The sequence below is a fragment of the Narcine bancroftii genome, chromosome 10, assembly GCF_036971445.1.
Source record: "Narcine bancroftii isolate sNarBan1 chromosome 10, sNarBan1.hap1, whole genome shotgun sequence".
Classification (NCBI taxonomy): domain Eukaryota; kingdom Metazoa; phylum Chordata; class Chondrichthyes; order Torpediniformes; family Narcinidae; genus Narcine; species Narcine bancroftii.
Window position 1 is genome coordinate 33,319,594 of NC_091478.1, and position 144,179 is coordinate 33,463,772.

At 39.9% G+C, this 144,179-nt stretch overlaps 2 protein-coding genes across 11 annotated transcripts; one reads left to right on the forward strand and one right to left on the reverse strand.

Moving 5' to 3' along the window:
- Positions 1-22,519: 22,519 nt before the first annotated feature.
- Positions 22,520-84,822, reverse strand: LOC138744427 (poly [ADP-ribose] polymerase tankyrase-2-like). Of its 10 annotated transcripts, none has more exons than XM_069900585.1 (29): positions 84,489-84,570; positions 64,286-64,324; positions 63,386-63,409; positions 61,665-61,760; positions 61,205-61,241; positions 59,455-59,530; positions 58,885-58,979; positions 57,421-57,487; positions 57,008-57,194; positions 54,510-54,631; positions 53,311-53,402; positions 52,059-52,137; positions 51,714-51,885; positions 50,628-50,704; positions 49,665-49,810; positions 48,543-48,708; positions 43,805-44,024; positions 43,317-43,426; positions 41,291-41,479; positions 40,496-40,748; positions 39,699-39,781; positions 36,139-36,259; positions 35,700-35,888; positions 34,946-35,043; positions 34,733-34,807; positions 34,545-34,650; positions 28,261-28,447; positions 27,070-27,226; positions 22,520-25,173 (listed from the first exon to the last, which is right to left on the reverse strand). In XM_069900585.1, exons 6-29 carry the CDS (start codon positions 59,506-59,508, stop codon positions 25,114-25,116), a joined length of 3,105 nt encoding a protein of 1,034 aa, XP_069756686.1. In that variant the 5' UTR covers positions 59,509-59,530; positions 61,205-61,241; positions 61,665-61,760; positions 63,386-63,409; positions 64,286-64,324; positions 84,489-84,570; the 3' UTR covers positions 22,520-25,113. The 10 variants fall into 10 exon arrangements, with proteins under 10 accessions (XP_069756686.1, XP_069756682.1, XP_069756683.1 ...); XM_069900581.1 differs by lacking the exon at positions 84,489-84,570 and adding an exon at positions 78,415-78,503; XM_069900582.1 differs by lacking the exon at positions 84,489-84,570 and adding an exon at positions 78,415-78,503 and having other exon boundaries at positions 63,375-63,409.
- A 42,960-nt stretch (positions 84,823-127,782) lies between these two features.
- On the forward strand, positions 127,783-129,449 carry ppp1r3cb (protein phosphatase 1, regulatory subunit 3Cb). Its single transcript, XM_069900587.1, has 2 exons — positions 127,783-127,919; positions 128,434-129,449. Exons 1-2 carry the CDS (start codon positions 127,906-127,908, stop codon positions 129,371-129,373), a joined length of 954 nt encoding a protein of 317 aa, XP_069756688.1. The 5' UTR covers positions 127,783-127,905; the 3' UTR covers positions 129,374-129,449.
- The last annotated feature ends 14,730 nt before the right edge of the window (positions 129,450-144,179 follow it).

Below are 144,179 nucleotides of genomic sequence, written 5' to 3' on the forward strand. Positions count from 1 at the left end.
ATCATCCCTATAATCTTCAAAGTGGCAATAAAAGTTCTCATCACCTGCCACATTCTTTGCAGAATAATTTCTCTTAAATATTTATTAGATCCATTGGTCGCTATCAAATATTTATTCCCTAATTTTCTAGATTCATCAACATGGAGACTGTTTTTCCACATCTACAGTGTACTTTATTAAATAATTCTTTATTGTATCCATTGAGCTCCTTTCCAGAGAATCGAGCCCTGGTTTGCTCATTAAGTACAAAAACTGGGTTGTCATGTTACAACTATACAAGACATTTGTGAGACCCTATTTGGATTTCATTAAGCTGGAAAGGGTAAAGAAAAGATTCATGAGACGTTTCTGAGTTTGAAGAGCTTGAGTTTGAAAGGAGAGGCTGAATAGGTTGGGACTTTTCTCCCTTGAGTATTGGAGGCTAATAGGCGAGGTTTATAAAATCATGAGGGGCATAGATAAAAATAGTCATGGAAGAGGAGTGTAAACTAAAGGGGAAAGATTTAAAAGGGCCCCTTTTTCACACAGAGGTTGATGGTTATCTGGAGTGACCTGGTAAAGGAGACGTGGGTAGAACTGCAATGTCCATGGGTAGGAAAGGTTTGGCAGGGGTGCAGTGCTGCCAGAGGTCATGGGAGCGCCACTCTGGCACCACAGGGGCAACTCTGGAAACTCGTGGGGCCGCTCCAGGCACATCCTAGTGGCCGTTTTTGATGAGATCAGGCACCTAACAAATTAACACTGCACCCCTGGACATTGGCCATAGGGAGGGCAGTGGAACAATGCTTAGCCAGACAACTTGGTCAGTGTGGAAAATTTGGGCCAAAAGGTCTGTTTTCATGATGCATAAAAAATTATGATTCTGACTTTATCCCTTTAATGATGGTTTGACCCTCTCAGTTCTGTAAACAGCCGTAATATTTCTTCTCTAATTCTTTTTCTTTCGTAACATGAAGATTAGGGCACCACACAGCACTTGCTGTGATCTAATGAAAATTCTAAGTAAATATAATGTCCCCACTATATATTGTATTTCTCTAGATACAAACCATATTTGCTCCTCAACTCCAATTACCATAGTCATCTACCTCATTAAAAAAAAGTCATGTCTTCTTCCTAGTGTTACTAGAGGATCCCAAAACCCAGCAGCAATAGATATTCACCAAGACAAATGGTTACTTAAACAAAAGTTGCTCTTAATTATCTTTAAACATGAAAACAGAATCACACTTTAACTTATCGCTATTGATTTAACTAACCTAACTTAACCCCCTTCTAATTTTAAGTGCACGTGTATGCAATGTGTGTGTCAGTTCAGAAAAGTTCTTTGGTTCACAGTCCAATTGCACTTTTCATTCCTCCAAGTTCACTGGTTGCAGGCAATTCTTATACTGTGCATAGAATTTAACATTTATAAAGTCCACCAGGCTTTTGTGCTTGAAAGGTAAATGGTTACCACTCAGGAAGGTTCTTGTCAGTTTTCAGAGAGAGATTTGTAGTACGCTGGACACCCATAACTGATTCCTTTTTAATCAGCCTCTTCAGTGCCTTGCCAAAGAAACTTGCAGCCTCAGGGTTCTCCAGATGATAACCTCTTTCTTTCAGGTCACCACAAAGTTCCTTTTTGTTTCCCTTATTCCAAGTGAAACATCAGACAGCCAGTCATCTCTTCTTGCATGAACCACAAGGGCTTTAACCAGGCTGAACTAAGTACTCACAACCCGTCTTCCAAATGGGGTTTTCCACAAGCTTGCCAGCTTGTCCTGTTCCAGTCCCAGCAGCTGCTGCTGACTGTATCACCATAGAACTGATCTCTGTTTCTCTCTCAGAGAGAAAACCTGTTTGACTCTCTCTGCTTGCACAACCACATGACCCTCCTAGAACTGCAAGTTCCACTCCAGACTGTCTGAGGCTCCAACATGTTCTTTCATCTGTTGCCTTTTGGTAAACAGCAATCCGTTAGTGAAGTCCTTTGGGCACTCTCCAAAGCTTTTGCAAAGGCTGTTGGCCCCAACATGTCTCGCATGAGTAGAGCTCCAGTATTTTAAATAAGATCTGTTTTAAAGTGTTTGTATCTGGCCTACACTAAAAAACTTGCCCCAATTTATTTCCCAAAAACCTATCTATATAATGTCACACTAGCAAAGGTCTAGCTTTACTCATCACTATAAGGAATTCATTTTAATTTGCTGAAAACACAAAAAAGCTGTAATGTGCTACAAGATAGAGATGGGTTCTGTGCTGTATAACAAGTAGAGTTTAATGTAGGAAAATATGAGGCAATGCATTTCAGTAGGGAGGAATCAAAAACAGGCTTCTCTCTAAATGGAAAGAGATTGAGAATGAGAGCACCTTAGAGCCTGAATACATCTGAGATTTGTCTGATCTCAGAAGCCAAGCATGCACAGGACTGGTCAGTACTTGGAGGGGAGACCACCTAGGAACACCACTGGACAAAGTGGCGACTCTCTGTCTGCCTTACAATAGACAAAAGTTAAAGAATTTCATGCATGTTACATCTTAAATGTAGTATTACATAATGGAACCTTTACCTTTTTTTTTAAACCTTTAGAGGGTCTTGTCCATGAAATACAAAAAGTTAGCATCTAGGAGAAGTAAGTAGTAGATATTGATACAAATGTACAGAGACTTGCAGTGCTGGGCAGAGTTTTGGATCCCAAATTTAAGAATGGATGTACCAGTATTGGAGGCTAATTCCTGGGATGAGAGGGTGATCTTGTAACAAATATCAAAGAGGATGGATCTGTATTCTTTGGAGTTTAGAAGAATGAGGAGTGATTTTTATCTAAGATAAACAATCCTTTTCTTTTTCCTTTAGCTTCTTAATTTCCTTCCTGAGGTTTTTCTTGCATTTTTTCCTCAAGTACCTCATTTGTTCAAAGTTGCCTATACTTGCTGTACACCTCTCTCTTCTTCCGAACTACATCCAAGGTTCCCTATGCCAGCTAACCTTGCCTTTAATCCTGACAGGAACATACAAACTCTGTACTCTCAAAATGTTACCTTTAAAGGTCCTCCGCTTACCTCGCATATTTTCCCCAAAACGACATTGCAATCCACACATTCTAGATCTAATTTTCTCAAGATTGGCCTTTCTCCAATTTATAATCTCTACCCGAGGCCTAGACCTATCCTTCTCCATTAACTAACCTAAAACAAATGGCATTATGTTACCCAACATACTTCTGTCACCTGTCCTGTCTCAATCCCTAATAGGAGATCCAGTATTGCACTATCTCCAGTTGGTACTTCTATATTATTGATTTAGAAAATTTTCTTGAACACATTTGACAAACTCCAATCCATCCAGCCCTTTTACAATATGGGAGTCCCAATCAATATGTGGAAAGTTAAAATCTCCTACTATCACAACCTTGTGCTTCCTGCAGCTGTCTGCTATCTCTCTACAGATTTGTTCCTCCAATTCTTGTTGACTATAATACAACCCCATGAGTGTGGTGACACCTTCCACGTACTTCACTCCACCCATATAGCCTCAGTAGATGAGCTCTCTGGCTTGTCCTGCCTGTGCACAGCTGTGATTTTTTTTCTGATGAGCAATGCCACTCATCCCCCTTTCATTCCCTCATTCTATCTTGTCTGAAGCAACAGAAGCCTGGAACTTTGAGCTGCAAATTCTGCCCCTCCTATAACCAGTTTCTTGAATGGCCACAATGTCATAATTCCACATGCCAATCCATGCCCTAAGCTCGTCTTTCTTACAATGCTCCACGCATTGAAATAGATGCACTTGAGAACTTTTCCACCATTGACTTCTAACGGTGCATGCAATTTTAACATAATTTTTTCCCTCCACCACTTGTCTACCTGCTCTGGCACTCTGGTTCCCCTCCCCCTGAAAATCTAGTTTAAACCCACCAGAACAGCATTAGCAAACCTTCCCATAAGGATATTAGTCCCTTTCCAGGTCAGATGCAAACTGTCTCATCACAACAAGTCCCACCTACCCTAGAAAAAAGCCCAATGATCCAGAAACCTAAAGCTCTCCCTCCTGTACTATGTCCTTAGTCTTGTGTTAAGGTGCATTATCCTTTAATTTCTAACCTTAATGGCACAGGTACCAATTCTGAGATCACAATCCTGGAGGTCCTGTCCTTTAACCTAGCCAATGTTCCATAGATCCCATGATTTTCTGAACAAATCACTCATGGGGGACCTTGCCAAATGTCTTACTAAAATCCATGTCAACTTCCCTTATGTTATCTCCTCAAAAAACTCAATTAGGCTTTTGAGGTATGACTTACCTTCCAAAGCCATGCTGACTATCCGTGAGTAGACTGAACTTCTCCAAATGCCTCATAAATCCTATCCTTATAAATCCTCTCCAATAGTTCGCAAGATTCATTGGTCTATAATTCCTAGGATTCTCCCTATGAACTTATTTAAACAAGAGGCCCACATTTACCATTCTACAATCCTCCAGTACCTCCCCTGTGGCCAAGGAGAACTCAAAGATTATACCTCATGCACCAGCAATCTCTTCCCTCCCTTTCCACAGCAACCTTGGGTATAATGCATCTGGCTCCGGAGACTTATCAATCTTAATGTTTTTAATGTTCCTCTTCTTTAATCTCAACATCATCCAGCACACAAGCCTGTTCAATTCCTACCTCACCCTGATCAATGGCCTTTTCCCTGCTGAATACTGAAGCATAGTATTCATTTAGGACCTCCCAAACCTTCTCCACCACCAGACATATGTTGCCTCCTTTATCCTTAAGCAGCCCGCCTTACTTCTTGTTATCTTTCTGTTCTTCAGATACATATAGAATGCCTTAAGGTTTTCCATAATCCTACTTGCCAAGGCCTTCTCATGCCCCCTTTTAGCTCGCTGGAGTTCTTGCCTGGCTACCATATAATTCTCATGAGCCCTTCCTCTTTCCTGCTTCCTAAATCTATTTTATACTTCCTTCTTCCCCTTAACCAGCTGCTTCACCTGTTTAGTCAACCACAGCTCCCTTTTCTTACCATTTTTTCCCTTGACTCAGTGGGAGAAATCTATCCTGAAGTGATCCAAGTGGTCCCGAAACATCATCCACATTACTTCTGTGCTTTCTCCCATGAACATCTGTTCCCAATGTATTCTCCTTAGTTCCTGCCTCATTCCATCATAATTATCCCTTCCCCAATTAAGCCCTTCCACATATGGTCTGCTTTTATTCTTTTCCATAAATATGCTAAAGCTCAGGTAGTTGTGGTCACTCTCACCAAAATGCTCCCCCATCGATAAGATGCCACCTGACCAGGTTCATTACTCAGAACTAGATCCAGTATGGCTCCTCCTCTAATCGGCTGGTCTACATGTAAAACATACCTTCAAACAATAAGTACTGTATAAATTAAATTAACACATGTACCATGAAGAAAATTAGATGCATAAAAGGATAAATAGATATATAATATAGTGCAAAGAATGTTTTGCTTCAACAGTGCAGACAGATCATTGGTGGCCTTGCAGTAACATTTTGGTTAGGGTAATACATGGAGGTTAGATAGTCTGATAGCTATTATTGCCATTATATTAATTCAAGCTTCCAGGACCTTCTCATCTGACTTTCGTGCCCATTCTTAGTCATCCTTGACATACTTCTCAAGAGCTTAATTCATCTGCCTAACCTGTTCATCTCAAACCAATTGTTATGCGCCCAGAGGTTCCCAAAATCCAGCAGCAACATAAATTGACCAAGACAAATGGTTACTTCAACAAAATTTGCTTTTAATCATCTTTAAACATGAAAACAGAATCAAACTTTATCTTCTTACTATTAACTTAACCCCCTTCTGATTCTAAGCACACGTGTATGTAATGTGTATGCAAGTTTAGAAAAGTCATTTGGTTCACAGTCCAATTTCACTTCTCATTCCTTCAAGTTCACTGATTGCAGGCAATTCTTACACTGTGCACAGAATTTAACATTTATGAGTTTCTCCAAGCTTTGGTGCTTGAAAGGTAAATGGTTACCATTCAGGAAGATTCTTGTCAGTTTTCAGAGAGATTTGTTGGTTGCTGGACACCCACAACTGATTCCTTCTAATCAGTCACATCAGCGCCTTGCCGAAGAAACTTGCCCTATCACAGAGTTCCTTTTCGTTTCCCTTATTTCAAGTGAAACATTAGGCAGCCAGTCATTTCCTCTTGTATGGATCACAAGGTCTTTGACCAGGCTGAACAAAGAACTTACAACCCGTCTTCCAAATGGGGGTTTTCCCACAAGCTTTCCAGCTTGTCCTGTTCCAGTCCCAGCTGCTGCTGAACTGTAGAAGTGAATTATCCCTCTCCCCCCCCCCCACCCCCCAGAGAAAAGCCTGTTTGACTGTCTCTGCTTAAAAAACCACATGACCCTCTGAGTGCAAACTGCACTCAGACAGACTGTGGCTCCAGACCTAATCCTTTGAGTTCTTTCATCTACTGCTTTCCAAAACAACAATCCATTTGTGAAGTCTCTATAGGCACTTCCCAAAGGCACTTGGAGCTGGCCCGTCTGTCTTGAGCAGAGCTCCAGTATTTTAAATGAGATTTGTTTTGAAGTGTTTATATGTGACCTACACTAAAAAAAAATCTGGCACAATTTATCTCCTTTAAAACATATCTATATACAATATAAAATACAACATAATCTGTCACATAATAAATTTGTTACCACAGATAATAAATACAAATAGCCAAGATTTAACTAATAACATTTAAAAAAATGCTGGAAATAAAATCAGATGAAAGAGGAACAGTTACCTTATCACATCCAGAACAGCACAACTCGTTCTCTTTCCACAGATTTTGTCTGTCCTGCTAAGTTTTTTTTCCAGTATTTTGGTTTTATTTCAGATTTCCAGTTTCTGCAGTATTTTCATTGTGAACATTTCCTTGTCTGATTAAGACACATCATACAACCACAACACAGAAACAGACCCTTCAGCCCACCCTGTGCCGAACTATTTATTCCACCTAGTTCCCTAACCCTCCAATCAATGTACCTATGAAAATTATCTCCTAAATGTTGGAATCCAACACACTTCCACTGGCCTCTTGTTCCACACTCTTACCACCCTCTGAGAGAAGAAGTGACCCCTAATGTTCCCCCTTAACCCATGTCATCTACTTCTTGTCTCACCCTATAAAATTTTGCATCCCTCTATCAATTCTCCCCTCATTCGCCAATGCTCTAAGGAAGTCCTAACCTACTTGATCATTCATTATAACCCAGCTCCCCAAGTCCTAGCAATATCCTTGAACAAAAATTCCTGGCCCAATTTCAATCTTTCCAAAACCGCACATTTGGCCTTGGGCAACTTCAACAGAACATCCCAACTGCTGCATTATGAAGGTCACCTTTATCCTAAATTGCACCTCAAAGTCCCACCAGCAAACAAGTTTCCCCCCCACCCCCCACTCATTCTGAGCCCGACTCGGAACACGGGCTGGTCTCTGCAATCCCTCCAGCTTTTCTTAACGCATGAAAAGAATTTCACGATGCGTCACACTTTCGTAAGGCGAGCGAGGCTCTCGGGTGACAATTGTGCTTTCGAACTATTTTTGATCGGGTGTGGGATAACTTTTATCACTTCCCTGGAAAACACTGCACAGGTGAATTGCAAATGACCAACCTCCTGCAATGAAAGGGGTGAGAAAGAGCCACGTGGTAACTTTTAAAGGGATGAAACATTCCCCAGGGATTTGAGGGGAAAGACAAGTGGCCAAAACTTTTGCAGAGAAAATTAGTTCTTTTATAATCTTTCACATTTTTTCTAGGGCGTATCTCAGGAGTTGTACCACCCGTTATTGAAGACTGACCCCTTTATGCAATTCGTTCACCATCCACCTTGGCAGCGCGAGTGATGAGAGCCGGGATTCCTTTCGGGCCATTGATGGGCAGGGAGACCTTGGCAGGTTGCTTTGGTGACTGGAAACATGCAAGAGTGTGTATGTGTTACGTGAAATTCAGATGCATGTTCTTTACATTCCTTTAAAAATGCCGGCAACTTTACATTTTAACGACACCAAGGACATGTAATACAAACCTCTCCTGCCATTCCTTGAAAAACACAGTGTGAGACGGACTCTCTAAAATTGGATGCAGCCACAGCGTTGGTGTATTCGCTTGTTTTTTTTTAAATAGACTATTGCAATATTACCTACCGTGCAATGCAGACAATCATTCGCGCATTTATTATTAAGGGCACATGAAATTCAGAAAAGAAACACGCTCCAACAACTTGGGGAATTTCTTTTCGTCCGGAGGCAAGTAGAACTCGCTGCTGTCGAATGTTTCTTCCAAGGGTGGGGGGCAAGAGTGTGAAGGGGGTGGGTCTGCCCAATCACCAAGGCATTCAGCGGCTCCTCTTTACCCGGTGCTGGGACCGCGGCGCCGCAGACCATTCACAGGGTGGACGGTGATTAAACACGTGGGGTGGCTCGTCAATTCGCGTTGCCCCTTTGAGGCCGATGAAAATGTTCTTCTTCTGCTTTCCTTGCTCTTGGCTTGAAAGTTTGCCCATGTTTGATGAGAAATAAAGCAAGGGAATAAAACAGCCTGACAAGCAGGGACGGCGAGAGAGGAGGTGACAAGCAGGTGGAGTCCACTTTAGCTGGACGGGTATGAAAGTATTCCTCCAGTTTCGTTTCAGCTCAGATGTTGAGAGCATCCCTCTGATTCAGCATTGCTACTTTTGATGGGAGTATCCTTCCGCGGTCCGGCCACAATGTCACACCATCTGGCTTTCTTTTGGGAGGGAGGTGGTGTACTTGTCCCAGAATCAGGTTTGCAAGTATACCCGCCAAAGCGAGTTGTGGCCAGTGAAGGTCAGCTGGTCGCCACATTGGATTTGAGATTTTTTATTCGGTTTCATAATCAAATCGCAGAATATTATGGGTAAACAATCATGTCCTATTGATGTTTCGATTTAAAGTGATTCTTTCCTCCCCCCCCCCCGGAACCAGTCGTTCCAGTCCCACGCTTGGACCGCCTCAACTTGGCGGGAACCACGACCGTGTGACATGTGCGGTTTGTCCGCCTGTGTCTCTTCCTGCTGTGCTTCACCTTTTTCACGGGAGAAGGGGCGAAGAAGAGTGGGGAGGGCAGCGAACAATTCAACGGCCCGAGTAAAAAGCGCAAGGGCGCGCTGACCACGAAAGGCAACCACGCGTGTTCGTGGAACGTCTCGGGAAGGGAAGAGCTCACGCTTCAGGTCCGTGGCAGTCACCATGGTGGCAGCTACTGGTGCACGGACACCGGGAGACCGGGGACCTGCCCCACTTACAACGTCAAAGCCGCCCAGTACTGGAAACAGGCGATTGGCAAGGTGAAGAGGAAGGAACACGCCTGCGAGGGAGACAAAACCTTAAACGCGACGATCTGCAAAAAGGCCCCGATAGAATCACAAATGAGGTTGAAGGGGACGAGTTGGCCCACGGGCCAGAGACTGGAAGAACGCCGCACGCAAGAAGTCTGTGGGGAAAGCGCCCGCTGAGCAAACCTTCCCATCTGGCCCCTTCTCTGAGAAGGATGGGGGTAAGTCGACAAGGAGCACGTTGGGCGAAAGGAGCGAGCTCCAGGAGGAGCTGTGCCGTGAAGTGGCGTTCCCTCTGCTCCTTCCTGGTCACCCTGTGGCACGGCTAGTTCCACGCACACGGGGCAACTCGGTGTTCGGCCCCGGGTGGGAAGTGAGAGTAAAAAAAAATTGCTCGTGTTTAACATCATGGTGTTGGATTTAACCTTTGTAACTTAAAATAGCCTTCATTTTTTAAACTCCATTTTGTAATGTTAACATTAAAAGACCAGTGAACGCACATTGGTTTGCTGAATTCTGTGAGTGGAAGAACAGGGGTGACCAGACTACGGCCTCCCGGGGGTCAACTGCGGCTCGTTGGTGCTGGTGCCGAGCGGCGGAGACATCCCACGCGGGGTCCAACCGCCCGGGTTGAAACCCGCTGGGCTTAATTATGTTTCGCCCGTGACAGAGGTGACTCCTTATATTTTTTCAAATATGGCCCCCAACCAAAAAAAATTTGATCAATCTTGTTAATAGAATAATATAGAAAAGGAAAGGCGGGGACAGATGAACAACTTGGATGATATTAGTTGCGACTAGGCTTTATTTCGCCCTACGCACTCTATTCCGTGTTTGCAGTATGAACACATACATACATACTGTGTGCCGCCACACATATATCTATACACAGATATATATGTGTATATTTTTTTATATATATATACACACACATACTGTATAAATAGTGTGTGTACATGCGAGTGTGTGTGTGTGTGTGTAAACCCCCCCCCCCTCCAAATTTTGGTGGGAATCTAATAATGCAGAAAGAACATGTTAAGTGTTAACTCATGTTGGAGAACTTTCAGTGTGGGACTATAGTGCATCAACAGCTATGCAGCGTGTGCATGAAGTCCAATATATGCAATCATTCCAACCTTAAACAGGATTAGCTGAACCTTGTGATTGCAAATACTTTTGATGTGGAATCACCTGGGTTGTCTTATGCCGCCAGTGCTTGGTGCTGTTTACACCACCTCCCTCCCCCTCTCCCTTTTAATTGATGGAATGAATATTCCTCCAGAGTGTTTAATCGGGTGTGTATTATCGCTTATTACTTTTATATAGAAAATGTTCATTGAAAGGGAAAGAAAGAGTGAGAACACACTTGGAGTATGGTGTGCAGTTCTGGTCACCGAGCTATTGGAAATATGCCAATAAATTGGAAGGGATGCAGGGGAGATGTTGTCAAAACTGCAGGGGTTGAGTTACAAAGAGAGTTTGGATAAGCCGGGCCTTTATTCCTGGGAGTGAATTAAGTTCCTATAAAATCATGATTATATGAAATTACCCCTGAACCTCATGAAGGACATGGATAAAGTGAATGCTCAGTCTTTTTTTAATCTCAGAGTAGATGATTCTAGAACTAGAGGGTTTAGGGTGAGATGCAGATTTAGGAAGGATCTAGGAAGATTATTTTTTTCCCCACAGAGGGTAGTTTGCTTCTGGAATAAGCTGCCAGAGGAAAGAAAGTGTCACAGCCACAATATTCAAAAGACATTTGGACAAATCTAAGGATAGGAGAGGCTCAGATGTGGTATGGGATTAGCTCAAATTGGTCAGCATGGATTAGTTGGGTCAAAGGACCTTTTTTAGGCTTTATGACCCTTCTTCAATTAAAAAAAAAGCCATTGGCACTGAATGACCCTCCACTCTGCAGCACAGGATGTCTGGTGCCATAGCCTGACCTTGCTGGGAGTTCCTGGCATCACAGTGAGGATTTGTCTGTCCAAATAACTAGCTTTGGAGGATGGAGGTCCTCAGTCTGCCTAAAAGGGCTTACAAATCATCAAACAAAATAAAGTGTAATTTTAGTTGTTTTAAGGAAATTTAGCATTCTATCATCTTACAATTATTTACACTCATTCCAATATTTTCTGTTTTTTATTATTAAAGGCAACTAAAAATGGTTACATTCTATCACATGTTTGAAAGAAGTCAGAGCCCCCTCCTGGGCATGTCAAATCTTGTCAGGTGGGTGGGGGGGAGAGAAGCCTTTGGACTAAGCTGCCGCTAAGGTCGGGCAACATGTCCTCAGGTAACTCCTGGGTTCAGAGCCTGGGCCACATTTCACTTATGCATCTGAATCAGGCAAGTACAGTGCATGCAATCTTTGTCAATAATCCACATTCTGAAAGGTTCAAGTTCATTATCATCTGATAGTATATAAACCTGATGAAACAGCCTCTTTCCAGACCATGGTGCACACACAAAAACACAATACACATTGTAAAATTGTCACATAAATAATCAAAATAAATATATATAAATATTTGGGATGATTTTCACAGTTACAGGATACTGTTCATCCGTCTTGCAGCCTGCAGAAAGAAGCTATTCACAAGCCTGGCATTCCTGACTTTGATGTTCCTTACCTCCTTCTTGACAAAAATACTGCACGCTGGATGGAAAAGGTTTTCTTTAATTCCTTGAGCCCTATTTAGTCAATGCTCACAGTAAATGTCATCTATGGAGAAAATGGAAAGTCCAGTGATCCTCTCAGCTGTTTTAATCATCTTAACGTTTGATGCTTTGCAGCTACCATACTATCTGGCAATGATGCAGCCAGATAGGATGCTCTCAATTGTGTCCTGTAAAAGGTTGTCAAAGGCACATAGTCCCAGGAATGTCCTATCAAAGAGATGTTCTCAGTGGAGTCAGGCACACCCGCATACGAGGTCACAGGTACTTGCTCAGTGTTTTCAACTAAGAACGGCACCACTCACTCAGATCAGCTGACACTATTTCAGATCAATTAAGGACAGTTGGCTCAGTGATATAGAAACAGTGCTCTGATCCTTAATTCACTGTCAGAAAGGGAGAGCTACTGATTTAAAATGAGAAGTTTCAGGTACAAGGCTTTTTCTCTCAAAGGTTGAGATTCTTTGGAAAAAGAGTGGTGGAAGGAGAGTCTTTGAATATTATTATAGATTCTTGATAAACAAGGGAGTGGAAGGTTATAATGCAGATGGAAACACAGAATTAGGCTTACAATCAGATCAGCCAGGATTTTAATAAATTTTGGAACAGGCTCGCTATGTGACCAACCATTGATTCCTATTTAGGTCTACACACATGCAAAGTTGACATCAGCACATGCTTGGACAGTGATAAATATTTGAGATTATTAGAATTAGGAACAGATTACAGGTCCAGGATTCTGACTTAATTTTATGGGCAGCATAGATATCATTCAGTTTCCTGAAAAAACCCCACAATGGGACATAAATATCAACACACAAATCAATCAGAAAATTGCAGCAAGGAAGAACAAAGCTACGAGTTGCAAAGTTCCAGTTGTTGGAGAAATACTTGCTGGTGACTGTGTGAAATCAGGATCTCACCCTCTCCCTCCATTAGGTTATTGCTTTGCATGTTAATTACCTATTAAAATCACCAAGGAAAAATAAGTGAGATAATTCTCAGCATTAGTACGATTTCAAACCATGTGATATATGAACCAGTATCGCTACATCTTCAGTACCATAAAGCAAAACATCCAACCTGCTTCTCTGAAGCATAATCAAACCAGATTGGACACCAAGTTGAAGTGTCATTAGATATGATTAGAGATAGCTTTTAAGCATCACATTTTAATCACCTTTTCCGCTATAAGGGCTACTAACGTTTTAGATCTCTATTTTTAACCCATCCAATTATCACCATCTCTTTCTTCTCTGTTCCTTTGCAAAGAAAATAGATGCAAAATAGACATTTGACATCTCAGCCATGCTCTGTGTTCACAAAAACTTTTGTTTTAGTCCTTTATTAGCCCTGACATTTTCTTAATATTATAAAATGATACAACACAAAAAGAAACTGCATAAGCAGAGGCTATTTGCTCCCTTGGGCCATATGTTAACTGTTTCAAAGTGAAGCCCTGTTACTGCCATTCTAATATTCTCTTCAAATTCATTTCTACTCCACTTTACAATGGACCTCATTGCATGTGCTTTATCTATTATATTTTTCCTTCTCTCAGTCAGTTGTCAGGTTTTTATCATATGACACTAGGTCAAATAACAAAGAACTTTTAGTGCAACATAAAATATTTCCTCTTGTAACAATGACCAGGTTATATTAATTAAAAAGGAGGCTAGTTGTCTGATTGTGGCTGATCACCAAGTGCCTGTGCATAGTTAGGAGGTGGCTGGACCTCAAAGGGTCCAGATGTTCTTCACTTCATAGATACTGGTACTTGCCACAGAAGCTCAGGTTGAAAGAATACAAAATATATTTGTCCAGTATTTTTGCATCTGGTGATTATTATTTTGCACACCATTCATAGCCACGAAAGTCAATTATTAATCTAAAGTGATGGAAGAGTTGTGAAATCCATGCATATCAAACAGAATTTAAACTCAAACTCTTTAAAAAAAAACCCACTGGTTTATTATATTCCAAGACTGTTGTTTTGAAGTGAACAACACTAGAAGAATCTGATATTTGGTTTTTGAGAGTACCAAGAAAGGACAGGCTGGTTTGAGAATGAGCCAGTATCAATATCGCAAGGTACACGATTAAAAGAAAACTGAGAATCGATATGTGAGAGAGAGGCTGAAGGGGGATTTTCTAAAACTCCAGGACAAATAATGCTTTTGTTATGCTGACCTTTACAACGTAGGACACAATCTGATCAAGGATAATATATCGAAAATATCCAGGACTGAAACATTACACAGAATTGGCTGAAGAGCCATTGTCTGTGAGATAGCAGGCTTCCCTGTTTATTATATTCTGCAACTATAGCAAGTGAGTACAATTGATGGGTAATAAAACTGAGACTATTGCCCAATGCCAGAGGACCGTCATTAACTCACAAAGAAAAATGGATGTGTATTAAAAAGATTTTTTAATATAAATGCTGACCAAACTTATTTATGATGGGAGGCAAAGAGTTATCTAAGAAATGCTTCATTATCAACTAAAGCAGCATGTGTGATTAGAGGTGACATTAGGGAATATTTTGTTTGCTTTAGGCTGGAAAATATACACAGTATTTGTACAATGGACTAAGTGGATGAGAAAGTATTCGTAAATTTTGGAAAAGATGCTGGTGTATTATGTTCTGGGGCTGGTTCTGAGATGTTGAAAGCCAATGTGACCATGATTATATTCCTGTAACAGGCCGTTTAAAGCCTGTACGGAACCATTGGCAGGAGAAGTTGGTGGTCAGACCCGGTGGGGGAGCGCTGTATCTCCGCTTCCCCCTCTCCCTGGGTCCACACTAGTGGCACGCTGCTGTTACAAGAGCCCTGGGGGCACCAGCATTTTTTTTTTCTTGATCTTTGTGCCCAAACTGATGTTCTGGGTAAAGTTCTATTTGCCCGCATTTGCTCCATATCATTCGAAAACCTTCCAAATTCCCTTTGAACATTGAAATTGTACCCATTCCCATAGCTTCCTCTGGCAGGTCTTTCCAGATACAGACTATTCCCCATGTGAAAAAGTTGCCCAATGGTTGCTTTTAAATCTATCCCCTTTCACCATAAATCTAAAAGCATGCTTTTTCCCCTATACTTGTGGATCACAACTTAATTTTATATTATACATTTAATTAGAAAATATTCCACATTCAAGGTGGTATTATTAGTATAGCGGATCGCGCAACGCCTTTACAGTGCCAGCGATCGGGACCGGACTAGGGTTCGAATCCCGCAATGTCTGTTTTCCGTGTCTGCGTGGGTTTTCTCCAGGGGCTCTGGTTTCCTCCCACCATTCAAAATGTACCAGGGGTATAGGTTAATGGGGTGTAAATTGGGCAGCATGGACTTGTGGGCTGAAATGGTCTGTTACCATGAGGTATGTCTAAAAAAATGCTTTACGAGAACTTTCCAGTCCGTGCCACTGAAACCTACATAGGAGTCAGAGTCGAGCTGGAGATCAGTTGCCAACATATTTGAACAACATGTCCTCCACTGCAGTCTCACCAACAGTAGACACTAAACACAACTAGGCCCTGCCATTATGATTCAGTTATTAGCATGGCATTGATAACTTTGGGAGAAAATATAAATTCATGTAATTATTTTATTTATTTGTTTATTTTTTTCTATTCATTTCTAATAATTTTTTAATTCTTTCAAATATTTTAACAATTTCTTGAATGTCTTAAATTACTGGATATTTAAAGGCAGTTCAAAAGCCTTTGAAGCATTCAACGACAGCAGAAACTGCCAAAAGGCGGGACCTCAAGATTAGGTAAATCCTCACCTCTATGTGACTTAACATCTACCACATGAGAAAGAGTGCAAGTTAAATGCTAGTTTTAATAGACTAAAACCGCTAGGCTTGCCTCTGTGCAAGCCTAGGCCAGAATGGAGGAGCCTTGCTCTCGTTGGCTTTAAATACAAGGTCGTCAGGTGGTGGCCCCTGGTGACCTAGTGCATATCACCACACTGGTTCCATGGTTTCCTTCTCTTTTTCTACTTCTTTCCCTCCCCCATAATCTCTCCCTCTCACTCCATCGCCCCTATGTTTTGTCCAATATTCTGCCAGCCCTTAGCCTTTCCAAGCTTTATCCTCTCCTGTTTCCCTGCACCACCCCCTCCCCTAGACAAACACAACTTTTTTTCCAATTTTGAACCTGACTTGAAATGCTCTCTATTTCCACCCACAGGTGCTACCCAAAGCTCTGAGTCCCAACTTATTGTTTCCTCGGGATTTTGTGTCTGAGGCTCAGTTGCTGCTCTTGTTCAGCTCCAGTTTACAAGAGGACTCCTAGACATCGTGGATTCGTTCTGTCCTTCAGAAGTTAGTGCAGCCAGGTGCCATGCTAGTCTAAGATTAATTCCATCATTGTGTTACTGGTTATATAAAATGGCGTAGTGCTCGGCCAGCACTTTTTGGAACTTTCTATTTGGAATATTTTTGATCCGCGATTGGTTGAATCCAGGATGCAGAACCCAAGGGCGAACTGCAATGGTAATTGCATTACAATTATATATTTTTTTTCTGGTGCATTTTGTTATTGGCATGAATTTTACAAAGGACATAACATACTGTTTTTGCAGAATAAAATATGGCCTAAGCACAACAAATGAAAAAAAGTGTCGACAATATAGGGTGTAATATCTGAAATATGGATTTGTATCAGCACCAAATATCCAACAGAAGCCCATGTGCCTACTGTGTGAAAGATTCTTTTAAAATGAAGCCATGAAAGGTTCCAGGCTTAAACATTTGACGAAAATACACTCTGATAAAGCATACAAAAAATTAGCATATTTCAGTCACTTCGAAAAAAACGTAAAGAAACGGAAAACCATTGGAAATACATTTGCGAGAACATGAAAAGATGCTGCTCCGCCCACTCTTAATCAATATTTGATGTCATGATTGATGATGGAGAAGATTAGATTAGATGATCAACAAGTGTACTAAATTTAAACTTTTCAAATCTTTAAGGCTCCTTTTTGAATTATTTTCATAACCTGTAATGATAATTAAATAACCTGTGGTTCTCGTGGATTTGCGTTTATTTTTATTTTTACTAGTAGTGTAGTCTCTCTTTATATTAGCCATGTAACTTTGGAATAGTTTGGACTATAACATTTTTTTTATTATTTTGCTTTTTTTTCCTCTATTTTATCTTTGAATTAATAGTGTTGCAAAATGTAAACACTTTTTTGTTACAGTGAGTTTGCTTACTTTGTTACAGTTGTATCATTGTTATGCATCAATGTTTTTCTGTATTATATAAAATCTAATAAAAATATTGAAAAGGAAAGGAAAAGGAGAAAGTGAGAAGAGGAATGATTGTATTTTAGAGTAATGTTAATTTAATTTTAACAATACATCCCTTCTAGCCCATGAAACCCATTACACACTATTAGCCTACCAACCTTGTCCAGCCTTGGAGGGTGGGAGGAAACCAAAGCACCCAGAGAAAATCCATGCAGGTCACGAGGATAACATACAAACTCCTTGCAGGCAGCGTCAGATTCAAACCTGGGTGACTGAGGTCAGATAAAGGCAATAATCCTGAGAGAAAAGAATTTTTTTTAGAATGGGGTGGATAGAGATTGAAGGAGCTAATGATTAAAATCCAAGGATAGGAACTTTAGATTTGGGATGAGGGGGCCAATATGGCATGCAGAGAAGAGGGCTGATGAACAAACATTATTCAGTGTAGAAGAGGCAATAAAGCAGTGGTTCTCAACCTTTTTCTTTCCACTCACATACCACTAAGTAATCCCTATGCCAATCAGTGCTCTGTGATTAGTAAGGGATTGCTTAAGGTGGTATGTGACTGGGAAGGGAAGGTTGAGAATCACTGCTTCATCACTCCAATTGTTACTGAAATATTTTGTTTGAGAAAAATTGTCATTGGCCTATTTCCTTTGGAGTTAGGAAACCATGCACATAATGTGTCATTTAGGTACGATTAAAACAGTGGTTTTCAACCTTTTTCTTTCCACCACATACCACCTTAAGCAATCCCTTACTAATCACAGAGCACCAATGGCAAAGTGATTACTTAAAGTGGTATGTGATTGGAAAGAAAAAGGTTGAGAACGACTGCAATAGAGGTTGTAACAAGCTACAGTTTACAGAAGGTGGAAGATGGAAAGTTTACCTGGTTAACACAGAAGTCATTAAGGATTTGGGCAGCCAAAACCTACAGGGGGATTTCAGTGTCAATTAAGATTTTAAAGTGTTGCTAAGAAGAAAATGCAGATAGGAAGAAAAGGAAACCAGAGGACTAAACATTTTAAATTTGAGAGCTGCTAAAGAAGATTGAGTCATAATCAATATGTGAAGATGGGAATTAGAGTTCCACTGTACTGAGCAATGAAGCAAGATGCTTGGTAGTGCATTGAAGAATATATTGAACAGTTAACAAAATGAATTGAAGTCACTTCACTGATTTTCTAAGGCTGATTAAAATAGGTTACTTTCCCAATGTATCTTCCTTTCAAACTCTGCTCTAAATAGTCATGCCCAGGAAACCACGAGACTATTGTTAAAGAGTGCACTTTGGGGAACAGTCGGACATGGAGGATGTGGCTTGGAGGGGGATTCTTACTCTATATATTTATTACATAATGGACTTGCCTGTATAGTTATCTTACTGTAAGGCAAATATTCTGACTGCTGGCAATTTTAATTATATATTCAGACACGGCAATGAATCTGCAATATATTATAATAAAGGTGAATGGATAGGATTTCAACTTCAATGTATTCAAAAATAACACTAGTCAGCTGATGTGTTAATCCAAATGATATTTGTCTCCTTTGTTCTGCAGCACCTCATTTTATATGCATATGCAGACAATCCCAGAGCATCTGTTTTTCTTTAATGTAATGCTACAATTCTGAACCTTTGTAGAGTACACAAATATAAATTAGATGCAATATTGTTGTCAGGTTATTACAAAGGTTGCCAGTTTTGCTTTTGGCAGGAGTCCAGCTCTCTGGACCACTGGATTTTCCTTCTTTGGCACCCCTTTCTCTTTCTGCCTTTGTTTCCTGGTACACCTCAGAACAATGAAAGGCAGGGTATTAGCCTGGCTGGGTAGTCAGGGAAACCATATTGGCTGAATGGATATAAACAAATACTTTACAGTGTGTGTAAACCTATTTAATAAATATTCAAGTCAAGTTGGCTGAGGTACAGGAATGGCTCCACTTTCCAGCACATTTCACAGCAGAGTTGAATTTGTTTTAATCTCCAAAGCTTGTTATGTTTATTTTGTATTTTCCCCACTGAATCCGTTTGAATTTTCTGTTTGCCTTTTATTACAGAGGGAAAAGTGATGTCTCAATATTAATCACTGGGGCTATTCCAATCCTTCCATTATTCCTCTATTATCCATAACTAAACATCCCTTCACCTGTAGGATCATCAGTTCTGAGCAAACTCCTATTCAGAAATTTCCTTAGAGATGGTAGATTTATTTTTTAAAAGTTATCTCATAATTCATTTTTGTTTAAAAATGAAAACCTTCCCACTTGCTTCCCATTTTCACACTGGTTAGCGGGACAGTTTCATGGCTATTGGTTGATCTCTCTGGCCCCATTTGGTGAACTTGTGAAAAACAATAGAAGTGACGGCAGTTAAAAAGGTATCTGCACTCAATCGTTGTGGGTCTGGTTTTCATTGATCCTTACCACCTGATCTTTTCTGTCTGAGTTATTTGAAAGGCAGCTGTAAAATATTTATTTTAAATACGTTTCAAACTACAGTGGATGCTCATTTTTTGTCTTAGTGATGGAGTCTGCCAATCAGCAGCTTGTACATACCAATCTCATCTGCTTGTGAAAAAGCGTGGGAGAAACTTTTAATAATGGAAAGAATACACTTACCACTCTTCTTAAATAAACGTTCATCATAAAATTAAGGGATTTAAAGCAGAACACCCATAGAGCCTGCCAGAAACAAAATGCAAAATTAATTCTGAAGAACTAGTTTCAGACATTCACTTGTTTGGCTTAATTACAGAAAATCTAGTGCCTAGCTGTCTATTGTTATTAGTTAATTTTATTTTTCCCCGTTAAAATTAATAAAAATTAATAACACTTTGAAAGTTATTGACAAACAAAATTCCATTGATTATTTTTTTGGAAATAGTAGATAAAATAAAAATCAGTTATACTTTGGTTGCAAAATGCAGTCATTTAAAAAAGAATTGCATTCAATTGCACTATTTACCATTACTTTTTGCACGTCTCATATGAGATGGGTGAACTCGGAGAACCTAATTTGGTTTCTTTGTATCAAGATTGAGTATGCATTTAAATAACTTTGGGGCAAATGTATTGTTACAATTTATTTAATTGTTAGCATAAAGTTGATTCAAAACACTCGTGCTAATCTGATAGAACATTTGAATTTACTTTAAATTATATAAATTGTGTAATTTACTGCCATTAAACAGTCCTATTTTGATGTTAAAATATTGGATATTCTTACAATTTTCAAGTAAAGGTATATTCTCAAAAATATGTCAACTGCAAAAAAATGATCAGTGAGTCAGATATAGATGGTGTTTGACTTCACAACTAGATAATGGTCTACATTCGGCTCTGAAATAAAGTCATTAAAACAACTAAATAATGAACATCAATCTTATTATTGTCAGGGCTTGAGGTTAGTTATAACAGGTTTGACTCTTAAAAACAGAACCCTATTAATAGGCTTATGAAAGCACCATTTGGCATTTCAGCAGATAGAGAAATATATTAGTTTTGGATTCTGTAAGGCTCTGTGTAATTTTGAGAGGCTAGAAAATGTCTATTTATGCATTCATGGAATGAAACTAAAACCTCACAGCCCACAACAGATTTACTGAATAGAGGAAATCGCCTGATTGCTGTGGTGTGATTATAACCAATCAGACTCTCCCTTCTCTCTCCTCCCAAATGAAAACTAGCCATGAGTGCTCCAATCATATCAGACTAATCTTTAACACAATCTGCAAGTTTTGTTAATCAGGATAATTTAATTAAAGATGTTCCTCATTTTTATTGCACATAATTATTGAGGCTGGCTAATGTTACTGTATGACTATTGATGGTCTATATACTGGTATTACAGACTAGTTCTAGAAACTTGCTCCATCCTTCAAAGATATAATTGTGCTTACATGTACTGAGTTTAAAATGAATAGTGTTTATCTTTGAAAATGTCAAAGAACATTTTCCATATAATGTTAATGACAATCAAATGCAGATTGTGATTGAGAATGAAATGTAGATTAATCACCATTTTGACTGTACACAATCAATTCCATTATCAACATTCAAAAGAACCAGTAAATGCATTCCACACTTGATCTGGCTGGAGTGAGGTCAGCCCCTCATGGTGCTGGAGCTGTCTATTCTTCTACTCACAGATAGCTGCTATATCTCAAGCCTTTCACCTTTTCTTCCACTTTGTCCAGTGCCCTCACAAAATAACAACACTATTGGGAAAAAGAACAATTACATGTTTCCAGACTCAAATGAAAGGGAGTGGAGAAATGGAGATGGAAATAACCTTCAACAAGATAAATCCTGGTGTCTGGAGCAAATGGTTTACCCGTCCGTATCCCTGAAACCTGGATGGACTAACTGGCTGGAATTTTTAGTCATTTTCAACATCTTGTTCTGGTGGTCACAAGTACCCACCTGCTTAAAAGGACATCCATCATACAAGTGACCAAGAGCAAGGCGACCTGCATCAACAACTATTAGCCAGCGGCACCTACATTCCTGTAATAAAGTGTTTCGAGAAGTTGGTCATGGAGCAAATAAATTGGTCTCAGGAAGTATCTGGACCCACTTCAATTCACCTATTGTAGCAGGTCAAGAGCAACACCACATCACTGATCCTCTACTCTGTTATTCATATACCTCATATTGCTGTACAGATTTGTGGAATAACTCAAATTAGTATCATTGGGTACAGAGCTCGTAGCAAGATGTCTCCATACATTTTAAGTCTATTCCTTTAAGGCCCCGTGAGAGGAAGAATTGTAGAACAATACAGGGTCTAACAGTCCAGGATAATGAATGGGATTCTTGGTTGGGGAATTCTTGAAGCTGAGCAAATGGTAAGGTTCTTCAATGACTCCAAGATCATTCTCAATACAAAAGTTTACGCTGTGCAATACCTCCAAACAATGTTGCAGAATTTAAAATACAGAACCAACAGGGACCAATGGGGAAAATTTGAAAAATTGTCTGAGAAGGCAAATACTCTAGCGAACATTTAAAAAAATTACCTGGAGGAGCACTTCAATTACCAAGACATATTGGTAAATGGCATTAGTATCAATAGTCATCAAGGACATTGTGGGCCAAAGAGCCTGTTTGCATTGTCTGACTCTGAAAGGAGTTTGGAATAAGAATCATTTCTCAGAACTGCTTTGATTTAAAAAAAAAGCACAAATTGTGGTCATTACTTTTTTGAACCATCAGCTACTGTTCAACTATTTTTTTTGGAATATTTTATTTGTTTTAAGAAAATACAGAATATAATAATACATTGAATACAAAATCATAGAAAAACATTCAAAAGGAGAGTCTCCCAGCACCCCCTCTCCAGATTCGAAACAAAAAGGGGACAGACAGCAGGGAATAGAAAGAGATTAAAAAAGAAAATAGATTAAAAAAACAACAGGAACAAGGTTCGACATCTCAAAGTCACATAATTTTAAAAGTATTAAATTTCTAATAAGGCGTATACTAATTGACAAATATTAAAATAAATTATACAATCTGGGCATTTAAGTAACGTAAACAAGGTTTCCAAATTTTAACAAACATACTAGATCTATTTCTAAGACTATAAGTAATCTTCTCAAGGGGAATACAACTTTGCATTTCCATGTTCCAACGATCAATATGAAGTAAGGAATCAGAGTTCCATGTTTCCAATACACACTTCCTGGTTACTGACAAAGCAATTTTAATAAATTTAGAATTACTTTGGAGAAGTTAACTTTTATAACTGCCAAATTCCCCAGAAGAAACAATTCTGAGTCTGGAGGGAAGTTCACCCCCACAATTTTTGTCAACTTACCCCAATTCTATCCGAAAGGGTCTTAATTTCATACATAACCAGGTGGAATGTAAAAAGGTACCAACATCTACACCACACCCAAAACACCTATCAGAAAATTCTGGTTTATTTTTATGTATCTTTTGAGGTGTGAGATATAATTGATGCAGAAAATTGTAACGAATCAGTCAATATCTAACATTAATTAAGGAAGTCATACTATCTACATATAGATCTGACCAGCATTGTGGATCGATTACAATGCCCAAATCCAATCTCTCTCAATCTATGTAGTACATATTTTGGGCTTTGATCTTGATCAGAGCATATATATTAGACATACATTTGGTTGCATTCCCCTTTTGAATTAGAATTTCCAAGTTTGAGCATATTGGTAGGACTATTAATGGTCCCCACTTTTCCCTCAAAAAAGATCACAATTGGAGACAGCAGAAGAATGTATCATTAGGTAAATTATATTTATTTTCAAGTCCCTCAAAAGATATAAATTGCCTCTGTTGACCATAACAATCTTCAATGCACCTGATACCATGTTGGTACCAGGTTGGCAGGATTCTATTACCCCAAAGTCATGGGTATCAAACTGTTTTGAGATAGAGGCATCTTTTAATCCCACAAATTGTTTAAATTTATCCAATATAAATTACATGTTTCAATAATGAATTATTTGTTTTCCTTTTAATTAAAAACTCAATTTATAAATAAATTCTTCGACCATCTCCTCTCCTTCCATGTGCAAGCCAATTATAGACTGTTCAACTAATGTTGGATTGATTTCCTTAGTTCTTAAAGATTGGGCACAAGACATTAAATCTGAGCCCATAACCCATTAAACAATGACATTTGTGGAAGACCAAGAATTGTGATTTGTGATGCCCAATTTGAGTTTTAAAAGAGACTGAAAAAATTAAGGAGATCTACTATTTTGAAAAGCGGGAGAATGTGATGGATGTTGAATAACAATCCAATGATGCACCTGCAATTTCAGGAAAAGAAAGTGACACAGCTTATACAGGTTTAACTCTGTACACATCAATATTAAAACCAATTCAGACAACTTGCCTGAATGATAGAACTTTTAGATTAAATCAGTTAATTCAAACACTTTTGATAAAAAGCAGCTGAGAAGAAACTATTCTGAAGAACAATCATAATTACAATGACAAAACAGAAGCATATAATGTCATTTAAAGAATTTGTATTTATTTGATGCAAGATAGTTTTAGGAATAGGTTTCACTTGCAATACAATGATTCTGTAAAACCTATTAGATATTAACTTAAAATGCACTGCAAATGACAAATTCTTGTAACAACACTGAAGATTTATCAACACTACAGGAGGACAATGATTCATGCAATAATCCTTCATGGGATTTTACTTCAGCATGCCATTTTGAACTTGAGTCACCAACTTAATATACCCTGATGCAATGCTTCATGTCAATCCTGCATAGTGTTTGCACTTTTTGCATTGATTTTCAATGGGTATTCATAAAATATTGTTTTCTGCATGGTGAGATCTTCAGTGGAAGAAGTCCTAATGACAGGAACCAGTGTTTGCAAGTCTTCATTGTTAAAACAGTATATGCATATGATGCAAGCAGTGTAAATAACTTACTAAATCAATACAAAAATCATTCTTATTTACAATTGTTTTTACAATGAGAATTTGATAGTACTTTAATGTGAAATAGGTCTTTTTTTTGTAGAATCCATGAATATTATGATGGCTACAAGTACAAAGTTTACAAATGCACCATTGCAATTACTTCAAATTACTACACAACTTTAAGAGCAAAATGCAGAACTTTTGAATATTAAAGTGCTGAAGTATGGGGAGGAAAATACATAGACTAACAATTTGTACGGTAAAAGCAACTTGATTTCACAATTGCATTTTTGGTTTTAAAAATGTAACATTTTCACATACAAAACTAATACAGAACTTGGAGTGCATTGGATCTGTTCTGCGACTTCCTATACATGTTTCAAACCTGATTTATGTTGAAAAGTCTATCAATCATCTGAATTTTCTGGCTTCATAATTTGATAAGTTATCAAATATTCTGGATAAGCCTAGTCAGAGAAAGAAAAAATTATTAAGGTGTGACATGATTTAAAAGACATTATTAAACACAATATATTGGTTCAACATTTTGAAACATTTAATAGGTTCTACATCAGTGGTTCTCAACCTTTTTCTTTCCACTCACATACCCCACTTTAAGTAATCCCTATGCCATAGGTGACAATAGACAATAGACAATAGGAGCTGGAGTAGGCCATTTGGCCCGTCGGGCCAGCACCGCCATTTTAGATCATGGCTGATCATTACCATCAGTACCCCTTTCCAGCCTTATCCCCATAACCCTTAACTCCGTTACCCACAAGAGTCTTATCTAACTCTCTTTTGATCATAGTCAGCGAATCCGCCTCTACCACCCTCTGTGGCAGAGCATTCCACAGATTCACACTTCTCTGGGTAAAAAAATGCTTTCTCATCTCCGTCCTAAAGGGCCTACCCTGTATTCTTAAACTATGCCCTCTAGTCCTCGTCTCCCCCATCATTGGGAACAAGTAATCAGACTTCACCTTGTCTATCCCCCTGTGATTAGTAAGGGATTGTTTAAGGTGGGATGTGAGTGGAAAGAAAAAGGTTGAAAACCACTGTTTGACATGGTCTATTTTGGATCAGGAATCCAAATAAATGGTGCTTTTAAGAAAGCCAGCAAGAACAGAAAGTGTATTGAATAAACATAACATGCTAATCTACAGCTTTCACATTCTGGTAAGGATGGAATCTGCAAAAATTTGGAAGAAAATATTAACTTTGCTGAAATTACTTGTAACAGATGCAGCTTCCCCTTGGCACAGGATGCATACTCAAGCCCACTACTCTATACCCATGACTGTGTGGCCAGGCATAATTCAAATGCTATCTACAAATTTGCCGATGACACCACAGCCGTGGGCAGAATCACAGGTGGCAATGAGGAAGCGTACAAGATAGATCAGCTAGTTGAGTGGTGTCACACTAGCAACCTTGCACTCAACATTAGCATCATCAGGAAATGATTGTGGACTTCAGGAGGGGGAAATCAGGAGAACACAAACAAACTTCATTGAGGGCTCAGAGGTAGAAAGGGTGTCAACAGCTCTGAAGATGTGTCCTGGGGCCTCCATTTTGATCCAATCATGAAGGAAACCATGAGGAGTTTGAGGAGATTTGGTAGGTCACCAAAGATTCTTGCCAATTTCCACAGGCATATCTTGTTGAGCATTCTGACTAGTTGCATCACTGTCTGGTATGTCAGTGGCAACACAGAGCACAGGAAAAAAAAACTACCCAGAGTTGTGAACTTAGCCAGCCAGAACTCATAGGCTTCGGTCTTCATTCTATCGAGAGCTTCTACAAGAGGCGATGTCTTAAGAAAGCAGCCTTTATCCTCAAGGACCCTCACCACCTCTTCACACCACTATGATCAGGAAGGAGGTATAGGAGCCTGAAGATGAACACCCAGTAGTATAAAAACTGCTTCTTCCCCTCAGCTACTAGATGTCCAAATGGACACATTTATTTATCTTTAAATGTAATTTAGAGCAGTATTTGCACCTGTAATGCTGCCGCACAACACAAATTTTGTGATATGTTCATGAGACTAAATGCTGATTCTGATGTCAACTGTATTGTAGTTTCAGATTCACATACAAAAATTCATCAAAATGTCAAAGTACAAAGTGATTAAGAGCAAAAATGTGGTTTGACATGGGATCAGAGCCAAATGTTGTGATGTTCTGCTTTAAGATTTATTTTCATTTCATTGTGGTAGAAGAATGATTTAAACATTTGAATTAATTTCATTTTTATTTAAATCCCACACAAATAAAATATTTACTAAATTAAAACTGCCAACAGTATCATCCACTGAATCAGCTCCAATCTGCACTTAAAGATCTATTTCTTAAACTTACTTGTTCACCTCTATAAATGACATATTCCGCTAATGCTAATCCATTTACGCTAGGACGACCAGTGACAGAGTGATGACCAGGAGGTGCATGAGCCATTTTCATTGCACTAAATTGCAAAAATGATTTGCCCAATGTAACACGGCAGAACACCATTTGCCTGTTAAATTAAAAAAAAACAAAATAATTCAAAATTGTGTCAATGATAAGCAGCCTGCAGTGAATGGAGATTCACTGGTGGTGTTATACTGATGGCTGGGTCTGCCTCCCAGCTTCACCTCCCATACAAAACCCTGAAGACCTCCCATACAAAACTCTTCTGAAGACCTCTGTAAGACCCTATCCTCAGTTATAAGCTAATAAAAGTGCGTGTTCTCCTTCCAGCCGTGAGTGCTTTTATTCAAGCTACAATTTTGTCAGCTTGTTCCCTAGATGGAAGCACTGCTCAAGCCAGGCATGCTGCTGATCGACCCTCTGATCCCTGACGTGACTGAGGAGTTCACGTACTGGCTAGACTGCTTCCAGGCCTATCTGAACGTGACCAGAGATGTCTTCCACTGATGAACTCAGGAGATCCACACTCATTTTGAGGGTAGGAACGAAAGGGTATACAGTCATTAGGGACTGCACTACATATGACAGTGCCATCGAGGCTTTGAAGGCTCGGTACCTGAAGTTGCAAAACGAGGTCCTAGCTAGGCACTGATTCGTTCTACGTTGCCAACAGCCAGGAGAGACCATTGATGATTACCTGCTGGATCTGTGGACGCTTGCCAAGAAGCGCAGGTACGAAGCGGCTACGGGCAGCAATTGTGAGGAAGAACAGATCTGGGACACTAGTCATGGGGGTCCGCTCGAGTTAAGTGATGCAGTGACTGCTCAAGTCGGATAAGAAGGATCTGGCTAGCCACGTTGAACTGGCCGAGTTGCTGGAACAGGCCAAGCTCGAGAACAATGACCTCGAAGCTAGCAAGCTCACTCATCCAGGTGACCCCTTCCAAAGACCAGCTGCTCCCACTACCATTGCCCTAACAGCTGCCGCTTCCTGTGGCTGGGAGTGCTCCTGTGCTAAGGAGTACTTTTGTTTTGCAGCAAGAGCCAGCACCCCTGCATAAAGTTTACCACACAAAGCTATATTTAAGCGTACTGATAAAATTCCTGGTCTGAAGAAAACATACAAGTATGAGATCTTACCTGTGGCAAATATAACAGGACCTATCTTTGTGTATTGGACAGCCAGTGCCACCACCAATTCCATAGACGTACTGGTTACTTTTGGATGAATTTTCAGCAAAATATATGCCAGCTCCAAACATTCCTCCAATGTAAGCATGCCTTTCATCAAAACCCTTGTGAATAATAGCATTTACAAAGGGAGAACCTGGAAAGAAAAAAAATAGCAGAATATATTTGTAAAAATTCTGCCCGAGGCAATTGTAATTTGCATTAGCTTTTCATGGATACCTTTCATAGCCAATTAAAACTAAGCAGTTATCATTTAAATTTTTTGAATATAGAAAATTACATTTCATATTAGCAACTTTAACTTGGGTGCTAACAGTAGGTGAGAAGAATTTTCATTACTAGAAGAATACAAATTACCTGGAGATCATTTTTTATATAGTACAACTTGAAGACTAGTTATTGTTAATAAAATAATCTCATGCAGTTAGTCAACATATACATTCTTATGTGAATTAAAATTCCTAAACACGTGGTGGGACATGGATAAAAACTTTCATTTGCATTGTGTTTCTCACAAGTGAGTGCTTCATGGTCTATACATATTTTTTAAAAATCTACAATTTGAAACTCTCTCAACCAAAAAGGATTATACAGGTACACAATCCTTTATCTGGAACCAGTGGGTGACGGTGTGTTCTGAATTTCGGATTTTTCCGGATTTTGGAAAGCCAGATTTAAACTCGCGCAGCCGGTCTCTCTCCCCACTTGCTGGATTTTTAGAGTTTTTCAGACTTTAGATGTCTGGATAAAGGATTGTGCAGCTATACTAGATTCTTTTTTTCCCCAGTGAGACCTGGTCTCACTGTAATGAGCAGTCTGCGCTGCGAGGTCTATTCACGGGCGCGATCCGACTACTGATGGGCACGGGGGCTTTGACCTGCTCCATTTCCGACCTGGGCCGATTCACCCCTCTTCACACAACCTGGTGACGCCCGATTCCTCGGGAGACACCATATCGATGCCCAACTTAGTGAGGACACCCGCTCAACACAGAACTCCTGATCTCAAGCAATCCGACAGCCTCAGCCTCCGAGTAGCCAGATTACAGGCGTGCACCACCGCACCCGGCCTGTCCTAGATTCTTAGTACTTAGTATCTGAAGGCATCTTTCCCGAAATGACAGTGACCACTGAGAAAAGGAAACACAAGCAGTATTTTGAAAAAAATGCCAAACTTTGCAAATCTAAAAATCAGAAAATACGCAAAGATTCAGCAGGTCATGAAGCAAACTTGAAAAAGAACCAATTGAAAAGAGAAAACCAACATTAAGTTCCAAAGGAAGCAGAGTGAAAAGAAGGAAGATCTGCGATAGGGTGTTAAGTCAAGTTGTCAAAGACTTCAAATTCTACAACATGAACTAAAACTGAATCCTGCAAAAACTTTATTTACCCAGTTTCTTCACCTCTTGCATCTTCTCTCATGATAGGACCATCTACACCAGTGCCTTTATGTGGTTTCCTCATATGCGGCATCCCCTTATGGCTGACATGGCTATTATCTCCTTTATGTACTATTCCATTGTCCTCTCCTTTCATCCTACAGTATTAACTTCCACATTCAGAACAGAGTCCTCCATAATTTCAACAGGATTCCATTATCAGAGATTTTTCTCTTCTCTTTCAGCTCCAAGAGACCATTTGCTACCCTATTCCATCTTCCCTATTTATCCTCATCAAATGGCATGAGATACCGGTCATTTTACCCGTTCACTTCCTACATTCCAGGATCCAAACAGTTGTGTTGAGATTTATTTGGGGTTCAGAAGAAAACGAATCCAGACACAGGGAATGGATAACTAAAGGATCTATTAACACAGAAACAAACAGTCTGGCTATCCCAGCAACACAGCAGGAGATCAGGAGCAATGAACAATACAAATCAAAGTAATTAGCAATTTACAAGCAGTTGGAACCTAAATCAGCAGTTGTTCCAGGAGAGAAGAGGGGGAAATCCAACCAGCTTCTGACCCTGGAATATGCCTGCAGGGAAAGGGGATTCTGACTACGGAGGGTACCCTACACATGGACTACCTACAGGGGGTATACATGCTCCTGTACCCCTGATAATTGGGAGTACAGCTACAATACTGGTATCGGCTGTGTCTGCAGTGATATCCTGGTTAGATTACGGGGGTTGCTGGTCCCTTACCAGCAACCACATGGCAAAGAGAAAGTGAAACTGAAGTGCTGCAGTTTATAACTTCTCCTACTCCTACTCAGCAGGGGCTATGATGTACAGTGCTCTGTCTGGTGGGCTCACACCTGATTGGCAGACTGGAGAGGCTGGGCAGTGCCTTAATGTTTATGGACAGCTGGATGTGGCTTCAGACATAACAGGAAATGGTTACTGTCTATATAACGCAGGTGAAGTAGCGATTTGCTCTCATCTCTTCCATTTACCAAATTCCATTTGGTGCATACAATGTGGTCTCTCTCCTCTACAGAAGAGAAACTAAATAAAGAATGGGTCAATCATTGTTGATAGGGGTGAGCCAATCTTCCAGTCACCTATTACTTTAATTCTCTGATCCACTCTCACACTGACCAATCTTCATGCTTCTGCAATGGATGTCCATCACAAGCTAGTTCATCATCGTATCTTCCAGCACATACGATGACTCTGTGATTTTACATTCAATACCATTTCAGATATCTAAATCAGTGTCAGTATTGTCATGAACGTCACAAAAATTAGAATTTTGCAGCAGCATTCAAGTGCAAATATTCATAAATCACTTTTACAACAATAAATAAAAAAAAATAGTGCATGAAAAGTAAGGGAGTGTTTTTGGTTCATTGATCATTCAGGAATCTGATGGCAGTGGAGAAGCTGTCCTTGTGCCGCTGAGTGCTCATCTTTAGACTCCTGTACCTTGTTCCTGATGGTATCAGAGTGAAGAGGGCATGGCCTGGGTGGTAGAGGTCTGAGGATGGAGGTTGCTTTATTAAGATACTGCCTCTTGTAGACGTCCTTGATGTAGTGAAGGCTGGTGTCTGTGATGTCACAGGCTGAGTTAACAACCCTCTAGAGTTTATTCTTGTCCTGAGAGTTGGTGTCCCCATACCAGACAGTGATGCAACCAGTCAGAATGCTCTCCACAATACACCTGTAGAAGTTCACAAGTCTTCAGTATCATACTGAATCTCTTCCAGCACCTCACGGAGTATAGCCACTGGCGAGCCTTCTTTGTGATTGCATCAACTTGGAGGCTCCAGGACAGATCATTGGAGATGTTAACACCCAGGAATTTGACATTCTTGACCCTCTCCACCCCCAAGCCCTTGATGAGGACTGGGTTGTGTTCCCCTGACTTCCTTCTGAAGTCCACAATGATCTCCTTGGTTTTGCTAATGCTGAGCGCAAGATTGTTGGCATGACACCACTCCACGAACTGATCTATCTCCCTCCTGTATGCTTCCTCATTGCTGTTTATAATTCTGCTAACAACTGTGGAGGGATGAGCAAATTTGTAGATAGCATTGGAATTGTGCCTGGCCAGTCATGGGTGTATAATGAGTAGAGCAGTAGGCTAAGCACACATCCTTGAGATGTGCCTGGGTTAATTATCAATGAGGAGACGACATTGTTTCCAATTCAAACTGACTGCAGTCTTCCGATGAGGGTGTCAAAGATCCAGTTGCAGAGGCTCAGAGTTTGCAGCTTCCTGACCAGCACTGAGGGAATAATTATGTTGAAGGTTGAGCTGTAGTTGATGAAGAGCAGCCGAATGTACAAGTTGCTGTTTGAGGCGATCCAGAGCTGATTGGAGAGCTAACAATATTGCATCTGCTGTGGAGCAATTGTGACAATAGGCAAAGTGCAATGGGTCCAGACCTTTGCTTAGGTACATGTTAATTTTGGCCATAACCAGCTTCTCAAAGCATTTCACCACAGTAGACCTGAGTGCTACAGGGCGATAGTGGTTGAGGCAGCTCACGCTACTCTTGGGCTCTGGGATGATTGATGCCCTCTGACTGCAGCAATGAGAGGTTAAAAATGTCCGTGAACACTCTGGCTAGTCGGTTGGCGCAGATTTTCAGTACCCAATCAGGTACACCATCAGGGTCTGACACCTTGCGAGTGTTCACCCTTTTGAATGATGTTCTGATGCCGTCCTCAGAGACAGATATCACTTTGCAGGGATTCTAGTAGGCACTGTTGGGATCTCCTTCTCAAAGCAGGCATAGGTGTTCAGCTTATCAGGTAATGAATTATCACAGCATCTATGGTGTTCCCCCTCACTTTGTAGGCTGAAATGTTCTTCACTCCCTGCTATTTCTGACTTTAGCTTCCTCTGGAATTTTGCTTCAGAGATGGTCATACCTGGATTTCTCGTAGAGATCTAGAACCTGGCCTTAAACACCCTTGATCTCACCCTTAGCAGGATGTAAATTCCCCGATTTATCCAAAGCAGAAGATGCAGTCAGTTTGAATTGGAAACAACCGGTACGTGGCCACATACTCGTCCACATAGGTCTTGATGAAGTTGGTGCACATGATGCATATTCAATTAAGTTTATGGATGAGTTCTTGAATATGCTTCAGTCTACCAATTCACAGCAGTCCAGCAGATGCTCCTCTGTCTCCTTCAACCATAATTCCACTGTTGGTAATTCCTGCAGTGTTTAAACAGTCTGTTTTATGTCTTTTTAAATCTCCTGCATTGTTTAAATGTACTGACTGTCTGTGACTCCCGCAGAGTTTAAATGGCCCTACAGCTGACTGTTTAAAATTCCCGAGGTGATGAACTTGATTGAGTGTCGGCTGTTTAAAGGTCTGACAGAGAATGACAATTCCTCCAATTCCAATTTTTGCCAGCGATCTTAGGATATTCTTATTTACAGGTTCTGAATGGGAATATCTGAAAATTCCCATCAGAGCTGCACACAAAGCATCACCATTGTAAGGGGTTGGAGTCTTGTTTTTTTTAAAAAAAAAATTCCAAAGATATTATCTTTGTTTTATTGTTTATTTTTTCTAGTCTCCAATGATTAAAAATGCTGGTTTTAAAATTTTGAGGTATATCCAAACATACACAATCCCTCTGGTCTCCTTGATTGTTCTACTATTAATGCCACTTGAATTTCTCACTTTGAATTTCCATTATAGGAACTGGATCTGGTGAGTGTTTACAAAATTTTATGTTAAAAAGTGGTAATAGGATGGCAACTTAAGCTACCATTACCAGTCACAAAATAAATAAATGTACCACATGGGAGTTTGTCCCAATCAGGAGTGTCATCAAGGCAACTTGAAGAACAAAAATTTAAAAAGCATTAATCTTTTAAATGATAGTATAGCCACAGGCTGTGATTAGAGGAGACAAGTTATCAGTTAAGATTTCCAATATTCAATTTTAATGAACCAGTAATGCATGTGAATCTAATGAATAGCTTTGACACCAAGAGCTTCTGCAGAAATAATGCCATCAAGTAGGATGGTCAAAATTCACCACACCTTCAGAAATTGGGGGGAAAAAAATCTGGCAACTCGATAGTTTACAGTTTTGGCTGATCTATCCATCAAAATATTGACAAGCTTAAATCCATTTTATTTACTATAAGCAATACATTTTAAAGTAAAATGAAAGTAAAAAAATATTTAACAAATAAATGGATTAATGCAGGGTTAGTGCACTGTGGCTGCACAACAATTTTATTTCATTGCTGAGAGTCTAGACTATTATGAAACATTTAAAAGATCTAAATAAAAGAGTACAGTCATGTATGCCTGTCTTTCTTAGGATGAATGGAGCTCCCCCTTCATCGAGGCCAACCCAATACAGGTTTTATGGTGAAGACCTGCCAAATGTTAAGCTCCTATGTAGAGTTTAGCATTGGTGCACACTGAGAAAATGAGCAAAATCAAAGGACAGCAAAGATCCCAAAGAAGGTGCAATAATTAACTGAAGACACATTAATTATGTTGGGAACTACCAATATTTGCTTACAAAATCAGGACCAAAATGCAGAGTTAAAATCTGCACAGACAGGCCTGTATAGTTACAGATTTAAAATCATATTCATGTGGAGTGGAAAGACCACTTTGAAGATATAAAACTATGAGCAAGGAGAGCTCAAAATCAATATAGGCTTCTAATATGTGCTTAAAAAACCAAAATGCTGGAAGAACTCAGCTGGTCTATTCAGCATCTATAGGAGACAAAGATATACTGACGTTTCAGGTCTGAGCCCTTCTTAAAGGAAAAAAAAACTCCACTATGAGCTACTTACCATGAAACAGCATTCTTTCATTCGAATGATTGTGATTTTCTTCAGACACTTCTTTTCTTCGATGTGTGTACCTCTCCCAAAGTCTTTTATTGCACACCCTTTGAATCTGAAATCATTGGATTTGGTGAGTTATGGATTCCAATAATAGTGAATATCTAACATTAGGTGAAAAATTGACAATGCAATACCTTCAAAAAATTGTATTTATTAAAGACTCCTCCTGCATGGCCTCCATCGCGGTGTTCTCTCACTGTACTTTGCATCTGTAAATTGTTCATGTGATTAAATGGCAAAGGTACTAAATAAAGCACACTATATATATATATATATATATATATATGCTTATTTATTTATCTATCTATCTATCTATCTATCGATCAAATACCACAAAAAATTATTACCTCTTCCTCTACAGATTGGAACTCCTTATCCTCTGGTAATAAATCAATCAAAATTGTACCGCTGTTGGAAGTGTTTAATGCTAGATATGGGTTGATGCCTATATTTTAAAGAAAAATAATCGTATTTTAATGTTTTGTGTCCATACCTTTTTTCTCCAAATTCCATTTCTTTTTGCATTACAGTTTACTTTTCACTCCACATTACTCAATTCATCTTAATTTTTAAATAATTTCAGTTTCTTTACGCATTAGAAATATGAATCATACTAAATAGTTGAAAAAAAGCAAATGCAAAGGCAAGACAAAACCATTGCCTAGAAATTATAGAGATCCATGTAAAATATATTGAAAAGTTCACTCATGGTAGGGAAAAACATTTTCTGCTGCAGGTTAAATCAGGAGCTGACAAGGGAGATGCTCAAGGAAGATCTTCCTAGTAGTGCACCATAGGAATTATGGTAAACCAAAGTGAAGCTGTCAGGTTGTTGGAAGCAGAACAAGAGTCAATTGCTCAGCTGTTGAGACATGAAATTGGTAATAAGTGATTATATCAGAAGATTGCCAAGTGGGCTGATGGGGAGGGAAGGTTGAAGAGTTCAGGGCAGCACATGGTAGTGTGGCAGAGTGATCAGCAGATAGTCCTGGAGGTTTTAGGCAAGGATTAAAATCTGGAGAGGTGGAAAGAAATAAAACAGAGGAATGATGTATAGAGCCTGAGGGAAAATTGGGCAAGAATACCATTTAAGAGACTCACCCAAGATGGGTTTGAGGTGCCAGGCTCTGCAGAATGGAACACTCTGGAGACAGTCCCATTTAAGTAACAGTGAAGCAGGAATCAAAAGCTGTGAAGACTTGATTCCACAATAATGACCTCTAAATGGCACAGGCCATGTATGGATGGACAGAATTCTGGAAGTAGCTGCACATTTCCTATCTCCATATGCTAGTACATCAGATGCATGGAGGAACAAGAAAAATAACAGACTATTTAAAGCTTGGAGCAAGCTTCTAATTTTCCATCATCTTTTATTATGTTGACGTAAAGTTGATTGCAATCTTCTCAAAATATAGCAGAAAGTAATGCAACTTCTAGTTTTACAAACTATTGTCATTTTGAGGCAAGAAAATATTAATAAAGCCCACATCTTTTAATGACCAAGTACTGACAGCTGATCTGTAAACAAATGCTTTACCTTGCTGTCCAGCTACAAGACGTTCAACACTCTTTATGATTTTATGCCGATGTCCATAAGCATTTATTCCAATTTCTTTTAGCTCGTTATGCCCCATTTCAACCAATACATCTAGTGTGATCTAGAGAAGATTTTGGCATCACAAACAGTTATTCATCAGTGTTGAAACCCAAAGCTACCAAATTGATATAATCCCAAATCAACCAACTGAAGGGTATAAAACTGATGAGAATTTGCAAATCTAACATTGCAAACAAGTTCAAGGATTCACCTTCATGGTTATACAAGTACCAACAGTTATCAATAAAAGCAGCAAAAAGACAGATATTTGATTAAAAAAATAATCTAGCTAGAACTCTAGCTAGACCTTGTAACTCAGGCAAATTATATAGAAGAAAATAAAGGGATACAAGCTTCCTCAAGTCTGTCTTCTTTAAACATTTCAAGTTTTTACCCATTCCCCCTGTAATTCTATTTCCTGAGATCCATGAATGCAAATACCCCTATCCTGAAATATACTTGACAAATAAACACCCTTAGATCCTTGAAGAAAGTTCCAAAGAATCACAACCTCGTGTACAGAATTTCCACTCTCATTCCAACCTCAATCTCTAGATGTGGATTCTCAAAATCAAAAGAAAACCTTTCAGTATTCATTATGCCACTCTTCTCAATGAAATGCACAAGATTCCAATGGAACCTTTTGCAAATATCAACAGCACTCGATCTTTAAAGGACACTTACTCTCCATTGTGGACATCAATCGTGTACAAGATTTCTCATAAGGATATCAGAATCAGAGTACACGGTTCTCCAGATTATCTCCAAGATCAATTCTGCAGAAATGTTTTCTGAACTATGCATCCTAGTCACCGTATGTACATTTGACCTCCAAATTTCGTTATAATACGACTGATCATCCAAAATGGTCAGGATCGGGCCCATTGCCAATAAACATTTTTTTTTTGAGAATTGGCCATTTAAAAAAAAACAGGCCAGTAGCAACAGCAAATCACTTGGAACAGTATTTAAACAACAAGGGAAGGCTTTTTAAAACATTAAAATAATGTTCAGTTCTCACCCAAAAATGCTGGCCACTGCCAATCACTGACACCTCCCCACCCAGGTCCCGCTTGTGCCAGGAGCGAGAGGGTCCCGCTCCTGCTGCCGCTGGGAGCCCGAGGTCCCCAGTCAGTTCAGCTCTGAAAAAAAATTTCAGATAAATGAGGATTTATTTGAAATTTTTTAAACATTTTGGATAACTGAGGATTTCAGAAAATCCTATTTTGGATATTGGAGTTGTAGTGTACGTTATGCTTCTTAACCTAACTCAAGATTCTGGTTTTGATATCCAAGTCCAGATGAAAAACTTCACTGGTGATCTGCAGGAATCATCTACTGCTCTTCTTGTGACCTCCTCTACATGGGAGAGATTGGATGCACACTAGGAGATCATTTTGTTGAGCACCTTTGCTCTGTCTGCAACAATAACAGGGACCTCCCAAAGGCTAACCAAATTAATTCCACAGCCAATTCTCACACCAACATTTCTATCCATGGCCTCATGCACCTGCCAAACAGGCTACACACAAATTAGAGGAGCACCACCTGATATTCCAACAAGATGGCATCAACGTTAACTTCTCCACTTTGTTAAACATCCTCCCCGAGTCTCTTTCCCACTCTCTGTATCCTTTCCGCCAGTTCCCCACCCCTTCCCTCTCCTTTCAGAAAGCTTCCCCTCCATCTATCACCTCCAGCATTTTTTCTCTTCCACCCTCCCACCAATGACCTATTGCCTGTTAGTCTGCACTCCTCTACCTGCCCCTTCCTCCCTCCACTTTTATGTTCAGGTTCCAGCCAGCTTTTTGCTCACATCTTGATGAGGGGCTCAGGCCTGAAACATTGGTTACCCTTTACTTCCTATAGATGCTGTGTGACCAGCTATGTTCTCAAGCACTTTTGTGTATTGTTACAATTTCTCTCTTCACAGATGATCCCTAGAATGTTGAGTATACGACGATCCCCATTACAATAATACCTCTCTCAATTTATTTTGGAACTTTATTTCTTCTTTTGAAAGAAAAATCGTTCATATTTCCCAACTTTCTACTTCATTTGCACAACCTTCCAGCGTTAATACACATCTTGTAACTCACCTTCTGCCCAAATTTATCGAGAAACTCAAATTCTCAATAAATGTACACTTTTGTCAGTCATCAATACAGATTGTGCAAATAGCTGAAGGCCCATGATTAACCTAAACTCTTTATTCTTACTCATTTCCACTTTTTAAAGACTGTCCACTCTCATACCACCAATTCAACAAGCACTATGCGTGGCATCTTATCCAGTATCTCCTGAAAATCCACATCCATTTACTTCTTTACCATGTCACAGTCATACATCTTACATTTGCCAGACACGATTTTGTTCATAAAACCTTTCAATCTTGTAAGTGCTCTTCTTACCCAATTAAAAAAAAATTTAGACATGCAGCACAGTAACAAGGCATTCTGGCACACAAGCTTATGCTGCCTTATATATCCTAAGGAAACAAAATGGAGGCTGTAGAAAGGTGGGAAGAAACATAGCACTCGCAGGAAATGGGGAAAAATGTACAAACTCCTTGCAGACTGCGGCAGATACGAGCCTGGGTTGCTGTAATAACGTTGTGCTAACTGTGCAGCCCAGAATTTTAGCAACTTATTGACACAAGGGTATCAGGAAAACTGGCACAATCCACAGCATTTCAATTTGAAACCAGGGCTCAATTTTAAACACAAGAAGAATTTGAACAGGTATATGGGTGGGAGACATATGGAGGGCTATGGACTGGGTGCAGGTCAGTGGGACAAGGCAAATTTAAAAAAAAAATGGTTCTGCACAGACCAGAAGGGCTAAAGGGGCTTGTTTCTGGGCTGTAAATTTCTATGGTTCTAAGGCTGTGAATCTTTGGAATTTTCTATCCAAGAGGGGCAATTGAGGCTCAGTTATTGGGTATATGAAAAACACAAATAGATTTTTCGATCAAGATAATTGAGAGCTACTGCACAAAAATGGCACTTTGGGTGAATGTGGAACTTATTGACTGATGGAGCAAGCACAAGGGTCTCAATAGCTTACTCCTGCTTCCATTTCCTACATTTGCCAACTTACAATCTAGAACCTGAGTAACATAGGGACATCAATTATGCACCCATATGCAGCCTTTGGCCATTCATTGTTTTTTTCTGGTTTGATTACTACATTTCTAAAGTTAAGACAATACAAAAATTATTTAATGCCTCTCATTTCCTTATGTCCCATTATAAATGATCTTGCTTGTGGCCCAAAGAAATGTGTTAAAAAAAAATTATATAGATATATATTTATATATTAGTTGTTTAGTTTTATTATTAACACAAGTACATTCTTTACTTCCAACATTTCTCACTGGTTTATTCCTGCTTCACAAAACAAACAAGACATCCAACATCAGGTTGACATAAAGGTAGAGTTTCAAAACACACTAAAGGTCTTAAAAAAATCAATGCTGAGAAATACTGGAAAAAAAATACCTGTTCTTTTTCAAAAATGTCACATAGGTGTTCCAGGCCCAAATTCCTCAAAAACTGATTAATCGTCATATGTATTCCAGGAACTTTAATGGAAAGAAAAACATCTCAAAATGAATGACTACTGAAGTACTGGCTTCACTAATATCATAATGTGCTGTAAGAAACCATAAGGAATACAAATGGAGCATTTCACGTCATTATAGTTAGAAAGTCAGTCTACATCAAAGCATACTATATTTACATTCCAAAATATTTATTCATTTTCAACTGATAACACCGTGCTCAATTACAAAGAGGAGTATAATTTTAGATCCTTTAGAGAATCATTTCAAATGGGGAAAAAAAGATATATTTAGCTATTCAAAGAGAAAAGTGAAGTACCACATTGTAGAGATTGGTTTTCTGTAAAATAGTGATTTTCCTTTCAATTGATGCGTGAAATTTGAATTTCAACTCTAATCTCTAGTTATTCCAAAAATATTTTCTGGAGATTTATGTCAACTCTAATACCATTTAATATATACTCTACATTGCAAGTAACGATTTCAGAATATTTTAAAGTGAGTTAACACAAATCAAAGATTGCAAAGCAATAAACAAATCTGGTTGGGATGTAAAAAAACCTTAAAATTTGCAGGCTTCAATGTTTTGGCAATACATACTACAATTCCTAAAAAAAAAATTGGGAATATTACATGTACATAACTGACAGCTTGAAAAATTACTTTTGAACCAATTCCTCAGAAAAATAATCAAGGTGTCATTATTTACAGAGATGCACATTAAAATCCCTTTACCTTTTTTCTCTATGCTACTGATTCCTTCTGCACCACATAACCTACCACTGGAAGCAAGTTCACAGAAACTAGTTGAAAGAGTGTCAAGACTACATGCAACAGATGAATTTCCTGTACTTGATGGAATAGAAGGCAGAGAAGTGGTGTCAGGTCCTGTTTGTGAAGCATTGATGACAACAGCTTGGGGTTTGTAGCAAGAAGGCAATGCAGAAGGAGGCATTGCTGCAATCAGCAAAGCTCGGACATCATCTGCCTGTATAAAGATTGTATTTAAAATATGACCATTAAAACTCCAAACTTTCTCAAAATCTTAGACTTTATTTTCAATAAAAGGCACATCCCATTTTATTAATCAGATATTCACCATCATAAACATGAGGACTGAAGATAACCAATTTTCCTTCAAGAATTGACCACATTTCATTAATTTTCTTCTCCATCAAATTAAGACATTTTCTAAAACTTTTAAATGTTACACCAGGAAACAATAATTTCAGTTTGCTTAAAACATGTATTGAAATTCTAGAGTACAAAGAATTTTCTTTCTAAATGCAGTATTATGTAACAATAATGGAACCTTTTACCTGTAGCCTCTTCCCCAGAAAACTACTAGATTACAGGTGTTAAAAATATCATTGCTATTATATTCTTACCAACATATTCAGATAGCTTTTCATCACAAGATCCATTAGATTTAAAATGGAAAAAAAAATTCACTCTGGATGTAATTATATCACCTTTTAACACTGTCAATTATAAAAGATGATTTATGGTAAATGTTAATACAGCACTTACAGTGACTAGGTCTAATGGTGTTTGTCCTTCCTGGTTTCTCATAGTGGGGTCAGCTCCATGGGCTAGCAAGAGTGCACATAACTGAGTTCTCCCTTTCTGGGCTGCTTCATGAAGAGGAGTGAAAGCCCATTTGTCTGTTGCATTTACACACGCATTGTATCTTATCAACAATGCTGCTACATCCACATGCTAGAATAAAAAAAATGCACATGTAAACGACTGAGTTATTCAAAATACTGCACTTTTTCCACAGGCAACTACATATAAAAAATAGCTTGGAATTCTTCATACTTAGCTAAACTATAACAAATTTACAATTAGTTTTCCTTCCTCTTCAAAGTTTTGGAACCTAGATAAAATAGTAAAGTGCATTCTTTTTCCTGAAATATACAACTTGCGATCATAAGAATACTTGAAAAGAGTCAATATTGGCACATTTATAAGCCACACATAAAGTCAGATGAACCATCTTGGGGAATAGGAATAATCTAGGACTTGCAGAGAGTACAAGAAAATAATCCACACATACCAATGATTTGATTAAAAACATTTGCATCTGGTCAATGGACAATGATCTTGCCTCTATCAAAAAGCAATTACAAGTACCATAACTCTCCAAAGTTTCTCAATTCGGTCCTAAATGGTTGATTCCTATCCAAAAAAAAAATGAAGCCACTTCCTCCAAATTCTTTGGCCAAACAACTCGTTACTCACTACCCTGTGAAGCACTCTAAAAGTGTTTTCCATTTTAATGGAATTTTTAAATAGTTGAATGCCATGTTAATTACTGGGACAGATTTTCTGTTTGCCACCAACACTTCCAATGGATAGAACCATACTTTTGTTCAAGTTGGCTGTGGTATCTTCTGTGTTGCTCAAGTCGACTTTCCACAGAGTCCAAGTGGGAAGCTCCATACATAACATAAGCAGCAATTTAAAAATTGAATTTTGATTCATGCTTCTTTGAATGTTTGAGAATGTCAAGGATGGATTTTCTGGCTGAAATCTGTCAATACATTGAGGATTTCTGCATTTGTACATGGTTGAATAAAACTCCTGAATTCTCTGCATTTTTAGGGGCAAATCCCTACTGTTAATTTATCAGATTTGTTGCACATTAAATGCCTGACTACTCTTCTTGTGCCTCCTTCTATCCCATCAACTTTTAATATGTCGCTTAATTTTATAAACACAATGCAACCTTTCAGTCTCTTACATTCCATTTCTCCCAACCACAGCTCTCCATTTCAGGCAATATCCTGATGAATCTCTTCTTCACACTATCACGATCACATTTTTCTTGTGGTATGTGAACCGGAACTGCACACAATATTCCAAACAAGTTTAACCAACATTCTATAGAGCTGCAATACAACATTCCAACTCTTATACTATGGCCTGACCTTTGAAGTAAACCATAAAAAAAATAACTTCCTCATCTCATGCACCTGTCAGCAAGCTATAGACTTTGACTCCAAGGTCCCTCTGTACATCAAGTCTCCCAAAGTCCTCGTTATATACAGGTACTACATCACACCGACCCCAGAATTTAACTTGCAAAAAAAAAATGTATAACCTCACACTTGTCTGGATTAAATGCCACTTGACATTATGCCACCTTACTTTCCAAATGTCCTGTATCCTCAGACATTCTTCACGATTACTCAATTTTTTCTGTCATCTACAAGTTCACTAATTAGTTATTTTTGGCCATTGAGACCATCCAAGAAGAAAACTAATTTCAATAAGTAAACAGGAAAAGTGAATACATGTGATTTTGTGACATTATATACACTTGAAACAAGATAACGTCATTGGAGTTCGAGCACAATTCTTAACCACATCTTGGAGAAGCCTGATCCGAATAGTACAGATCAAATCAGAGAGAAGCAGCTAAATGCTTTATTAAAAATGTGAACACAATATTCTGCTTCTTCAGAATCAGGAACAGTAATATAATTAATGGAAACTGTTTCTGCTATTAAGAACACAACTGGATTTAGTTTTGCATTATATTTAATCTTACCCCATATGAAGCTGCATTATGTAAAGGTATCAATCCACCTTTATCCTGAGCATTGACATCTGCACCATGCTGCAGCAGATATTCTGCAACTTCAAGGTTGTTATAACCAGCTGTTAAAACAAGTTTTACCAAAAGATTTATGCAATTGATATTTGAAATTTACTTTAGTTTTCCAACAAACTCAAAGTTTCAGATCTTTTACAGCAGTTTTGATTGCCACAATCAATTGTTAACTGAAATGTAGGATTATGACCTTTCTACAATTTACAAAAATTGGATTTTCTGGGGCAACAAGCAATACTAATCATTTACACTCATTTAGAAGTAGACTAAATTTACTACAGTATTTGACCTGTTGGCAAATTTAGAGTTAAGGATATCTGTGTAAATTGTATCAAATTTCAGCATTTTAATCCCTCAGTTAGCAGCATTTTCTTAATATTATTCTACATGCACAAAGAAAAAGTACAGATTTAACAAAACCAGACCTGCTAAATGCAAAGGTGTTGAATGTCTGCCCTGTGTATCTCTGCAGTTAACATTCTCTATAATGCATAATTTCTTCACCCTAGCCATGCAACCCTTTTTTGCAGCATCAAGTAAAGCAGCATCTCCACTCAAGAGATCTTGAATGTCTGTGTCTCCATCCTTTATGAGATCTAAAGCTGTATTTCCATCCCGATTCTTCTTAGTTGGATCAGCACCATGCTGGAATTTAATCAGAACGGATAATGAACACATCTGATACCATTATTTATCCCATTAGTTTAAAAAGTTAACTATTAAACAACTTTTATTCTTTTTCTCCCTCAATGATTTTCTCTCCAGATCACACCCTAGCACTGAAATTCTGCTGGAGTATGGACCTGGAGATTGTTAGGTCTGCTTTGTTCATGAATGAGTGAGTCAAACACCAGACTGAGTCGAAATCAAGGTTCTTTGTTCTTTATTGCCGGATTGTAACACTTGCAACTAACAGTGTTAGTTGGAGAAGGCGCATTCTGCCATTATCAGCAAGTGGTGTTTTTTTATATACCTTAGGATACGTACTTAGTAAATTATCATACCATGACATTGTCCAATGAATAAACTGTTGCTGTCCCTCTCTGCTAGCCTCCTGCACATCAATTTGTCATCCCCACTCTTATCTTGAGAGTACAAGGTCACAACTGCATCTTGTTACGGCCCAGCACTGGGTGACTCCCTCTACATTCCCAGCTCATGATGTTTTTACCTAACAAGATGCAATCAGTTTTCTAGCATCTCATAAAAAAAAATCTGATTTTTAATTGGATATGGACTGGCTATTTAATTGCAAGCAGAAAAGTAAAATTCGCACCCACAATCCTGCATGTTAATTATTTACAACATGAACTACTGTTAGCAATCCAGAGTCTGGTCTCAGACCTTGCTCAGGGAACCAGATGCCAGCGATAAGAGTTCAATAACCAGTATATGTCAGGCATTGAACCCATCTATCAGTTTTGTTAAGAGAACCACTCCCAACGTAAAATTTTACAAACCAGGCCAAAAGGGAAAAAAGTGATGCATTGGCTGAACATTTCAGTAAGATATTAATAAAAAACACAAATGCTGGAGAGACTCAGCAGCTCTCGCAGCATCCATAGGAGGTAAAGATATATTACTGATGTTTCGGACACGAGTCATTCCTTAAAATAAGTGAGGTATCTCACTTCAGACAAGAGTTGGAACTAGCAGTTTTTTCACTGGCATTTGTAATAAAAGATGTGACAAGACACAATCAACATGGACCATGGAACTTCAATTTACTGGATGTCAATATTTCCAAGGATCTGCCCTGGAGCTTCCATGTTGAGGAAATCACAAAGAAGACTTGCCAATGGCTATACTTTGTGAAGTGTCTGAGGTGATTCGGTATGACACCAAAAACTCTTATAAACTTCTACAGGTGTACCATGGAGAGCATTCTCTCCAAAATAGAGAGAGTGCAGAAAAGGTTCACGAGAAATTTGACAGGATGTCAGGGTTTGAGTTACAGAGAAAGGTTGAGCAGCCTGGGGCTTTTTTCTCTGGAGCATAGAAGATTGAGGGGGGATTTGATGGAGGTGTTCAAGATTATAAAAGGGACAGAGAGAGTCAACGAGGATAGGTTTTTTTCAATTAAGAGTGGGGGATATTCAAACCAGAGGCCATGGTTTGAGATTGCAGGGGGAAAATTATAAGGGGAACATGAGGGGAAATTTCTTCACGCAAAGGGTGGTTGAGATGTGGAATAAGCTTCTGGCAGAGGTGGTTGAAGCAAGGACGTTATTTAAATTTAAGGAAAGACTGGATAATTACATGGAGGGGAGAGGATTGGAGGGGTATGGACCAGGTGCTGGTCAGTGGGACTAGGAGGGTGGGGGATTTGTTCCGGCATGGACTAGTAGGGCCAAACTGGCCTGTTCTGTGCTGTATTTGGTTATATGGTTACATGTTAAAATAGCTTTCTTATTTCAATGCCAAAAAAATTGCATCTCAGCTTTGGCAGACACACTGCATATTACAAATACAAGGCTATTTCATTAGTTAATCAACTTATTTGGGATGACAGTATCTAAAACAAGATAGCATAGACTCAAGGTGAGAGGAAGGAACTTTTAAGAAGGTTGGAGAGCTAAGTATTTTTTGTAGATTGTTGCTGGAACTCTGCCAGAGAAACTGGTGGATTCAGTTAAATCACCACATCTGAAACATTTAGACAGGTAATTAAATATGCCAGGCAGAGAAAGATGCATTCCTAAACAGGCATATGGGATGAGTGCAGATGGGCAAAAAGGTCAGCATGGATGTGGGGTCAAAGGACCCATTTGTGTGCTTTACCCCAACTCTTAATTAATTGAAAGTTAATTACATTGTTTCTGAATGATGCTGTTCACTTTTATATTGATGCACAGGACTACAAACCATCTTACTTTCAGGGTATACAGACCAGATTTACTGAGAGCAACAAGCCATCTGGACTTATCCCACTTGTACTCAATCACAAGCTTATCCTTGACAAATCTCAAATGTTAACTTGTTGGCAGGCATTGTCCTGATCCTACTGTACAGGACGAGACCTTCAATGTCATATGATTGTTAGAACAACCAGTGCACAAATATTTAAATTTATACATGCAGCACGGTCACAGGCCCTTTCAGCCCAGGAGCCTGTGTTGCCCAATTACGTCCAACCGACCTACATTCCAGTATGTTATGTAGGGTGGGAAGAAATCTGAGCACCTGGAGGAAACTCATGCAAACACAGGGAGAATGTACAAACTTCTTACAGACAGTGCCGGATTCAAACCCCATTCACTGGTGCTGTGACAGGGTTGAGCTAACCATGCTGCCAAAATTGGCTTGAATTTAATTTGATAGCTGGTAAAGCCACGTCTATAGGTTTAGCTGACTTTCAAGGACTCAATGCCATTAAAATGTCCTTGTCATAAAGGAACATTCAAAAAAATTAAAAATAATTTTTTCTCATTTGACTTTTATAAAATCAAAACCCCCAAAGGAAAACAATGAAAAGCATGAACAATGGCAGCACTGCCAGAGCTGTTGTAACAGCAGCCTTGTTGCTGGTGCAGACCAGGAGAGTGGAGACATCATTGCTCCTAAGGGTTCAACTGCCTGGTCTTAGTGCTGGCAGCTCTGTATAGATTTTAAACTGCCTGTTAAAGGAACCAGTGTTTGTAAAATCCTACAATCATGGAGTTCAGTGGCCAAGATGGCAGTGCCTGTGATCAGCAGCAGGCCACAAGGGGGCTGCAGACTCCAGGGAGCGAACGGCGCAGGGCACCATAAATAGAGAGAACATCCCCCACCCCCTCCCCGTTGAGGAGAAGCAGAGGTGACGACCCTACAGAGAAGGTAACCACAGCAGAGGACAAATGAGGGGCTGAGCAACCCACCCAGGCTGCATGCAACTTGCTGTCTGGGGACCTTCACGGGCTGCCGGATGCTAGAGACTGGCTCTTGGGAACCAGGCATCAAAGCATGGATTTGAGAGGGTGCTGAGGAAAAGAAAAGCTCCCCCGAACGTCCTTGGGTGCTGAAGACTTCCTGATCACGTTGGAGGTTCAGATATGGAGCTTGGGTTGCTGATAGATTGAACATTGGCCTATGTGGCTGCAGTAGCACTGGAGGTGAATCTATGGATCTCAGTGACTCTGAAGGGACTCTTGCTTCTCTCTCTTACTACAAGGGGCTACGCTAATGGTGACTCTTCGCCATTACGGCTGGCAGAAGGCAAATTTGTGTAATATTTGTACTATTACCTGACAATAAAGAAATCTTGAAAGCATTGCTTCAAAAATTGCAAGTTACTTTATGTTTATCCTGGTTTTACAGCTGTAAATGAATGAACTGGCATGAAAGCCAAAGTATGAGTGCAACCAGGATGTCATTCAGAGTTCCACTAACAAGGCTTCCACATTTGTGCAGGAATTCGGATTTTCATTGTGGGAACAACATTCCAGAACTTTGGATCAGAGATGTTGCCAATTCTAGCAAATTCGAGCCTGCAAGTCTCTTTTAAACATGGTAACAGGCCACTTCGGCCCACAAGCCCATGCCGCCCAATTACACCTGATTGATCTACACCCCTGGTACGTTTTTGAACTGTATGATCAAACCAGAGTCCCCGTGGATAAACCACATATACACAGGGAGAATGCACAAACGCCTTACAGATGAGCACAGGATTTGAACCCTGGTCCTGATCGCTGGCACGGTAACAGCATTGTGCTAGCCACTACGCCAATCGTGCTGTTCTGAAATTGCATTGAAATTTTGAAATCTGAAATAGGTCAGTACCCTTAAAGAGTGAATGGGAGAAGCAGCTGACTATAATTTTTGACTAAGGAATTTAAGGAATCATTGCAAAAATGCCAAGAAAGCACAATCTGCAAGTTACTTTTATCCAAATCATCTATAAAAAGCAAGATACAGGGAAGCTGATTTATATTAAAAAAAATACACCCCAAAAGATTAACAGTCATTAAAACCTGAAGGAACAAAACCATACATTTATCATTTCAAATATACAAGGCCTAAATTCTTGTCACTTATCAGAATCCCACATTTCAGCAAGATGTTGTCATGGCAACAATTTCCTGAACTGTATATTTAATTGTGCATGAAGAATTGGCAAAAGTTGCCAGACTCAACAACAAAGTCTCCATTAAAGTAGAAGCCATTTGTTATGGTTCAACTTACTATTAATAAAAGTTTACAAATTTCATATTTTCCTTTGGCAGCAGCTTCATGTAAAGGAGTGAACTTCCATAAATCAGCTACATTAACCACTGCACCATGTTTAACTAGTAGCTCTACTACTTCATAATGCCCATAGGAACATGCATTGTGCAATGGCACCAGACCTCTGAAAGAGATTAAAAAAATAAGGATGAGAATAAGATGCCTGAAATTACAACTAATTCGTATCATTTTCAAAGGCACCAATACAGTGTGTAAAACTTCACTAGTTTGAAGTTGGTCCAAGTACTTGCAAACATTTTGAATTCACAACACAGCTACCCAATTCCTTTCTTCTGTAGTCATAGGATCAGGAATTGAAAATGATTCTAAATGCACTTTTGGTTTATAATAGGGGTTCCCAACCTAGGGTACATGTACCCCCAGTGGTACATTTGCACTTTTCAGGGGGTACATTGGGTCGGAGAGAATAACCACTACTGTACAATACAATGTTGTAATCTGCACTCAGATTGCACAATGTCATGTTTTTTTTTAAATCCTTAATTTTTAGGGGTACACGGGAACCTATAAAGGGGTACAGAGGAACAAAAAGGTTGGGAACCCCCTGGTTTATAATATCAGTTTTCAGTTATATTTTAAAATCTCAGCATGCAAATGCTTCCTTATTTTCAAGTCCAACTAAACATCCTGGAGTTAAGCACATAAGTCTTCAGATGCTGTGATGGTAGTAAAAACACAAATGCTGGAGGAACTCAATAGGTCTCACAGCAAGGTTGAAGAGCTTAGGCTGAAACATCGATTATACATCATATCTCCTATGGACACTGAGGCCTGACGAGTTCCTCTAGTATTTCTGTGTTTTTACTACAATCACAGCATCTGAAGACTTTTGTGCTTAACAACTAAAAATCCTGATTAACAAACATGAGTACAATTGACAAAAAAGTAAAACTATTAAATATTAAATCTAATCCCTGGAGCAATTTCAACCTCTACTGCACATTTCAAACAAAATCAACAATCTTCAATCCAAATGACAAACTAATTGTCGATGCTTATTATTGATCATTTAAGAAACCACTTCTGACAAAATAGAAAGTCTTGAAAATTAAATATTACCCTTTGTCCTTGGCATGAACGTCAGCACCATTCTCCAACAAGTATTCCACGACTGATACTCTATTGTAACCAGCTGCAAAGTGGAGTGGAGTAGATTGACGGCCTTCTACGTCTCTGCAGTTTACATTCTGAAGAGTGCAGAGTTTCTAAAATGAAAAATCTTCTTTATTCTCCAAGAGTTTTAGTTCCATAAGAGTAGTGTGCAAAGAAAACTAAACAGCACTCAAATCCAAGAAGCTCTATTCATTTCAATGCCACCCTGATCAAACTTTACAGAAAATTCATAATTTTGTCTGAAAATGGATAAAGTTGATTGTATATTATTTTTTCCAATGATATTTCGTCCCAAGTTTTTCAATTTTTAACTCCAGACCCTGCTACTTTTTCCATCTCAGCAAGTTTGTAAATACTCTTCATGATATTTGACAAAATTAGCATCATCATTTGGATGAAACTACAGTCTCTGTAAACTTTGTGATTAGCAACTCTTGCAATTAGATGAACCACTGCATTACTTGAATGAACATTGATAGATTTTGCATACGATAATTTTTTTTGTTTTTAATGAAATGGTATTGAAACATTCAGATTTGAGCTCTATATTTATGGACAACAGTCTGCAGATCTTTATCTGTGAACTAATATGAGACAAAGTACAAAGTACCTATGGATAGATGTTAAAATTCTCAAAGATACACTACATTTAAAATCACCAATGCCTGAAGAGGGCGCACAAAATCAGTGAACTGGTGCGGACTCGAAAGGCCAACATGGCCTGTTTCTGCTCCGTAAATGGTTATATGGTTAAATGGAGTATTTTCACCTTTGATCAGTTTCTCCTTGTTAATTTTAATAAAATTAAGTGCATCGGATTTAGATGCATCTGCCATCTAATGACTAAGTTGGCAAAACTCAAATCTTTTATTGTGGGAGGAAAAAGGAGATTGAATTTTTAAAAATTACCTTGATGACATTCAAGTCTCCAGTTTTAGCTGCTTCCAAAAGCTGTCTTTCTGTATCACAATTTCCAACCATGGCACCTATTTAGAATAGGTTTGGGAAGACACAGGGACAAGGTGAAGAGGGGGCCAGGTAAAGGAAGGAAAAAAAAAATGGTGTCATTTAAGATATTTCAAAAATTAAGTACAGAATATGTTCTGAATTGAGCAAAATATTGCCCATTGGTGATAGCTTTGCTTCTCTCCTGTAATATTGAATAATATTGCAGAGGTAGATAAAAATAATAAATACCAAAGATAGAGCTGGGGAAAAGGAATGAAGTGTATAATAGTTTAAAGCTACAACAACAATGAAATATGTATATTAAAATGTAGAGATTCCACTCAGTAACAATAGTCTGAATTAGCTGGCCACACTTAAGGGGAACAATGTGGAAATTACAGAAATCACGTAGGGCGGACTGGGAGGTTGATATCGCAGCATTCATAGGAGGTAAAGATATATTACCAATGTTTTAGGCCTGGGCCCTTCCTCAAGTACAAGTGAAAAGACAGGCATTTGAATTAAAGGCTGGGGAAAGAATGGGAGGGAGAGGAGTACAGACCAACAGACAAAAGGCATAATTGATAATAGAAGTAAAAATTTATTTTGGCACTGTGAAAGGAGGTGTAGGGGGCTGTATATATTCAAGTGACAGAGCTTTGGATGAAGGCTTCACTCATTTTCAGAGGGAAAAGTAAATGGTTGCTTTTATAATCACTTCATGACAATGAGGTTCAATGACAGGAGCCTGAGAATTTTTGGTTTAAACTGAGGTTGCTGAGAGCAGAAATTGAAGTGGTTTAACAGATGAGGCTTTTGGTCTGCCATTGCTTCTGCCCCCTTGCTACCACCGTCCTATCGACAGAGCCAATAAAGAATCAAACTACCCATTTAAAGATAACTCCAACATTAGAGTTGGATTGTCAAAGGACAACTACTTTTTTTTAAAGTAAGGGTACAAGTTAACCCAAAGGTATTTGACAAAACAGACAGAGAATGGTAACAAGGGATTAGGATAAAGGAACAGAATAAACTAAATCTCTCTACCTTGTAAAATCTGCTGCACACTTTCATTACCCATCTGTGATGCAGTGAAACCTTGAAGAGATACTATTGATGAATCAGATCCAAAAGCCAGCAGAAAGCGACATGTATGAGGATGACCACAACGTGCAGCCCTGTGTAGAGGGGTTTGACCAAGATTGTCCAAGGCATTCACCTATCAATCAGAACATTCACAGAACAAACTCTTAGCACTGTCATATTAGATCAAGCTCTACAAATTGCAGGCCCCCATTTGTCTGTGTGTCACATGAATGATAATTAGACAAAAACTCTGATTGATATTTCATGCACTATTTAATATTCTATTTTGTGAAAGCAAGTACATACCTTTGCATCAATTTTTAGGAGTACTTCAATTATATCATTGTGAGCCTTTTCTGATGCCATGTGGAGGGGTGTTAAGAGACTAGAAGAAAGGGTCAGAGAGATGCAAGATTATTTATTGGGATGCTCTTCACCGTGTAAGAATGTTAAAGTAAAACTTTCCAAATTAAATACCATATTACTGGATTTTCCATTTGGATATCCACCAGATTTAATTGATAATATTTTTCAATTGAATCCTTCTCAGAAAGGATTAATTGGAATTATATATGATAGATTATTAAAATTATGTCCAGTATTTTATGATAAGATAAAAAAGGTTTGGGAACTGAAACTTGCAAGATTTATCTGAGGATCTATGGGACAAGACATTTAAACTGGTAAAATACATCTATATATGACTTTCTTCATTCATTAATCCAATTTAAAGTGGTGCATTGTGTTCACATGTCCAAAGATAAATTGGCTAGTATTTTTCTAATATTAATAATTAGTTAATTATTAATCAATCATTTTCTAATAACTGTGACAAATGCAAAATATGAAATTGCTACATTGACACATGTTTTGGTCTTGTTCATCCTTAGAAAAATATTGGAAATAAATTTTTAACATCTTTCAACTATACTCCAGTTGGAGCTATGACCCAATCCAATAACTGCTCTTTTCAGGGTTTATTGATCCAGTCATAAGGAGTTTTTCTGAACCTGTGCAACAGGTTGTGGCCTTCTCTACATTGTTGGCTGGAAGAGTCATCCTATTCAAATGGAAAGACTCTTGACCTCCAACAGTGTTTCAATGGTTCTCTCTTGTCTTAGAAAAATTTTGATATCATGTATTTAATTCGTCAGTGAAATTTGAAGATACATGGTGATCTTTTATGTCTTATTTTCATATGATGTAAATGTTTCTAATGAGATAAGATGTATTTACTCTTCCAGATGAGATATAGTAATCTTTGTTTTTTGATTTACAGTAGGAACCAAAACTTACAAAATATATGTACCCACAAGATAAACTGCTCAGCTGTTTTTGTTAGTTTTTTTCTTTATTATTAGAGTAGGTTAATACCTTTGATCTTTTTTCTTTTTATTTTCACCCATTGCAGTGGAAGGGGAGAGTTTATACGATGAAATTTTATCTTATATAAAAAAAACACACATGATATTGTATTTTCAGTTTGGTTCCCTTTTCTCCATTGTATTGTATTTCTTATAAAATAAAAAATTTAAAAAAACTTTCCAAATGATCTTACTCTCTTGTCTTTTCATCGACATTAGCTCCTTTTCGTAATAATAGCTCAGCCACCTGCTTTCGTTTTGGATATGGAGAAGCAGCAGCAAGGTGCTATAAATTTAAAAGATTTTAAATATCCTGTTCAAATACAATTTTTGTATTTATATAAAAAAAACTACAAATATATGGAGCAACACAAGAAAATTACATTATTTGACTTGTACTCTGCACATGTTAAAGCTAGCACCATGTCATCTTACAAAAGTGTTACAAACAACCTTCCAACAATTAACTACAGATAAACAAAATACACAAAAGGGAACAATCAAACCCCATGTCAAAATAATCATGCAGCTGAGAAGAGTAGCATTTAATAAAATGTTTTACTATAAATGCTAATAAAAGAATCAAAAGAGAAACAAAAGCTGCAGAATCTGGAATCTTAAGCAAAGAATGGGTGGAGTAACTTGGGCGGGACAGCATCCAAAGATAGAAGTGGTCAATCAACAAAAATTTGGATACAGCAAAATTCTCGTCCTTTTTTAAAGGGTTAAGGTTATGATTAAAAACAGGATTTTACTTCAGTATGAAAGTTCTTGGGGTTCAATTGCTCTACATCTGTCTAATAAATGCCCAATATGACTGCCATAGGCTCTGTACAGACTTTAAATGACCCATTACAGGAGCCAATAGTTTATTTTTAAAATATGCTAATAAAATTAAAACCTATCCAAGGCAATTTGGTATTAAAATATTGTGACAGCATCATTCCACTGGTCAGTGTTAAGTGCCAGACTTGGGGGAACACCCCATACAATATAGCTCAAAACCTACATTTTAGGTGGAAAATCTGGGGCTTGTCCAATAAACGAGCCATCCTATACACCAGCATATACAATAATATGCTTGACTATAAAGAGCATCTTGGTTTATAGTTTTGTGAGCTAGCCATGATTAACATCTCATCTAATTTTGTTAATTAGTCCAAATTAGCTGAAAATGTGTGCTTCAGTGACCTTTCAGATTTGCTTCTTAATATACCTAAAAACTTTGAAACTTAATTTATGCTTAGCCAATTAAATATTTTGGTATGTATATTCATAATGCAAAAAAAATCCAGTTGAAACAGAATTCTTCCATGATTTCATTTTAAACTGAATAAATAAATTAGGACAAAGGATACCTGCAATGAATCAGTACAGAGCTTTCAATTCTTACCAGTGCAGTTTCATGAGTTTGTAGATGCTTGAAATTCACATTCTCTAATGAAAGATATTTTTTTACACTGGTAACATCTGCTTCTTTTGCAGCTTGTAGTAATGAATATCCTTTGAACTCATCTGGAATTATGATACAAACTTACCACATATAAACATTAAACACAAAACTATTTGCATTTGACTGATAATTAATTCACATTTCAAAGCCATAATCAGGGAGAAGAGAATATTAAGTTAAAGGCCAATTCAACAATAGATCAAAATACTGAATTAACACTGGCAGCATGCTAACAGGGCACTTGGCAAATTATAGCATGTTTGCATAAAATCAAATTTACAGAATGTTTTTTCCAGTTTTGAAGTTAATTGATCTGAAATGTTAATTCTGTTTGTCCATATTGCATGACAGCATTTTTGATTTAATTATTTATTGTCACATGTACTGAGATACATGTACTGATGTACGGAGGACAGCAGCAATCATCAAAGACCCACACCACCCTGCACATGCTCTGTTCTCACTGCCACCATCAGGAGGTCTAGGTGCCACAAGACTCGCACCACCAGGTTCAGGAACAGCTGCTCCCCCTCCACCATCAGACTCCTCAACAACAAACTCAATCAGGGGCTCATTTAAGGATTCTTACTGTTGCACTTGATCAATTTTATTTTCTCTCCTTGTCTTGCATAATTTGTTTACATTGGTTATCTGTTTACAATTCTTTTGATTGTTTGCATGTTCACGCTGTGCGCAGTTAATTTTTTTTGCATTACCAATTAGTGGTGATTCTGCTGTGCCCACAGGATAAAGGAATCTGAGTTGTATGTGATGTCATGTGCAGCAGGTACTCCGACAATAAATCTGGAATCTGAGATAGCTTTGTTTTATGTGCTATCCAGAAAAGTCAATAGATACTCAAGTACAGCAGGCAATGCAATAAAAAGGTACAGTTAAAACAAGACATCATCTTTTATTAATGAGAGATTCATTAATGAGACTCAACAGCAGAAAAGAAACTGGCCTTGAAACTGAAGCATTGTGTTTTCAAGCTCATGCATCTTCTGCACAATGGAAGGGGAGCAGGGTGAGACCAAGGTGGAATGGGTCCTTTAAAATGTTGGCAACTTTCCTAAGACAATAGGAAGTATAGAGCTGGAAGGAAAGTTTGTTTTATAATAGTCTGAGCTCTTTTTTTCCTGGAGGTTTAGTGGAGCTTCATTTCAAACACCTGCCACATTTAGTCAACTAGTTCTGACTTTCTTGGCACTCTTCAAATTTACATAGGAGTTTTCTAGAACTGGATCCAAGAGTCTCTTCACTAGTGTTAATTTATTTTGGGCTTAGAGGTTTGCAGCTCTTAACATTTCAGAATCATTAGACTGTTAGTGAGAAAATCTCAATAATTTTCTTCCACTTTGCTTTGAGGCCAAAGCGATGGATGTAGTAAATGGGATAAGGTCCCATCATCATCACCTGTCAGGGCAGATATAAACAGGACAATCTCCTATCTGAACAATAAAGTAATCAAAGGGATGTCAGTGTCTGGATTTGGGATGGAATAATGATCATCTTCCTGGAAAATCTGTGTTAGTGCAGGTACACAATCCTTTATCCGGAACCCTTGGGGGACAATGTGTTCCGAATTTCGGAAACCCAGATTTAAGCCTACCCGAATTGTGCTGCTGTATCCACCCCCAGTGTCTTCCAGTCGCGCTGGCGGTTTCCACCCCTCCCCCGCCCGACTCACGCTGCTGGTCTCTCCCCTTCGCCTCCCCGACTCGCGCTGCCGGTCTCTCCCCTCGCCTGCCCGACTCGCGCTGCCGGTCTCTCCCCCCAGCCTGCCTGACTCGCACTGCCATCTCTCCCCCCTTCCTGCCTGACTCGCGCTGCCGTCTCTCTCCCCACTTGCTGGATTTTGGAGCTTTCCAGATTTTAGATGTCCGGATAAAGGATTGTGTACCTGCACCAGCAAGATTATGCTCCAAGCATTTGTTAATAGATTTCTCCATTTTATCCTTGCCAAAAGATTAAGCCTTTTTTTTTTGACTCTGGGATAAAAGTTTCCAGGATGACTAGTTCCTCTTCCTTTGGAATGCAGGATGGTCAGGAAGCATCCACTTTTGCTGCAGGTGTGGTCATTGAGATGCCACAGTAGCTTATTCCAGTAGCCACTGCAACCCCAATTTGAAATCCACTGTTGAGACTTCTATGCATCATTGAAAATGCTTTCCTATGGGCTCACTACTGAGTACTGTATTAAAAATAACAACAGTAAATAACGAGGTAAACATTGCCATTATGTTTAGAAGTCCTGAAATGCATCTTTAGAAAATTAAGATGTCTACAGCTGAGAAGGGACTCAATATGGATACCATGGAGGCAAGATACAAAACCTACAGAAAATATACTTGTCGTACACTTTGCTGTAAACAAATACTCTAAGGCATTTTAGAATATTATTTTAAGTTAGCAGAATAAATGATAAAGTGACTTACAAGCTAAACGTTCTTTTAGCTGAGATGTAGGGGCCAAATCAATAGCGCTCTTAGAATGACAGTTCAGCAGCGTTGGATCAGCACCATAACTCAGCAATAGGGAACATACTTCTACTCTGTTCTTGGAGGCAGCTTCATGCAATGGAGTAAACTGCCACAGGTCCATAGCATTCACACAGGCACCATGCTGCAAGTAGTGACAACATTCAAAAATAATTAATTTTTCAGATAGCCAAAAAAATTATTCCATAGTTATAAAGATTTATATTTAAAAACTACATTTAAATTTCAAGCAGAATTTGAACTCAGCTTTAGCTACTTTTGAGTACAATTCCTTCACAATTTCCAATTTAAAATGTGCATATAATACTCAAATTCTATACAAAGATTAAATTAAAACTTTAAATACTAACCTTAATTAAAAGTTCTGTCACTTCATAATGGCCATAAGAACAGGCATTGTGAAGAGGTACTAAATCTCTAAAAAACATAATTGTTTTACATTTGCATTAGAAACATGCACAGTAGTTTGAAACTAAATTTCACCGAGACCTCCTAAAGACTTGATTGTGATTTGGCTCTCTTAATGCTTTCGTGAAGCCAAATGCAGACCCATTAGTTGTAATGCAGCACCTCTGATCTAAGGCAGATTCACAGCACGCTAATCCCATTGACTCTTTCTGTAGCTCGACAAATGATCTTTTAATCCTTTTGACACAATCTGCTCGGAAGGCTAATTTTACAGCAGCTTGGGAAGTTGATGAGATTGTTATGCTAGATGACATGGAGTCAATGGGCTGAAATGGCTTCATATAATGTTGTTTTCCCCCCATATTTCCTTGCAAAGTTATAATCAAAGCTAACTAAATGGCAGTAAAATAGCCCAAGCTATACTCATACTGATTTTAAACAAGTCTGCAGAAACTGGGATCAAGGGTGATACTCAAATGTGCTGAAGAAACTCATGTTACGCAGCATCCATAAACAAAGGGAAACAATGGATGCTGTATGACCCAAGTTTCTGCAACAAATTTGTGAACTGCACTCAGACTTTGTTGTTTTCTATCACTTGCACTGATCTTTGCATTTGATTGACATGTTGTACACACATGATTTCCTATGTATGCAATAAGTTATACCTCACTGACAAAAGGCAAAGGAGGAAAAACCCAACACCCAACCCCAACCAACCAATTTTCCCCTGCAACTGTGTCTGCCTGTCCCGCATCGGACTTGTCAGCCACAAACGAGCCTGCAGCTGATGTGGACATTTACCCCCTCCATAAATCTTCGTCCGCGAAGCCAAACCAAAGAAGAAGAATGACAGACAATATTGATCATATTTATCTCCAATATTTCTTTCCATTTGTATGATGTATTGTATTATTTGAACATTTTCAGGTGGATAATAAAAGAACTGATAAAAATTTACGTATACAGATGTTGGAATTGGTGCTGTGTTAGAAAGGCTGGGGGACAGCCAGGGCCTTGTAAAGTTTGGAAACATTTCTACAAAGTTTGCGAAGTTTGAAATTCATTCCAAAGTGATTATATGTGCAAATTGTTATTTTTAAAATTAGAGATGGATAAATATTTGTTAACCTAAACAGGAAATGGGGACAATGTAGGCACATGAAGATAAGGCATCAATTGTAATCTCAATGAACTGCCGAACAAACACTAAGTGGCTCAATGATGGTTCTTTATTGTTTTAAATTTTGCAGCATCAAGTCTCAGAAAACTGGGAATGGACACAAGGCTAGCAGGCATGTAGAGGTGGTATTGTATGGTTTAGCATGTTGCAGACTGATATTTTTCACTGCTGCTATTTCTCCCATCACATCCAGTCCATATCCCATACAGCAAAAAAATGTTACCCTTTATCCTTAGCATGAACATCTGCACCATTTTGAAGTAACAGCTGTACGATGTTAAGACGGTTATATCCTGCTGCCAAATGCAGTGGTGTTGACTGTAGAGAGAATAAAAGTAGAAGCATTATGGTCTTTAACAGCTAACTGTGATATTTTTTCTTGCCACAAGCAAATCTGACATTGGGTACAAGCCTATCACACTGGATCAAAATCCTACAGAACAATGAAATATATTACCAACCTTTAGTTCATTATTTGCAGAAATGCAGTTTTTGAGATGTCAACTTGTCTTGTCCCAATCATTTTTGCTTGATCCAGCACACTACCTGAACTTTTCAAAATAACCACACATATCTTGTGGCTCCAGGGAATGAATCAACTTAGAGACAGGACAAGTTACAACCAACTGCAAGCATTTGGCAGGAAATCCTGAGGACCTATTCCCTCTCTTTTCCCCCCCACATATTGAGCTTTATTGTTTTTACAATATTTTTGATTATTAGCAATGCCTCAAGAATGTTCAACTAGATTTATTAATTTTAAAAATCTTAAATTGCTAAAAACTGGACATACCTTTCTACCATCACTAGCATGGCAGTTTACATTCAATGGTGTAAGTAGGGTCATCAACCTTTCTTCATTTCCATTCCTATAAACAAAGTTTTCAGTTACAAAATTTTCTATGATATTTAAATTAATAGATTTTCATAAATACACAAGCTTTATCATGCAGATTTGCTATTATCACATTTGAAAATGGACAGCTATTTTACTTCTCACAGGCCCAAATATTAGTTACTTTTACTTCAGTGTCTAATATTTGTCTGTTTATTTGAACTACTATATTCTGTACATAGTTTTACAAAAGTGTTAATAAACTTTATCACAAGAAACACAAATATGCAACTTCACTGTTCATTGACATAGTCCCCTGATGACACCATGTGGTGAAGTACAATTATAGCATCATTTTTGTGCAGTTTTTCACTTTGATGAGGTGCTCAAGGTATTAAAATAATTAAAATGTATGCAGTAAAAATACTATATTATAATAGCTGCATCAGCTTCACAGCTTTAGACTTTGAAATATATGGAATTCAAGTTAGTTATTAAACTATTAGTCATCGTCAATTTAGTCAAACAGGGAGAGTGAGTAAATAAAAGAGCATTTATATATTAAAAGAGCCAAAATGGTGTCCTAACTCTATGTTCAGCATCACATTACAGTTTAATGGTAACACTGAGGATTATGATTAAACATCTGAAATGTTTCTTTACAAGCAATGCCCACTTTTTAAAAAAAATTTTTGTTCGCCATCTTTGGGGAATCAATGATAATCTCCAGCATACGATGATCATTAATTTACAAAGATCAAAGCAAAAATTAGACATGAACTAACGCCATTTAAAAAAAACTTTTCTCATATTTTTATAATGACAGGATGATATAATGCCTCATGCCCAGACATTTTCACCCATAATCAACTTGTTTTTCCAAGCAACTTTATATCATTCAATTTAATTATACACTGACCTGCATTCACAAGGTATTAATTGCATTATATTCTGCAAAATTTAAGGAATTTAATGATAATGAGTTTATTTTCATGTGTACTGTATAATGCACTGAAATTCTTACATGCCACTTTATATTAAAAAATCTAAAAACTACAATTGTATACTTGAATTGAAAAAAAATACACAAGTAGTCACAGTTAAACCTGATACACAAAAAAAAATTAAAATTAAAAAAAAAAATCAACTTTGCAATGGCTTCTGTGGATCCAAAGCAATCCTTGATTAGTGCAACAGTGGAAGTCCAGCTAAAATTACACTCTTATTGTAATACCAAGCTCCAGATAAAATTAGTATCTTACAACAATGCAGTTAAGCATATCTATTGACGACTGTACAATTCCGTTGTATTGTTATTATTCATGAAGGTAATTCACTGGTTAAATGCTGCACTCTTCCATTTTGCATATCCATGGTTGGATGTATGATGTGGAATCCAAAGTTTAAACAGATGAATATTCTGGGAGGCTTCCAGAATTTAGCAGTCCCTTTCAATTGATGCAAGATCTTTAATTTTATAACAGAATGGCTCTAAATAAATATTAACCTTTATAACATCTAATTCCATCTTTTCTGTTTTGATCCTTTATGGTATGGTCCAGAACTAAGTAACTACTCTTGTCTGATCAAAGCAAACTTCAATATAAATGTAACAATTCCTTGTCAACAAGTGTATGTGAAAACAAAAAAAAACCCGACCAATTCCCATTGATAAATCAAAGAGAAAAACCAATAACTCTGCCCATACCTTGCAGTGTCTAGTAGTTCATCTTTTTTATATTCACCTGTAAAATGAGTTTAATTAGCTGAGTGTTAGTACAATGCTCACATGATGAATACTTTTGGGATAGGTATTACAAGTTATCCAGGCTTCTAGATAACCCAGGTTAACCAAATCTGGTAGCATTTCATTTCAGATTTTAAATTCAACATAGCATTGCAAAAAAAAATGTGAATTTTGTTTTTATGATTTATTTACCATTACAATAATATCTATAAATGCAGGTTAGACAACACAATATATTTGTCATTTTCTGGATATTCTTGGGGCACAGCTAAATCTAGACTTCAAATATTAACTGGGAAATATGCAAGAGCAACTCAGCAAAACATTCACTTCTCCCACATAATTTCACTCAGCATGCCAGAATACTTTTCTCCCCCACTTCAATTCACATGCTGCAGAAAATCCATTAAATTTAGCTCACCTGTCAATAATGTTTTAGCAGATGGGTCTGCTAGGTCTAACGCTGTTCTTCCATCTGTATTTCGTACATGATGGTCAGCTCCATGTTGGAGCAAAACTGCAACAAAAACATTAAGGCATGAAAATGAGATGCATATTAAATAGAAAAATATTAGTTTTGGTAATAACTCATTTCATATTAAAATTAAAAGGAATCATATCACTCATTTCAAAATTTATTGAAAATGCTGATGGCAACAAAGGCAAGCAACATTTTGACAGGAGCATTCAATGTTAATGCTTGTGACAGTATTGCCGACATAATAATTGTGATAACACAAAAAATTTGTTACCCAAGTAGATGACTGAAATCCTCCTATATACATCAACATTATAGAAGTATAGATGCAACTGTGAGAGCGTTGCCAAAATAAATCTGATCAGCACTGAACACATCTCCTTCCAACATACAGCTCCTTTCAAAATAACATTTTAAACATTTCATATTGTCACCAGGAATATTTCAGATTTAAAACAACATTGAAAAAGCCACATAGATTTTATACGTGTTATTAAAAGTCATCTATCCCTCATCCGTATTTACTCTGAAAAAGTCATAACCAAGCAATTTCAGACAGAAATTCAATCAAACCGGTGTTGAATTGGAGACAAGGTCTGCAGATTACATCCTCCCACCCCCCACCAAAAAAAAACAGTAAACCATTGTTAACAAGAAGCCAAACTCATGGCCACTTTTATTGATTTTCAAATCTTCATAACAATTGCAAAAAATTCAAGTCTGACTGCCATTGCAAAATAATGATTTATAAGACATCTTTGGATTTCTTGTCTATTTAGCAGCCATGACAGAATTATACACCTAAATAATAGATGATTTCAAACAGACACTCTCAATGCAACATGAAATATATACAGTACAACTCTGATTATCTGAAATTGGATCTCTGTAATCCTCATTTATCTGAGATTTTTTCAGAGCTGAACTGACCAGGGACCTCGAGCCCCTGGCAGCAGCACAGTGGACCCTCGGGCTCCCGACACAAGCAGGGCCTCAGTGGGGAAGTGCCAGTGATCGGCAGAGGCCAACATTTTTTTTTGGAGAGAATTAAACTTTATTTTAATGCTTAATAAGCTTTACCATGTTGTTTGTTGTCTAAATACTATTAGAAGAAATTTGTTGTTGCTACTGTGCTGTTTTTTTTAAAAATGACTGGTTCTCCAAAAAACCTTTTATCTGAAATGGGCTCGGTCCTGACCATTTTAGATAATCAGAGTTGTACTGTATTAATAATTTGCACTCAAGATCAATAAATTTCTGAGAAAATAGACATTGGAGAAATGCTACATTGGCAGAAATACTCTCACAGACAAGGTGAACTGATTGATTTGTTTGTGTTGATAAATGCAATCAGAAGGCTTCATCCATGAAAACATTTACTGAAGTTGTCAGGAATGAAGTCCTGCTACTGTCAATCACTAGACTCTTATCAGCCCAAAGCACTGAAATGTGAAACTAGTTCAAAACCTCATGTGCAGCAGGGGCTCAATTGATTTAACCAAGTCAAATAAGTAGAATGGAAAAGCCCCACGCATCAAACACACTGGGAACTCTGCCAGCCAAAGCTCCAGGCCTCATTTTGCCATGTCTCCATCACTGCCATTAAAAGTATGGAAAGCATTAAGCCAAACACTTTAAAGAAATACAACTTACCACATGCTTACCTTTCTTCCCTGAAGCCCTAAAACCTAGTCAAATTAACAAGCTATTAGAATCCAGGGTCTTTGTGATACACTTATTTTCAGCCATGGCTGAAAATAAGTTTAATATTTAAACACACCACTCCTAAATATATCAAATTGTTTAAAGCATGTTTTCTTAAATTTTAAATTACACACTTAGAACAAAAATGTAAAATTATTTTGCATGCTACTTGTGTCCAAACAAATATGAACACATTGGAAGCACATTTAAATATGCATCAAAAGTTGATAGGAATAGAATAAACTAACAAAATATTACTTAAGCTTTCCATATTTTCATTCTCTTTCAAAGTATTTAAATGCATCTTTGACTGGGGAGGGAGAGAGAGGTCTCTTTTCTAAAAACTCAGCATGAAAAACGCCATGGACTATACTGTTGGAATCAGCCTTAAGCTTTAATGTGGAAAAACTGATACTAATTGTGGATCAAACTGGAAATGAAAATTGGATAGACCTTAGCCTCAGGCAGGACTTCCTAATACAGAATTATCACAAAAATACAAAGCATATGCTATCGCAATAAAAACTAAACTTTACCATACGAAACTGTCATCTCTGACATCTGCACATGCAGTTAAGGTGTGAAATTTCAAGACTTCTCTCAGAACTTGATCTTTTGCTGCTCTTTACACAGTACTAATCAATACAGAATCAATCATTACACAGAATTTTCACACTATTAGTGGAATGACAGCTGAAAATGTTAAATCTTGTTGATGAGATTTTATTTAATGGCTATAATTATTATTGAATATTTAGTTGACCCTAATATGTGGAGTGCCATTCCTTCTACTCTATGCTAAAATTCTATTCAGTTGGTTTTTTTTTAAAAAGAATGTTTGTTTATATTTTAGCTTGTACCTTAATCCCATGTGTATGTCCCAATCTTTATTTCGCTTTCTGTAAGAGAGTAAAAAGTTAATTATAATCTGTGGCCTTTACTTCCTGGTTTTTTTAATTGAGAGCATTCTTCATTCCAATTAGCTGTTCAGCCTTGTTGATGATATTGTGGTTGGACATCATAGATCCCATGAGAAGATGTCAAATCAAAAGGCAGATCAGAATATGAGAAATGAATGCCACAAACCCCTATAAACTCACAGATAGCATTTTTATTTTGACATAAGCAGCAAGCACTACTTTTACATGCAGATTGTAATTCCCAAACAACCACTGATAATTTAATTCCTTGAAATTATAGGTCAATTGATTGACAGTAAAAGACATACATCAAGTATCAAGATGAATCTTCAAACTTTCAGTTGTAACAAGACATCAAAAATATCAAATATTCACAGCTGTCCAAGTGCTGAGATTAATGTGCATGACATCTCTGGATTCTCCTCCCATATATACAAGATAGGCAATATATTCTAACACTTGGTTTTGACTTGCTAGTAGTTTATGGAGATGCAAGTACTCCGACAGCCTTCAAGGATGCTGTGAAAAGTTAAAGTAGCCATGTTTCAAGATTAGATAAGCAAGCTCCTCAACTCATCCTCCCACTATGTGCTGTGACTGCACGCTGGAGAAAATCATTAAATCACACAGAGCAACGTTTTGAGCTTGAACCCTTCATTGAGGTATGAGCAAAATGGTGAATAAAATGGTGGGTGCAGGGGGGGGTGGGGAAAGAGGGGTCCCAGGTCCACAGACAAGAAATCATAGGTGGTTAAAGGTGGGCACAGGAGAAAAAAGTTAAGTGATGGGGAAGGGATAGCTCTCTGAATGGAGAGAGGAGGGTGTGGAGAGGTGGAGGAAAGAAGACGAAGGAATGAGGAAGAGAGAGACAGGAGCATCTTAACAGAAACCAGGGAAATAGAGCTTAATGTCATCCGGTTGGAAAATGCCTTGACAAAATATTAGGTTTTGCTTTTCCAGTTTAAGAGTGGCCTTGGTCTGGCAGTGCACGAAGCCATTGACAAATGTCACGAGCCCAAAGGACCCCAAGACCCAGCAGCAATAGATATTCACCACGACAAATGGTTACTTAAACAAAAGTTGTTTTTAATTATCTGTAAACATGAACACAGAATCAAACTTATCTCTATTAACTTAACTAAACCCAACTTAATTCTAAGCGCACGTACATGTGATGTGTGTATAAATGTAAGAAAAGTTATTTGGTTCACAGTTCAATCTCACTTCTCATTCTTCCAAGTTCTCTCCCATTGCAGGCAATTCTTATACTGTGCACAGAATTTAACAGGTATAAAGTTCACCAGGCTTTGGTGCTCGAGAGGTAAATGTTTACCACTTAGGAAGGCTCTCTCTCGTAGGGTTTGCAGAGAGATTTGTTGTTCCAGGATTTCCACAACTGAGGTACCACCATTAATCACCTCAATGTCTTGCTGATGAAATGCCCCATCAGGGTTCTCCAGATGATAACCTCTTTCTTTCAGGCTATCATAATTCCTTTCTGTTCCTCTTATTCCAAGAGAAACATCAGACAGATAGCACTTACAGCCATTCGCTGCTCTGGAGCTTTGTTTCAATTCCAACAAGCTTCCTGCTTGCTTCAGCTGTGACTGTTCAGTCTCTCTCCATCTTGCAACTGCTCGAAAGCTCATGTGACTCTCTCACTTGCAAACCCCCCTCCCCCACCTTCTCCAGCAAACAATAGAAGTTAGTCTTTTGCTCCCATCTATTGTCTTAGATGAACAAGAATCCAGGAGTGACCTTTCTGTGCACACTTTGTAGATACTTGCAAACAGCCAGAATGTCTCCAGTCAATTCATTTGATGACATCTAGCATCTACTTGTGAAATGTGCATAGCATTCTCCATAGTTTCTGTGAAGTTCAGCAAATATGAATTCTTCAGTATTTCAAATAAGATCTGTTTTAAAATGTGTGTATGCATGTAACCTACTCTAATTTTACCAATTATCTCCCAAATATATATTCCATTACACAGACTATGAGTATGGGAGTTGTGTGCAGAATTGAGATGGTTGGCTACTGGGAGATCCCTGACTGTTAAGAGCTACAGGTGTGTTGTCTATTGTTGTTGGTTTGGCTGCGGGTGTTGGCGGTGTCCTGGGTTCCGGAGGCTGTATGCATTCGGTTTCTTCCAGTGCACACGCGCTATTCTCTTCAGTGGTTGGCACATGCGCTGGGGTTTCGCGGAGTTTTGAAGTAGTTAGCCCGTGTTGACTGGTATGGTAAGATAGAGGAGTATGGCTCCAATATTTTCTGTTGAATGTTAGTCATTATCAAATATGATAGACATTACTGCATTACCATAGACGTTGTGAGTCATTTTGTGTTCATTAATAAACCATTTAAAACACATCTAAACTTCACTATAAATTTGTTGTAATGCATCACAGTTGACAGCCTACTTTGCCTCCGAGCAGCCCATTTAAAGATTGCAGTTGCTCCATTTTAGTCAACAGAAAATAGCCGCAACTACAACAAAACTGCATGGATCACTTGAATCTCAAAGTTTTGGATGGAATGGCTATTGTTGGAACATTTGGACTGTTAACACTCTTCGGTTTGGAGCAATACTGAAAACAATACGGTGGCCATGTTTGGAAATGCCAAGCGCAGGCCGCTAACAGCAATCCACCTCCATCGATCTGAGCATCGGCCACAGAGGGGTCCAGGGCTTCTAATCCTAGAGCAGAACGTCCTATATACACGCTGGTAGTTATTTGTTGAGAATAACAGCGATATTATTGACTGCTGCTGTGGTGGAAACTTTTTTTTCCCACAAGTTTGAACACAGTTTGGATGTACTGATGCTTGCCCATTGGGGACTGTTGATTTTGGGCTTGTGTTGTGCATGCTTAGAGCTTGAGCTTGGCAGACTGATGGGAGAGATACGTGAAAATTAGGTGCCGCCGCTGCTGCCAGCATCACCGCTGAGGTACGAAGTATCACAGACTTGCGGGTCAAAGATCTCAAATCAAAACTGAAGCAGCGGAACCTAGATACAAGTGGTGTCAAAAGTATTCTCATTGCTAGGCCGAAACAAGTAATAGAAGAGGTGACTTTGGTGGATGGGAATGAAGACTCTGTAAAAGCACTGCAGAAGACATCAATTGAATTTAAAGTCAGAAACTTGGAAATGGCTGAAGGTGTGTCACAAAATGGTGAAGAGGATGAAAATGCAAAGAATGTGCAATTCAAACTGGAGAAAGAGTCAAGTATTAAGGCAACATCTGACATGCCAGATGAAATACAAATGTTGGAAGGAGGAGAAACAAACAAGCAGGCTCCAGAGTTGCCAGTCTGCACATATAAAGGCTGAGGCTGAAGAGGCTGCTCTTGAGGTAAGACAAGAATTGTACAACAATCAACAAAAATTGCTTCAGGATAAATATGCCTTGGAAGAGCAGTTGGAGCTGGAAGCAAACATTGCTGCTACTATGGCCAAAATGAAGGTACTCGAAGCCTCAAAGGGATCCGGTGTTCGAAATAACTTATCTGAAGTGTCTGATGGTATGGAGTCATATTTTGAGAAAGGACAACAGGAAAAGAAAACAGTTACAAGACATGGAAAAATCCTCCCAAAGCATTGTTACCGATCCACAAACACCAATAACAACTGCAGACAGAGCTGTAGCTCAAACACCAACAAACAACACTTTGACACAATTTTTCTGATTGAGACAGGGGGACTAAGACTCCAATATTTTTGGGGTAGTCTGTATAAAGTATGATTGTGACCACCATGACCCACCTCTTGATGAACACAGACAGCCAAAACCTATTTAATTTTCTTTTAGTAAAGCAATTTTTCTCACTACGTGCCCTCTTTTCCAATGCGTTTTGCAGGGGAAGGGAGTAGTTAGTTCACATTTACCGGGATGATGGGATAGAGACAGGAGGGCTCTAATATTTTCTATTGAATGTTATCGTTAGCACATTACCACAGTAGTTATCACATACGATAGCCATTACCAGAGATGTTACGAGTCCTTTTGTGTTCATGAATAAACAATTTAAAACACATCTGGACTTCACTTTGAATTTGTTCTAATGTATTGCAGTTAAGAGCCTAGTTAGCCGCCAAATAGTCTATTTATGGATAGTAAAAATCACTACATTGACAATACTGCAGAGTGAATATGCTCAGCGAAATGATTCCCCAATCTGCATCCAGTCTCTCCAATGATGCAGTCAATGACCCCTGCAGATTTGTTGGCTATTTGCAGCAATTTGCAGATTTGTTGGCTATTTGCAGCAATTTGCAGATTTGTTGGCTATTTGCAGCAATTTGCAGATTTGTTGGCTATTTGCAGCAATTTGTAGATTTGTTGGGTATTTACACAAGCAAGTTCCTCAACTCATCCTCTCACTACATTGACAACTACACTGGTGCTATCTAGGCACCCACTATGAAGTCGTTAACTTTATCCACTTTACTACTAACTTTCACCCTGACCTCAAATGATCCATCTCTGGCTACATTTTCTCCTTTTTTGATCTCTGACTCCATCTCAGGAGACAAACTTTCTATAGACATTTTCTACAAACCCAAGAACTCCCACAATTTCCTTGACTTCACCTCTTCACACACTGTTCTCTCTAAGGATTCTATTCCTTTCTCTCAGTTCCTCCTCCTCTAAAGCATCTAGTCCCAGGATAAGGTGTTCAGTACTCAATTATCCAAGATGTCCTTTTAAAAAGAAATGTGGAATCCCCTCTATCACCATCAACTCAGCACATATCCTCATCTCCATTTCCACACATATGCCCTGGTTCCCTCTGCCCCAAAACACAAGGTTAGGATTCTCCTCGTCCTCACTGACTATCCCATCAGCCTCTGCATCCAATACATTATTCTCTGCCATTTCCATCACCTACATAATAATCTCACAACCAGATGCATCTTCTGCTCTCCTCCCATAACCTTCCATATGGACTGCTCACTCCTTCCTGCTAATCATCCTCATGGAACCTACCCCTGTGCCTGCAGGAATTGCCACACTCTAGTCCCCACCTCCTCCCTCAACACCATCAGGGCTCAAAACAGTCCTAAGCTAAACAAAATGTGAATCTGTGGGGGTCACCTGGTAATGCCGTTGAGGCCTTCTCTGCATCAGAAAGACTGGACAGAAACTGGCTGATAGCTTCATTGAGCACCTTTGCCCTGACTGCAGCAATGGCAGGGATCTCCCAGTGGCCAACAATTTTAATTTTGTCCCCCAATCCTGAGCTGACATGTCTATATATGGCATTCCCTTGTCAAATCAAAGTCGCATTTAAATTGGAGGAGCAACATCTCATATTCCATGCTGGCACTCTCCAACGTATGTCATTAATATTGACTTCTATAGTTTTCATTAGGCCACTCCCTGTTTCCATCTCTTCCTCTTCTCACTGCTTTCCTCTAGTTCTCCAACCTCTTCCTGCTCCATTCAGAGCTTGGTAACTCAGAGATAGATAAGGATCTGAACCATTGTCTTGTGCTTTCTTGAGTAGCTGTTTATGTGAACTCCTTTCTCTGCTTTACTGTTTGACTGGGATGTAGAGGACTTGAAGTCAAAAATCATACTCTTCTGCAAAGTTCTGGAATTCTCTACAACTATAGCATGGTCCATTGTCACCGTAGATGATATCTTGAAAAGATCGACCTCAGAAAAGCACTGCTTTCCAACATGTCTATCTCAGAATAGTTTGATAGACAGTCAATACCAGCAGGTGATTCCTTCCATCCAGGTGGAACAAACCAGTCCTAATTTTCTGCCATGGCTCCTCTGGCAAGTCATTTATGGTCATGGATTCCTTTGGCTGCTTTGCATCTGCTTGAGACTATTCCATCGATGTCAGGATTTATCCCTGGCCAATAGACAGCAGTTCTGGCCCTCCTCTTCCATTTATCCATTCTATGGTGCCCCTCATGCAGCCTTTCAGCATCTCTTGCTGGAGTGATTGAGGAATGATAATTCTGCTCAGTCTGAGTAGAAGTCCATTGACAATGCTCTGTTCAGATATTGGAGTATTGATGACATCAACCTCTAGGCTAATCTTCATTCAGATTCTTAGATGATCTTCTGTAGAGCTATGTCCTTTTTTGTTTCAGTGCAATCTGCTTGGATTTCCTATCAGATATGGGAAGAGATTCAGTGATTGGATTCACTTGGAGATTCACATTCGTCTCTGTGGAACTTATTATGTACTTCACTCTGCATCATTGCCCTGGACAGCGCATCAGCCAGCACATCAAGTTTCCCTGGTGTGTATACCAGTTCAAAGTCATAACATTGTTGCTTTGTCACCAGTCTTTCGATTCATGACGACATGTCACAGAATTCTCTTGATTTATGGCTATTAATGGCTTGTGTTCCATCCCTGCCACATGTGTTGTTAAGACCATACATAATGCTGTGGAATTTCTTGAGTCCATAGACCAGATCTATGCACTCTTTATCTGCGCCTATCGTCATTCAGATATGGTCATCATCCTTGAAGTGCATGCAATTGACCTTCAATCTTCTCCCACAGCCTGAAGTAGTACGGCACCTATTCTATCTTTTGAAGCATCCGTAGATATTTTAGTCTTTCTGGATGGTCAAAGAAAGTTAAAAGCAACGGTTCTGTAGTTGGTTCAGTCTTCAGTCGGCCCCATTCTTGCTTATGAATTCAATTGGACCACCTACCACATTTCTCATGTAATAACTCCCTCAGATACATTGTTTTGGAGGACAGGTTTGGTATGAAGTTACCAATGAAATTGATCATTCTCAGAATGCACTTTTTGTCTGTGGGTCTAGGCATCTCTGGAATTGCTTTCACCTTGCTCCTGTCTGGCTCCACACCTGCCTATGACAGCTCATCTGCCAGAAAGGTGATTTTCTTTACATTAAACTGACATTTTGCTCTGTTTAGCTTTAATCCATTCTTCTGGATGTGCTGTTGCATTTTGATGAGCCTTTCATTGTGTTGCTCCTGTGTGGATTCCTCATAGGATTATGTCATCCACATACCCATTTATACCTTCCATGATGTGCTCCATTGTCCTGTGGAACAGTTCAGGAGCTGAGGAAATTCTAAAAGGCATCCTTAAACAGGAGTATCAACCAAACAGTGTATTGAATGTACGGTATTTTGTGCTATCTTAATGCAGTTTTAATTGCCAGAATCACTGGGATGCATCCAATTTGGTGAAAAACTTTGCACCAGCCATCACACTTGTAATTTCATCCCTGGTTGGAATCTGATGTTCCCGCTTTATTCATGCACGTGCATAGGTCACAGTTCTTTTTGACACACACCATTGAATTCACCCATTCTGTGGGCTCCTCCACTTTCTTTATGATTCCCAGTGATATCATTCAGTCGCGTTCCTGCTTAATGGTGCTGGAGCCCATCTTGGGGCATGTACTGTGGCTGAGCGTCCTCCTTTAACTATCTTATAGATTAATAGTAGAACACTAAACCCCTTGAAGATGTCTGGAAATTGATCCAGTAATTCCTCCATGCTGCTCTGTGCATTGACGCTATTGTCAACAAGCAGTGAGTCTTATCTGTCTGCAATTACTACAAACATGAGGTGGCGCTCTTTACCTTTAACCTCGAGTGTCCATGTGCCTTTCATGTAAATGTGCTGTCCTTTGTAGGCCTTGAGCTTAACAGAATTTGAATGGATGTGTGGCTTTATCTTCATTGACCTGATGTCACATTCGTAGATCAAATTAGCCTTTGCCTAGTGTCCGGCTTGAAAGGAATATTCACGTCATTTGCATGCAATGGCACCATCTACTTGTCCTGCTCAACTCTTGGCTGTTCAGTGTGTTGGTTTGAAAGCTTCCTGCACTATCATGCCCATGGAGAATGCATCACTGAGGGCAGTTTCTTTTATAGTGTTTTGTTTTCCTTTGGAAAAAACATTGCTTTGCATTGTGATTTTGTCCTTTGTACTCAACTTTATCTCCAACATCGAAGTACTCGAGATGGCAGAGGCCGACAGCATCGAATCCACGCTGTTGAAGATCAAACGGAGCTGGGTAGGTCACGTCTCCAGAATGGAGGACCATCGCCTTCCCAAGATCGTGTTATATGGCGAGCTCTCCACTGGCCACCGAGACAGAGGTGCACCAAAGAAGAGGTACAAGGACTGCCTAAAGAAATCTCTTGGTGCCTGTCACATTGACCACCGCCAGTGGGCTGATATCGCCTCAAAATGTGCATCTTGGCACCTCACAGTTCGGCAGGCAGCAACCTCCTTTGAAGAAGACCGCAGAGCCCACCTCACTGACAAAAGACAAAGGAGGAAAAACCCAACCCCAACCATCCAATTTTCCCTTGCAACCGCTGCAACCGTGTCTGCCTGTCCCGCATCGGACTTGTCAGCCACAAACGAGCCTGCAGCTGACGTGGACATTACCCCTCCATAAATCTTCGTCCGTGAAGCCAAGCCAAAGAAAAGAATTAAACTTTTCCATAGACTGGGCATTGTTCTGGTGCATGTTGAGTGCCACATCATTTACAACTGAATGTCTTTTTGTTGTTTCCCTTGTCCCATTCTTTGTTCATGTGTGCATTCAGACACTGTGGCTACGGGTGTGCCATTGTTTCCTTGCCCTTTTACCAAAATTTTTCATGTGCTGCAGAGATTATTCACTGGCATGGCACATCTTCACAGCTCCAACTAAGGTAAGCTCTATCTCTTGTAGCAACCCCTCACTTTCTTGTCAATAATTCTGAACAATTTGATTATGGATTGTTGAATCTTGCAGCAATTCAAACTTGTACATTCTTGCTTTCAATTTCAAGTCCTTTAAAAAAGTATCAAAGCTCTCTGCCAGCTGCTGCGTGAGCGAGTGAAACACATACCACTCAAACATTTCATTGTTTCTTTGGTGAGCAGTGTCCATCAAACTTCGATAACCTTGTCGAACTTGCCCTGGTCATCTGCCTCAGCAAAAACAAATGTGTTGGAAAAACCTCTAGTGTCCAAGGTCCCGCCATGGTAAGTAGCAGTGCAATCTTCCATGCATCCTGTTTGTTATCAAGTCCAATGACTTTCAGACACAGCAGGAGTTGCTGTTTGAACAACTGCCACTCGTGGTCGACATTTCCTGCCCAATTCACAATGTCAGGAGCTTCATACTTTCCATGTCTCCTCTTGATACCCCACTCCTGATACCATATGATGTTTCTTCTATTACGATAAAGAAATGTGGGTTCTTTTGTATTACTTATATTTTATTATCAACTAACGACCACTAGACATAAATTTTGTCCATTCAACCTGAAGTGGGACCATCCGACTCCTATGCCCTCTAGTGGTCAGTAGGATCAACTTTCAGCCAGCATTTGCCTCCTTTTTTTCAAATGCCATCAAGGGCAAAGTGAAGTCATTTTCTTCACTAATTTCAGACCTTCTGGTGATAATACTTAGATATTACTGTTCAAAACCAAATTCCAGGATTTAGTCCAGCATCAATGAAGGAACAAATACAATTCTAAATCAGAATGGTTTGTTACTTGTGTAGATGGCACTTTCCAAGTTCCAGTATTTCCCAATTTCAAATTGTGTCAAGGAAACTGGAGCGATATTCCGAATTACTATCTTATTTAATCCAAAAAACTGAACTTTGTAGATGCAGCTGTAAGTAGATTTAATTTGTTGATAAAATGGATAAACATTTTACAATAACTTCGCGTTGAGATTTTCCTAACAACAAAGCATACTGTATAATGATATTCAACTTTAAACAGATGTAAGAAATAGACAAAATTAAGACAAGATGAATGAAGAAGAATTCAAAGTATTTCGAGCTTAAGTCCCCTTCATGATTCTTTTAAAGAATGAGATACAAGCTCTTGGTCCACTGAAATATTACTACACATTATGTCAGTCACTATGGAAACATACAAACAATACTTTTTCTTAAAGGGATAGGCACAAAATTAACTGCAAATCAAAAACAGAAGGATTTAATCATTACAACTTGGAATGGAAACTGGTGGTGCCAATTTTTTCCCCCCCATGCACCTCAAGTTCTTTCTTCCTCTTGATGGTACAGACAATGGGTTATGGATGTGTTCCAAGAATAACTGCAGTGTTTCTTAGACAGCATAGTCTATGTCTGTTGACGATGAGGCTTAGAGTAAATGGAGGGGTAAAAAAAAACCAAATCAAATGGGCTGCTTTTGTCTGATGCCAAATTTCTTGGTCAGTGGAAATATTGCATAAACTGACTTGTGCCTTTTGGTATTATGTTGTCAGTAATTCAGAAAAAGCCAAATTCTGAGATACTTGTAAACAAATTATTTGTGGCTGGCCCAACTCCTGACCTCATGAACTCTGGAGAAGGAGGATAGGACACTAGTGCCACAATATCAAGGACAGGTAATTAGACTCAAAGATCAATGTTTACTCAATTTGTAGCTCAAATGTTACTTGCTGCTTGTCAGCAAATGACTCATTGTTATCTCAATCTTGCAGCATGCAGGCATGAACAAATTTATTTTAAGTTGCAAATATTACATTATGCAATTATCAATAAATATACCTTGTGCTGGTTCACTATCTACCAAAGAATCAATTCAGTATTATGCAATTGGCTCAGTCAACCATCCAGAGACATCCAACCATTGCTTAAAATTAAGATGGTAATGAGATGTTCTTGCACAGGGTTGATGGGATATTATGAAATTATGGGGTGTAGAGTCACATTAAAGCCTTTTTTTTGGATGTAAACTACTGTGTTACCAGCTGGGATAGGTTCTTGCTAGTGGGACAGAATAAGATGGGAATCTGGCATTTTGCCTGTACAATTCTCCGAGCAGAAATGGAATTTAGATACCAATCTTAGAGACCAAATAAAAGTTAGAGTTTCCCTGTCTGAATCTAATGCTTTTAAGTTTATGCTAAATGGTCTATGCATTTATTTTTGCTCTTTCAATCTGACATTAACAATGAAATTATCTGGGTTTCTGGGAGAGTTTTTTTTTACCTCTCACTTCCAAGAATCAAAATTTAACAGGATATAAAATCCACATCTTCTAATGCAGGATCTGGATTATGGACCTGGTAATTTAATTATTGCTTCATCACAAAATAAAAGGTATTTTCTTTAATATCTAGAAGTCTGTGGTATAACGAAATAAAAAGCTGCATCAAGAAGGAATGGCTAGATCACTTGTAAAGTGTCACGAGTTGTTTGAGTCCCAAATCTTCAGGAAAATGTACGACTTTGGAGAAAAGCAGTATAGTTATCAAAATGATACTTAACCACCAAGAATTAAGTTGGAGGGAGTGATAACAGCACACAGTTGGAAGAGCCAATTCATCACAAGGAAGGAACTCTGTTTTACACACATTTCTATGAACAAATTCATTTATGCATTACAAGATAAATCTGGGACATAAAATCATGAGATTAAAAAAAAAATCAAAACTGCACAAAGCACAGGAGAAAATATCAAAGCTCATAGTTCAAAAGTGAAATCACTGGTACTGCGTCCAAGGGCAACACCTCTTTTGCATCAAATTCCTCTCTGCCCAATTTTGTAAAACAATGTTTAAGCAATACACATTTAAAGCAACAATTAAACAGGTACAACAGTAGTGGTACAGTAGGGAAATTATTAACTTTTAATCTAGAATCCCCCACACCTAACATTTTACTGAATTCACATTTAATACTATCAACTGTGAAATTAGTATTCATTTAATAATCTGCCCATTCTGCAGCAGCATCTTAGCCAAAGGTTTGTGTGTGAACTCAACATATGCACAAAGTCCATCATAAAGCTACCCACTGAGTTGTAGTGCAAGTTAAGTGCATTTACGTTAAATAAATTCCAGTTCCCTTTTGTACTTTGTAGAGTGGGAATGGTAGGGTTCATATGCCCACATCATTACAATGTTAGGCACATGTACAGAAAATAATCAAAAGGGCTAATGCAATATTGTCTTTAACATCTCAAAGTCTGAAATATAATGAGGTAAAAGCATGGCTACATCATGAGAAGAGTTACAAGTTGTTTGAGCACCATACCTTCGGGAAGATGTATTATTTTGAATGGGGGCTGTGGTTACCAGGATGATACTTCAACACTAAGAGTTAAACTGGAGGGAGAGATAACACAGGACAGCAGTGCCAGAGACCTAGATTCAATCCTTTCCTCGAATGCTGTCTGCATGGCATTTTTTTGTTCTACTTGTGACCATGTAGATTTCCTACCACATCCCAAAGATATGTAGGTTGGCAGCTTAATTGCTAATGCAAAACTAAATCAGGAAATTACAGGCCAATGAGGGGTTAAATTATTGGAGGGTATTCTGAGAGATCATATATACAAGCATTTGGATAGTCAGCATGGCTTTGTGAGTGGTAGGCAGCTTTTAATGAATCAGAATTTTTCGAGGAGGTTACCAAGAAAGTAGATGAAGGAAAGACTACGGATGCTGTTTTCATGGACTTTGACAAGGTCTATGACAAGATCCAGCATGGGAGGTTAGCTCAGAAGGTTCAGACGCTAGGTATCCATGGATAGGTCGTAAACTGGAAACAAAATTAGCTGAATGGGAGAAGAGAGAGTGGTAGTGGATGATTGCTTCTTAGACTGGAGGTCTGTGATTAGTCATTTGCTTCAGGGACCAGTGTTGTTTGTTGTCTTATATCAATGATCTGGATGATAATGTGGGAAATTGGATCAGCACGTCTGCTGATGACACCATGATTGGAGGTGTTGAGGACAGCGAGAAAGATTCTAAAAGCTTGCAGAAGGATCTGGACCAGCTGGAAAAATGGGCCAGAAAATGACAGATGGAGTTTAATACAGTCAAGTGTGAGGCAATGCATTTTAGAAGGACAAAGCAAGAAAGGACATACTCGGTAAATGGTAGGGGACTGAGGAGTGCAGAGGAACAAAGGGATCTGGGAATACAGATACACAATTCCCTGAATGTAGCATCACAGGAAGACAGGATTGTAAAGAAAGCCTTTGTCATCTTGGCCTTCATAAATCAAAGTACTGAGTACAGGAGTTGGGATGTTTTGGTGATGTTGTACAAGACATTTGAGAGGCCAAATTTGGAGAATTGTGTGCAGTTCTGGTCACTGAACTACAGGAAGGATATCAGTAAGATAGAAGGAGTGCAGAGAAGATTTATTGGGATCTTGCTGGTTCTTCAGGAGTTGAGTTACAGGGAAACATTAAACAGATTTGGAATTTATTCCTTGGAGAGTAGAAGAATGAGGCGAGATTTAATAAAGGTTTAAAAAATAATGAGGAATATAGGCAGTAAATGCAAGTAGGCTCTTTCAAATTAGATTGGAGAGATGAATACGAGAGGACCTGGCTTTCAGGTGAAAGATTTAGGGGGAACATCTTCACTCAGAATGGTGGGAGTGTGGAAGAAGCTGCCATCTGATGTAGTAAATGCAGGTTCACTCAAGCTTTCAGAATAAATTGGAAAAGAGGTCTGGATGGTTTTGAAATGGGTGCAGGTCAGTGGGGTAAGTGGAATGTTTAGGCACAGACTACAAGGGCTTTTTCTGTGCTGTAGTATTCTATAAAGGCAAGCTGTAGAAACTGGGAGGAAGGTTGAGAGAACAAGACTAATGTAGGATTAGTGTAAATAAGTGGTTAATGACTACCACAGACTCCGTAGTCTGAAAGGTCCTCCTTGTAAGACTCCAACTCTAGATTTCAAAAGTATCGTTGAACTGTGAGGGTGAATAGCAATTACTCTTTGGTCTAAGAAAAGTGGATATAGAACATTTTAAAATTATAGAACACCTAGATATTGAAAAATATTAAATAATACAAAGGTGAGTACTCCAGAGATGGGTTTAAAATTACTTTATTCATAGAAATGTCTGAGCAAAAAACAGAATTATGTTGGATTCCAAAAATTTAGGTTTTTTAAAAAAAAAATTGAAATTGTGATTAAATAGCATTATTAAAAATGTCAGGAATATTTACAATTGTCTCGTCTTGCTAATAATTAACACTACTTTTTGAGATGAGGATAAACAATGTAGATAGTCTCATATAACCAAATTACAAAACAGCCTACCTATGCACACGTCAATTTTGCCTTTGATGGCAGCTTCATGAAGAGGCGTGTAGTTCCAGTTATCACGAGCATTAGAATCAGCACCATGACATAGCAGCAGATTGACAACTTCTGCATGACCAAATGAACAGGCATTATGAAGAGGAATAAGGCCTCCATCGTCTCTCGCATGGACATTAGCACCACTCTGAAGCAAAAATTCAACTACATCCTTCCGTCCAAAGCCTAGAGGGATTGACGTAAAACTGTAAGTTATCACAGAAATAACACAAATTGTTCCCAAATAACCATCCAAAAGAACCATCTCAAACCATTAATTTTCTTTTAATTAAACATTTCATTGACATCTTCACTGAAAAAGATACTTTGCATTCTAAAATAAATGTTTAACTATTTTAATAAATTAAATTCTGAAGCTAAATACAAAATGTTATGTGTTAATGGCACCATAACATAATGGCAACAAATTTAAGGTCAAATGGTTTATTGAATTGGATTTCTTGCAGATTGTAATATTTCAAATTGCTAACAAAATTTAAAAACTTACATGGCAGGCATGCTAGACTTCCCTGAAGGATGCAGGAAACTTTACAAAATCACTCCCAAATGCATTTTGCTTAGTTATTAATCCGGGCATAGTCACAGACAGCAACTCAGTAATTATTCAACATCTATCCAACAATTTAGAAAATATGTTCAACTTGTGCACAAAGTGCAGAATACATCCAATTCAGGGAAATAATTAGCCAGTGATCTCTGTTACGACCCTTCATTAATAACCCGTTCCTCATCAATACCCAAGGTTGGATCAGCAAAATAGTTCATCTAGTAGTGTTATTACCTGACAGCTCTCAAGTTCAATCCTGCAATTGACTGGGGTTCCCCAGGTACTGTTTTCCTGGCACATGCCAAAGACATGCTGATGAGTATTTTAGTTGGCCAGCCACTATAAACTGCTCTTAGATCATAGGTAAATGGTAGAACCCAAGGAGAAAAGCGGATGGTAATGAGGAACGAACAAGTTTGGCAACAGCCCTTAGAGTCACTCATGAGTTACAAGGGATTGTCAGAAACGGAGTAACTCATAAGGTTTCTTTGTTTGCAGATGACCTATTATTTTATATTTCAGATCCTGATAAATCTATCCCAGCTATTTTTCTATGTTTTCTCAATTCAGCTCTCTGAATACAAATTAAACCTTCATAAAGTGAACTTTTTCCAATTAATGTGCAGGTCCCAATCTACACTCAAGTTCTATTAAAGATTGTCAGTGTTAATTTCACATACTTAGGGGTTAAAATTATTGAACAATTAAAAAAATTATATACTCAATTTTTCTCCTTTATTTGAGTATGTAAGATTGTCTTTTTCTAGATGGTCTCCTTTATTGTACTTTCAATTTCATTCCCTTTTATTCATTGTACTGTATTTATTATAAAAACCAATAAAAAGATTGAAAATGAACCAGCATTCTAAATGGCTATGTCAAATTGAAGTATATGCAAGTTTACACTTAATCAGACTTCTGGACTCAGATTTATTTTAAGTTAGACAAAACTTGAATTTCAGAGGGAAATTATGTACTCTGGACATCCAAATGGCATTTGATTAAGTGTGGTATCAAAGAAGCTTAAAGAAATTAGAGTCAATGGGCTGGAGTTATATTTATAACAAAGATAGCTTTAGTAGATTGGTATTAATCTTAGCCCCAGATATCGCTGCATGTTCCCAAAGCATTTTTGTAAACAATCCAATTCCAATGACAAGGTCAGAACCAGGGATGTTGGACAGTGACTGCAGATGGTTCCAATTGCAACTCAAAATAGTTAAGAAACCCATGATTACAAACCACACAAGTTCTTGCCTCCATCAAGAGGACAATAGTCAAACTACACTTCTTCAATGTACAATGGCTGCCAACACAATAGCGACATCCACCAAATCTTTCACAAGACTAAATAATGACTAAATCAAACCAACCCATGCCTGTGTCTTGCAATCATCATCTGCGCTATACCTGCACCTCATTATATTTTTACAAGAATACAACCCTGTGTGCATTCCTGAGACAGTCACAAGAAAGTGTTTACCTCATTCCTTTCATCCTTCTTTCCAAGATACCATCTTTAATAACTGGTACAGATGTATTAATACAGGTATTAAACTTTTTATTTTTAATAAATTTGCTTCTTTCGAAAAATTGGTGGTACAATTCAACTTGCCCAATACTTTTTTTTTTAAAAAGATAGTTTACAAATTAGACATTTCGTTCAGTCTCAGATCCGACTTTCCAGCAATCTCCGAGGCGAACATCCTGGATACACTTTTTGATTTACAAAGGTTTAATATCTTATAAAAAGTTGCTTGATTTAAGAGTAGCCTTATTAGTTAAAATCAAGAATGACTGGGAGCAGGATTTGAATTTTTCATTCTGAGGGTTGGGACTCCATTTATAATTTGATTAATACTACCTCCCTTTGTGTACGACACTGTTGCAATTTAAAGTGGTCCTTAGAGTACACGTCTAAAGTTAAACTGTCTCTTTTTATTCTGATATAAATTCTATGTGACAAATGTAAAATTGGTGATGCCCCTTTGCTTCACATGTTCTGGACTTGCCTAAGCTAAGAAAAAATTTTGGAAAATGTTTTTCAAACATTCAGTGATTCTCAAGATCAAATTGGAATCTTGCCCTTTAATTGCTCTATTCAAATCATTTCAAGATGATGATGTATCACTGACTTCAAGTCAAAACCAAATTTTATCTTTTACTTCATTGATAGCTAGATGCAAAATTTTGATTAAATAGAAAGACAATATTCCACCTACATATAGGTTAAGCGATATTATACCTTGCTTAAGTTTAGGAAAAAATTAGAAATCCCATTAAAGATTCAAATATTATCTTCCAAAAGATATGGGGCCCCATTTATGGACTATTATCATAATTTTAAGAATTAGAGTGGATTTGAAGCTTTGTTGTTGTGCTATCCATTTCTAAGTGGTTGTCACTTGACTCCTACATGTTAACTTTTGACCTTGCTTAGTGGTAGGGGGTTTTATTTTTTTTTTCTTTTGGGCGTGAATGTGTGGTTAAATTCTACTTTAATATGCTTTTTTAAATCATGCAAGATTTTTGTAATACTGTAAAACTCCAATGATCTGAAATCAGATTATCCAAAATCCTCAGTTATCCAAAATATTTTTGGACCCAGAAGCGACAAGGCCCCTTCATCACTTCAAATTGTCTCTAATAATCAGAATCTAACATTGCAAAGGAAGATTTGACAGTCTAGTGATAAACTCAGATGGCTAAGAGTCAAAGGAAAGTATATGAGAGAGCATTGTTTGAACAGGTGAAAATAAACTGTCCTTAGCTGCGCTTGCCACGGGTTATGTGATCAATCTGCACAGAATCATGACCTTAGGCTAGAATGGCAAGTTACTTTTAGTATAAAAGTCTTATTTTACAACAAAAATGGAATGTTGAGGTTTCCAGGAAAGAATGCATGTGAACCATTTTGTAACATTAGCACCTAATATAACCTATAATACAGTTGGTGTTCTTTATTCAACCTCTGCAAATAGCAGTTTACTGTATTGGTTTCATAGAAAAGATAAACAGGTTGTTATGTTTTTACTGGTTTTTCAATCCTACTCTTCTCATGTCCCTTATTCTTTGCAAGCCCCTGCAACTTCCACTGTCATCCTAATTTCACAGAACATATTCCCTGCAATTTTCTATTCAACACAATAACTCCTCCCTTTAATTGAATATCCAACCATTTCCCAAGTTGGCAATCAGCCATAATTTCCCTTATTCGACATTCAGAAAAGTTTAAAATCAAAATGAAGTCTACCCTTTTGGAGCACAAAATAATGCATGCTGCTCAAGCACTCCACAGCCCTTTATTTGGGAGATTTGCCAGTTTGTCAGTTTGATATTCAGAATATACTTCAGATATTCTATTCAAACAGTGGCAGATTGTATTGATGATTCTTTAATATTTCAGAGTTCTGCAATCTGTTTTTAGAAAGCAGTATATATGCAAGGAATTGTAAGGAATCTTGGAGTTGCAATCCATGAATAACTTGGACAATGGTACTCTCTCAAAAGATACATTGAAGGTGGTAAATCTAACTCTGATCAAATCAGTGCCAGTATCAAATGTTTCTCATAAACCAGGAAACTCTGATCCAATGAAAGTTCCTGCATTTTTTTTCTCTTTAATGACTAACAATTTAAAAATGCCATTTAATAAAAGCCATAGCAAACTTATAATTGCAGAGCTTCAGAAGGGAAACTTGGACAAAACATATCCCAACTGCTATCCGACTGGCTTCATCTCTGTTCATCGTAGTCCACTGTCTTCGTCAATTTCTCTATTAGATTCATTAGTTGGATTGGTATCCTTGGAATACAATAGGATTAAGATGCAAGTTAAGCACACTTTCATCAACTTTCCCTTATTGACAACTCAGGTTTGACCCAGGCATCCATAGCTAACTTTGAAACATCTTAACAAGGTTAAGTCAAGTCAGCAAATTTACCTCTTTGATGAATAAAGTGGTGCCCTGTTATCTACTTATAGTTCAGGTTAACAGGGTTGCATTTGAAAAAATTAAATAATTTTGTCAATTCTAACACGGGCCTTCACTAAAATACGGTCCGTACTAAAATATTTTTTAAAAAAAAAATGCTGATTTCATTCGGTGCATAATGTAATATTTTATTTCTAAACAAATATATACAAATACTTCAGCACATTCACTTGATGATACAAACAGCTTCAAGAGATACTAAATTGTGGCTTCAAATACAAGATTTCTGTGCCAAAATCTGAGGGGCAAAAATTTGGGTTATGCTGTCAGATATCTTAAAATCAACAATTGGATGTTGAAGTTAAAGAATCTGAACCAAGAAACTTAATCTTTGTTTTGAGGCCATGGGGATCTGCTTTGCTGGAATTGAATTATTGAACAGAACCCCTCAAGAAAACATTCACTGGAATGATGGTCAAGCGATTCAGGGACTTGCCGATGATCAGCATTTCTGCACAAGTACCTTGATATGTCACACAATGGCTGCTGTTACTCCAATTTTAATTGCCTTGAACACTTCCTGGCCGGAGATGAAAATCCTCACCCCCTTTTTTTTAAAAAAAAGTCTGAGCATTCCAGGGCAGTGAATGTCTCATACTCGAAAAAAATCATAAACGATTTAAAAAAGAAATGGGGAAAGCTAACCCTTTGGGATTAACTCGCATAAAAATGCCTACAGCTGTCATTCACCTGGCAGCCCTTCCCCTCCATTCAATGAGGACCAGGGAGGTTTCCGTGCACATGCGCACGAGGCCAGACCGACTTCTCGGCGGAACGGTCCAAGTTGACGCGAAGGGCCAAAGCAAAAACTCCAAGGGACCACAGCACGGAACAGTCCGACCAGCAGCTCTTCCCAATGCAGCAGGCGTCGAGCACCAAGTGTTCGCGCACTCCCTCGTGAAAGGACCGACCACCAGGGACAAAACGACGAGCAGCCGACCGAGGCCGATGACGGCGAAGTTGCCGCCGACCTGCACCATCTCCCAGGCGACGTGGAAGAGACTGGTGCAGTGCACGACATCACGCCCATGGACAAAACGACAAACCCCTGTCAGAGAAAGTTTTCAGACCGATTCCCTGAGCGAACTCCATCCACTCACTGACACTCTGGTCGCGAGAACAGAGGCGCAACAGGTGCAATCCAGCCAAGCCACTCGGCCCTTCTATCGCATCCTTTCAGCTGCCTGATGGAAAGTGTCCATGCACGGCTCTCAAAACATGGGCGCACACCCTCCAAGCATAAAGCCGGACGAAACGCCGATCCGATGAACACGTTGGATGAGGGATGGGGGGGGGGGGGGGACACAAAATAACTTTAGCATTCGACAACTCGAAAGGCGCGAACCTGCTGGACGTGTCGAGCAAGAATTGGGCCCAAGAAGCTCAACGTCGAAGAAAGGGAAGGGGTGGGGGTTGAGATGGGGAGGGGACGGTGTTTTTGGAGCGGGGGCCGCGGTTTTATTTTTGTTTACCTGCAGCAAAATGTAGCGGGGTGGACCTGCGCCCGGCCGTGTCTCTGGCGTTAACGTTGTCCGCCTTCACCAGCCTTTTGACCCGGGCCACATCCCCGTTGCGGCAGCCCTCGAATAACTCCCTGGCGGGGTCTTGGGAAGCAGAGGCGGACGCCGCCGGGTGTTCCCCCACGCTCGAGCTTGCGGCCCCAGGGCACCGGCGGGACGCCATGGACGACGGCGCGCCGCTCGCTCGAGCTCCCACCGCGTCACGCCCGATGCCGTGTCGCGAGACGGTCGAATCGACCCAGCCCGGCCGCCGAACAAAAGCCTGGCCAGCTTCGGGCGTCACGTGACCGCGGCCACTGCGTGAACACGCATGCGCCGGATTTGCTGCTGTCCAATGTGCGTTTCGCGGAGCTTCACCAGATCCAGGGTCTGTTTTCTGCCGGACCACGGAGGACCATTGTCTTCACGTAAAGTATTTCGTTATCCTTCATAAATATGTAATAAGTTAGCGAAACGAAATTATTTCCTTTGGGAATATGTGCCACATGCAAGCATTCAATATAATTCAGAAATCAAGTTATGCTGTGACAGAAGTAAATTGCTTTGCAGAGTATTTGTTAGTAGCAAACACAAGAACTCCAGTCAAAGCAAGGTGCCCAAAAAAATTAGATTTAAATTGATGGCTGAAGGGCTAATCGTTTCTGTTTCACAAACCCTGATCAATTAGTATTTCCAACATTTTCTCGTTTATTTCAGATTTCCAGATGCAGCATTTCACTTACAAAGGCACGAAGATTATTAAACAATTGAGGCAGGCTATTGCTTTAATATGATAGACTGCAGACAAATCAATGGACAGAAAATGGAGAATAAGAATAAGCAGGTCACTTTCAGAATTGCCAGGTGGCCTTGGTGCTGGAGCCCAATAGTTTACAATCTATATCAATGATTAGGATGTGGGGATGAGGTGTAATATATTGGGGTTTGGTAATGATGCAGTCCTGAGTGGGATGTGAGCAGAAGGTGTTGAATGGTCTCCAATTATGTCGGGTCCTGATGAGGTCACATTATGGAACATTGGTTCAGATCTACCTGAGGTGAGGAAAGGTTTCATGAATTGTGCTACCAAGAGGCATCTTCTGATCAACTGTGTGCCCACCAATACCCACTTTGGGTTTTGCCATGATCATTTGGCTTTGGACCTTGTCGCAAACCTGGACCAAAAAATGGAATTGCAGAGATGAGATATAACTGCTGTTCTTGATATCAAGGTTGACTTTGACAAAGTCACCGAAGCTTGGAAAAACTGAAGTCGTTTTACACTGAATGGAAAAAACATTTTTGGAGTCAGACTTCACACAATGATGTGGTGGTGGTTGCCAGAGGTTAAGCATCTCAGCTTCAGGATGTCGCTGCAGGAGTTACTTTGGACAATGCCCTTTCTAACCTGTCATTCAATGATACAACCTCAGACAAAAGCTAAGTGGTACTGATGGTAAAATTATACTGGATGTAGCAAGCTGCAATAAAGTAAATCCTTGTGGTGAACTGCTGTATTCCTGATTACCTGTCCTGTCATTGTATCTGTGACCCCCTCCCTTTTTGACCTTTTATAAAGCCTCTAACACCTTGACCCTTCCCCAGAAAGCCCAGGTCATGGCACAGGATGAGGTCCTTGTCCATTCTGAATAAAAGCCTGTAAATCAGTGACTCAGTCTCAGCCTCTCGAGTTATTTACTGGGCATCAATTTTATTCACAATTGTTTGTTTTCATCGCTAATAATGGACCAACTCCTGAAACCCAACAAGCTGGAGATCAAGACAGTTGCCTCATGCCTCAGGCAGCTACGAACTCTGGCTACGCTGTTTCGGGGTCTTCCTCCAAAACTCAGCCGGCATCGTGGTCGCCGACGCAAACAGACTGCATCTTCTCCTGGGTCGATTCCCAAGTGTTCCTGATGATCAGGGACACCACCACATACGTGGAAGAAATGGATATACTCAAGGGACAAAACAGGGAGAGAGTAAACAAAGTATATGCCAGGCTTATGCTGGCCACCCTCAGCCAGCGATCAAGCAATGAATTCCTGTGGGGACTCACACTGGCATGCAACTTTCAGGTATTGGTTGCCAAAAATGCAGAGGACACGATCTGGGATGCCTATGTTTCAGACATCAGGTCTGACGACATGCGCCATAGGTTACTTGAAAAGAATAAGTTATACTTAAAAGGGGCAATCGATCTTGCGAAGTCGCTGGAGATTGCCCTCCACAACACGGAAGCATACTCTGCGAATGGGCCCACATGGGGGTCACCAACCTGGGTTGCAGGTCTACAGGCCACCGGTCCGCTACAATGCCCAATTAACGAGCCCACCACAACCACTGTTTCCCAAGAGCAACCAAAGTGCTACTTCTATGGCCAGGAAAAACACCCTGGAAAAAGCTGCCTGGCAAGAGATGTGACATGCTCCAAGTGCAAAAAGAAGGGCCACTACCCAAGAGTATGCTGATCACAGCTCTCGACCCCTTGTGCTACCACATGCATGGCATGGCAGCCACCATCTTGGATGCCAGCATCTTTAGGGGATGTCCACGCTGCAACATGGGGGCCGCCAACTTCTGGGGAGACTCACCCGCTCCATCAATGACCAGGTGACTAAATGCCTTTTTGATAGCAGGAGCATCAAGAGCTTTATTCAACCTGACACTATCCAATGTTATTCCCTTGAGGCAAAACCAATTGCTACAAAGTTGCTCTAGCCTCAAAGTTCATTCCGCAGAAATCCACAGTTACACTACGATGACGCTGACCATGCAGGGCATGGCATGTAGAGACCTTAAGCTCCTCATTATGCTGCATCTCTGTGCGCTGGTACTGTTAGGGCTAGACTTCAAGTGCCACTGAAAGAGTGTCGCTATGCAGTTTGATGGCCATCTCCCATCCATCACGGTCGTCAATCTGCAGTACTTTAACAGGCTGTTCTTTTTCCCTTTTCCCACTGACCCAACCGACATGGGGTTTCTCTACTCTCTGCATCGACTCCAAACTCACTCCCAACTGTAAGCCAGTCGCTACAAAAAGCAGGCAATACAGTGAGGAGGACAAGGCATTTATAAAGGTGGAGGTATGACGACTCCTGGACAAGGGAATTATCAAGGCCAGCACCAGCTGCTGGGAGCTCAGGTATGGTGGGTAAGAGTGGGGGTAAATGCAGAATGGAGATCAGGTATAGTCAAACCATTAATCGCTACATGCAGCTGAATGAGTACCCCCTCCCTCGCATCACGGACATGATTAACCAAATCGCCTAGTATCGTATGTTCTCCACGATAGATTTGAAATCCACCTGCCAATAGCTCCTCAACCACCCTGAGGATCACCAGTACACAGCTTTCCAGGTGGACGCTGCTTCTATCACCCTTCGGTGTCACCAATGGCATTTCCGTCTTCCAATGGGAGATGGACCAGATGGAAGATCAAAATGACCTACACACCACCTTGGCATATCTGGATAACATCAAGATCTGAGGCCAAGACCCGCAAGACCATGATGCGAACCTCCAGAAATTCTGGTCAAAAGGGTTCAGCTCCTCCACGCAAATCCCCAATATGCTTATGTAGCCTACCCAGAAGGGTGCAAGAAGCACACCCACCAATGAGCATCACCCCCCCTTCCTCCCACGGACACTCAATACATATCGTTCTACCCTCCCCCCCCCCCCCCACCCCTGTCACTCCGGCCGAGCTGTCATGCCTCTAGCACGCTGACACAGTGCTGTAGGTCTGAGACGACACAGCGGACTGGCCGCAACCCCATAACCGACGCTCTGCTGGTCAATACGGAAGATCAAGCCACCAGACTGGCTTAGCCTGTAAGACTCTCTGCCCCACATCAATCCGCGGGACAATTAAAAAAAAAAAAGGGGTGTATGTGGTGAACTGTTGTATTCCTTATTGCGTGATTCGGCCCGGTTCTGTGACCCCTCCCTCTTTTGTCTTTGCCCCTTCCCCAGAAAGCCTGGGTCATGGCACAGGTTGAGGTACTTGTCCATTGCGAATAAAACCCTGTAGATCAGTGACTCAATTTCAGCCTCTCTAGTTATTTACTGTGCATCAATCCTCTCTTTAGAGAATTTTAGGGTGATCCTGTAGTGGTTCAAATATTTGATTCTTACCTTGAAGATACAGATAGAATTCCTCACTCAGTCTCTGTGGTCCAGAAGTAGACATAATAAAGGTTACAATTGCATTTGCTGGATTCAGAAGCCAAAGAAAAATAAATACTCGACAGAAAGTTGACAAACAAAAAAAGTGAAAGATTTATGCTAATTCGCTGGATGGTTAGGATTGAGCATTATGTTTTTTTTTATATTGTCAAGACATGAGCAAGGATGCAATCGCTTACAATCCATGCAAAGCTATAGGTTGTAAAAGGGATTCTACAAACATTCCCTGGATGTAGTCTGTTCTTCCAGGGACACTCAACCTTAATGTCTCTGCTGCAGATAAGTAGACACCTTTTTCCTTTGAACTTTACTAAGGCTACGGTGAGCTATTTTGTATCTATCAGCTGTTTCTGTCTGGCTAGGATGTTTAGAATGAGAGTGGTGTTGACCCCTGTGGGCAGAGGAGTAAGGCATGGCACTGTGGCCTCAGAAGGTCACTGATTTCTGTCATCATCAACTTTGGAAAGAGTAGATTTATTGCTCTTTAGAAAATGGACAATGAAACAGAGGTCCTGAATACTCTTGGAAGATAGGGACTATATCCTGTTCTTCCACTCCTCCCTCAGTGACCCTAGATATGACAGTCCTGCCTCTGACCTCCCTGTTCTGTTGCTTTGGATCCTGCGGCACACTCAGTTGTAACAACATGGAGGTATAACTGACTTCACCAAAGACTGATGTTCAAAGCTGTATAAGCATACAAGCAGAAACTAAGGACTACAGCACCATTGGCGAAGATGGTGAAAGTATAATCGAGGGAAGTGGAGCAGCAGCTGCAGGACTGCGCTGTATTGGTGGACTGGACCATATTCAGTGACTCATCTTCAAATTTGAATGAATATGCCACAGCTGTCACCGACTTCAAGACCTGCATGGATGAGTGTTTGCCCACGTGCGCATGCAGTGAGTACCCCAACCAGAAGCCATGCAAGATTCTCAACCTACTGAGGGTGAGGTTGATGGCGTTTAAGAATGGTGATCCAGATCTCTGCAGTAAGTCCAGGTACGACCAACGGAAAGCAATCTCAGCATCAAAGAGGCAATTGCGAGGGAGGCTAGAGACAGAGTCAAATACTTGCCAGCTATGTCAGGGATTAAAGGCCATTACATCCTACAAGGCAAGGCTGAACACCATAAAGGTCTGTGATGCTTCACTACCCAATGAGCTGAACACCTTTTATGCTCAGTTTGTACTGGAGAACTAAATGGGTACCAATGAGAATCCCTCCAAAGTCTCACGACCCTGTGTCTGAGGCCAACGTCAGAACATCCTACCAGAGGGTGAACCCTTGCAAGGAATTAGGCCCTGATGGTGTACCTGCTAGGGGACTGAAAATCTGTGCCAACCAACTAGTTGGAGTGATCACGAACATTTTCAATCTCTCTTTGCTGCAGTCAGGTGTTCTCACCTGCTTCAAAGGGCATCAATCTTACCAGTGCCTTTGAAGAGTAGTGTGAGCTGCCTCAATGACTATTGACCAGTAGCACTAACTTCTACTGTGATGAAGTACTCGGAGAGGTTGGTCACGGCCAGAATTAACTTGTAGCTAAGTAAAGATCAGGACCCACTGCAATTTTCCTACTGTCACAATTTAGCCACAGCAGATGTAATCTCATTGGCTCTCCACTCAGCTCTGGATCACCTAGTAATAGCAACATGTATATCAGGCCTCTCTTCATCGACTACAGCTAAGCTTTCAATACCATAATACCTTCAGTAATGGTCAACAAGCTTCAAAATCTGGGCTTCTGCAACTGGATCCTTGACTTTCTCATTGGAAGACCACAGTCTGTACGAATTGGTAACAACATCTCCTCCTCACCGACAACCTCAAAGATGCATGCTTAGCCCAATGATTTACTCACTCTGCACACACGACCATGTGGCTAGGCATAATTCAAATGCTAGCTCCAAATTTGGTGATGCACCACCATTGTTGCCAGAAACACAGATGGCAACGAGGAAGCAGACAGGAATGAGATCGATCAGGTGGTTGAGTGGTGTCTCAATAACAATCCTGCACTCAACATTAGCAAAACTAAGGAACTGATTGTGGACGTTAGGAGAATATAAATCAGTCCTCATCTAGAAGTCAGCAGTGGAAAGGGATAAGAACTTCAAATTCCCAAATCTCAACGTCAATGAAGATCTGTCCTGGGGCCTCCCTTTCAATGCAATCACAAGAAGGCTCACCAGCAGCTAAACTTCAAGAGGAGATTCAGTATATCACCAAGCACTCTTGCAAATTTCTACAATATTTGTAAACTACAGTAAAGAAAAAGAAATGCATACAAAAAAGTGGAAATCTCTAATCAGCTCCTTGGTTTTGGTGACATTGAGTGAGAGGTGGTTGTTAGTCCACCATTTGGCCAGGTTTTCAATCTCCCTCCTGTATGATGACTCATCGCCCCTTTTTCACCAGCCCAGTACTGTGACATCATCAGCAAATTTGTAAATGATGTTGTCGTACTGAGCCATTCAAGGTACAAGGACTGCCTAAAGCAAGCTCTTGGTGCCTGCCACATTGACCACCGCCAGTGGACTGATCTCGCCTCAAACCGTGCATCTTGGCGCCTCACAGTTCGGCGGGCAGCAACCTCCTTTGAAGAAGACCGCAGAGCCCACCTCACTGACAAAAGACAAAGGAGGAAAAACCCAACACCCAACCCCAACCCACCAATTTTCCCTTGCAACCGTGTCTGCCTGTCCCGCATCGGACTTGTCAGTCACCAACGAGCTTGCAGCAGACATGGACATTACCCCTCCATAGATCTTCGTCCGCGAAGCCAAGCCAAAGAGAAGAGACTGTGCCATTCAGTCGTAGGAATAAAGTGAGTAGAGTAGGATTCTAATTACACAGCCTTTTGGACCTCCAGTGCTCTCTGAGATTGTGGAGGAGGTATTCTTGTTAATCTGTGCTGTTTGGGGACTGGAAGTAAGGAAATCCAGAATCCAATTACCCAGTGGGGTAAAAAGGCCCAGGACTTGGAGTTTGCTGATCAGTTTTGAGGGGATGATGGTATTGAATGCCAGACTGTAGTCAATAAAGAGCATACTGATGTATCATCTTTTCTGAGCAGGTGTTCTAGGATTTTGTGTAGCACCAATGAGATGTCATCTGCCATAGACTGGCTGCGGTATGCAAATTGTAATGGATCATGCCACCGCTTAGACAGGAGCTGTTATGCTTCAACACAAACCTCTGTTTGTTGTGCGTGCCACTGGTAGGTAGCCATTTAAGCTGGTTACCACACTCCATTGCCTCATTCTTTATCACTATGATGTTTCACCTCACTTCCTACAATCTTCCTGTCAAGTGAATCTGATCTTCAAACTTGATGTGAAGTTGTTCAATCTATGGTGAGTACAATTTACAAACAAGGCCACCTGAACATCAGTAGCAGGCTACATTTGCTTTTGCAAAGTCATCATCGATCCTAAGGGAATGACTGAGAAGAGGATGGAAAAACAATTACATCACCCATCTTTGTTATGTCTGAAAACTGAAATGCAGCAGACGACTAATGTTAATGTTGAGTAGTTAAACGTTGCTGTTCCGGAGTTGCACAGTCCTCTGTAATTGCTTACCAATCTTTCTAAAGGAGAAAATAAGTGTTTTCATCTGCTGAAGCTCCAAATAAGATTTGCACGATGGATGATGTCCATTAAGTGCACATCTTGCATGCAAAACACCTAATGAATGCTGGGTCAAATTTTGAAAACTGCACAATTTGGGTAAAATAATTGTGTTTCTGAAGTTTAAACATTAAAAAAAATTCATATGCATAATTTTCCAAAAGCATTGTTATACATTTCAATTTCTCGATTATGTTTGTTTCTACACTAATAATTCCCACAGAAGAGGTTCCAAGATTATGAGTTGTTGTTTTTCAACAAATATAGAAATAATAGTGAATTCATGTCATATTAACATATTGAAAAGCAGAGCAGGAGCCATGAAACACTGGGAGAACAGCAGCAAGTCTTGGAATAATAATTTGTATTTGTGCTCCCAAGAACGAGTCTTATTCATTGGAGACACATTTAACTTTTGTGTTTGTTCTTTATATGATTTTCTGACAATTTAATATTCAGAAATGTGTTCATTTTTTTCTTTTTAACACTTGGATTTTATTTTAGAAAATTCAGATTTGAAGATAATGTTAACTTCCACAGAGTTGGGTTAAAATAAAAGCAAAGGAATCCAATCGCAAACCACTATTTCAACAGATGTCTCTGAGGGTGGACAATCAGATTCAGATTTCTTGTCAGAGTACATACATGACATCACGTACAATCCTGAGATTCCTTTTACCACTAATTGGTAATGCAAAAAAATAAGATATACACTCCATAAACATGTAAACTGTAAACAGATAATGAATGTAAACAAATAAACATCCCAGGTCTCACGAGCTAACCCTACTGCCATGATGCACCCTATCCATTACCCCTTCTTCTGCTATGTGTGCCCACCCTTTCCCTTTCAGCATCTGTTTTCCATTCTTCCGCTTTGCCCAATTCCTTTCTCAACTCTTACCTGTATGATGCCTAACCTACTCTTCCTCTGTTAGAGGCCTGATTCTTCCCACCTGGAATTATTTAATACCCATTTTACTATGTGATGTCTCATTTCCCTCACCTTCAAAGACTGATTCCTCTCAATTTATCATTTAACTACCATATTTGATGGCATATAGGACCCCTCTTTTATCCCAAAACATTGCCTCAAAAACCACCCCGGGTCCCATACGCGAAGGTGACATTTTGGTGCCGCCATTGTGGGCACTGAAATACGTAGTGGAGGCTTTCCTCTGCAAGATAGCAATGGGAGGAAAGCGCTCAAACTGCTCACCCAGCAGAAGCCCGCTGAGGTGCTGCAGGTATCCTGGAAGCGGGCCCGCAGCTTTGCCAAATTTTCAAAAATGCATTATATTTATTTCTTAAATTATAAGTAATATTCTCAAAGGGGCGCAGCTATTTGTTCCATCGCTCTATACCTAGATGAGCGACCGATTTACAAGTTACCGCTGTACATTTTTTTGCTACTGCTAATGCAATCTTTACAAATTCTTTTTGATATATAGTTAATTTCAATTTTGGTCTTATCCCCTACAATATTACCTAGTGAAAACTACATTAGATTTTGTGTTAATTTAATTCCTGTAACCTGTTCTTCAAAAAAGTTCCCAAATTTATTCAAAAAGTTCTCACCTGAAGGCAGGACCAAGTAGAATGTAAAAAAAAAAGTACCTATCTAAAACATTGATCTGATAAATCGGACTTCAATCTATTTAATTTTTGCAGCGTAAGATATAATTGATGGAGAAAATAAAATTGAATTAATCTAGACCTAACATATAATATATTTCTCATACTATCTCGGCACAACTCTGACCAGTTTTGTTCATCAATATTAATATTTAAATCTACCTCCCATCTGTCTGAACCTATGGATCCCCTGATTAGGAGTTCCCTTTTGCATGGCTGAAGTAAATTTCCACATCACTACATTTTGGTAATGGCATTTTTGGACCCAATTTATCTCTTAAATATGGTCTTATTTATTCACACCTTTAAAATGTTAATCCTCCTTCCCATTACTGCTGTCTTTGGTTTTCTCCATCTCTACAATATCAAATTCTTTCTATCACTGCAATCTCTGCATCATCTTTCCCACCTCCACAAAACACATAATTTCCCCGATCCACAAAGACTGATCACATTACATCCCTATTTTCCTGTGCTTGATTCACCTTTTCCTCAATCCAACGACTATTCCTGGCTATTCAATAGGAAATCTGTTGAGATCTATTTGTCTATTTATTTCCATAATAGCTTGCAGGACCAAGATCTCCCATCTACAAATCCTCTTAATGGCCTTTCTTCTCAGCTCCAAGTTACTTTGACCTTTATTTAGATTAGTGGATGTCACATTTAAGCATTTTTGATTGGTGATGCAGTATTTCAATTTTTCAAAATGTCATAGAAATTGGGCAGCTACATGGATGAGAGGGCTACGGGGAGAGATGGACTGGGTTCAAGTCAGTGCGACGGGGCAGAGTAATGGTTCGACACAGACCAGAGGGGCCGAATGGCCTGTTTCTGTGCTGCAATGCACTATAGTTTTTCTTGGATCAAAAAAACCAATGTGGTGTGTTCTGACAAATTTTCCACAAAAATAATAATATTCTTCTTGACCGTGTGGGTGCAGTTTTGTGCAGGACTTCTGTGTTTCTGGAATTAAACCAGTCTATTGTCATTGTGTACTCTTATGACATTACTAGCTGAAATACTTTTACAGCCAAAATGAATTCTTCGAATGCTAGGTTTGTTTCAGCAGGGTTTGTTACCTTTGTGTTAAGCTTTTTAAGAGTTTGTATTATTTTAAGCAGATTTTAGGAATGCAAACTAGTTGAGCATGCAGAACTATTTTGGCACAATTCCAACTTCTAAAATAAACTGAGAATTTTTTTCAGCGCTTCATTTAATTTTCAATGAAGCCAAGGAGCTGGAAAACTGCATTTGTCACGGGCAGACATTAAGTCACAGGGAATCAACACAAACTAACTAATAGGGAAATTCAAATTGTGCAAATGTTGGAGATTCTTCCTGCTGTTGAAGCTGATAAAGCTCCCATTCTAGGCTAATTTTGCAAATCCCTAGAGATTCAACAGCATTGCAATGTTTGCAGAATTTATAGTATAAATAGTATAAGATACTTGCCAAATTGAATTGCAGAGTAGACATTGTTGACATCAGTTTTTGTGCAACTGATTTGGCATCTGGACTATTTATTTGGGTGAAGATTTGGAGCCAATATAAAGTATGAGCTTGCTAGCTTGACACTGGAAACCCCAAGTCTGAAGGAAAAATGTTCATCATTTGCAGTATTTAGTCATCTTGAGCTGATTGCAGGTTTGGTAAGACTGATTTGAAGGTAAGCTCTTGTATTGAAGGGCAAAACATAATTCATAGATGTCTTAAATTGTGGAGATCGGGTGGCAGCAGATGTGGACAGAGATCGCTGAAGCAACTCCTAGGACAACGAACCAGCCCTAAAATGGCGTTGGTCAAGCTGCCCAGCTAACTCAGCGGAACCAGGCTGGGGATGCATGGATGTTCCCGCCCGCTATTATTCATATGGCTGATTCAATCAATCAGCAAAAAATGACGGGAACTTGAACGGTATAAAAGCAGCCCTTCCAGCCCTAATAAAGTGAGCTTAACCTGCCACACCGTGTGTGTGTGTTTCTTTGTAGCAGTCGGCTACAATTGGTGACTCCGATGGTTTAGAAGAAATCTAAACCTAGCGATGGAGAATGAAGCAGCAGTCAGCGCAGTCGACCTGAAACTCCCGACCTTCTGGACAGTTCGACCCAGCAAGTGGTTTGACCAGGCGGATGCTCAGTTCCAGATCCAGGGCATCACAGCAGAGACCACCCGGTACTACCATGTGGTCAGTGGCCTGGATCCACAGACTGCAGATACCATCAGAAGGCACTTGCACTGCCTTCAAAGTCGTGGCAAGTAGAACCTGACAGGAACACCTTCAGCACCTCCGAAATCTCTGTAGTCATCTGTAGGAGTTCGGCCTCACCATCAACCTGGCCAAATGCCAGTTTGGCCTGAACACCATTGATTTTCTGGGCCACAGGATTACAAACGTCAGGGCCACACCACTGCCCGACAAGATAGAGGCCATCCACAGCTTACCGAAGCCAGTACAACCCAAGGTCTGCAGGATGCTCGTGGGGATGGTAAACTTTTATCACAGGTTTATCCCAGCAGCTGCTTGAGTTATGCGCCCCTGTTCATCCTGATGTCCTGCAAGGAGAAGGACCTGACCTGGGACGACAAATACGCACGTGCATTTGTGGAAACCAAAGAAGCCCTGGCCAAAGCTGCACTCCTGACCCACCCCAGACCAGATGCACCCACGGCCCTCACAGTTGATGCCTCAGGAACAGTGATTGGTGGAGTCCTGGAGCAGCAGATAGAAGGAAGTTGGTACCCACTAGCTTTCTTCAGCAAACATCTGCAGCCCCCCCAAATTAAAGTACAGTGCTTTTGATAGAGAGCTGCTGGCGCTGTACTTAGCCATCCGCCACTTCCGGTAGTTTCTTGAGGGAAGGGCTTTCACAGACCACAAACCACTGACTTTTTCCCGGGCTAAAATCTACGATCCCTGGTCAGCCCGCCAACAGAGACACTTGTCCTACATTTCTGAGTACACCACTGACGTCAAGCACATCTCAGGCAAAGACAACGTGGTCGCGGACGCCTTGTTAAGACAAAGCATCCACTCCCTGGTCAACGGTCTGGACTTGGCAGCACTGGCAGAGGCACAGCAGCAGGATGACGAGGACCCGCTGTACAGGACCGCTATCACAGGCCTTCGGCTTCAGGACGTTCCAGTCTTCCCACCCTCCTGTGCGACGTGGCAGGTTCCACCTTTTGTCCCAACGGCATGAAGGCGACGAGTTTTTACTCCTTCCATGGGCTGGCACCCCCATCCATCAGGTCTATGGTCCGGCTGGTGGCCAGCAAGTACGTGTGGCATGGATTGCAGAAACAAGTCCGGGGGTGGGCCAAAGTGTGTATGCAGTGTCAAACAGCCAAATTGCAATGACACACCAAGGTCCCCCACAGCCTTTTGAGCCAACAGAATACAGGTTTGACCACATTCACATGGAGATAGTGGGACCCTTGCCAGTCTCAGAGTTTCCGCTACCTGTTCACAGTGGTCGACCACTTCACCCGGTGGCCAGAAGCAATCCCCCTGGCCAATACATCCATTAGATCCTGTGCCAAAGCACTCCTCTCATCCTGGATTGCAAGATTCGGACTGCCACAGCACATCACTTCTGACTAAGGTGCACAGTTCACCTCCAGTTTATGGACCGACATTGCCAACCTGTTGGGTGCTCAGCTACACCATACGACAGCATACCATCCACAAGCCAATAGCATGGTGGAACATTTCCACAGGCACCTCAAGACCGCCCTCATGACCAGACTCAAGGGCCCCAACTGGGTGGACGAGCTTCCATGGGCACTACTGGGCATCCGAACAGCACCGAAAGAAGACCTCCACGTATCCTCCGCTGAACTCGTCTACAGAGCCCCACTCATGGTTCCCAGGGATTTCGTTCCATAGGCCAGAGGACAGCAGGAGGAGACAACCATCTTCCTGGACAGGCTGCACGAAAAGGTTGGTAACCTGGCTCCGATCCCACCCTCCAGACATGGACAAGCCAAGTCCAACATCCCCAAAGAACTCAAGGACTGTGAGTACACAGAGGACCCCACCGTTCACCACTGCAGAAGCCATATGAAGGTCCCTTTCAAGTCATCCAGAACAACGGAGCCACCTTCGAGCTTGACATTGGTGGTAAATCAACAGTCTTCACTACTGATAGACTCAAGCCTACCCACACAGACCCAGCAGAACCCGTGGAGACACCCACATCTCGATGCAGAGGCAGAACACAAAGGACTTTGAGGACTATACCTATGGACACTATGGATTGTAACACCGGTTCTGGGGGGTGGGTCATGTGGTGGCCTTCAATTACGGAGAAAGGGCCGGCACATCGCGCAGCAACAGATGCGGACAGAGATCGCTAAAGTGACTCCCAAGTGGTATGTGAGTGGAAAAAAAAGTTTGAAAACCACTGTTTTAATCATAACTAATTGACTTGTTATGTGCACTCTTTCATAACTCCAAAGGAAATGGGCCAATTACAATTTTTCTCAAGCAAAATATTTCAATAACAATTGGGTCTCAAGTAGTGGTTCTCAATCCCTTTTTTTGCCCCCATTCACATACCACTTTAAGTAACCCCTTACTAATCAAAGAGCACCTACCAAAAATGCGACTAACACAAAACCCATTAATACTTTTTACAATAGATAATTTATTTTTTAAGGAATGTGCTGGAAAAGGAATTAAAAGAATAAAAGATTGCTTTTTGGGAAATAATTTATTCACATTTGAACAGTTAAAAGACAAATACAGAATATCACATGGTACAATATTTTCATACTATCAGTTGAAAACTTATTTAAAAGAAAGGTTGGGAATTAGCCTAAGATTACCTGAGAATATCTGGTATGAATACTTAATTATAGACTGCAGTAGTAAAAAAATTATTACAAACATGTACAGTAAATTGCAATACAAGGAAAAGGATGAAGCAATGTATAAACTCAAACAGGGTTGGGAAAAAGATTTAAATATACACAAAAAGAATGAAACGCGGGAGGAACTATGCACAGGAACCATGAGTAATACAATAAATACTCAGTTTCGTATGATACAATACAATTGGCTACATATGTTATATGTTACACCTCAAAAGTTAAAAGAATGGAATCCAACAACATTGGACAAATGCTTCCGTTGCAAACAAGAAATTGGAACAACATTACACATAATTTGGACATGTCCAAAAGTGAAATTTTGGGAGGATTTAAACCTAATTCTAAATAGAATTACAAAAATTAGGATACCAAAATCTTCCTGTTAAGCAACATAGAAGCCAAAGAATTAGGCCTAAAATTAGACAGGGCTCATAAAAGATTTATTATGATAGCGTTCGCAGCAGCAAAAAAAGTGTATAATGTTAACTTGGAAAATAGAAGCAATCTCAAAAATGCAACAATAGTACATAGAAATGAACAAGGGTATTCCATTAGAAAAAAATTATCTACAATCTAAAATACAAATATACTTTATTTGAACAAATTTGGGAACTGTACACAGAGTATATTAGAAACAGCCGATTTCAGACCTTCATCTCTTAAAGTGATAAGATACAAGTACGAAAATATTGAAATATGGAATTTTGGATGACATGATTTCTCTTTCTTTATGTTCTTTTATTTTTTTAATTTATATTTCTTTTTATTTCTTTCTTTACATTATAGGGGGTGGAGAGGGTGGGAAGAAGGGGGAAAATGAAAATGTCACTGTATTTTAATGATGAATATTTGTATATATTGTTATTGACATGGTTCACGGTGAAGTATTAAATAAAAAAATTATTTAGAAAAACAATTAAATTGGTACTGCTGCTTCTACTCCTACAGAACTTATGCTGATAATTTCCACCTTTCACTTCCACATTGTCCATCTCTGACATTTTCTATACTTTTCTGGATCTCTCTGTCTCCAGCTCAGGATATAGGCTAGTCCCAAACATTCATCACAGGTTCCCACATCGATATCAGCTGTTATCCTCCCAACTCTGCCTCCTATTAGGACTCAATTTTATTCTCTTAGTTCCTTTTCTTCCACTATATTTATTCTTAATCATGTTACTTTCCAAACAGGTGCCTCAAAGACATTTCCTTTCTTCCTGAAACCTGGCTTTTGATGGTGTACAAATGTTATGGTGTCAGAAGCTGAGTCACTTACTGCAGAATTACTCAATTTTTAACCTGCTATTGTGACCACAATAGTTATATGGTTTGTTTACTTGACGTTAAGTCAATGGTGATCTCAAGGATGTTGATGGTAGAAGACCCAGCGATTATTTGTCATTAAATGCCAAGTGGTTAGATTCTCCTTGATGTTTTAAATTTGAAGAATATTTTATTCTTGTTGAAGTTTTTCTTCCTTTCTTGTCTCAGGGAATAGAGTTCCAACATTCTAGAAAAAAAAATTCCCTTTTTGATTGATATAGGAGTCTACTTTGACTTCCACCATGTCAACTGCCTTGAGAATTCATTGGTGTCCATTAGTAATGGACATTAGAGGAAGTGTGCACCATTTGTAAAATAGAAGGGAGCAAGTCAAGGCTTCCATAGCATCACAAGGAAATAGGTCGACCTATACTGGCTTTGATGATAAGAAGACCAACTTCTTCAAGATCAAGTTCATTGTCATGTGCACAAAGGTACAAGGAAAGAAACTGTTTAGCATGTAATCCAACTGGTCAACTTGTACCTCGTACAGCAATAAACCACCGTGCAGATGCACAGAGAGGGCTCAGATCATTTAGAACAGAGCAACAGCAACACTATTTTACTAGTGTGACGTATGTTCAGAAAATGGCAGGAAAGAATCTGTCCTGATCTCACACTCATGAATCTTCTTCCCTAAGGTAGGAGGTAGAAGAGCATGTGGTCGGGGTGGGATGGGTCCTTTACTATATTGGGTATTTCCCTTTAATATAGATGGAGTCAATGGAGGGGATGAGGAATTTGTATGATGGTCTGAGTTGCAGTTTCTTGCAGTCATGGGCAGAGTAGTTCTTGTACCCCACAATGATGTGATATCAGGATACTTTCTATGGTGCATCTGTGGAAGTTGTTGAGAGACACAAGTGACTTAGGCTTCTGAGGAAATAAAGTGCAGGTGCGCTTTCTTGATTGTCACAACAATGTGTTTGGACCAGAACAGATTGTTGGAGATGTTTTCACGTGATGACTTGAAGATGCCTACTATCTCCTCTTCTGCACCATTGATGCTGACTGGGGAGTGAGCTCCACCCCTCTTCCAATGACCAGTCAATGACCAGCTCCTGTCTCTTGCTGACAACGAGAGGGTGGGTGTTGACCTGATGTCAAGCCTCCAGTCCTTCTATCTACATTCTGTATTAGTACTCTCAACCTCTGAATCACAGATTATTCTGACTTGCAAAATGCATTTTTCTGTTCTTTGATCAGAGGTTCTCAACATTAGAGCCATTCTTCTAAGTGCACGTTGCTCAACACAGTTGAAGAAGACCTCTATTTGGCATTTCAATAGAAATTAGGGATCATCATTCAAAGCTAACACCTCACCAACACTAACATTGCACAAGTGGTTAAAAATAATGAAGAATTATCATCTCTATTGCAGCACCATTCTGTGGTTGCCCTTCCTGTGCTGACCAGCCAGATGCCAACTTAAAGAAAAAAACTGGCAAAGCAATAAGATGCACTTTTTATGCATCTAATCAATAACTTTAACTAATGTGAACATGATGAGTGTTCACCTTCCTGATGCATTTTCCCAGCCTACCACTCATAAAATGTTCTCTCAATGGAAGCAATCGAGTTTATGGTAGGTTCTTCTCCTGCAGTGGACAAGGCTGCCAGTGACTAAGACCAACCTTGAGCAGTTCTGAACTGAAAGGACATTGCTTCAGATGGTGCCATCTTAGTGTGATCCTGAGTTGCCCATGACTGGCAACAGGAAACCGGCAGTGTCGGCATCATGAAAGAGGACAGCACGTTTGTAAGTCATAAAGCTACTACCATCTTCCCTATTCAGTGTAGCAGCATTTCAAGTCATCCACGAGGAGTAATTTTCTTGGGTGCTAAAGATCCTCAAAATACCACTGAACATTGAGTTTAGAGATGAACTGGGGATACGAGTGCAAAGTGGAGTAATAACGTGCTTTCTTCTTCATTTTCCTGATGCTCATCAGCTGTCTTTGTGATGCTTTTTTGGGTCTCTAGAAGAAAAAGAAAATAAGGTATGGTTATGTCTGTACAGGTGCAATCAAATGATAAGTAAACATGAACTTGACAAGCAACAGGACAGGCATTCTGGAAAGAGATTGCAAGGGGTATTTGGAATGAAGGTAAAGAATAGACAGGTGCACACCACTTTCACTCGTTTCTCCACTGCTGGTTGCTGCTTCTGATCTCTTTAGCAGCTGATCTTGTAGTCATCTACGTGTCCTTTTGTGACTTGTGCTTGAATATAACCTTCTACTCTGTGTGTGTGTGAGAGAGAGAGAGAGAAGGATTTTACTATATATTGCAATGCATCAGTGTAGTATTCTTCAATGGCCAAATATGTGACAGTACAAGAAGGTTGTGAGAAGCCCATGTGAGAACAAATTATATGGAAGCAGAGGTATACTGTTTGTCCCCTTGTAACTTCTCTGTCAGTCACGCAGACCAGTGCCTGTTTTTTGCTTTAGTACCACTTGTAGTAACTACAACACTGGATTTGGGTAATTGTGAGTGTGAAGTAGAGCATGACTCTTAAATAGGAGTGGTGATCGTTAGAAATCAGTGTAGATGAGAGATAGGAATGTGGTGCAGAGAGCAAAGTGCAAGCTTATTTATGGATGACATGTGCTTACTGACCCTACCTATGCATTTAAAATCATTAAACTATTAGTTCAACTGGCAGCAGATTCTTGGGAGATCGGTGTTGGCTGGGACTTTTCCACTGCATTTCTGTTCTGGAGGCCTTTTTTAACTTCCAAGCATGGAAGGTTTTTATTTGCATCTTATTAATTGACATGTAAAGTGCTAAATTAAAGTATCAGGATATCCATTCCAAAGCTTAGCTTGCTCTTGATTCACTAAATGCATCCATGTTTTTGGACAAAGTCCCATCAATAGTGATCACTTCCTTTTCGAATGCAATCTTCAGCACTCAGACTTTGGACTTCTGGTATTACTCTTCATGAACGTAAACTGATGTTGAAACAATGCATTTGGGACTTTTTGAATGTTGCAATTATTTCATCAGGTTTAAGTGTCACTTAGTCAAACTGGCTGTTTTTTTCATGTTTTGCTCTTGTATGCATTATATAGCATAACCAAATTCCAAGGTCAAGGTACAATTTTTTTTTTATCATGCCTTATCTTTCTCACACAATTAAAAGGTTAGCTGGGTTTTTCAACTATTTGTCAATTGTGGAGTATGTGGGTGTGTGTGTTTATATTTACAATCTTCATAATTTCTTGTAACTACTTCTGGTGATCCATCCAATATGATGATGATGGCTCAGTTTGTGGGGTTTGATGTGAGGATACCACATTCTTCAGAAAGCAACAGCGTGTGTGTGAATGGATTTAGGTGAGTAGGGGTTGCAAAGGTCCAGACCCACCCCTTTGACATCTCCTCTCGGATCCAGTGGCATGGTGAGGTCCAAGACAGCATGGGGGAAGTTCTGATGCAGTGAATACCCAGACCAAGCTTCAATGCAAGGGATGCCCTTGCCACATTTTAAGGCACAAACTTGCTAGGTGGCCATTGACCCTACGAGAGAGTTTGTCTGCTGTTTGACAGGTCTTGTTTTTCATCCTGCAGGGTGTCTAGCCACCCTATGCACCAGGTAAGCCTGGTGGGGGAGCCTGTTTAGTCCCAACCACCCAATTATGTGACAGGGAGTACTGGGTTACATGATACCTGTAGCACTGTGATGAGTGACATGACAGAGTTGTAACCAGACTCTTTTGCAAAATGTCGCAAAACAATATTTTTGATAGCACATAAGACATTAGCACAAAAACATTAAATTGCATGGAATTTTGGATTCCACTTGATTAATCAAATTAGATATATAATCTTTGCATTTTATAATTAATTTCAGAGTTTTCACGTGCAAACTTTAATCCAGAACTTCAAATTTCACCTGTAATGATAGGCATATCTCACATGGACCTCATTATTTCATGATTTAATTTAATGTAGAGGTTAAATTGTCTCAATTCTTATTGTGAGTTTAAGCATTTGAAAATTACTATGATTCACTGTGTGTCTTTCCCTGATCCGAAGAATGATTAGAGCATAAACAGAGGCCATTCAGGCTGTCTATTCATACAAGGTTTATGTTAGAGCCATATAACTAGATCCACTCTTCCACCACTTCACCATAGCCCTGAAAATGCCTGTTTCAGATTTTATTTGCCCCCCTTTCAGATTTGAATTTGCTTGCATTCCATCCATGTCAATGCATTCCACACCTGAAATATTTTTCTTCACATATCACTTGAGATTCTTTGCCAATCAGTTTTTTGCTGTGTCACCTGATCCTTCACCAGTCCATCAATGGGAACCTTAACTGTACTCCCCATGATTTAAAATACCTCAGATTCCTTGCAAAATCCTCTATTCCAAGGAAACTATTCCCATTTCTCATGTCTATCCATAATAGTTCATCATATTGGATGATTCAGTGCCTCACTGGCCAACTGGAAAAATTGTAAACACCATTCTGATCAGACCCATCACTAAGTCTGCCTTCTAAAGGAGACAGAGGAACTTTGACAAGCCCAAAACTGACTTTATGTTGTTTTTTTCATGAGTGCAGAAGGGATCCTGTCTCCAAAGCCACCAGGGCACTTACTACATAGTAGTACCGCATGGAATCAGATGTTATCTGCCCCAACTGGAATTGACTTTCTGCTTGATGAAACCTTGCACCTGGTTGTGAAGTCCAAAATGTTGGTAGTTTCAGAGCCACGCCATGCATCAAAGAAAAATTTTCCATGTTGGGGTCCCCAATGTAATGAAGGAATCGCTGTACATGTTGTCGCGTTGATGTATACATGGGGAAGTCGATGTACACTCTGTGGAGTCTAGTGCAAGACTAACGCCTCCAGGCTTGCTTGCTGGGCTTATATACATCACTGCTTCTGTCACATGGAAGTGACATCATCACTGATGTAATCCACTCAGATAAAAACCTGTGTTGGATCCAGGTCAATTTCCTGTGTTTTCCAAAGATTCTGGTTCGCTTGTTGGTAAGTGGGTCGCCAGAAGGGATCAAAAAGGTTTTGGGCTTGTCAATGTTCCTCTGTCTCCTTTAGAAGGCAGACTTAGTGATGGGTCTGATCAGAATGGTGTTTACAATTTTTCCAGTTAGCCAGTGAGGCACTGAATCATCCACGTCTCCTGATGTGAAGTTGCGTCTGATATTAGACCATTTCTGTCATTCCTGCAAGTTGGGGAAGATATCTTTAATCCATATTTTCCATAACAAGTCCAACATATACTGAACTGCCTCCACCTGTGATGAGCATATACGTCTTCCTTCTAAAACTGTCCTGGTAGCATTGATGCCAATGTTTTAAAGAGCAGAAGGTGGTTCAGGGTAAGTGCTTCAAGGTCATTTGGATCTTTAGAAGCCTAGGAGAATGGACGACTGCTGAGGATAGCCTCAGCTTCACATAAAACTATGTGGAGATCCCCCTCATCAAGACTGCATATTTAGGGTGGAATTGAGAACCTTTTGCATTGATCTAATTAATCTTTCCCATACACCTCCACGGTGTGAGCTAGCAGAGGGATTGAAGATCCAATAGATTCCTTTCTGGAGCAGTGTATTATGGATTTGACCCTGATTCCAGTTTTCAATTGCCTCCCTAAACTTGTGCTGAGGTTCCATTGTCAGATTGTAGTTGTCTCACTTGACCACGTCTGGTTGTAAAATGCCCAAGAGCATTGTTGAAAGATTCTGTGTCAAGTGATGATCCCACTTGGATGTGAATTGCTCTGACAGCTAAATGTGAAAATTACACCAGAGCGCTTCATTCCAAAGGGTCCAAAATAATCAACTCCCAACATGTGTGAAGTTCATCAAGAGACTCTGTTCGGGGGCAAATCTGCCATCTGCATTTGTCCAGAAGTCTCATTTATATGGCAACAAACAACATGTTTTGACACAATTTTTCTGATTGACAGAGTGGCACCAGGAGTTCAGTATTTTTGGTGTAGTCTGGATAACATAACCCACCTCTTCGTGAACATGTCGAAGAATTACTGGTAGATCAGAAATGTGAAAGTCTTTTGCCAGTATGACAGGATGTTTCATTTTTTCTGGTGTTATTGCTCTGCTAAAGTCGCCACCAGCACTTAATGCATCATTTTCCAGAATGGGGTTGAGTTTATGAATGTGCCTCGTCCTCTTTCATTCCTTTTTCTCAGACTTGAGATTCAGCTGCAAATCTCTTCTTCTGGCAAAAGCAAATGATCTCCATTTCAGCATTAGCCAGTTCTTCAACTGTGTGCCCACTATTTTCCTGAGTCTCAAGATTTCCTGTCTCCTTTTGCGGCAGATCTCTTTGATGGCTATTATCTGGATGAAGCTGAGCAAGAACACGGCTTGCTTGTTTCCTCTCTCTGCTGTGATACAGAAGCAGTCCTGTAAGGCTGAGCATCTCTGCTACTGCTCTTTTCAAATGGGTCCAGGATGAGAAGTAATGGATTAAGCAGGAAGCTGGATCCACTTCTTCAGACATTATCTGAGCAGCATTTACAGTAATGCTCTCGATTTCAGAGTCCTTTGGTGATATTTCTTCTAATCCATCAGGATTTTGAGGCCATTTTTCCTGAGGCTAAGGTCACCCATATTTCTTCCTTAAGAAAATATTTGACTTTGAAACCTCAGGAAGCCATGTCTGCTGGATTGTTAACTGTGTTAAAGTATCTCCACCGTAGTGCATGTGAGATTTTGTCAATTTCAGTAACTCTGGGCATGTAGGTTTGGAACTTTGTGGTCTTAATGTTGATGTGTTTGAGCATCATTATCATCATGGTCCATCCCTTCATGAGCGAAGATGAACACGGTGCCTTGTAGCTCTTCTGGCCTCACAGAACTTATTATAGTTGTTAGCACATTGTGATGTGCGGAACGCCACGCAGTGTGATTTTTTTTTTGCGAGTCCCTCCCAGTCAGTATGGTTGACATGGAATGACTGGAGATCGCGCTTGATTGCGTCTTTGAAGCTAAGATGTGGGCGGCCAACAGGGCGGGCAATGGAGGTGATATCAGTCCAAAATATGGAGTTTGCTAGTTTCATCTGCAGCTCTTTTCTCCACTCTGGCTCCATTCTGCTCGCCACGGTGGCAGCTGTCAACTCCATTCGAGGGATAGTGGCTGAATTTAATGGAGCCAGTCTTGCTTTTCCCATCACAAAACCACAATGTGCTCGACCATGGCCATTAAGCAGTAATAGGTAGCTAACAATTCTGCAACCATCCTCACACACATCGGCAAAATGATGCGGTTGAGCAGATGACACCGTTCCAAAGTTTGTGGGTTTGAAGCATCTTTCAACCTTGAAGTCTTCCAGCTTATGAAGATTCTGAATCCAACACATCCATTCCTGTAAAATGATTTCTGGTATCCTATCATCCCAACCAGTCCTTTTCCTGCACAAGTCTTACACGACCTTCTTGGCAGTCAGGTCTACTGGAATCAGATATCAAACTGACTGTTGAAAGTATCCCCCTTCTTGTGAGGGGTCAGTCAGTCTTTCAAGATGATTTTTAACTTAAAAATGTCAGACAAAACACACCATTGAACACCTAATACCCTCTCAACAAGAAGGTTTTCATGGTCCAAGTCCAGATTCTTCATTTCTTTTGCTCAGTTTCAGGTATGGCAACCAACACATGATTATTATTTATCCACTTGGTAAGTAGAAAGCCTCCCTTGAAACAAATCAGTCATAGCTCATGATAAAGAGCTGTGAAGTGAGGCAGTCACCCACATAGAAGCTGTCATGATGGTGCTTACAGCTTGAGTGTTAAATTGTTTCATATTATCCTCTGCACACTTCCTAAGGGCAAAGTTCGCACAACTTGGAGATGAAGTTGCTCCAAATAGATGCTCTGTCATTCTGTATTCCACCATGTTCTTACTGTAGTCTTCATCAGGCCACAAGAGGAATCGTAACAAGTCACGGTCTTCTTTTGGTACTTTCATCTGGTGGAACATTGGTTCAATGTCTGCAGTGATGACAACAGGTTATTTATGGAATCTAGCCAAGAGTCCCATCAATGTCCTGGTCAGGTCTGGCCCCTGTAAGAGCTGAGAATTTAATGAAACTCCCCGAAATGTTGCTCCACAGTCGAACACCACTCAAAGTTTTTACTTTTGTGGATGCAAAACACCATGGTGTGGTAGATATCATTTTCTGCCATCACTATGTTCCAAGACACCATCTAATACTTTTTCAGTAAAACCTTTTGATATCATGTCGGACATGAAGTTGGTGTAGTCTGAATGAAAGGAGGAACTCCTCTTGTATCTTCTCTTTAGGTTCTGTGTATGTTGATCAATAACACTTCTATTGTCAGGCATGCACATTTCTCCTTCCTTCAAAGCTAATCTAATGCAATAATGGCAAGTAGAACATGCAAACTCTGTTCAGACTGCACATAAAGTCAAGATTGAACTTCGGTCTCCAGCACTTTGAATTACCAGCACATCCTGCTTCTTAAATAACCACCTATTTGGAAATTACTGGTCAGTAAGTTCTTGGTCTATTTTCACCACATCTTGACAGACGCACTGGTATCAGAGGAGAAAAATCTCTTGTATTTTTTTATTTATTTTTTTTATTTTTCACACTATGAACCATACTGACCAAAATACACACAAACATTTACCTCTTGACTATACACAGTGTCATTTTCTCCCCTTTTCCCCCCTCCTTTCCCTCCCATCTTCACCCCCCCCCCACCCACTCAACGTTCAACATATATGGTACATTAAACCCATTAAACAATGTAATCACACAACGAAAATAAACAAGAAATTTGTGTCATCTACTTTTACATACTGGGTCAGTTCGTTTCGTCTTCTTCTCCTGTAAATCTCTTATATTCTTCATACAGTTTTGCAATGTCTTTCCACTTTGTCTTTTAAATAGACATTGCTTTTATTTTTGTGTGTTTACTTTCTATGCATAACCAATTCCCACACTGATACTTCACAATAGAAGAAAAGACCATTTTAATGTAAAAATAATTTTTTCCAGTTTATATTTACATTAATCTTTTCCTTTCTTGCTACCTTTGAACATTTCCCAAATCTATCAATCAGAGAAAAATACAGGACAATACATAGGAGGCTATGAAGTGATATTTGGATTTTACTAATATAGATCCAGAATGATGACTGTGGGCAGAATGGCTTCTGCAGAATGTCATGATACATATCTAGGAAAATTTCCCATGACATTTTAGATGGTGGAAAAATACATTATTACTCCACTTTGCACTAAGTTCATATCACAAGTAGGACAAAAATGCTAAAGCTCTTTATCTTGAAGAAAGTATAAAATGTATGACAAGACCCAGATGATGGAATGAAAAGCATGCAGAAAGTGGAGATACAACTTAACTGGCTTCAACTCGGTTACATTTTTTCAGTTCAAAAATTAAAGTGTTTAATGAAACGACAGCAGACCAGAATTACTGGTAATTGCTTGAACTACCTGTGATTGCTTTGTCCTCATACTTCTAGAAAAAAATATTATTAGACCTTTAGCTTTTCAAATTGTTTTCCATATATAGAGTTAACTATTCATACAACTGTTTACCATATACAGGTATGGAATGTACTGTCCACACAACTATTTACTATTTCCTTGGTGATGTTTTTTACAGTTCTGGTTCAAAGTGGTGCAACTGATAAAAGATGATCAGATCAAATAGGCATTTAAATATCAATAATTGGGTATTGTCCAAAATATTCCATTAGTCATTCAGTAGTATCAAAAACTTAAGTACTTATAAGGGACTTTGTCTAACCACCCTCCCCCCCCAGCCTAACAACGTCATTATAGTTTAAAATGCCTAATTTAATTCCAATCAGAAGTCCCATTTTTCATTAAATTATGCTGTAAGTACATCACAAATACAAACTCAACAGTTTAGGAGAACATTTAATTTTAAATATAAATGACACCCTCTTTTATTAATAACTACCTATTCCTTGATTTTGTAAATTACTATCTTTTTCATTTGAAGCTTACACCATTCATCTCCCAAAGAATAGGTAAACAGTCTGATCCTGAACTTCTACCACTTTGCAATCAAGCAGTGTGGTTGACTTAGATTTAGAGCTGATTTTACTTTTGTGAAGATGAGTTTTAATTGAATTAGCCCAAATGAAACAACAGTTCTCAAATTTTTTTCTGGGTTGATCCAGCGTATTTTTAAAAAATATTATAATAATTGAAAAGGATGATGATGGAATAAAACAGAAAATTCTGCGAAAAGCAGTTAGGCAGCATCTGTGATCAGGTCAAATAATAATTGCCAACACTCTTCAAAGTAAGAAGTCATTGGATGTTGCCAGTTTCAGCCCCCATCCTTTCCCCTACCAAAGAACTGCACTCTGGGAAGGAAGTGGACAAAGAGAAACAGAAAGATATCATGAATTGACTTCTGCATAATTTCAGTGGGAAACCACTGTGTGTTTAGTTTGGCATCCAGAAATATGTATGCTGCAAATATACATCACACAAGCAATGACAGTTTGAAAATAAAGCAGAGTTCATTGCATTTGAAAATATGTAAAGTGTCCAAAGTGTCTCTGGATGGTTACAATTCGCAGCTTGCAAAAAATGGGAACACTCTTCTGGTTTTTATTGCCATGTATTGTGGTAATTACTAATATAATCTTTCTTCTGGTTTGGTTAAAATCGTAAAATATTTTCACAGATTATGAAACAGCTTTGAATAAATGCTCATTGGTGCACAACACAACAATGCTCATCCATAATTGCTGCCCCAACTGCAGCAAAATATTGTTTAGTCAAATTAAGGAAGATAATATCAGCAGGAACTTCTGAGTTCTCTCCCTAGATCAGCTATTCTCAACGGGGGCCCTACAGCCCCCTCCTGGAGGCCATAGCACATTTATATTTATGTTACTTCATGTAACAAATACATTTAATGTTTTTTTATGTAGTCGGTGGGGGAGAAATACGGAAGAATCCAAATAAATGACGACGTCGTAGGGAAAAGGGCCCATAAACTTTAAGTAGAGTCCTAAGGGGACCATAGTAAAAAAAAAGTTGAGAATGCTCTAGGTAATCTAATGACCTCTGATATTTACAATTTGAACTATTCTATAGTGTTTGTCTTTTGGCTGCACCAGTGCACTGCACAACCCCCTACTCACCTTAAATCCATTCACAAACATGATGCTTTTTCTGAGGAGTAAGGTATAAACCCCACAAGCTGACTGGAAGAGAAGAAGGCTACACAGTTGTTGATGCGTAGTGGAGGGTAGTCATTCCTAGTCCTCCTGAAGTCCATGATCATCTCCTTCATCTTGTCCATGTTGAGACCCAAGTTGTTACTCTTGCACCATTTCACCATTGTATTTCACAAATACAACACCCATGACTGACTTAGTGAAAAAATAGAATCTGCTCTGCATTGCTTTTGCTGTTGAAATGTGGGGTTTTTAAATGTAATCAATCTTATAAATAAGATAGTAAAAAAACTGACGTACTGGTTAACTAGTTTTTTTTTAAAAAGTTTCCATTTTACACTAATAAATAAAGGTTTTGAACCAATGTTTGTGTGATATACAAAGAAAATATAGAGCAATAATATATTGAATAACTAATTGCATTGTCTGGAATTATATTCATGCAGTTTAAAAGGATGAGGAGGGAATGATAGAAACATAAAAGTATGAAAGGAAGAAACAATTTAGAAGCAAGGAGGTTGTTTCTGCTGGCAGGTGAAACTAGATCTCTGCAACATAGCTTCAAGATTCAGGAAAGTAGATTTAAGACAGAGATGTGAAGACACTGCTTCTCCCAGAGAGTAATGAATTTGTGGAATTCTCTGCCAAAAGAAATAACAGAAGGCTGCCTCATTGAGTTTATTTAAGACATAGATAGATAGCATTTTTGTGAAGAATAGTGGAATTAAGGGTTATGGGGAACAGGTGGGTAAGTGGAGCTGAGTTCATAGTCAGATAGGGCATGATCTTATTGAAGAGTGGATCAGGCTCAATGGGCTAGAAGATAGATCTCTGCTATATCTTAGGTTCTTATGTTTTTCATAGAAAACCTTGCAATCTAACCATCAAGCATATCAAGCTTTCATATGTTTTACAACACCATTATGTGCAAGGAGTGAAACATGAAAGTCTGCAGTCGTAAAAACTCAGCGGGTCTTGCAGTGTCCATAGGAGATAAAGTTATTTAACTAACATTTTGGGCCTGAGCCCTTCTTCATATTGAAGATATATTGTGAGCACTGCATGGAGTACAGTCGATTGTTTCAACTGGAAGGATTGTTTGGTTCCTTAAATGATGTGATAAAAAGCATGAGCTGCATCTTCTGATGTTGCATGGGTAAGTACACTGTCATCAAGTGTAGGCCCTGTGTCAATGGTGGGTGCCAGTAGAACATTAATTTATGCGCTTAAAAATGGTTATGATGGATGTTATAAATTGTTCATCTGAAGGTTAGAATGATTTTTTTTCCACAAGGTACAATTTACTTTTTTTTTCATAAGGTCAAGGACAATTGAGTAGCCTGGTTCAATTATCCAGCAATACCTTGCATATTACAAAAGGCTACATATAGTGATAGCACTAGCCAGCCAGAATGGAGATGACTGAGGAATTCTCCTGTCAACCATGGCAATTACGCTGCTGTAGCAATTATGACTGATTTCATTTTATGAACTTAATGCAAATGTATCACTCACTCAATATTTTTCTGGACAAATTATTCTGATTCTTAGTTATTGTTTCATCTGCTCTTTAAATAAAGGTCATTTGGTAAGTTCAGCAGATTTCCAGCAAGAAAGTTAGGAAATCTCCCATTCAGTTATAGCAACACATCATTATAGACATGCTATTCCACATCAAACCATGCGATCTCCTAGAAGAGCTAAAAATCAATTTGGGTTTAAAAACCTAGGAAATTAACCCGTGCTTTGGTGATTGCTGCCAGTCCTTTACATTTTAATGAAGTATCCGGCTTCTGATCCAATATGAAACTCACATAAATAAATTGTTTTCATCATTTTATAAAGTTATTACTTTGACGGATGTGAGAAATCTGGTGAGGGTAGTGCCAAAAATAATATAGTTTGTAAAACCAAAATATTTTTTTAGTGACTATTCCTGAATATTTCTGTATTCCTAACATCTGTGCTTTGTGGCCCATAATTATGAGTCTTTTGTTACATTTTCTTCCTTTTTGGTTCCTACATGTTGCCAAATCATTATGTAGCTATTCTGAAGTATACAAAATTACATGGTTACAGTGCAAAAATTAGTATGAAATGGTGTTTACGCAGCACACAAATCTCCTTTCACCCTATTTTATCTCATGCTAATAACATATATTATCATTCTTTTATCTCCTATACCATACTTACGTCATCATTCCTTAAACACATATATGTCAGTTGTCTCAACAAATCCATGTGTATAAGCAATCACTTTTGTTGACACCACTAAAATATGAAGTGAAAAACGCAAAATGAGGGCCACACCAGTATATTTCTGGAAGAAATTCCTTTTGTCAGCCCAAAACAGTGTTTGCCCATTATTTCCAATGTATGCCGTTTCTCCAGCAAGTTTATGTATTGCACTTGACCGCAGCATCAGTAGATTGCTTGTTTAACTACTTTTGTCAGATTGCAGTCTGATTCCTGCTGGATAAAATCTATTGGCTGAAAGGAACGTGCAAACTATGCTTCCACAAATATAAAAGATCAAAACCACCATAATTGAAGGGCAGTTGCTTTATTGATGGTGAAGTTTCTTGATTTCCTTGCTAGGAGTGTCTGAAGTTTACTGAATAAACTGAATGATAAATACTAGGTACCTTCTGATCTTTCATGGTCATCTTTGTTTCTGAGCTTCCATTACTGCAGCCAAAAACTAGGTTGAAGTTGAGTACCAATCCCAATTTGTGTTTTAATGGGAGAGGAAATAAGAACTCCAAAGATGTAAACTTACACTTCTGACCCATAACTGCATCGGCAGATCCAGCTCCAAGTGAGTCATCATGTTTGCAGATGACACAACAGTAATTGGCCTCAACAGCAACAGTTATGAGAAGAGGTGAAAAATCTTGTGAAATGGTGCAAGAGTAACAACTTGAGTCTCAACATGGACAAGATGAAGGAGATGATCATGGACTTCAGGAGGACTAGGAATGACTACCCTCCACTACGCATCAACAACTGTGTAGCCTTCTTCTCTTCCAGTCAGTTTGTGGGGTTTATACCTTACTCCTCAGAAAAAGCAGCATGTTTGTGAATGGATTTAAGGTGAGTCGGGGGTTGCACAGGTCCAGACCCACCCTCTCGAGATCCTCTCCCAGATCCAGCAGCATGGTGAGGTTCAAGATGGTTGGAGGAAGTTCTGTTGCAGTGAATGGCTGGACCGTTTCCGCGCTTCATGGCATGTGTTTGCTAGATGGTCTTTGACCCTACGAGAGGGTTCATCTGGCTTTTTTTCAGATGATGGGGGAGCTGGTGGGGGAGCTGGTTTAATCACCGCCCATCCGATCATGAGACAGATAGTACTGGGTTACATAGTACCAGTTGCACTCAAACGATTGATCTGACACCACTCACTCTCTGTAGTAGAGAGAGTGGAGAGCACCAGGTTCCTTGGAGTTCACTAAACTAGTGACCTATCGTGGATACTTAACATCCCTTAATTGTCAGGAAGGTGCAACAGTGACTGCACTTCCTAGGGAAACTGAAGCGGGCAAGGCTACCCCCCCCCCCCCCACCATTACTGTCAGTCTTCTACAGGAACTCTATCGAGAGCGTCCTGGTTGGCGGCATCACAGGGTGGTCCGATTACCCCAGAGAAATTGATCGGAGGTCAATCCACAGGACCATAAGAGTGGCAGAAAGGATCACTGGAGTCTCTCTCTCCCCCATCGATATGATCTACCAGGATTTTTGACACTCCAAATCATTGAGGACTCCTTCCACCCTCTGCACAGTATCTTTCAACTGCTCCCTTCGGGGAAGAGATACAGGAGAATCAGAGCCAGCTCCACCAGGCGGAGAAACAGCTTCTCCCACAGGCAATGAGAATGCTGAACGATCAAAGGATCTGCTTACACTAACCATCCGAGTCTCTCATTTGAACAAACAATATTTATATATTTATTTTAACAGCTATAATACTTGTGTGTTATGTCTGGATGTTTTTGCATTGAGGACCGGAGAACACTGTTTCATCAGGTTGTACTTGTACAATCAGATGACAATAAACTTGACTTTACAATGGTACTGTCTTTACCACTCCTACTGTATATCCCTGATGACATAAGGACACAGTGGGCCATCTAGTTTCTTGAGCCTATATTATCATTGAGTGTGATCATGCTGAAGTTAACTATCTCCACCTATCTTTCTCCGTACCTATAAATACCCATTTAATGGATCCATCTCAGACTTCATATGAACAAACAACACAGACTCAATTGACACATGGAGAATAATTCCAATCTCTCTGTATATAGAAATATTTTTTTACCTCTCCACTGTAAGCATGACTCTAATATTTATGTTTGGCAATCTTAGCCTGGAGTAATATTTCTTCATTAATGTATCGAAAACTTCAATCACTTCACCCACTTCATCTTGTAAATTCCTGAGAATGTAATGATGACTTGTGTTAACCACTGCACTTCAGATAGAATTTTCGTAAATCCGTGCTGTGTTCCCTCATCTTTTCCAATGATTAGTGACCAGAATTGAACACAGTATTGTTGAATAAATAGTAGCATCTTGGAGGGTTTGTATGAATGGTTCATCAATCGTTTGACAATCTTACTGCCCATGGGAAGAAGCTGTTTCTCAGCCTGGTGGATCTATCTGATATGCCTGTATCTCTTTCCCAACGGGAGTAGCCTCCAGCACTCCTGCAGTCCCCACAGCCACATAGAGACCAGTCCAAACCATCGGCAACTCGAGCTCTTGATTTAAACCTCCGATACTATTAGGAACCCTTCAATGCCCTCAGCTCCCTCTTGCATCCCGGTTCTGATACCTGGTACCCCTTCAGCCAATTTTGAGCCAGGTGTGAGTCCCTTGACCAGTGTATCCAGCAGCCTGCAACCTCTGCAGGTTCCTCGCTTCGAGTCACCAGCAGCCTGCAGAACCCCTAACTGGTCCGTTGCCGTGGTCATCATCTCGTGGGTCTTCTCCTCAGATGGAGGTGATCTCCCCATTTTCTGGTACCCTGCACCAATCCTCCACTTCCCCAAAGTCTGCAACCCCTCGTGGTTGCTGCTAATTCTAGGCACCGCCATCTTGTTTCCAGAACCCACAGTTGTGGAATTTTAAATAAAACTACTGTTGGCTGAGCCCGAGATGACGGTGCATGTTCGGTAGTGGACACAAGAAGTTGCAGACTCTGGGGAGCAGTGGATTGGTGCAGGGAACCAGTAACATTGGAACCCCCTCTTTAGGAAGGAGAAGCAGAGGAAACAACCCTCAGGACAGTGACCTCAGTGGCAGACCAGCAAGGTTTTCTGTGGCTGAAGGACACACACAGGCAATGAGCTGTTGGCGACTTGTGGGAGAAGGTCCCAACGGGCTGCAGGCATTTGGAGATTGACTCATGAGAACTAGATATCATATCCAGGATTCGAGAGGGTGCTGAGGGCAAGAAGAGCTTTCAAAGGGCCCTGGGCACTGCAAACTTCCTTATTGTGTCAGAGGATTGGATCTAGGCTCGGGCTGCCAATAGTTTGAACAGAACTGGTAGCTTGTATAGCTGCAGAAGATGTGGGAGAGCTGGTGGCGAAGCCACGGTCACTCAATGACTCTAGGGGACTCTCTTTTGCTTCTCCTTCTCTGACCGAAAGAGGTGGTGGACAATGCTAATGGCAAATCTTTGTCTGCCTTATGGCAGATTAAAGGCAATTTTGTTGTATATTATATTTCTGTTTTATTAAGTGACAATAAATAGTATCTAATCTGATCTGACTAAAAGGGGCATTATAGCACTGTATATAAAAAGATGCTGGGAATGTGATGGCAACCCCTGACCTTCCCTCTGATGTGCACTGCAGTGCCAAGAACCTCATCAATGGCTTAGCCATCTGTTGATGCTCCCGCAGCAGTGAAATAGTTAAAGTGATCTCATCAGCTCGTGGTTCAATGTGGGACTCGGGGTCAAACCCTGGCCAGCATAGTGTTTCCAGACATTTGCTGTGAACTAGCTGTGCTGACAGACTGTCTGGTTCCTACAGTTTCCCTTGCGTTTCATAAAGGTACAACATAATTTTCCTGGTTTTGTATCCTATGACTACATTAATAAATCCTTGCATTATGTATGGTTTTTTAAAAAATTAAAAAATCTGACCTACTAATCTGACCTCTGCACCTTTCTACCCAGGTAACTCTGCACCTACATGCTTTTTAGAAGACTATCCTTTGCTCCATATTATTTTGCCCATTCTTTCTATCAAAATGTTTCATCTCACATTTCTCAACATTTCATTTCATCTGACGTGCTAATGTCCTACTACAATTCATCAAAGGTTTTATGTTACCTGCAGATTTGGAAATTGTACCTTGCACTCCTAAATTTAGGTTATTAATGCACATTAAAAATGGCTCTGTAATATTGACCCCTGGTGAATTCCAGTATTTAACCTCTGTCTGTCCAAAAACTAGTCTTTGTTTCCTTTTACAAAGAGGATTTCTTATCCATGTTATCAATGCCAAATACTTTTTCTTTCCTGATATGCCATATCAAAAGGTTGTGGAGCATCCAAGAACATCATCAGCTTTAATTGAACATGGTCTGTCTTCATCAAATGGATGTTGGCTTGCCTTAATTATTCAATTTTCCTTCACAACATTGTTAATCCTCATTGTTTCTAAATACTTCCTCACCAGTGAGATAAAACTGAGTGGCCTACAAATGCTAGGCTTATCAAGCAGAGAGTAACATTTTCCACTCTCCAGCTTTCTGGCATTATTATTATTGTATCCAAAGAAATATTGAAAGATTATGGTGTGATCCTTTGCATTTTCCTCCCATCTTCCCTCAAAATTCTAGGAAGCATCCCATCCATGCTTGGAAACTTGCCCACTTAAAGCTGATGTAAATTTTGTAACAACTATCAATTTTCAACCTAAATGGCTCACCATTTATTTCTTCATTATTACTTTAGAAGCATCATTCACATAGTGAAGACTGTTGCAAAGTACACTTTTCAACTGTGGCAACTCTGAAGAAGGCACAGCAATGCTTACATTTTCTAAGAAGTTTAATGAGATTTGGCATGTCATCAAGTACTCTATCAAATCTACAGGTGCACTGTAGAAAGTATACTGACTGGTCATAACCTGGTTTGGTAATTTGAGTGCCAAGGAATGCAAAAAAAGGCTGCAGAAGGTACCAAAGATATCCAGGTCCATCACACCCTATGACATCTCATCCATTGAAGACATCTATGTAAGATGCTGCCTCATGAAGGCATCCAACATCAGAAAAGATACACTACCCTGGTCACAACTTTTTCTCATTGTTACCTTTGGGTAGAAGGTACTGAAGCCTGAATTATTGCTCAGACTGAGATGGAACACCAAAGAAAAGTCAGACAAATAAGTTAGTTTATCCTTGAACACTTCTAGATTCGAGAACAGTTTCTTTCCAATGGTTATTAGGTTCTTGAATCTCCCCTTGTTACATTAATCATAGATTGCTCCCACATCACAAAAGATCTGCACTATTTGAGCATCACTTTTTTCCCTTGCTCTCTGGTAACTATTTATCTTTTGAATTTATTATCTATTTTGAATTTAATCTCTACTATTATAGTTTTTTTTCATGTGTACCAATTTGGCTGCAGCAAGTAAGAATTTTGGTGCATATGTATATTTTACAGTGTATCTGATAATAAACTCATCATTAACACGATGCTCAGCATCCACGTCCATGCTCACACTTTTGTTCTTAATGGCTTCGAATACTCCTTAATTTTCAAGGCTACTGAACATTTTGGGATTCCATTTTACAGGACACTACAATTCTGTGAAGGAAATACTGTAACCTGATTAAAAAATAATTGTTCAAGGTGTTGGAGAGATTTTGTGTTTACCTGCACAAAGCCTGGCTTTCACATGGGGCCCATACGCCCTATAATTATTGCTCAGACTGAGATGGCACTCCAAAGAAAATTCAGACAAATTAGTTAGTTTATCCTTGAACAATTTCAATATATATTGGAGGGGCTGCTCAAATAAGAGCTTAAACATACTCCTAATGATTTAAAAATCTTCCACCTCTTATAGTACTTGATTTGCAACATTTACAATGTTCACATGCTGCTTCTACAATTCCACACAAATTCATCAGGAACCTATTTTTATCTGTGGTACTTAAAGTTGTTTATCCTGGCATGTTGGACCTGTCTTTATGCTTTTCTCATAATTTCTGCAGTAATGCATTTTATTTTATGGTTAAGTTTTCCTTTTATACTTTTTCTTAGAAAGTAATTAAAATCTTCCACAATTCATCTACATTCTAACCTTCATTTGTTTATTTTTCTCTCTAGCTAGGGAGGCCTTGTGATCTAAACATTTTGCTCACCTATTGTCGCACTGTCTCTTTAAACAACCTTCACGAGATTCTTTTCCAATATGTCTCTTCTTCTCTTTGGCTTGGCTTCGCGGACGAAGATTTATGGAGGGGGTAAAAAGTCCACGTCAGCTGCAGGCTCGTTTGTGGCTGACAAGTCCGATGCGGGACAGGCAGACACGATTGCAGCGGTTGCAAGGGAAAATTGGTTGGTTGGGGTTGGGTGTTGGGTTTTTCCTCCTTTGCCTTTTGTCAGTGAGGTGGGCTCTGCGGTCTTCTTCAAAGGAGGTTGCTGCCCGCCAAACTGTGAGGCGCCAAGATGCACGGTTTGAGGCGTTATCAGCCCACTGGCGGTGGTCAATGTGGCAGGCACCAAGAGATTTCTTTAGGCAGTCCTTGTACCTTTTCTTTGGTGCACCTCTGTCACGGTGGCCAGTGGAGAGCTCGCCATATAACACGATCTTGGGAAGGCGATGGTCCTCCATTCTGGAGACGTGACCCATCCAGCGCAGCTGGATCTTCAGCAGCGTGGACTCGATGCTGTCGACCTCTGCCATCTCGAGTACTTCGACGTTAGGGGTGTAAGCGCTCCAATGGATGTTGAGGATGGAGCGGAGACAACGCTGGTGGAAGCGTTCTAGGAGCCGTAGGTGATGCCGGTAGAGGACCCATGGTTCCAATATGTAGAGCCTCAAGATTGACTATGTTACATACTTTTTCAGTTGTCATATGATTTTTGGTCATTACTTATTCAAAAACTAATCAACAAGGCAATTAATTAACTATAAAAATTGTTTTGACAAGACAGGTATTTTATTGATATGCATTAGATATGTCAGTGGGACTAAGGCAGAATAGTAGTTTGGCACAGACTAGAAGGGAAGGCCCTGTTTTCTGCGCTGTACTGGTTTCTGGTTCTATAGATATGCTCTCATTCCAGAAAACGTTTAAACATTCAGAATCACTGATTTTACCTGTAATCCTGCTTTCAAAGATGTGTGCCCACCATCATTCAGACATCATTATGTTGTTTCATTCTACTGAGAATTTTACTGACCTTTGGTGATTTGAAGACACCCCATCTCCCAGGATGTCTGACTTCATAAAATTGAAACTGCGGTCTATATTTATGTAGACATAGACGTCAAGAAATAATTTAAGATTGTATTAACTATGGGTCTGGGTCTTACTTATCCTCTGTTGCGGGCTTCAATGACTGTCAAGGACAATAAAGGCACCACCTGTGGATTAATTATTTCTCTTCATCTGCCCCTGTCACTTCTGATATTACTGTGGAGTTCCACAGCGATAACATGAGGCAATAGATGACAGATTCTTGGAACAAGAACTGAACTGGAAAGCTACTTTGCATACAAAATAAACACTAACTCAGGAAGCCTCTTGAATACCGATCGGATTGTCATACAGAGAAAAGAGTGGAAACCAAATTTATAATGATCTCGAAGAAAAAGGGGGTGAATAGATGAAAAAGAAAATATTTAAAGTGGTATAAAAAGGGAAATAGAGTTGATGAAGTAAGGTTTTGCATGGGTTTGAATGGATGGGTGAATCTCATATTTATAATTCTATTATTCTATAAATTTGCATGCATATTTTATTATTGTTGAAACTCATGTTTGCCCTCTAAATCTTTTGAAGGGTCTTAATTAACTCATTTAAAATAAACAGTTAACAGCTGAAATATCACACAACCAAATATAGTAGGCAAACATTCAGATGTAAAGTTCACAGATCAGAAAATGTACTGTGAAAAGTGCTATTCTTAGTGTCTGTGGGCTCCACTTACAGCAAGTACAACCAGCAAAGTGTATTGCTTGTAAACTCTGGCTTGGAAATTGCCATTGATGTTACTGAAGGAGTTATGTTTGACTCAAATTAATTCCTCAAAGTAGAATTAACATTAACAATGGTAATCTGCCAAGAATTAAATTGTTGAACTAACACAGATAGACCCATTGAAGAGGAATTTTGACCAATTAAATGTTGTTTAGTTCGGCGGGCGGCAACCTCCTTTGAAGAAGACCGCAGAGCCCACCTCACTGACAAAAGGCAAAGGAGGAGGAACCCAACACCCAGCCCCAGCCAACCAATTTTCCCCTGCAGCCGCTGCAACCGTGTCTGCCTGTCCCGCATCGGACTTGTCAGCCACAAACGAGCCTGCAGCTGACGTGGAGATTTACCCCCTCCGTGGATCTTCGTCCGTGAAGCCAAGCCAAAGAAGAAAGTGAAACAATGTAATTGGTCTTCTAAGACTTGGAAACTTGATGCACAGAAAAGGAAAGGGTTAATCAGCTTGTTGTAAGTATGAATTTCAGGTTGATTGAGGTTACGGATAACCTTCCAGCAAGTATGTAGGAGGTAAAAGAGGCAAATAGTCTGCTTTAGCTTCCATGGTTTTAGGATTAAATGATGTCTCATTCTTTTATATCAACATTTGTGTGCCATAAGCCTTTTGAAAATCCACTTGCCTCTTATACTGATAGTTATAGCTACAACAAAAACACTATTAGACAATATATTTGTCAAACATGATTTCCTTTTCATAAAGGCACACTGGCTCTACTTAATAAGGTTTATTATTAAGTTTGAAATGGCTGTATATTCTGGCTTACTTCCTCACCAATTTAAGATATAGCTCAGAAAACTTAATTCCACCACTGGGCCATGCTGTATAAAATGGGTAATACAGCTTTTAATTATATTGTTGTCTAAAATGGTGTTAAACTGTTAATAGTTCTAATTAGAATGGATTTAAGTAGATTTGGACAGCACAGTTGTCATAGCAGTTAGTGCAACGCCTTTACAGCGCCAACGATTGGGACTGGGGTTTGAATCCCACGCTGTCTATAAGGGGTTTGTATGTTCTCTCCATTTCTGAGTGGGTTTTCCTCAGGAGCTCCTGTTTCCTCCCACCTTTGAAGAGTATGTGGGTGTAGGTTAATTGAATGTAAATTGGGCGGTATGGACTTGTGGGCTGAAATGGCCTGTTACTGTGGTGCATGTCTAATTTTTAAAAAAATTACAATGAGTTCAATGTTTCACTGTATCAGACTAATCCTTGATGTTCAGGAGCTCTTCACATCCCAGCCTGAGCAAAATGTCAGAATTGCATGTTGTCTAAAGGTAAAGATAAAGGTTCCATTTATGTCACGTAATACTACATTTAAAATGTAATATAAATGAAATTCTTTAACTTTTGCCTACCGTAAGGCAGGCAGAGAGTTGCCACCTTGTCCAGTGCCCCTCATAGAAATCTACACCACATGGTGTTCCTCAGCAGTCTCCTCTACAAGTACTGACTAGGCCTGAGCCACTTAGCTTCCAAGATCAATCTCAGGCATATTCAGGCTATTAGTCTAAATCGGAATAAAGAATTCATTCCAACCCTGGCTCTGCCCTCTAGGAAAATGTTACCCCTTGAAGTGTCTGCTGCAAATTTCATGTAGATTTTTATTAATTTATGCATTATATATTAAATAATACACGGAGCAGGTTTGCAAATAAACCTGATGAAGGGTTCCAGCTTGAAAATGTCGATAATTCTTTTTATCTCACTGCTTCTGCTCAACTCATTGAGTTCCTCTAGCAGATTGTTTGTTGGTCCAGATTCTAGGATCTGCAGCCTCTCATGTAAGTCAAAGTGTACAGACCATGCCTGCCACATGACAAGCTGACTGATAAAATTTGAATGAAGGCTGTGATTTGGCAAAGGGGCAATTGAATGGCTCACAGAGATTGTGAGAGAGGATCACCTGGCATGCTTAAAGTACTTACCTCCAGGATGCTGATTACAATCACGATGAATTTCTACGTGTTGGGCTTCTTCCAGGCAGCACCTATACCATATCGCACAGACTGTGGTGCGGTTGACTAGCCATGAATGGACCATTGGTAAAGCTTATGATTTCTTCAACATGGCAATAAAAAGGGTGTTGGGTAGGGGTACATCTACCATTGCTTGATACGTTGTAGCAGAGATGGACATTGGAAACTACTCATATTGATGCCTACGCCCACTACCTGTGGGTGCACGTGACCTGAGTCATAGTCAGGCAAATCAATTGGTCAAAAACAGCTGTATCTGAGATAGTCACAGCCAAAATCACACTTTGTTGACACACACTCAACTAGTTTTATGTACTGTGTGAAGTGATGGTCCCAAGGATTCAGCAATCACATTGTGTGGTGGTTTAAATATTAAGTTTATAGTCACATTATATGTGGTACAATGAGGAGGATTCATCTGAAAGCAGTCAAGCAGATCAACTCAGGCCTTCATACAGCACCATAAAGTAGAACAAGAGCACAGTTACAGAGTACAGAGTTTCAATGAAAAAGTTAATCAATTAGTACAAAGTAAAGTAGCATGAAAGTGCTTTTGTCAGGTTTATTCAGGATCCTGATGGCTGTAGGTTGAAGGTTATGTAAATGGGTTGGATCATTAATGGAATCCATGATCTCAGCCAAGCTGAATGAATGAAATTCTGTATCTGGCCATGAAGGAAGACTTATTCAATTAAGCATACTCGAGCAAATTCTGACTCCTATACTTCACCGGTTCACAGTGCATGTCCCACTTCAGTGTAGCCTCTCAAAACTCCTCAAATATTTCCAAAGCTCCCAAGCCTAGCACTGTTCCAGAAAGACTATCCTAGGATGTACGTAACCAGAGCTGTAATATTACCAGAGATAGAACCCAAAGAGCTACAGTCCACCATGGCCTGTGCAATATCAACTTGCAAGAATTGCATGGTGGCTGTGTTTCTTCCTCATCCACACTAATAATAATCCCATTCTGTGCATTGTATGTAATGCTGCCCCATGAATACAAGTTGGCATGGAGCCTTCTACTTTCACAGCTTTCTCCTTTCATTGTGCACCATTCACATTGCCTAGTTTCATTTGAATGTTTAAACAGCCATTCCTTGTGAATAGATTGCTCAGCTGTGCATGTATCACCAAAAATGCAAAATTAGAAAGAAATTTTTCAGGAGTCCTCTCTCTAGGCACCATGCATTCATAGAACAAGCCCAATTTGTTGTATTCCCATGTCTCACAGGCTTGATCATAACCTGACTAATCATACATGCACCTTTACATATCTCCATGTCATTCTGCTTCCATCAGCAATGTCAGTGTAGACGACAGCCAGCTGAGCGACTGTGACCTCATCTTCCATGAACATTTGAATGTCTGTCTTACCACCTGTTCTTGCACATTAGTAGATATTGTATGTCAGTCTAAGCGAATGTACTCATCAAAACGTTGGATCCTTGAAGAGAGCTGGGTACATACATGTGCAGATAATTTTAAAATATATACATTCTGGCAGCACAAATGATGTTAGTCAGTTTCTTCCTGATATGCACTTTATTTCTATCCCAGAATAGACAATTTCCATCTGGGTGAGCTCCTTTCAACTAGCATGCCAACTTTCCAAAGAATTTTGACCTTGGAATTCCTGAAGATTTGCACTCTTCACAACCCCACCTTATGGAGGAGCTAATTCAGCACTAATATTAGGCTCCATCTAACTTCCTCACATTGACTGACATTCTGTAGATAACACATGCTCTTCACAAAAAAAACAAAGCTATTATACCTTAAAACATGATACATAATCCATAATACTGTATTAATTAAAAAAAGTATTGAAGAGGTAGGATTAACAAGAACAGGAGCAATCAAGAGGGTGCTATTATTCAGAAAGACAAGAACAAAATGATGAGATTAATGTTGTAAATTTTCTGAAAATTGTATCTAGATTTGTAGTAGTACACCCGATGGCTATCATATTAGTTTTGAGCTGGATAGTTGAAGTTTTTCCTTTTGAAGGTTTTCTTTATTTGGGAGTTACTTAGTACAAATATTGCTTTCCACTTGTTTTTTTTTAAAGTAGGAATGGTTCCCAGATTGTTCTACTTAAGGGTTTGAAAATTCAAATAAACAGTGGGCAATTATGTATGAAGGAATGTCCTCTTTTCTGACCCAATGATGAAGGCCAGGTCATCAATGAAGCATGAAGTTGGTTTGTCCATACCAATTCCCTGAAGAATGTCTATAGCAATAGCTTGGTGCTGAGATAATTGTCTCAAAAAAATGTATGAATGAAAGCATAGGAAGAGGGAGCATAAAATGGGGTTGAGGCTGGATCCACCATGATGTTATTGAATGATAGGGCAGGATCTAGGGGCTGAATAATCTACTTCTGTTCCTACCTTTTCTCTTCTTAACTATTCTGTGTATTAATTAGAACTTTCTCCTGATTTCAGTATTACTTGTCCAGGATGCCACTGCTGACAGCGTCAAGAGAATTCTCTCATCCCTGCCACCTCTGGAACTGAATTCTTTTATCTACGTTAGACCCAAACCTCAATGAAGTCTACAGCAGAAAGGCTGAAGCTGAAACCAAACTAAGCAGGTGACTATAGGCACTTTCAGGTGGCCAAAAATCCCTGATGTATAGCCGCATATTATACTCCTGTGCGGCAGTCGGGAAGCCACCTGAAAGCTCAGGAGGCACCTGCGAGGCGCACTTTGTAACTCCCCTCCAGGAGGGATAATCATCGGAGCACTGAAGTTCCCTCAGGCACCTGAATGCGGCTGCTCAGGGGATGACAATCAGCTGGTGAGTGTCTGATAGCTCCCCTCCCCGCTGCCCCTACCCCTGGCGTGGGATGCCAGCTGCCCCATCCCTGACATCCCAAAGGGACAGGAGCCGGAGTGCGCTCCTAGACTCCTCCTGTGCAACTGTCGTTTTCAGGTGGCCAACGCTGCGCTTTCAGTGCTGCCACCTGAACGACCATTCCACAGATCTGAATCCGCTTCTGTAAGTGCATTCTTGGTGGAGAATGCACCTGAAAGTGGCTTATACGTTCCAATAATAGTATTATCGGTGACCTCTTTCATGACTGATGATGATCAAGAGTACTGAATGGGTTGCAATTAGTCTGATTGGATCTGTACTTTTTATGATTAAGGCATAATCATACATTTTTTGAGTTGTTGCCGGTGTTATGTTTGTACCAGAACATTTTATAAGTGTCATAGCCAGTTTTGGAGCACACATCTTTGGATTTGGAGTCGGAAGACTGATATATTCCTTTGCTGTATTTATTTCTCCTAGTCATTCAATTATATCACAAGAAGTGTATTCAAATCGGTAAAGGTTGGTTTCTGTGAGATGGAAACCTCAGTATGAATCGAAGACAAGGGTGTTCTAAATGGTAGAGAGATGTGGATAGAGCAGAATGGTTACAGTAGGACCGGTTCAGAATAAAACGGTCGACTTTGTAATTATTTCAGAACCTCGTAAGTGGAGATTTTTTTTCAATCGGCCACGTTGCTCCACCTCTTTTACATTTCAGAACTTTCTCCTAAAGGAACGGTAGTGTGATCCAAACTCAAGTCTTCTCATTCTTGCTGTTGGCGGTGGAGCTGGAAATGGGTAGGAGTGATGCAACCAAAACGTAGGAGAATTGAAGTTCCAGCCGTTTTACATTGCCGCCGAGATCAACGTGTGCGGTTTTTGTTTTGCACGTCAGAATTGTCATCCTTAAAATAGGGTAGTGCGTTCTGGACTTCTCGCTTGATTCGTGGTTTATTATTTTCTTTTAACTTTCGCCGTCGCAGGTCATAATGGGACCAACGGATGGCTTGCTCGTCTTTTTTTGTTGTTGCTAGCCTTGATAGTCGCTACTTTCCCTTGGGAAGTTGTTAGAGGCTGGTAACACTGTACGTTGACGATACTATTCAATACCCACGAATAGTTTGCTTGAGATTACATGATAATCTCTCTAATTTGCCTTCGCCTCGGCGTTAAGCCAATTTCACAAACTCAGTTATTTCTGGCACCTCTTGCAGCGGTTCCCGAAAGATGTCACAAGCCACGGCAATGCAGCAATCCGATTGGTAACCGCTGATCAAGTGCAGGCTTGCGATTGGATGAATGTTTCATGTAACGTAATGGAGGCGGAGCTGTTATATAAGCATCCTTGCACGGCGCATGTGATGCGATTGACAGTAGGGTGAAGTTGAACTGGAAGCTGCTTGTAACACTGTTATCATCTCCGTATTAGCGATTCTCTTGCAATCACGCAGATGAACTGTACCAGGTAATTATGCCGTGCATGTTTTCTAAGCGTCTCTTGTTCCTGCTTGGACAAGATTCGTGTCATTCCATCCGGATTTCGCATAGTTTTTAACATTCGCCGTCGCAGGTCATAATGGGACCTACGGAAGGCTTGCTCGACTTTTTTTGTTGCTAGCTTTGACACTCGTCTCCTTTCCCTTGGGAAGTCGTTAGAGGCTGGTAATGCTGTACATTGACGATACTAGTCAACACCCACGAATAGTTTGCTTGAGATGTAACTGCTTTGCCCATTTGGATGAAAACCTGAATATTCATCGTGTTGGGGTTACAGCGCATAGAGGGAATGTTTATTTTAATTTTCCTTTTTCAAAAAGGCATTTGAAAAATGCCTTGCAAGTAATAAAATCATCCATGAATAGCCGATTTTTAAAAATGTTGCGTTATTTAATATCGTTCTTGATGCGGATTCCCTCATACTTGAAACTCGTTTTCGATGAGATCAGCAAGTCCTAACCCTGTTGATCTTCGTGTTTCAGAGTTTGCCACATTTTGGACAACCAGTCGTTTCCTGCTGCGTCTATTATGCCAATTGATTTAGCCATGAGGCTCTGCTTCGCACATTCCCCGCCCATGAAGAATTTCCTCGGCCCTTACGAAGCTTACAGGGGGTTCAACGCCACCAACCGGCTCCAGCCGCTGCGGCCGTGCATCAGCGTGAGGGCGAACGCGGAGCCGTGCAAAGACGCCTGGAGTCACCCCGCCAGAGGCAGACGGAAGAAAACGGTGGTGTTCGCGGACGACCAAGGCCTCGCCCTCACAACGGTGCACAGCTTCTCCGAATTCGATGACTCGCTCGCCGAGCTGCAGTTCGAACTGAGCGATCTGGACAGCGCAGCCGACAGCCTGAAGATCAGCGAAAGGCAGCCCCTGCTGCTGGACTTCCCGCAGCCGGCCGCCGATTACCTGGAGTTCCGAAACCGCCTGTCGAAGAACTTGGTCTCCCTGGAAAACTGTACCCTCCAGGAGAAGACCGTGGCGGGCACCGTCGTGGTGAGGAACCTGAGTTACCACAAAGTCGTGCAGATCCGAATCACGTTCGACAGCTGGAAGAGTTACAAGGACGTGGACTGCACCTTCGTGAACAATGTTTACGGCTGCTCCGACACGGACACGTTTTCTTTCGCCATCGACCTCCCCGACTCCATCCCGCCGCAGGAGAGAATCGAGTTTTGCGTCTCCTTTAAGAGCGGAGAACAAACCTACTGGGACAACAACGACGACAAGAATTACGGGATTGTTCAGAGCGAATGGAAATCGGACGGGATTCCGGCTCCGCTCGTCCTCAGCGACGAGATCGTGACGGCGAATGCGCAGGTGGTCGAATGCGACCAGTATGGCAGCCCCCGAGCGTCCAGTGGCTTGGTCCCGGAGTGGCACAGCTGGGGCAAGATCGAGAGGGCCCTTCCCTACTGGTGACAGATTGACGTTAGAGTTGCTGTTGTGTTTGCTGGAGAGATGCATCAATTTCCATATTAAACTTGTGAAAACCGTGGCGTGGATCTGGAAATCCCTCGTCGCCCCCCACCCCACCCGTTTAACTTGCATCTATTGCTGCTGTTATTTTACTTCTGCGAACTGCAGAAACACAGGCTGATTCCATCTTGCACTCAACAATGTATCGCTAGCCCCAAATATTAGATGTATGTAAAGTGAGAATTCGTATTGGATACTATTGTTTTAAACTTGTGAAATTCTGAGTCCTATTTGGTTTGCGGGAAAACTGAACAGATCTTAGGATTGCAAAACAAAAATACATGGGGAAGAACTTGAGGACTAAAATGTGCCCATGTTGGTGATGTGGGGAACTTGCAAGCACTCGACAGTTAGCTGTGTATCTGTCAGACTAAAGTAGGCATTCGCAAATAACCTATTGTACTTTTATATATAAGTTGAGTGCCTTTTGTTCAGTAAGCAGCATTGCTAAAGGCTAAGAAACTGTTACAACGTTAAAATAAATGAATGTTGCAATGAGCAACAGTTTTGGTCAAAAGAACAATTTTGGCTGATATTGATAAGTGGGCAAGAGATTAACCCTTCTGGATGTTTAAAACTAATTGTGGTTTTTTTTTTGCATTAGATATCTTTAGAAAGATTAATTTCAAAAATTTTGCTGTACCAAAGGAATACACTGACTCTCATTTTACATTGAGCCTGGATTGTATAAATGATAGAACCTCCTTTGGGAGGAGAACGAGATAATTGCTAACACTGTCGTATTTAGCACTTTTATGATATTTTCTTGTTGATTCAGAAGTGTTACTCATGATGAATACTCTTTATTTTTGCTCTCGAGTAACCTCACTCTTGTATTGATCTAAATTTTAGGGGAGAAATAGGTTATTTTGGGAACCTGACAATCTGAGGTCCAAATGGCAATCCATCCTCAGTAACAATGCTTTTAAATAGCTAAGATTAAAATCTTTTGCACTTTTTTGAAAAACATTGTGGCACTGTATATTTTTGTAATTGTATGTACGCAAGGTTATGAGGTCCTCTTGGAAGAAATGGTCCTTCACATTGAAGGTTAGAAAGTTAAACATGTATTTGGTTACAAATAGGTGCATAACAATTAAGAATGTGTTTCTGAAGGCTCCTGTAGTTTTTTGATTCACTGAGAGCTTCAACATTGTATTACTATATTTTTCTTTCCTCTCTTCCACTAATGGCACTAGAATTTTCAGTGTATAGGAAGCACCATTTAATAATTGTAAACCTGTAGAGATTCCATTAGTTCTTTATAATGTTTGAAGCTATTTGTTCAGCCTTTTAAGTAATGCAACACAGCACAAACTTGGGTGTTAGCTCATCTTGGCTCATCAATTTAATTTAGAAAAGGACTTGTTTTTTCCCTGTGTTTTAGGGCATGAAGTTTCTTCAATGACCATGGGTTTGCTTCCACCCTCCCATTGGAAAGTGCATGCTGGTTTTTTACAGGTAAACTTAACAATTAAAGTTCTAATTGGCCATTTTGTTTTCCCCATATAGTTTTCACAATATTCTGTTAAATTGCTTAATTGGGTCTTTTGGTATCTTGTTTACAAGATCACAATACCCTTAATTTGAAAGTGTTTAAGCGAGTATTTCTAAGAGTAGAATCAGTAAAGGCATAGATATTTTCCTAAATGCTGCATTATTCCTTGTCATTGCAATGAACAATCTATTCAGATGTTGTGTTGTCACTTCCATCATGTCTGGCCAAGTGGGTCAATGATGAGTGAATTTAATATTCTTGCACATGCGATTGCAAATCTATGCACTTATTTATTAAATGCACCATGCAGTATTTGCTTCTGATAGAGGGACTAAATTCTGGAAGCTAAATGGCTTTCCTATATTTGACTTCAGGCAATGGATTCCATTTAAATATGCACACCATCTCGATGGGTTTTGAATACTTTCCTCTTCATTATCAGCTCAGTAATTTAACTACTGTACTATTTCATAAAGTGGTGTCTGTGTTCAAACTTGTGAATTGGATACCTGTTGTAAGTAAGCAAACACCAGGGATAAATCTTTTTATTTGGCTTTTGCATGTGGCAACCCTTCTCCAGATTTTTTTTTAACATTTTGTGCATCTCAGCAATTTTCCACTTGACAGATCTGTACTGATCTGTTTCCTTGATCCAATGATTTTCACTACCATGTTCAGATTTTTAAAACCTCCTGCAACATCCTGATAAATATGCTATCAGTTGGCCTTGCTGCTTTGCACTTTATCCAACAAATATTCCTTTCTACACACTAGTGACATCATATTTGATCACATTTATATACCTGATATTTCTGTCTGAATCCAGTACAAGCCTTTTGATTTTTATTAGCCGACAGAAATTTCCCCACAAAATCTTAAAAGACCATGGTCTTCTTTTGGATGCTGATGACCTATTGTTAGCAATACCAAAGTTTGATGAAGAATGCTTCAATACCCTTTTCTGCTTTGATGCTTCCTATGGCCAGTTGTAGATTTTCTCACAAATTTCTTTACAAGGCAATATGATGTGGTATAGTTTGAAATGTGAATATAAATTCTGCCCTACTGCATGCTGTAGAATTTAAAGACTAGTGAAATGTAAAAAATGGTTCAGAGGGATTAAAACAGGCTCTGTAATTGAGGGTTTGTTGGTGTGAAGTGGAATTCTTTAAAAGTGAGTGACATTGTGAGAGGAATATATTTTTGCTCAAATTTGGGGGAGGGGAGGGTTTTTTCTCTCGCACCATTTCACTAAAAGATATGCTGGAATTGACAGGAAAGAAATTTAAGCCCATTGGTTTTTGTGGCATTTGTTGATAAATTATTTTAAGATTCAAAAGTGAATTCTGGACTTTCCCTCTTGAAGTAAATAGAAAAAAATAAAACTTTATATTGTTCAAATTCTTTGTCTCTGTAGCCTTTTGTGGACCAAAAAAAATCCTGCTGAATATTGCATGTTAAATTTTCTTTGGCAGCTGATTTGAATATATTGTAAATTCTGATATCATATATTCCTATGAGAACAGTGTTTGAATTTGGGACAGGATAATCAATTCCATACATTTCATTTGAGAAAAGTAGAAGATGAGCAGGTAAAGGTCAGATGGCAACAATGGATCCAGGTCGGGGTGGAGGGGGAAGGAAGGGTTTACCTAATTACTCCACCCTGATCTGGATCAAGCACCCTATCTTTGTCCTTGCATCTATAGGACATGAAGGTACATTTAGTTCATTGCTCTTTCTCTTTTGTACACTTGGTCAGTATTTTGCATGCATCAGGGTGTTGTCAGTAGTATCCAGGAAATCAAAATGACTTTCTCTTCACAACAGATACTCCCAAGTGCACAAGTGAGTGGCATTTACAAGTTTGCTGATTTTGTTTTCAAACTCTATTCTTGTACTTAATGTATTTACCACAGGTTACCTATGTGCTTCTGTTCAGTAATAAACAATTGGTAATTTGCCCATTACATAAAATCTCAAGAATTCAAACCATCAGATAGAGTTACTGAATTAGCGGAAACTCAAAATGTTTGGCCTGGAAGTCAGCCTGAAGAAAACTGAGGTCCTCCATCAGCCAGCTCCTCACCATGACCACCAGCCCCCCCACATCTCCATGGGGCACACAAAACGGTCAACCAGTTTACCTATCTCGGCTGCACCATTTCATCGGATGCAAGGGTCATGGGTCCTCTACCGGCATCACCTACGGCTCCTAGAATGCTTCCACCAGCGTAGTCTCCGCTCCATCCTCAACATTCATTGGAGCGACTTCATCTCCAACATTGAAGTACTCGAGATGGCAGAGGCCGACAGCATCGAATCCACACTGCTGAAGATCCAACTGCACTGGGTAGGTCACGTCTCCAGAATGGAGGACCATCGCCTTCCCAAGATCGTGTTATATGGCGAGCTCTCCACTGGCCACCGAGACAGAGGTGCACCAAAGAGGTACAAGGACTGCCGAAAGAAATCTCTTGGTGCCTGCCACATTGACCACCGCCAGTGGGCTGATCTCGCCTCAAACCGTGCATCTTGGCGCTCACAGTTCGGCGGGCAGCAACCTCCTTTGAAGAAGACCGCAGGAGCCCACCTCACTGACAAAAGACAAAGGAGGACAAACCCAACACCCGACCCCCAACCAACCAATTTTCCCTTGCAACCGCTGCAACCGTGTCTGCCTGTCCCGCATCGGACTTGTCAGCCACAAACGAGCCTGCAGCTGACGAGAACATTACCCCTCCATAAATCTTCGTCTGTGAAGCCAAGCCAAAGATTCTTGCATTACTTCAATGGTTTGGAGGTATTTATTTGATTCTATTTCTCCATCTTTATACATTCTGACTAAACTTCATCTGAGTGCGCAACTGCTGTGTTGCATTTGTGCATTCTTGAATTCTGAGGCTGACACAGCTATTGAAAGTATGCTGCTTTAACTAAGCTATTTTGTATCATTTTACAATTAGATCCTTTGCAACAGTTGATTTCTATGGAGTTTAGGATTATGAAAACCAAGCAAGTCCAGCTATTGTGTGATTTGTGGGTTAAGTTTTGATGGTTTTTTTTCCCCCAAGATAACATCTAATTTCAAACTTGGGCTAGTGGATGTGGTAGTGGTACCTTCTGACATTTTCACACTTTAACTGTCCATCAATCTGAATGGTGTTCTTGTGCTTTATTTTAGTTGTATGCTTGGATGTTGTCCTGGGTAAACTTGTACCTCTCACTTTGTTCGTTTTAGATTAGGTCACAGTGTTTGAGCTACCGAAAGAAAATAGACACCCACACTGAGAGCATTTCAGTTTATACCAATGTTTATTACAAATTCAAAAGCCGATTTCAAACTACAATATGCAAGCCCTTCCCAATTATACTCTTCCACTTGTGATACCATCCCAACATAGATGCTGTCAAGCTCCCTTTATGATGATACTGAATAAGGTTATCTTTAATTCTTCTAAATTGCAAGGAATATAGGCATAAACTATTTCTCTCTCGGTATGCTAGCTCTCTCATCCCAAGAATTGGACTTTTTGTACTGCCTCCAATGGTATCAAATTGTTCAAATAATGAAACCCAAACTGCAGTGTTCCAGTTAAGACCCAGATTTTCAGATTTCAGATCTATTGTCCGAGTACATAGATGACATCACATACAACTTTGAGATTCCTTTTTTCCTGTGGGTGAGGCAGAATTACCACTAATTGGTAATGCAAAAAATAAACTGTACAAAGCATAAAACATGTAAACAAACAAAACTGTAAACAAACTACCAATACAGAGATAACAGAAAGAAAATAAAGTGCACAAGTAAGACTCCTTAAATGAGTTTGTTGAGTCTGATGGTGGCTGGGTAGCAGCTGTTCCTGAACCTGGTGGTGCAAGTCTTGTGGCACCTAGACCTCTTTCCTGATGGCAGAGCAAGACCAGAGTGTGTGCTGGGTGGTGAGGGTCTTTGATGATTGCTGCTGCTCTGACGGCAGCATTCCCTATAGATGTTCTCAATAGTGGGGAGGGGTTTGCCTGTGATTTCATGGGCTGTGTGCATTACCTTTTGGAGGGTTTAACACTCGGGGGTATTGGTGTCCCCATACTAGAAAGTGACGCAGCTAATCAGCCCACTTACCACCACATATCTATAGAAATTTGCCAGGGTTTCTGAAGTCATACCAAACCTTCACAAACTCCTGAAGAAGTAGTGGCCCAGTGAACAACTTGTAAAATGGAACCGTTTATCAAAAATAAGTAGAATTACAAATGTATAGGGGAAGAGAAAGTGGGGGAGCAGCCTAGAGGTGATAAAGTATGGGACAGAAGAGTATCTATCATGTATGCTGCCCTGAAAAGTTGACTGACAATCTTTACCCATGGGTGCTGTCTGACTTGCTCAATATCTCTAGCAATTCTTTGTAACACATCTTCCCTATTTTTAAATTCTAACCCCTTTGTTAAGAAAGCAATAATGCTGGTTGCCTTCTTAATTACTTGATGGACCTGCCAGGTGGCTTTTAGCTACTCGATAGACCTGCTTGCTAGCTTTTTGTGATTCAGTCCTAAGTACACCTAGATCTGTTTACTTCACTTGCCTTCAATTTCCCTCCATTTAGATGATCTGCCTTTTTGATTTGCCAAACTGAAGGTCATGATCTGTAGTTTCATCATCAGTTGGATTACTTTAGCATTGCCAATGGGTTCCTTCCACAATTTGTCAACTCTGACCAACTGGTAAACTAATGATATACCTGTGGTGAACTGCTGTATTCCTGATTATCTGGTTCCCCCCTATCCTGTGACTGTATCTGTGACCCCTCCCTCTTTGACCTTTTATAAAGCCTCATTTAGAAAGCCTAGGTCATGGCACAAGATGAGGTCCTTGTCCATTGAGAATAAAAGCCTGTAAATCTGCCTCTCGAGTTATTTACTGGGTGTCAATTTTATTCACAATTTTTTTGTTTTTATCGCTAATAATGGACCATCTCCTGAAACCCGACAAGCTGGAGATTGATCCACAGTTTCCTGATGCCTCAGGCAGCTTTGAACTCTGGCTACACTGTATCAAGGTCTTCCTTCAATACACTGATACAAACAGACTACATCGTCTCTTCTCCCGGGTCGGCCCCCAAGTGATTCCCAATGATCAGGGACACCACCATGTATGTAGAAGCAAGGGATATACTCAAGGGGAATACAGGGAGAAAGTTAACGAAGTATATTCCAGACATAATCCTATCTACTCGCAGACAGCGACTGGGTGAATTGGGCAATTGAATTCCTTCAGGCCCTGCAAGGACTCGCGCAGGCTTGCAACTTCCAAGCAGTATCGGCTGCCCAAAATATGGAGGACATGATCTGGGATGCCTGTGGTCATCAGGTCTGACTACGTACATGTCCTCAAGCAGATTAAGTTAGGTTTAAAAGGGGCAATCGATCTTCCTCATTTAAGAGTGATGAGTTGCACAAATTCCTGTTGGCCAGGGGTATTGTTACCAATAGGACCATGAGTTGTAACCCCCCCCCCCCAGGGGAATGTTCTGGAAGAGAGAGAAAATGGCAATGCCATCCTTGCCCTAAAGTCCAGGGTACTGTCTGTCTCTCACTGGCAGGAGGCCATTCACTAGATCTTTCCTATGTACTGCCACTAATGCTCCCCCTCATGAAAGAATTTTCTCCTTCCCCAGGAAGTCTGTGTCGTGGAACACTCTCCTGGCTGACATCTCCAGGACTGGTCCTGCTATGAAAATATGAGGGACCATAAAACTGACCCTCGCCCCCCCCCCCCTCCATGTCAAAAGGATTAATCTCATCCATGCAAACCCCCAATACACGTATGTAGCCTACCCGGATGGACATGAAACAGTTTCCATCAGGGGCCCCCCTCCTCCCCCCAAGAAGCACACCCACCAAGCAGCACCCCCTCTCCTCCCATGGACACGCAATATGTACCGTTGCACCCTCCCCCTTTATTTGCCCCTGTGCTCCACAGTTTTATGTAATCAAACAATTTACATGTCATTAATGTGCACATTCCAGATTTTACACAAGGTATTTGCATATATTTTGGTTTGACCTTGTCTAAAATGCAGCACTTACTACACGTATTTGATGAAAGGCTCAATCCTGAAACATCGATTATGTATCTTTCACTTTGCTACATAAAGGACACTGTTTGACCTGCTGAGCTTCTTGTGTTTTTACTTCAAGCACAGTGTCTACAGAATTTTGTAATTTACTTCTTACTTTACACTTAGTCCCCTCCTTTCAGGACAGCATAATATTTGGGACATAGCAATGGTATGTATATTACAGAAGTCATGGTTAGTACTTTGTTGCGTATCCCCTATATGCAATGACTACTTGAAGTCCGTGATTCGTAGACATCACCAAGTGCTGAGTATCTTCTCTTGTGATGCTCTGCCAGGCTTCTACCGCAGCCATCGACAACTCCTGCTTGTTTTGGGAGTTTTTCCCTTAATTTTTCTCTTCAGCATATGGAAGGCTTGCTAATTGGAATTGGATCAGGTGACTGACTTGGCAATTCAAGAATTTTCTTCAGATTTTAGCTTTGAAAAACACCTTTATTGCTTTAGTAATATGTTTGGAATCATTGTTTTGCTGTAGGGTAAAATGCTGTCCAATGTGTTTGGAGGCATATGCTCAAACTTGATGTTGCTATACACATCAGAATTCATTTTGCTACTGCCATCAGCAGTTACATCATCAGTGAAGATAAAACTTGAAAACCTCCCGACAGGCCACTCTGACCGGATCATGTCCATGCGACTCCCCTTCAAAACAAGCGACGCATCACTCTCATCACTGTCTATGCTCCAACCCTTCAGGCGGAACCAGCAGAAAAGGACAAGTTCTACACTGATTTGCGCAACCTCATCCAATGCACCCTTACAACCGACAAGGTTGTCATCCTTAGTGACTTCAACGCTCGTGTTGGCAAAGACTCAGAAACCTGGCCAGGAATCCTTGGCAAGCATGGTGTCGGCAAGTGCAATGACAACGGGCACCTCCTGTTGGAGCTCTGCGCAGAACAGCGGCTTGTCATTCCTAACACCCTTTTCCAGCAGAGAGACAGCCTGAAGACTACCTGGATGCATACCCGATCCAAACACTGGCACCTCCTGGACTATGTTCTGGTGCGAGGAAGAGACAAACGAGATGTGCTCCACACCAGGGTCATGCCACACTGAACACAGGCTTGTTCGCTGCAAGCTCAACCTTCACTTCAAGAAAGAGGTTCAATGTTGGAAACTTGCAGTCAGACGAAGTGAGAGGAAACTTCCAGGCAAACCTCCAAGCAAAGCTCGAGGATCCAAACTGCCTCACGGACAAGTTTCCTGAAACCCTCTGGGATCAGCTGAAAACGGCCATACTGCAATCCACTGAAGAGGTACTGGGCTTCTCCTCCAGGAAAAGCAAGGACAGGTTTGACGTAAATAACCAGGAAATCCAGGAGCTGCTGGCAAAGAAGTGATCTTCCCACCAGGCTCACCTTGCAAAGCCTTCCTGGCCAGAGAAAAAACGAGCCTTCCATCTCGCATGCAGCCACCTTCAGCACAAACTCCGGGAGATCCAAAATGAGTGGTGGACTAGCCTCGCCAAACGAACCCAGCTTAGTGCCGACACTGGCGACTTCAGGGGTTTTTATGAGACACTAAAGGCTGTGTACGGCCCCTCACCCCAAGTCCAAAGCCCTCTGCGCAGCTCAGACGGTGAAGTCCTCATCAGCGACAAGATCTACATCCTCAATCGATGGTCAGAACACTTCCAATCCCTTTTCAGTGCCAACCGCTCAGTCCAAGAATCCGCCCTGCTCCAGCTCCCTCAACAACCCTTGAATCTCGAGCTGGATGAGGTCCTTACCCGGGAAGAGACATATAAGGCAATTGAACAACTGAAAAATGGCAAAGCAGCAGGTATGAATGGAATCCCCCCCTCCCCCCCCCCCCCCAAGAGGTCTGGAAGGCTGACGGCAAAGCTCTGCATACCAAACTGCATGAGTTTTTCCTGCTCTGCTGGGACCAAAGAAAGCTGCCTCAGGACCTTCGTGATGCCATCATCATCACCCTGTACAAAAACAAAGGTGAGAAATCAGACTGCTCAAACTACAGGGTAATCACGTTGCTCTCCATTGCAGGCAAAATCTTCGCTAGGATTCTCCTTAATAGACTAATACCTAGTGTCGCCGAAAATGTCCTCCCAGAATCACAGTGTGGCTTTTGCGCAAACAGAGGAACTACTGACGTGGTCTTTGCCCTCAGACAGCTCCAAGAAAAGTGCAGAGAACAAAACAAAGGACTCTACATCACCTTTGTTTTCCTCACCAAAGCCTTTGACACCGTGAGCAGGAAAGGGCTTTGGCAAATACTAGAGCGCCTCAGATGCCCCCCGCAAGTTCCTCAACATGGTTGTCTAACTGCACGAAAACCAACAAGGTTGGGTCAGATACAGCAATGAGCTCTCCGAACCCTTCTCCATTGACAACAGCGTGAAGCAAGGCTGCGTCCTCACACGAACCCTCTTTACTATCTTCTTCAGCATGATGCTGAAACAAGCCATGAAAGACCTCAACAATGAAGATGCTGTTTACATCCGGTACCACTTGGATGGCAGTCTCTTCAATCTGAGGTGCCTGCAAGCTCACACCATGACACAAGAGCAACTTGTCCTTGAACTATTCTTTGCAGACGATGCCGCTTTAGTTGCCCATTCAGAGCCAAATCTCCAACGCATGACGTCCTGTTTTGCGAAAACTGCCAAAATGTTTGGCCTGGAAGTCAGCCTGAAGAAAACTGAGGTCCTCCATCAGCCAGCTACCCACCATGACTACCAGCCCCTCCACATGTTCATCGGGCACACAGAACTCAAAACGGTCAACCAGTTTACCTACCTCGGCTGCACCATTTCATCTGATGCAAGGATCGACAACGAGATAGACAACAGACTCACCAAGGCAAATAGTGCCTTTGGAAGACTACACAAAAGAGTCTGGAAAAACAACCACCTGAAGAAACACACAAAGATCAGCGTGTACAGAGCCGTTGTCATACCCACGCTCCTGTTCGGCTCCGAATCATGGGTCCTCTACCGGCATCACCTATGGCTCCTAGAACGCTTCCATCAGCGCTGTCTCTGCTCCATCCTCAACATTAATTGGAGTGACTTCATCACTAACATCGAAGTACTCGAGCTGGCAGAGTCCGCAAGATCGAATCCACGCTGCTGAAGACCTAACTGCGCTGGGTGGGTCATGTCTCCAGAATGGAGGACCATCGCCTTCCCAAGATTGTGTTATATGCCGAGTTCTCCACTGGCCACCGAGACAGAGGTGTACCAAAGAAGAGGTACAAGGACTGCCTAAAGCAATATCTTGGCGCCTGCCACATTGACCACCACCAGTGGGCTGATATCGACTCCAAACGTGCATCTTGGAGCCTCAGTTCGGCGGGCAGCAACCTCCTTCGAAGAAGACCGCAGAGCCCACCTCACTGACAAAAGACAAAGGAGGAAAAACCCAACACCCAACCCCAACCAATCAATTTTCCCTTGCAACCACTGCAACCGTGCCTGCCTGTCCCGCATCGGACTTGTCAGCAACCAACGAGCCTGCAGCGGACGTGGACATACCCCTCCATAAATCTTCATCCGCGAAGCCAAGCCAAATAAATAAGAAGATAAATATGCCAGTACCTGTGCCCCCAACCCCATTATTCACAGATGAGGTGGGATGCTTTGGATCTTGGGCAGTTCCTTTACTCATCCACACTTTGCTCTTGCCATCACTCTGATACAGGTTAATCTTGGTCTCGTACATCCAAAGAAAGAAGAACATCTTAAATACTTCTTGGCAAACTGTAATCTGGCCGTTCTGTTTCTGTGGTTAACTTGTGGTTTGAATTTATATTTCTGTGTATCCTCTCTATTTCTGCTCATGGAGTCTTTGGCAGACTGTAGTTATTGACACATCCATGCCTGCTTCTTGAAGAATGCTTCTGATCTGTCGTACTGGCATTTTGGGATTTTTCTTCATTATGATGAGAGTTCTTCTGTCATCAGCAATGGAAGTCTTCCTTGACCTCCCAGATCTTTTGTAATTGCTCATCAGTATTCTCTTTCTTCTTAAAGATGTTCCTAATTGTTGATGTTGGTAATGGGCAATATCTCTTACTGTTTTATTCTTGTTTTTCAGCCTCATAATGGCTTCTTTGACTTCCCTTGACACAACTCTGGTCCTCGTGTGGAAAAATAGCAACTGCAGACTCTAAAGGTGATCAAAAGCTTTGAAGCAAGCCTAGTTCTCTTAAATGTGCATCAATGATGCAATTAGACACTCCTCAGTAATTGCAAATACCCATGAAGCCAAATGTGCCAAACATTATGGTGCCCTGAAATGGGGGGGGCCCTATGTATAAAAAATCCAACTAAAATGTATGCTGGTAACCTTGAATAAAATATGGAATGTGCACTTTAATCACATGTGAAATTGTTTGATGAGAAATTTAAAACTGGGGCACAGGGGAAAATAAATACAAGACATGTCTTTGTTCCAAACATTATGGAGGGCACTGTAGATGGAAGTTAATCATTTGACAATTATACTACATTTAGATTTGAGAAGCAAGCTCTGTGCATTTCCAGCGCTCATGCGAGGCTCACAAATATTCAATTGCTTTATCTATTGATTGAATGATCCAATTTAAAGTTATGTTTCACAGACAGAAGATTAGAGTAGTGGAAAGCCTATAAACAGGAATGAGCCTTTCTTTTTGGATTGCTCAAATGTTTTGCCATTTGCCTTATTTCAAATATGTGAAGTTGCTGGTTTTTAAAAGTCACTGTTTCAGAGTATTGTCGAGAGGTGAGAACCTCTGACAACCTCAGAGCACTTGTGCACAGAAAAGGAAACGGTGACTGCTTTATCACGCTTTCTTTCAATGCAAGATACTTTCTTCCTTTTTAAAATATTTTTATTGAGTTTAATAAAAAGGCATATTGAATCAAATGTATATCATAATATGGATGTAATTCACATAAAAGAAAAAAAAATCCATATTTATTAATTTGATATCTTTTCTTACAAATAATTCTCAATAGAAACCTATTGACTTACATTATATCAAGCCTTGATCAACACACAGAATATCTATCTCAATGATGTTATAATCCAGAACAAACAAATAAACCTGAATTTATCAATTAATTTTTTTTCCCCCAAAAAGAAAAACTAAAACTAATTCTAATTTACCCCCTCCCTCTAATCAAGACAGAAAAAAAATAAAGATAGGGATTGAATAGCGACCTTCAGAAACTAGACATGCAAAATGATAACAAAATATAGTGTTCACTATGTAGGGCCAACTAGCAGATAGTTGAGGATCTGTCTGACATCTGAATTGCTTGCAGAATGGGGAAGAAACGTATTTTGGTGGCTCATGCTTTCACCTCTCCTTTCCCCAAATTATCAGTGCAGGAAAACAAAAACAATGGTAAAGATTTAATAATTTGTACAAAGTTATATTAATCTTTTACTGTTCATTTCATGCTGTACACTTTTGAGACCTCAGGAAAGGTTTGAGCACTCTTGGTTATTACCTCATTGGAAACAAATTTGAGTGACACTGGAAAAATTTCTGAAGTTCAACAGATAGACATAACTTTTTAGAACTAATGAGTGAGTGTGTTACTCAAGCTTTTTGGACATCTTTGATAGGAATCTCCAGGTGAAAGGGAGTGTTGGATCAAGGGCTCACTCTCACAATTGCAGAACGTCACTTCTTCTAGGTGAGAATCTATGGACCTGCTCCCTTGGATCTGGAGTCACCCTAGAACATTTTTATCAGTCAGCAGATTAGAGAATGAATGTGCAGAGGGGTTTTATATTGAGCTTCACAAATTTGATTCTAATGCCTTGGAATGTTAATAAACTTCAGATGTCTGTATTGGTGCCTCCCAGATAAATTTAAATTGCATTATTTGAAAGCTAAATTTGAAGCTAACTTGTAGACTCTCAAAATGGTGTACATCTTACTGAGATATCAGATTTTACCTCTTTCAAGCCTTTCCATCGTCCCTTGCCTAATTGCAATGGCTGCAATTTTATTGTAAACTATTGTATGTACCTGTTCAACCTAGCTGGAAATATTCTATTTCTATCTCCCCTTGCCTAATTGCAATGGCTGCAATTTTATTGTAAACTATTGTATGTACCTGCTCAACCTAGCTGGCAATATTCTATTTCTATCTCCCCTTGCCTAATTGCAATGGCTGCAATTTTATTTCCAACTATTGTATGAACCTGTTCAACCCTGAATTGTTCTATTCTATGAGGCAAGAGGAGAACCCATATTAGATTTCATCTTGCCAGCCTTTCGATAAATGCTTCATTCTTTTGATTTTTTTAATGTTGTTTGTTTAAGCATTTTTATTGACTTTTCAGTTTCATATTTAACCTTTTACTTGAGTTTTCTTTGGGCTTGGATAGTTACCTGAGACATTTGATACTTAATGTATCAATATTTGAATTCCATTCTTTTTTTCTCCCTGTTCTAAATGCAGAACAAATTTGTTGACCTATTGAGCAAGTCATTCAAAATATTTGCTTGTTAAATTTTTTTCTTGAGATAACTTTGAGTTTTAATTTGGTCATGGCCACCGTGACAGAGGTGCACCAAAGAGGAGGTACAAGGACTGCCTAAAGAAATCTCTTGGTGCCTGCCACTTTGACCACTGCCAGTGGGCTGATATCGCCTCAAACCGTGCATCTTGGCGCCTCACAGTTCGGCGGGCAGCAACCTCCTTTGAAGAAGACCGCAGAGCCCACCTCACTGACAAAAGACAAAGGAAGAAAAACCCAACACCCAACCCCAACCCACCAATTTTCCCTTGCAACCGCTGCAACCGTGTCTGCCTGTCCCGCGTCGGACTTGTCAGCCACAAACGAGGCTGCAGCTGACGTGGACTTTACCCCTCCATAAATCTTCGTCCGCGAAGCCAAGCCAAAGAAGAACAGTTCATATAAACATACAACATTGATTGCAAATTTTTTTTACAATGCAGGTTAATGTTGCTGTCAACTTAATGTGTTGAGGAGTACATTATAGCTTTTTAAGCATTCAGTACACGCAATATTAGTTAAACATTTATTTGAAATATTATAACCAAAACCTAATTTTGGTATGTTATAGTTCTGATCTGATGTATTGAGCCTTTAGCAATTCAAATAATTATTATAAATTGTCA

Coding starts and splice junctions, on each gene's coding strand:
- LOC138744427 (XM_069900576.1), bottom strand. CDS start 84,699: ATGGCGTCCCGCCGGTGCCCTGGGGCCGCAAGCTCGAGCGTGGGGGAA. Junction 58,980..59,454: donor ATGCTAGTGATGGTAGAAAG/GTATGTCCAGTT, acceptor TTCTCTCTACAG/TCAACACCACTGCATTTGGC. Junction 39,782..40,495: donor CAGTAGCATAGAGAAAAAAG/GTAAAGGGATTT, acceptor TTTCCATTAAAG/TTCCTGGAATACATATGACG.